A 144,179-nucleotide genomic window follows, 5' to 3' on the forward strand; every position below is an offset into this window, starting at 1 on the left:
ACTAGAAAATCAGTGTTTCAAACCTGCTCTATGAAAGAGAATGTTCAACTCTATGCCTTGAATGCAAACATCACAAAGAAGTTTCTGATAATGCTTCTGTGTAGATGTTATATGAAGATATTCCTGTTTCCAATGAAATCCTCAAAGCTATCCAAATATCCTCTTGCAGATTCTACAAAAAGAGTGTTTCAAAACTACTCTATCAAAAGCAAGGTTCAAGTGTGTTAGTTGAATACACACATCACAAACAAGTTTATGAGAGTGCTTCAGTCTAGTTTTTCTCAGAAGATATTTCCATTTCCAGCATAGGCCAAAAAGCCCTCAAAATGTCCACTTATGGATAATTCAAAATCAGTGTTTTAAACCTGCTCTATGAAAGGGAATGTTCAACTCTGTGACTTGAATGCAAACATCACGAAGAAGTTTCTGATAATGCTTCTGTCTAGATTTTCTATGAAGATATACCCGTTTCCAGCGAATTCCTCAAAGCTATCCAAATATCTTCTTGCAGATTCTACAAGAAGAGTGTTTCAATACTGCTCTATCAAAAGAAATGTTCAACTCTGTAAGTTGAATACACACATCATGAACAAGTTTATGAGAATGCTACTGTCTAGTTTTTATGGGAAGATATTTCCTTTTTCACCATATGCCAAAAAGCGCTCCAAATGTCCAGTTACAGATACTAGAAAATCAGTGTCTCAAACCTGCTCTATGGAAGAGAATATTAAACTCTATGACTTGAATGCAAACATCACAAATAAGTTTCTGATAATGCTTCCGTCTTGATTTTGTATGAAAATATTCCCGTTTCCAACGAAATCCTCAAAGCTATCCAAATATCCTCTTGCAGATTCTACAAAAAGAGTATTTCAAAACGACTCTATCAAAAGAAAGTTTCAACTCTGTTAGTTGAATACACACATCACAAACAAGTTTCTGAGAATGCTTCAGTCTAGTTTTTATCGGAAGATATTTCCTTTTTCACCATAGGCCAGAAAGTGCTACAAATGTCCAGTTACGGATACTACAAAATCAGTGTTTTAAACCTGCTCTATGAAGGGGAATGTTCCACTCTGTGACTTCAATGCAAACATCACGAAGAAGTTGCTGATAATGCTTCTGTGTAGATTTTCTATGAAGATATTCCCGTTTCCAACGAAATGCTCAAATGTATCCAAATATACTCTTGAGATTCTACAAAAAGAGTGTTTCAAAACTGCTCCATCAAAAGAAAGGTTCAACTCTGTTAGTTGAATACACACATCACAAACTAGTTTCTGAGAATGCTTCAGTCTAGTTTTTCTCGGAAGATATTTCCTTTTTCACCATAGGCCAGAAAGCGCTCCAGATGTCAAGTTCCAGATACTACAAAAGTAGTGTTTGAAACATGCTCTATGAAAGGGAATGTTCAACACTGTGACTTGAATGCAAACATCACAGAGTTGTTTCTGAGAATGCTTCTGTGTTGACTTTGTATGAGGATATTACCGTTTCCAACGAAATCCTCAAAGCTATCGAAATATCCACTTGCAGATACTACAAAAAGTGTCTTTCAAAACTGCTCTATCAAAAGAAACGTTCAACTCTGTTAGTTGAAAACACACATCACAAACTACATTGTGAGAATGCTTCAGTCTAGTTTTTCTCGGAAGATATTTCCTTTTCCAAAATAGGACAAAAAGCGCTCCAAATGTCCAGGTACAGATACTACAAAACAAGTGTTTCAAACCTACTCTATGAAAGGGAATGTGCCACTCTGTGACTTGAATGCAAACATCACAAAGAAGTTTCTGATAATGCTTCTGTCTAGATTTTCTATGAAGATATTCCCGTTTCCAAAGAAATCCTCAAAGCTATCCAAATATCCACTTGCAGATTCTACAAAAAGAGTGTTTCAAAACTGCTCAATCAAAAGAAATGTTCAACTCTGTCAGTTGAGTACACACATCTCAAACTAGTTTTTGAGAATGCTTCTGTCTAGTTTCTGTGGGAAGATATTTCCTTTTCCAAAATAGGCCACAAAGTGCTCAAAAGACTAGTTTCAGATACTACAAAATCAGTTTTTCAAACCTGCTCTATGAAAGGGAAAGTTGAACTCTGTGACTTGAATGCAAAGATCACACAGATGTTTCTGAAAATGCTTCTCTGTAGATTTTATATGAAGAGATTCCCGTTTGCAACGAAATCCCCAAAGCTATCCATATAACAACTTGCAGATTCTACAAAAATAGTGTTTCAAAACTGCTATATCAAAAGAAAGTTTCACCTCTGTTAGTTGAGTTCACACATCACAAACCAGTTTAGGAGAATGCTTCTGACTAGTTTTTATGCGAAGATATTTCCTTTTTCACCATAGGCCTCAAAGCGATCAAAATGTCCTTTTCCAGATACTACAAAAAGAGTGTTTCAAACGTGCTGTATGAAAGGGAATGTACAACTCTGTGACTTGAATGCAAACATCTCAAAGATGTTTCTGAGAATGCTTCTGTTTAGATTTTATATGAAGATATTCCCGTTTCCAACGAAATCCTCAAAACTATCCAAATATCCACTTGCAGATTCTACAAAAAGAGTGTTTCAAAACTGCTCTATCAAAAGAAAGGTTCATCTCTGTTAGTTGAGTACACACATTCCAAACAAGTTCAGGAGAATGCTTCCGTCTAGTTTTTATGCGAAGATATTTCCTTTTTCATGATAGGCCACAAAGCACTCCAAGTGTCCAGTTCCACATACTACAAAATCATTGTTTCAAACCAGCTCTATGAAAGGGGATGTTCAAATTTGTGACTTGAATGCAGTCATCACAGAGATGTTTGTGAGAATGCTTATGTCTAGATTTTATATGAAGATATTACCGTTTCCAACGAAATCCTCAAAGCTATCCAAATATCCACTTGCAGATTCTACAAAATGAGTGTTTCAAAACTGCTCTATCAAAAGAAAGGTTCAAGTCTGTTAGATGAGTACACACATTCCAAACAAGTTTAGGAGAATGCTTCCGTCTAGTTTTTATGTGAAGATATTTCCTTTTTCACCATAGGCCACAAAGCGATCCAAATGTCCATTTCCAGATACTACAAAAAGAGAGTTTCAAACCTGCTCTATGAAAGCGAATGTTCAACTCTGTGCCTAGAACGCAAACAGCACAGAGGTGTTTCTGAGTATGCTTCTGTTTAGATTTCATATGAAGATATTCCCGTTTCCAAGGAAATCCTCAAAGCTATCCAAATATCACCTTGCAGTTTCTACAAAAAGAGTGTTTCAAAATTACTCTATCAAAAGAAAAGTTCAGCACTGTTAGTTGAGTACACACGTCAAAACTTGTTTCTGAGAATGCTTCTGTCTAGTTTCTATGGGAAGATATTTCCTTTTTCAAAGTAGGCTACAAAGCGCTCCTAATGACCAGTTCCAGGTACTACAAATCAGGGTTTCAAACCTGCTCTATGAAAGGGAATGTTGAACTCTTTGACTTGAATGCAAAGATCACAGAGATGTTTCTGAGAATGCTTCTCTGTAGGTTTTATATGAAGATATTCCCGTTTCCAGCGAAACCCTCAAAGCTAACCAAGTATCCACTTGCAGATTCTACAAAAAGAGTTTTTCAAAACTGCTCTATCAAAAGAAAGGTTCAGTTGTGTTAGCTGAGCACACACATCACAACCTAGTTTATGAGAATGCTTCTGTCTAGTTTTTAGGCGAAGATGTTCCCTTTTTCACCACAGGTCTTAATGCGATCCAAATGTCCACTTCCCGGTTCCACAAAAAGAGTGTTTCAAACATGCTCTATGAAAGGAAATGTTCAACTCTGTGACCTGCATGCAAACATCCCAAAGATGTTTCTGAGAATGCTTCTGTCTAGATTTTATATAAAGATATTCCCGTTTCCAATGAAATCCTCAAAGCTATCCAAATATCCCCTTGCATATTCTACAAAAAGAGTGTTTCAAAACTACTCTATCAAAAGAAAGGTTCAACTGTGTTAGTTGAGTGAACGCATCACAAAGTAGTTTGTGAGAATGCTTCTGTGTAGTTTTTATGGGACGATATTTCCTTTTTCACCATAGGCCTCAAAGCGATCAAAATGTCCAGTTCCACATACTATAAAATCAGTGTTTCAAACCTGCTCTATGAAAGGGAATGTTCAACTCTGTGAATAGAATGCAAACATCACAGAGATGTTTCTGAGTATGCTTCTGTCTAGATTTCATATGAAGATATTCCCGTTTCCAAGGAAATCCTCAAAGCTATCCAAATATCCACAAGCAGTTTGGAAAAATAGAGCGTTTCAAAACTGCTCTATCAAAAGTAAGGTTCAACTCTGTTAGTTGAGTACACACATCACAAAGTAGTTTCTGAGAATGCTTCTGTCTAGTTTTTATGGGAAGATGTTTCCTTTTTCAACGTAGGCCACAAAGCGCTGCAAATGACCAGTTCTAGATACTAGAAATTCAGTGTTTCAAACCTGCTCTTTGAAAGGGAATGTTCAACTCTGTGACTTGAATGCAAAGATCACAGAGATGTTTCTGAGAATGCTTATCTGTAGATTTTGTATGAAGATATTTCCGTTTCCTACGAAATCCTCAAAGCTATCAAATATCCACTTGGAGATTCTACAAAAAGAGGGTTTCAAAACTGCTGTATCAAAGTAAAGTTTCACCTCTGTCAGTTGAGTTCACACATCACAAACAAGTTTATGAGAATGCTGCCGTGTAGTTTTCATGCGAAGATATTTCCTTTTTCACCATAGGCCTCAAAGCGATCAAAATGTTCACTTCCAGATACTACAGAAAGAGTGTTTCAAACCTGCTTTATGAAAGGGAATGTTCAACTCTGTGACTTGAATGCTAACATCCCAAAGATGTTTCTGAGAATGCTTGTGTCTTGATTTCATATAAAGATATTCCCGTTTCCAACGAAATCCTCAAAGCCATCGAAATATCCCCATGCAGATTCTACAAAAAGAGTGTTTCAAAACTGCTCTATCAAAAGAAAGGTTCAACTCTGTTAGTTGAGCACACACATCACAAACTAGTTTATGAGAATACTTCTGTCTAGTTTTTATGCGAAAATATTCTGTTTTCCACCATAGGCCTCAAAGCGATCCAAATGCCCACTCCCAGATTCCACAAAAAGTGTGTTTCAAACCTGCTCTATGAAAGGGAGTGTTCAACTCTGTGACTTGAATGCTAACACCCCAAAGATGTTTCTGAGAATGCTTGTGTCTTGATTTCATATGAAGATATTCCAGTTTCCAACGAAATCCTCAAAGCTATCCAAATATCCACTTGCGGATTCTACATAAAGAGTGTTTCAAAACTGCTCTTTCAAAAGAAAGGTTGAAGTCTGTTAGTTGAGTGCACACATCACGAACTAGTTTCTGAGAATTCTTCTGTCTAGTTTTTATGAGAAGATGTTTCCTTTTTCACAGTCGCCACAAAGTGATCCAAATGTCCACTTGCAGATACTACAAAAAGTGTGTTTCAAACCTGGTCTATGAAAGGGAACATTCACCTCTGAGACTTGAATGCAAACATCCCAAAGGTGTTTCTTAGAATGCTTCTGTGTAGATTTTATATGAAGATATACCCGTTTCCAACGAAATCCTCAAAGCTATCCAAATATCCACTTGCAGATTCTACAAAAATAGTGTATTAAAACTGCTGTATTAAAAGAAAGGTTCAACTCTGTTAGTTGAGTACACACACCACAAACAAGTTTATGAGAATGCTTCTGTCTAGTTTTTATGCAAAGATATTTCCTTTTTCCCATAGGCCTCAAAGCGATCCAATTGTGAAATTCCAGATACTACAAAAAGTGTTTTTCAAACCTGCTCTATGAAAGGGAATGTTCGGCTCTGTGACTTGAATGCAAGCAACCCAAGTTGTTTCTAAAAATGCTTCTGTCTAAATTTTATAGGAAGATATTCCCGTTTCCAGTGAAATCCTCAAAGCTATTCAAATATCCACTTGCAGATTGTACAAAAAGTATGTTTCATAACTGCTCTATCGAAAGAAAGGGTCAACTCTGTTAGTTGAGTACACACATCAGAAACTAGTTTCTGAGAATGCTTCTGCCTAATTTTTATGGGAAGATATTTCCTTTTTCATCATAGGCCACAAAGCGCTCCAAATGTCCACTTCCACATATTATAAAATCAGGTTTTCAAACCTGCTCTATGAAAGCAAATGTTCAAGTCTGTGAGTAGAATGCAAACATCACAGTGATGTTTCTGAGTATACTTCTGTCTAGATTTTATATGAAGATATTTCCTTTTCAAAGGAAAACCTCAAAGCTCTCCTAATATCCACTTGCAGATTCTACAAAAAGTCTTTCAAAACTGCTCTTTCAAAAGAAAATTTCAACTCTCTTAGTTGAGTAAGCACATCAAAAACTTGTTTCTGAGAATGCTTCTGTCTAGTTTTTATGGGAAGATATTTCCTTTTTCACCGTAGGCCTCAAAGCGCTCCAAATGTCCACTTCCAGATACTACAAAAAGTGTGTTTCAAACCTGCTCTATGAAAGGGAATGTTCAACTCTGTGACTACAATGCAAGCATCACAAAGGATTTCTGAGAATGATTCTGTCTAGAATTTATGGGAAGTTATTCCCGTTTCCAACGAAATCCTATAATCTATCCAAATATCCACTTGCAGATTCTACAAAAAGAATGTTTCAAAACTGCTCTTTCAAAAGAAAGGTTCAACTCTGTTAGTTGAGTAAACACACAACAAACAAGTTTATGAGAATGCTTCTGTCTAGTTTTTATGTGAAGATGTTTCCTTTTTCACCATAGGCCTCAAAGCGATCCAAATGTCCACTTCCGGATACTACAAAAAGAGTGTTTGAAATCTGCTCTATGAAAGGGAATGTTCAACTCTGTGACTTGAATGCAAACATCACAAGGAAGTTTCTGAGAATGCTTCTGTCCACTTTTTATATGAAGATATTCCCGTTTCCAATGAAATCCTGAAAGCCATCCAAATATCCACTTGCAGATTCTACAAAAAGAATGTTTCAAAACCGCTATATCAACAGAAAGTTCAACTCTGTTAGTTGAGTACAGAAGTCACAAACAAGTTTCTGAGAATGCTTTTGTCTTCTTTTTATGGAAAGATATTTCGTTTTTCACTAGGGGCCTCAAAGTGCTCCAAATGTCCTCTTCCAGATACTACAAAAAGAGTGTTTCAAACCTGCTCTATGAAAGGGAATGTTCAACTCTGTGACTTGAATGCAAACATCAGAAAGATGTTTCTGAGAATGCTTCTGTCCACTTTTTATATGAAGATATTCCCGTTTGCTACGAAATCCTCAAAGCTATCCAAATATCCACTGGCAGATTCTACAAAAAGAATGTTTCAAAACTGCTATATTAAGAGAAAGGTTCAACTCTGTTAGTTGAGTACACAAGTCACAAAGAAGTTTCTGAGAATGCTTTTGTCTAGTTTTTATGGGAAGATATTTCCTTTTTCACTAGAGGCCCCAAAGCGCTCCAAATGTCCTCTTCCAGATACTACAAAAAGAGTGTTTCAAACCTGCTCTATGAAAGGGAATGTTCAACTCTGTGACTTGAATGCAAACATCCAAAGATTTTCCTGAGAATGCTTCTGTCTGGATTTTATATGAAGATAGTCCCGTTTCCAACGAAATCCTCAAAGCTATCCAAATATCCACTTTCAGATTCTACAAAAAGTGTATTTCAAAACTGCTCTATCAAATGAAAGGTTTAACTCTGTTAGGTGAGTACACACATCACAAACAAGTTTATGAGAATGTTTCTGTGTTATTTTTATGGGAAGATATTTCCTTTTTCACCGTAGGCCCCAAGCTGATCCAAATGTCCACTTCCAGATACTACAAAAAGAGTGTTTCAAACCTGCTCTATGAAACGGAATGTTCACCTCTCTGACTTGAATGCAAACGTCACAAGGATGTTTCAGAGAATGCTTCTGTCTAGATTTTATATGAATATATTCCCGTTTCCTAAGAAATCATCAAAGAAATGCAAATATCCACTTGCAGATTCTTCAAGAAGAGTGTTTCAAAACTGCTGTATCAAAAGATAGTTTCAACTCTGTTACTTGAGTACACACATAACAAAAAAGTTTCTCAGAATGCTTCTGACAGTTTTTTATGGGAAGATATTTCCTTTTTCTGCATAGGCCTCAAAGCGCTCCAAGTGTCCACTTCCCTATACTACAAAAAGAGTGTTTCAAACCTGCCCTATGAAAGGGAATGTTCAACTCTGTGACTTGAATGCAAACATCACAAAATAGTTTCTGAGAATGCTTCTATCTAGTTTTTATATGAAGATGTTCCCATTTCCATCGAAATCCTGAAAACTATCCAAATATGCACTTGCAGATTCTACAAAAAGAGTGTTTGAAAACTGCTCTATCCAAAGAAAGTTTCAACTCTGTTAGTTGTGTACACACATCACAAACAAGTTTCTGAGAATGCTTCTGTGTAGTTTCTATGCGAAAATATTTCCTTTTTCACCATAAGACTCATAGCGATCAAATTGCCAGTTCCAGTTGCTACAAAATGAGTGTTTCAAACCTGCTCTATGAAAGGGAATGTTCAACTCTGTGACTTGAATCCAAATATCTCAGAGGAGTTTCTGAGAATGCTTCTGTCTAGATTTTATATGAAGATATTCCCGTTTCCAACGAAATCCTCAAAGCTATCCAAATATGCACTTGCAGATTCTACAAAAAGTTTGTTTCAAAACTGCTCTATCAAAAGAAATATTCAACTCTGTTAGTTGAGTACACACATCCCAAACAAGTTTGTGAGAATGCTTCCATGTATTTTTTATGGGAAGATATTTCCTTTTTCACCATAGGCCCCAAGCCGATCAAAATATGCACTTCGAGATACTACAAAAAGAGTGTTTCAAACCTGCTCTATGAAAGGGAATGTTCAACTCTGTGACTTGAATACCAACGTCACAGAGATGTTTTGGAGAATGCTTCTGTCTAGATTTTAGAAGAAGATATTCCCGTTTCCTAAGAAATCCTTAAAGCTATGCGAATATCCACTTGCTGATTCTACAAAAAGAGTGTTTCAAAACTGCCGTATCAAAAGAAAGGTTCAACTCTGTTTGTTGAGTACACACATAGAAAAGAAGTTTCTGGGAATGCTTCTGACAAATTTTTATGGGAAGAAATTTCCTTTTTCACCATAGGCCTCAATGCGCTCCAAATGTCCACTTCCCGATACAACAAAAAGAGTGTTTCAAACTTGCTCTATGAAAGGGAATGTGCAACTCTGTGACTTGAGTGCAAACTTCACCAAGGAGTTTTTGAGAATGATTCTGTTTACTTTTTATATGAAGATATTCCGTTTTCCAAAGAAATCCTCAAAGCTATCCAAATATCTACTTGCAGATTCTGCAAAAACAGTGTTTGAAAATGGCTCTATCAAAAGAAAGCTTCAAGTCTGTTAGTTGAGTACACACATCATGAACAAGTTTCTGAGAATGCTTCTGTCTAGTTTTTATGGGAAGATATTTTCTTTTTCAACATAGGCCTCAAAGCGCTCCAAATGTCCACTTCCAGATACTACAAAAAGAGTGTTTCAAATCTGCTCTATGAAAGGGAATGTTCAACTCTGTGACTTGAATGCAAACATCATGAAGAAGTTTCTGAGAATGCTTCTGTCCACTTTTTATCTGAAGATTTTCCCTTTTCCAAGGAAATCCTCAAAGCTATCCAAATATCCACTTGCAGATTCTACAAAAAGAGAGTTTCAAAACTGCTCTATGAAAAGAAAGGTTCAACTCTGTTAGTTGAGTACACACATCCTGAAGAAGTTTCTGAGAATGCTTCTGTCCAGTTTTTATTGGAAGATATTTCCTTTTTCACCATAGGCCTAAAAGCGCTCCAAATGTGTACTTCCGGCTGCTACAAAAAGAATGTTACAAATCAGCTCTATGAAAGGGAATTTTCAACTCTGTGACTTGAATGCAAACATCACAGAGATGTTTCTGAGAATGCTTCTGTCTAGTTTTTATGGAAAGATATTTCCTTATTCTCCATAGGCCACAAATCACTCCAAATGTCCAGTTCCAGATACTACAAAATCAGTGTTTCAAACCTGTTCTATGAAAGGGAATGTTCAACTCTGTGACTTAAATGTAAACATCACAAAGAAGTTTCTGAGAATGCTTCTGTCTAGATTTTATATGAAGATATTGCCTTTTCAATGAAATCCTCAACGCTATCCAAACATCCACTTGCAGTTTCTACAAAAAGAGTGTTTCAAAACTGGTCTATCAAAAGAAAGGTTCAACTCTCTTAGTTGAGTATACACATCACAAACATGTTTCTGAGAATGCTTCTGTCTCTTTTTTATGGGAAGATATTTCCTTTTTCACCACAGGCCTCAAAGCGCTCCAAATGTGCACTTGCAGATACTACAAAAAGCCTGTTTCAAACCTTCTCTATGAAAGGGAATGTTCAACTCTGTGACTTGAATGCAAACATCCCAAAGTTGTTTCTGAGAATGCTTCTGTCTAGATTTTGTGAGAAGATATTCCCGTTTCCAACCAAATCATCAAATCTATCCAAATAACCTCTTGCAGATTCTACGAAAAGAGTGTTTCAAAGCTGCTCTATCAAAAGAATGGTTCAAACCTGTTAGTTGAGTACACACATCAAAAACTAGTTTCTAATGGAATCGAATGGAAACATCATTGAATGGAGTCAAATGGAATCATCATTGAATGGATTCAAATGGAATTATCATTGAATGGAATCCATTCGAATCATCAATGAAGGGAATTGAATGGAATCATCATCATTTGGAATCAAATGGAATCATCCACGTGTTGATACGAATGGAGTCATCAAATGGAATCAAATGGTGTCATCGAATGGACACAAAAGGAATCATGGATGGAATCGAATGGAATCACCATCGAATGGAATGTTATGGAATCATCGAATGGACTCAAAGAATCATGATTGAATGAAATCGAATGTAATCATTGAATGGAGTTCAATGGAATCATCATCAAATGGAATCGAATGGAATCATTGAATGGAATCAAATGGAATCATCAATGAATGGAAATTAATGGAATCATCTAATGGACGGGAATGGAATCATCATTGTAAGTAATGAAATATAATCATCCAATGGACACGAATGGAATCATAATTGAATGGAATCAAATGGTATCCTCATCGAATGGAATCGAATGGAATCATCAAATGGAATAGAATGGAGTCATCATCGAATGTAATCGAATGTAATTATCGAATGGCATCAAATGGAATCATTGATTAGAAGAGAAAGGAATCATCTTCGAATCGAAATGAATAGAATCACCGAATGAAATCAAATGGAATCTTCATCGAATGGAGTTGATTGGAATCATCATCGAATGGAATCGAATGGAATCATTGAGTGGACAGGAATGGAATCATCATTGAATGGAATTGAATGGAATCTTCAAATGGACTTGAATGGAAACAACATCAAATGGAATTGAATTTAATCATTGAATGGCATTGAGTGGAATCATCATTGAATGGAATCTAAGGGAATCATCGAATGGACTAGAATGGAATCATCCAATGGACTCGAGTGGAATCATCATCAAATGGAATCGAATGTAATCATCAAATGGACTCGAATGGAATCATCGTTGAATGGAATCAAATGGAATCAACGAATGGACTCGAATAGAATCATCATCGAATGGAATCGAATGGAATCATCTAATCGACCCAAAAGGAATCATCATTGAATGGAATTGAATGGAATCATTGAATGGATTCGAATGGAATCATCATTGAATATAATTGGAAACAATCATCAAATGGATTCAAATGGAATCATCGAATGGTCTCAAATGGAATCATCATTGAATGAAATGAAATTGAATCATTGAATGGACTCAAATGGAATCGTCATCAAATGGAATCGAATGTAATCATCTAATGGAATCAAATGGAATTATCATCAAATGAAATCTAATGGAATCATCGAATGACATGAATGGAATCATCATTGAATAGAATTCAATGGAATCATCGAATGGACTCGAATGGAATCATCTTCAAATGGAATAGAATGCAAGCATTGAATAGAATCGAATATAATTGTCATCAAATGAAATCGCATTGAATTATCGAATGGACTCAGACGGAATCATCATCACATGGAATCGAATGGAATAGTCATCAAATGGACACGAATGGAATCATTATTGAATGGAATCGAATGGAATCATCATCAAATGGAATCAAATAGGATCATCATCAAATGGAGTCGAACGGAATCATCAAATGGAATAGAATAGAATCATCTTTGAATGGAAAAAAATAGAATCATCGAATGAAATCAAATGGAATAATCATCAAATGGAATCGAATGGAATCATCATCAAATGGAATCGAATAGAATCATCATCAAATGGAATGGAATGGAATCATCGAATGGACTTGAATGGAATCATCATTGAATGGAATCGAATGGAATCTTTGAATGGACTCAAATGGAATCATCATCGAATGGAATCAAATGGAATCATCGAGTGGAATCTAATGCAATCATCATCAAATGGAACCAAATGGAATCATCATCAAATCTAACCGAAAGGAGTAATCAACAAATGGAATCAAATGGCCTTATGATAGAATGGAATCGAGTGGAATCATCATTGAATGGAATCTAATGGTATCACCGAATTCAATCGAATGGAATGATCATTGAATGGAATCAAAAGGAATCATTGAATGGGATGAAATGGAATCATCAAAGGGAATCAAATGGAATCATTGAATGGATTCGGATGGAATAATCATCGAATGGAATCAAATGGAATCATGGAAAGGACTCAAATGGAAGAATCATTAAATGGAATCCAATGGAATTATCGAATGAACACGAATTGAATCATCATTTAATGGAATCAAATGGAATCATTGAATGGCATCGAATTTAATCATCATTGAATGGAAACTAATGGAATCATCGAATGGATAAGAATGGAATAATTGAATGGCCTTGAGTGAAATCATCATCGAATGGAATTGAATGGAATCATCGAATGGACTCGAATGGAATCATCATCAAATAAAATCGAACGGAATCATCATCCAATATAATCGAATGGAATCATCATCGAATGAAATTGAATGGAATCATCATGGAATGGAATCAAATGGGATCACCAAAATGAATCAAATGGAATAATCACCGAAGGGAATCGAAGGGAATCATCAATTGGGAATGAAGGTAGTTATCGAATGGAATCAAGTGGAATCATCGAATGGATTCGAATGGAATCATCATCGAATGGAATCGAATGGAATCATTGAATGGACTCCAGTGGAATAATCATCAAATTGGATCGAATGGAATCATCAAATGGACATGAAAGGAATCATCATTGAATGGAATCGAATGGAATCATAAAATGGCATTGAATGGAATCATCATCGCATGGAAAATGGAATAATCAGAATCTACTCGAATGGAATCATCGAATGGACACGGGCATAATCATCATCGAATGGAATCAAATAGAATCACCAAATGGACTCGAATGGAATCCTCATTGAGTAGAATCAAATGGAATCATTGAATGGAGTTGAATGGAAACATCATGGAATGGAATCGAATGGAATCATTGAATGGAGCCGAATGGAATCATCATCAAATGTAATCGAATGGAATCATTGAATAGCATCGAATGGAATCATCATCAAATGGAGTCGAATGAAAACATCAAATGGACTCGAATGGAATAATCATCACATGGAATCGAATGGAATCTTTGAATGGACTCGAATGGAATCATCATCGAGTGGAATTGAAAGGATTCATCACATGGACTTGAATGGAATCATTCAATGGACTCGAATGGAATCGTCATTGAATGGAATCAAATGGAATCATCGAATGGACATGAATGGAATAATCATCGAATGGAATCGAATGGAATCATTGAATGGAATCAAACGGAATCATCATTGAATGGAATTGAATGGAATCATCATCAAATGGAATCAAATGGAATCATCAACGAATGGAATCGAATGGAATCATCATCTAATGGATTCAAATAGAATCATCAATGAATGGAATCGAATGGAGAAATCGAATGGAACCAGTTGGAAACATCATCGAATGGAACTGGATGCAGTCGTCATCGAATGGAATCGAATGGAATCATCATCTAATGGAATGGAATGGAATGGAATCATCATCGAATGGAATCGAAACGAATCATCATGGAATAGAATCAAATGGAATCATCAAGTGGAATGGAATCGAATCATCATCAAAAGGAATTGAAGGGAATCATCGAATGGAATCAAACGGAATCATCGAATAGTATCAAATGGAATCATCATTGAATGGACTCGAATGGAATTAACATCAAATGGAATCGAATGGAATCATCTGATGGACTTGAATGGAATAATTGAACGCATTCCAATGGAATCATCAAATGGAATCAAATGGAATCATCGAATGGACTCTAATTGAATCATCTTCTAATGGAATCGGATGGAATCAACAAAGGGCCTCGAATGGAATCACTGAATGTACTCGAATGGAATCATCATCGAATGGAATCGAATGGAATCACTGAGTGGACTTAAATTGAATCATCATCGAATGGAATTGAATGGGATCATCATCAAATGGAATTGAATGGGGTCATGATCAAAAGGAATCCAATGGAATCACCAAATGGTCTCTAATGTAATGATCAAATGGACTTGAATGGAATCATCAAATGGAATCAAATGGAAGCATCGAATGGACTTGAATGGAATTAACGAATGGACCTGAGTGGAGTCATCGAATGGACTCTAATGGAATCATCATCAAATGGAATCGAATGGAATCATCAAATGGACTTGAACGGAATCATTGAACGGACTCGAATGAAATCAACAAATGGACACGAATGGAATCATCATCGAATGGAATCGAATGGAGCCCTTGAATAGAATCAAATGGAATCATCAAATGGAATTGAACAGAATCATCATCGAATGGAATCAAATGAAATCATCAAACGGAATCGAAGGCAATCATCATCTAATGGAATCAAATGGAATCCTCGAATGGAATCAATGTCAAGTGGAATTGAACGGAATCATCGAATGGAATCAAATGGAATCATTGAATGGAATTGAAAGGAAACAGCATTGAATGAAATTGAATGGAATCATCATCGAATAGAATAGAATGGAATCATTGAATGGAATCATCATCAAATGGAGAGCAATGGAATCATCAAATGGAGTCCAATGAAATCATCGAATGGAGTCAGATGGAATCATCATCGAATGGACACGAATACAATTATCATCGAATGGAAACAAATGAAATCATCATCAGATGGAATCAATTGGAATCATCACTGAATGGAATTGAATAGAAGCATCAAATGGAATCAGATGGAATCATCATCGAATGGAATCGAATGGAAGCATCAAATGAAATCTAATGGAATCATCATCGAATAGACTTGAAAGGAATCATCATCGAATGGAATCAAATGAAATCATCATCGAATGGAATCGAATGGTAACATCATTGAATTGAATCAAATGGAATCATCATGGAATTGAAATGAATGGCTCATCATCGAATCGAATCAAATGGAATCATGATCATATGGAATTGAATGCAATAATCGAATGGTATCGAATGGAATCATCATCGAATGTAATAGAAAGGAATCATCAAATGGACTTGAATGGAATCATTGAATGTCATCAAATGGACTTGAATGGAATCATTGAATGGACTCGAATGGAACCATCATCAAATGGAATCAAATGGAATAATAGAATTGACACGAATGGAATCATCATCGAATGGAATTGAATGGTGTTATTGAATGCACTCAAATGAAATCATCGAATGAAATAGAATGGAATGACCGAATGGAATCAAATGGAATAATCATCAAATGGAATCAAATGGAATCATCAAATGGACTCCAATGGAATCATCATCGAACGAAATCGAATGTAAACATTGAATGGAACCAAATGGAATCATCTTTGAATGGAATCGAATAGAATCATCGAATGGAATCGAATGGAATCATCAATGAATGGAATCAAATGGAATCATTGAATGGCATCGAATGGAGTCATCATCAAATGGAAACGAATGGAATCATCTAATGGACGCGAATGGAATCATCATCAAATGAAATCAAATGTAATCATCGAATGGACACGAATGGAATCATTGAATGGAATGGAATGGAATCCTTATCAAATGGAACAGAATGGAATCATCAAATGGAATCGAATTGGGTCATCATCAAATGGAATCGAATGTAATCATTGAACTGCATTGAATGGAAACATTGATTGGAATAAAAGGGAATCATCAAGGAATGGAAACGAAAAGAATCATCGAATGAAATCGAATGGAATCATCATCAAATGGAGTAGAATGGAATCATCATCGAATGGAAATAAATAGAATCATTAATGAATGGAATCAAAGGGAATAATCGAATAGACTCGAATGGAATCATCGAATGGACACGAGTGGAAACATCATGATATGGAATCAAATGGAATCTTTGAATGGACTCGATTGGAATCATCATCGAATGCCATCGAATGGAAACATCATCGAATGGAGTCGAATGGAATCATCATCGAATGGAGTCGAATGGAATCATCCAATAGAATAGAATTGAATCATCATCGAATGGAATCAAATAGAATCATCGAATGAAATCGAATGGAATTATCATCGAATGGAATCGAATGGAATCATCATCGAATGGAGTCGAATGGAATCATCATCGAATGGAATCGAATGGAATCATCATCAAATGCAATCGGATGGAATCATCATCAAATGGAATCGAATGGAATCATCCAATGGAAGAGAATTGAATCATCATTGAATGGAATCAAATAGAATCATCGAATGAAATCGAATGGAATTATCATCGAATGGAATCGAATGGAATCATCATCGAATGGAGTCGAATGGAATCATCATCGAATGGAATCGAATGGAATCATCATCAAATGCAATCGGATGGAATCATCATCAAATGGAATCCAATGGAATCATCCAATGGAAGAGAATTGAATCATCATTGAATGGAATCAAATAGAATCATCGAATGAAATCGAATGGAATCTTCATTGAATGGAATCGAATGGAATCATCCAGGAATGGAATCCAATGGAATCATCATCGAATTGAAACCAATGGATTCATTAAATGGACTCGAATGGAATCATCAACTGGACTTGAATGGAATCATCATTGAATGGAATAGAATGCAATCATCGAATGGACTCGAATGGAATCATCATCGAATTGAATCGAAAGGAAACATCGAATGGACTTGAATGGAATCATTGAATGGACTCGAATGGAATCATCATTGAATGGAATCAAATGGAATAATCGAATGGACACGAATGGAATCAACATTGAATAGAATCATCATCGAATGGAATCGAATGTAATCATCTAATGAAATCTAATGGAATCATCATCGAATGGAGTCAAATGGAGTCATCAATGAATGGAATTGAAAGGAATCATCATCGAATGGAATCGAATGGAATTATCATTTAGTGGAACCGAATGGAATCATCAACGAATTCAATAGAATGGAGAAATCGAATGGAATCCGTTGGAATCATCATCAAATTGAACCAAACGCAGTCATCATCAAATGGAATTGAAGGGAATCATCATCGAATGGAAACGAAAGGAATCATCATCGAATAGAATAGAATGGAATCATCGAATGGAATAGAATGGAATCATAATTGAAAGAAATCGAAGGGAATCATCAATGGGATGGAATCGAATGGAATAACCATCGAATGGAATTGAATGGAATAATCGATTAGATTCGAATGGAATCATCATCAAATGGAATTGGATGGAATCAATGAAGGGACTCAAATGGAATCATCGAATGGACATGAATGGAATCATCTAATGGACATGAATGGAATCATCATCGAATGGACACAAATTGAATCATCGAATGGAATCAAAAGGAATCATCATGGAATGGAATTGAATGGAATCATCATCCAATGGAAATGAATGGAATCATCATCGAAAGGGAATTGAATGGAACCATAATTGATTGGAATCGAATGGAATCATCAATGAATGGAATCAAATGGTATCATCGAATGGACTCGGTGGAATCATCACTGCATGGAATCAAAAGGAATCCTCGAATGGAGTCGAATGGAATTATCTTTGAGTAGAATTGAATGGAATCATTGAATGCACTCGAATGGAATCATGATCAAATGGAATCAAAAAGAATTATCGTATGGACTTGAATGGAATCATTGAATGGACTTGAATGGAATCATTGAATGTACTCAAATGGAATCATCATCGAATGGAATTGAATGTAATCGAATGGATTAATCGACTGGACTTGAATGGAATCACTGAATGTACTCGAATGGAATCATCATCGAATGGAATCTAATGGAATCGTCATTGAATGGAATCGAATGGAATAATCATCGAATGGAATCTAATGGAATCATCATCTAATGGAAACGAATGGAATCATCAACGAATGGAATCAAATGGAGAAATCGAATGGAATCCTTTGGAATCATCATCAGATGGAACCGAATGCAGTCATAATCGAATGGAATCGAATGGAATCATCAAATGGATTAGAATGGAATCATCATCTAATGGAATTGAATGGAATCATCAAATGGACTCGAATGGAATCATCATCGAATGGAATCAAAAGGAATCATCAAATGGACTTGAATGGAATCACTGAATGAACTCGAATGGAATCATCATCGAATGGAATCAAATGGATTCATCGAATGGAAACGAATGGAATCACCATCGAATGGAATCGAATGGAATCATCATTGAATAGAATCGAATGGAATCATTATCTAATGGAATCTAATGAAATCATCATCGAATGCAATCGAATGGAATCATCATCGAATGGAATCAAATGGAATCACTGAATGGACTCGAATGGAATAATCATCAAATGGAATCGAATGGAATCATCTAATGCACTCAAAAGGAATCATCATCGAATGAAATCGAATGGAATCACTGAATGGACACGAATGGAATCATCATCGAATAGAATCAAATGGAATCATCGAATGGACTTGAATGGAATATCATCGAATGTGATCAAAAGAATTCCTCAAATGGACTCAAATGAAATTATCGAATGGACTCGATTGGAATCATCGAATGGACTGGATTGGAATAATCGATTGGACTCAAACGGAAATATTGAATTTGCTCGAATGGAATCATCAAATGGAGTCAAATGGAATCATTATAGAATGGAATCAAATGGAATCATTGAATGGAATAGAAAGGAATTATCGAATGGTATCGAACAGAATCATCATTGAGTGGAACCAAATGGAATCATCAAATGGAATAGAATGCTGTCATCATCGAATGGAATCAAATGGAATCATCATCGAATAGAATCAAATGGAATCATCGAATGGAATCGAATGGAATCATCATCGAATATAATCTAATGGAATCATTGAAAGGAATCAAATTGAATCATCGAATGGAATTGAATAGAATCAGCATTGAACGAAATCAAATAGAATCAACATTGAATAGAATCGAATGGAATCATTGAATGGAATCATCATCAAATGGAGTCCAATGGAATCATCAAATGGACTGGAATGGAATCATCATAGAATGGAATTGAATGGAATCAACGAATGGAATCATAATCAATTGGAATCGAATGGTATCATCGAATGCACTCAAATGGAATCATCAACAAATGGTATCGAATGGTATCATCGAATGGACTCGAATGGAATCATCTTCAATTGGCATTGAAAGGGATCACCGAATGGACTCGAATGGAATAAACTTCAAAAGGAATCGAATGGTATCTTCGAATGGAATCGAATGGAATCATCATTGAATGGAATCGAATGGAATCATCGAATGGACTGGAATGGAATCATCATCATATGGAGTCGAATGGAATCATCAAATGGAATCGAATGGAATCATCATCGAATGGAATCAAATGGAATAATCATCGAATGGAATCAAAAAGAATCAACATCAAATGGAGTCAAATTGAATCATCATCAAATGGAATCCAAAGGAATAATCATCGAATTGAACCAAATGGAATCATCATCGAATGGAAGCGAAAGGAGTCGTCATCAAATGGAAGCATGTGGAATCATCATCTAATGGAATCAAATGGAATCATTATCAAATGAAATCTAATGGAATCATCGAAATGAATTGAATGGAATCATCATGAAATGAATTGAATGGAATCATCGAATGGTCTCGAATGGAATCATTATCAAATGGAATCAAAAGGAATCACTGAATAGAATCGAATGTAATAATCATTGAATGGACCCAAATAGAATAATCATCATATGGAATTGAACGGAATTATCCAATGCAATCGAATAGAATCATTGAATGGAGTCAAATGGAATCATTGAATGGACTCGAATGGAATCATCATCGAATGGTATCAAATGGAATCATTGAACGGACTTGAATGGATTAATCATCAAATGGAATTGAATAGAATCATCATTGGATGGAAATGAATGGAATCATCACTGAATGGAATCGAATGGAATCATCAAATGGAAACAGATGGAATCACCATCGAATGGAATAAAATAGAATCATCGAATGAAATCGAATGGAATCATCATCAAATGGACTCAAATGGAATCATCATCAAATGGACTCGAATGGAATAATCATCCAATGGAATCCAATGGAATCAACATCTAATGGAATCGAACGGAAACATCATCGAATTGAGTTGAATGGAATCATCATGGAATTGAAACGAATGGACTCATCACCAAATGGATTCGAATGGAATCATCAAATGTAATTGATTGGAATCATCATTGAATGGAATGGAAAGGAATCATTGAATGGAATCAAATGGAATCATCATAGAATGGAATTGAAAGGATTCATCGAAAGGAATCAGATGGAATCATCATCGAATGGAATCGAATAGAATCATCGAATGGAATCGAATTGAATCATCATCGAATGGACACGAATGAAATCATCATCGAATGGACTCGAATGGAATCATCATCCAATGGAATCGAGTGGAATCTTCGAATGGACACGAATGCAATCATCATTGAAAGGAATCAAATGGAAACACTGAATGGCATCGAATGGAATCATCATCAAATGGAAACAAATAGAATAATCAAATGGACTCAAATGGAATCATTGTATGGAGTCGAATGGAATCATCATCAAATGGAATCGAATGGAATCATCTAATAGACTCGAAAGGAATCATCATCAAATGAATTCGAATGGAATCACCGAATGGACACGAACGGAATCATCATTGAATAGAATCGAATGGAATCACCGAATGGACTCAAATGGAATATCTTCGAATGGAATCAAAAGCAATCATCGAATGGACTCAAATGGAACTATCGAATGGAATCATCGAATGGACTCAAAAGGAATCATCTTTGAAAGGACTCATATAGAATGATTGAATGGACTCGAACGGAATCATGGATTGGACTGAAATGGAATTATCGAATGGGCTCGAATGTAATCATCGAATGGAATTGAATGCAATCATTATTGAATTGAATCAAATGGAATCATCGAATGGAATCGAATGGAATCATCAAATGGAATCAATTGGAATCACCATTGAATGGAATCAAATGGAATCATACAATGTAATCCAATGCAGTCATCATCGAATGGACTCGAATGGAAACATCATCGAATGGCATTGAATGGAATCATCATCGAATGGAATCTAATGGAATAATGGTATGGACTCGAATGGAATCATCGAATGGAGTTAAATGGAATCATTATCAAATATAATCTAATGGAATCATCAAATAGCATCGAATGGAATCATTGTCGAATGCAGTCAAATGGAATCATCGAATGGACTGGAATGGAATCATCATGCAATGTAATCGAATGGAAACTTCAAATGGACTCGAATGGAATCATCATCAAATGCAATCAAATGGAATCATCATAGAATGGAATCGAATGGAATCATCAATGAATGGAAGGGAATGCAATCACCATTGAAGGAAATCGAATGGAATCATTGAGTGGCATCGAATGGAATCATCACCGAATGGAATCGAATGGAATCATCGAATGGAATTGAATGGAATCATCATCGTATGGAACTGAATGGAATCATCATCTAACGGAACCAAATGGAGTCATCACCGAATGGAATTGAATGGAATCATAGAAAGTGATCGAACGGAATCATCAAAGGGAATTGAATGGAATCATCGAATGGATTCGTATGGAATCATCATCGAATGGAATTGAATGGAATCATGGAATGGACATGAATGGAATCATCATCAAATGGAATCAAATGGAATCATGGAATGGACATAAGTGGAATCATCCTTGAATGGAATTGAATGGAATCATTGAATGGCATCGAATCTAATCATCCTCGAATGGAATCTAATAGAATCATAGAATGAATGATAATGGAATCATCGAATGGACTTAAGTGGAATCACCATCAAATGGAATCGAATGGAATCATTGTATGGACGCGAATGGAATCAACCTCAAATGGAATCAAATGGAGTCATAATCAAATGGAATCAAATGGATTCATCATCGATTGGAATAGAATGGTATCACCAAATTGATTCGAACGGAATGATCATTGAATGGAATCGAAGGGAATCATCTAATGGAATTGAACGGAGCCATCTAATGGAATCAAGTGGAATCATCGAGTGGATTCGAATGGAATCATCATTGAATGGAATCGAATGGAATCATTGAATGGACTCGAATGGAATCATCATTGAATGGAAGCGAATGGAATCATCATCGAATGGAATCAAATGGAATCATCATCGAATGGAATCAAATGCAATCATCATTGAATGGAATCTAATGGAATCATCATCTAATGGAATTGAATGCAATAATCAATTAATGGAATTGAATGGAGTCATCAAATGGAATCTGTTTTATTCATCATCAAATGGAACCGAATGCAGTCACCATCGAATGGAATTGAATGGAATCATTGAATGGATTCTAATGGAATCATCATCAAATGGAATCGAATGGAATCATTGAATGTACTCGAATGCAATCATCGAATGGACTCCAATAGAATCATCATCGAATGGACTCGAATGGAATCATCATCGAACGGACTCATATAGAATCATCATCGAATGGAATCTGATGGAATCATCATCAAATGGACTTGAGTGGAATCATCATTGAATGGAATTTGATGGAATCATCATCGACTGGAATTGAATGGAATCATTGAATGGACTCGGGTGGAATCATTGGGGATTGGCGTCAAATGGAATTATCAAATGACTCCAATGGAATCAACTTTGAATGGAATCAAAGGGAATCATCAAATGGAATCAAATGCAATCATCATTGAATTGAAATGAATGGAATCATCGAATGGAATTGAATGGAATCACCATTCAGTGGACTTGAATGGAAACATTGTTGAAAGGAATTGAGTGGAATAATCGAATGGACTCGAATGGAATCATCAATGAATGGAATCAAATGGAATCATCGAATGGAATCGAAAGGAATCATCATCAAATGTAATCAACTGGAATCATTGAATGGAATCGAATGGAATCATCTTTGAATAAAATCGAATAGAATCATCATCAAATGTAATCAACTGGCATCATTGAATGGAATCGAATGGAATCATCATCGAATAGAGTCAAATAGAATAATTGAATGGAATCAAATGGAATCAACATCGAATGGAATCCAATGGAATCATAGAATGGTATCTAATGGAATCATCATCGAATGGAATCACATGGAATCATCATCAAATGGAATCGAAAGCAATCACTGAATGGACTTGAATAGAATGATCGAATGGACTTGAAAGGAATCCTCATCAAATGGAATAGAATGGAATAGTCGAATGGACTCGAATGGAATCATCATCAAAAGGAATCAAATGGAATCATCGAAGGGGCATGAATGGAATCATCATCAAATGGAATCAATTGGGATAATCATCAAATGGAATCGATTGAGATAACCATCAAATGGAATTGAATGGAATCATCAAATGGACTTGAACGGAGTGATCAAATGGACTCAAATGGAATGATCAAATGGAATCGAATGGAATCATCAAATGGACTTGAACGGAGTGATCAAATGGACTCAAATGGAATGATCAAATGGAATCGAATGGAAACATCGAATGGAATCGAACGGAATTATCAAATGGACTCAAATGGAATCAACGAATCTACTTGAATGGAATCATAATCGAATGGAATCGACTGGAATTATTAAATGAATCGAATGGAATCATTGAATGGACTCAAATGGAAACATCGAATGGACACGAATGGAATCATCATAGAATGGAATCAAATGGGATCATCATGAAATGGAATTGAATGGAATCATCGAATGGACTCGAATGGAATGATCAAATGCACTGGAATGGAATCATCCAATGAAATCGAATGGAATCATGGAATGGAATTGAATGGAATTATCTAATGGACTCGAATGGAATCATCGAATTTACTCAAACGGAAACATCATCAAATGGAATCGAATAGGTTCATCAAATGGACTCGAATGGAATCATTGAATGGACTCAAATGGAAACATCAAATGGACTCGAATGGAATCATCATCGAACGGAATCAAATGGAATCACCTAATGGACCCGAATGTAATCATCTTCGAATGGAATCAAATGGAATCATTGAATGGACCCGAATGGAATCATCATCGAATATAATCTAAAACAATCATCAAATGGATTCAAATGGACTCAAATGGAATTATCATCGAATGAAATCAAATGGAATCATCGAATGGAATCAAATGGAATCGTCATCGAATGCAATCGAACGGAATCATCAAATGGAATCAAACGGAATCATCATCCAATGAAATCGAATGGAATCATCGAGTGGACCCAAATGGAATCATCATTGAAAAGAATTGAATGGAATCATCAAATGGATACGAATGGAATCATCATCAAATGGAAACTAATGGAATCATTGAATAGAATTGAATGTAATCATCATCAAATGAAATCACATTGAATCATCGAATCGACTCGAATGGTAACATCATTGAATGGAATCAAATGGAATCATCGAATGGACTCGATTGGAATCATCATCGAATGGAGTGGAATGGAATTATCAAATGGAGTCAAATGGAATCATCATTGAATAGAATTGAATGGAATCACCGAAATGAATCGAATGGAAAGATCATCGAATGGAATCAAAGGGAATGATCAAATGGGATAGAACGGAGTCATCGAATGAAATCGAGTGGAATCATCGAATGGATTCGAATGGAATCATCATCAAATGGAATCGAATGGAATCATCGAACGGACTCAAATGGAATCATCATTGAATGGAATGGAATGGAATCATCGAATGTTATCAAATGGAATCATCATCAAACGAAATCAAATGGAAACATCCAATGGACTCGAATGCAAAAATCATCGAATGGAATCGAATGCAATCATTGAATGGATTCGAATGGAATCATCATGGGATGGGATCAAACGGAATCATTGAATGGACCAGAATGGAATCATCCAATGGACTTTAATGGAATCATCAAATGGACTCGAATGGAATCATCACCAAATGGAATCAAATGGAATGATCATCGAATGGAATCAAATGGAATGATCATCGAATGGAATCAGATGGAATGATCATCGAATGGAATCAGATGGAATCATCGAATGGAATCAAATGGAATCATCATCAAATGAAATCACATGAAATCATCAAATGGCATCAGATGGAATCTTCATCAAATGGAATCGAATCGAATCATTGAATGGACTCGAATGGAATAATCATAGAATGGAATTGAATGGAATCATCAAATGGATGCATATGGAATCATCATTGACTGGAATTGATTGGAGTCATCATCGAATGGAATCGAATGGGATAATCATTGAATGGAAACGAATGGAATCATCTAATGGAATAGAATGGAATCATCATCGAATGGAATCGAATAGAGTTATAGAATGAAATCAAATTGAATCATCATCGAATGGAATCGAATGGAATCATCATCACATGGAATCAAATGGAATCATCAATGAATGGAATCGAAAGGAATCATCAAATGGAATCTAATGGAATCACCATCGAATTGATCCGAATGGAATCATCATCAAATGGAACCAATGGAGACAGCATTGAATGGAATCGAAAGGAATCATCGAATGGAATCTAATGGAATCACCATCAAATTGATCCGAATGGAATCATCATCAAATGGAACCAATGGAGACAGCATCGAATGGAATCGAATGGAATCATCACCGAATGTAATTGAAGGGAATCATCTAATGGAATCAAACGGCATCATCGAATGGACACGAATGGAATCATCATTGAATGCAATCGAATGGAAGCATGATAGAATGGAATCGAATGGATCATCATCGAGTGAATTCGAATGGAATCATCGAATGAATTCGAATGGAATCATCGAATGGAATAGAATGGAATCATCATCGAATGGAATCGAATAGAGTTATAGAAAGAATTCAAATGAAATCATTATCCAATCAAATAGAATGGAATATTCATCGAATGGAATCAAATGGATCATCATCGAATGGAATCGAATGGAATAATCAATGAATGGAATCGAAAGGAATCATCGAATGGAATCTAATGGAATCTCCATCGTATGGAACTGAGTGGAATCATCATCAAATGGATTCAAATGGAATCATCATCTAATGGAATTGAAGGGAATCATCAATGAATGGAATGGAATCATCAAATGGAATCTAATGGAATCATCATCATATGGAACTGAATGGAATCATCATCAAATGGAAACTAATGGAGTCATCATCGAATGGAATCGAATGGAATCATCATCGAATGGTTGAGAATGCAATCAGCATTGAATGCAATCAAATGGAATCATTGAATGGAATAGAATGGAATGACCATTGAATGGAATCGACGGGAATCATCGAATGGAATTGAACGGGATGATTGAATGGATTTGTATGGAATCAGCCAATGGACACGAATGGAATCATCATCAAATGGAATCGAATGGAATCATCAAATGGAATCAATGGAATCAAATCGAATGGAAGGGAATTGAATCATCAAATGGAATCCAATGGAATCATCCTCAAATGGAATCACATAGAATCATTGAATGGAATCAAATGGAATCCTCATCGAATGGAATAGAATGGAATCATAGACTGTTATTGAATGGAATCATCATCAAATGGAATCGAATGGAATCATCATAGAATGGAATCAAAAGCAAACATCAAATGGATTCAAACACAATCATTGAATGGACACGATGGAATCATTATCCAATGGAATGGAATGGAACCAACGAATGGAATCGAATGGAATCATCTTCGAATTGAATTGACTGGAAGCATCTAATGGAATGGAATGGAATCTTCATTGAATGGAATCGAATGTAGTAATCGAATGGAAACGAATGGAATCCTCATCAAATGGAAGGGCATGGAATCATCGAATGGAGTTGAACTTAATCATCATCGAATGTAATCAAACGGAATAATCGTGGAATGCTCTCGAATGGAATCATCGAATGGACACGAATGGAATCATCAAATGGATTCAAAAGCAATCATCACCAATGGAATCGAAAGGAATGAAAATCTTATGTAATCGAAAGGAATCATCATTGAAAGGAATCGAATGGAATCATCATTGAATGGAATTGAAAGGAATCAGTGAATGGAATTGAATGGAATCATCATCAAAAGTAATTGAAGTGAATCATCGAATGGAATTGATTTGAATCATCAAATAGAATCCAATGGAATCATTGAATGGACTCGAATGGAATCATAATGGGATGGAATCAAATGGAATCATCAAATAGACTCAAATGGAATGATCAATTGGACTCGAATGGAACCATCATCGAATGGATATGAATGGAATCATCATCAAATGGAATCAAATGGAATCATCAATGAATGGAAGCAAATGCAATCATCATCAAATGAAATCGGATGGAATCATTGAATGGCATGGAATGGAATCATCACTGAATGGAATCAAATGAAATCATCGAAAGGACACGAGTGGAATCATCATCAAATGGATTCGAATGGAATCATTGAATGGACTCGAATGGAATCTTCATCGAATGGAATCGAATGGAATCATCATCGAATGGAATGAATGGAATCATCATCGTATGGAACCCAATGGAATCATCATCAAATGGAACAAAATGGAGTCATCATTGAATGGAATCGAATGGAATCATAGAATGGGATCAAACGGAATCATCGAAGGGAATTGAATGGAATCATCGAACGGATTCGTATGGAATCATCCTCGAATGGAATTGAATGGAATCATGGAATGGACTCTAAAGGAATCATCATCAAATGGAATCGAATGGAATCATCAAATGGACACAAGTGGAATCATCCTTGAATGGAATCGAATGGAATCATTGAATGGCATCAGATGCAATCATCATTAAATGGAATATAATGAAATCATAGAATGGACCCTAATGGAATGATCGAATGGACTTAAGTGGAATCATCATTGAATGGAATCGAATGGAATCACAGAATGGACTGGAATGGAATCATCCTCGAATGGAATCAAATGGAGTCAAAATCGAATGGAATAGAATGGAGTCATCATCGAATGGAATTGAATAGATTCATCATCAAATGGAATAGAATGGGATCACCGAATTGATTCAAAAGGAATGATCATCGAATGGAATCAAAGGGAATCATCTAATGGGATTGAAGGGAGTCACCGAATGGAATCAAGTGGAATCATCGAGTGGATTCGAATGGAATCATCATTGAATGGAAGTGAATGGACTCATTGAGTGGCATCGAATGGAATCATCATCAAATGGAATCTAATGGATTAATCGAATGGGCTCGAATGGAATCATCGAATGGACTCGAGCGGAATCATCATCGAATGGAATCAAATAGAATCATTGAATGGACTCCAATGGAATCATCATCAAATGGAATCGAATTGAATCATTGAATGAAGTCGAATGGAATCATCATGGAGTTGAATTGAATGGAATCATCAAATGGAGTCGAACGGAATCATCATCGAACGGAATCGAATGGAATCATCGAATGGACTCGAATGGAATCATCATCAAATGGAATAGAATGGAATATTCGAATGGACTAGAAAGGAATCACCATTGAATGCAATCGTATGGAATCATCATCAAATGGAATTGAATGAAATCATCATTGAATGGAATCAAAAGGAATCGTCAAATAAAATAGAATTGAATCATCATTGAATGGAATCGAATAGAAACATCGAATGAAGTCAAATGGAATCATCATCAAATGGAATCGAATAGAAACATCGAATGAAATTGAATGGAATCATCATCGAATGGAATTGAATGGAATCATCATCGAATGACATTGAATGGAATCATCACTGAATGGAATCGAAAGGAATCATCAATGAATGGAATCCAATGGAATCATCATCCAAGGGAACAAAATGGAATCATCAAATGGACTCGAACAGAATCATCGAATGGAATAGAGTGGAATCATCATCAAAAGAAATCAAATGGAATCATCAAATGGACTTAAATGGAATCATCATCAAATATAATGGAATGGAATCATGGAATGCACTCGAATGGAATCATCTAAAGGGCTCACATGGAATCAACATCAAGTGGAATCCGAAGGAATCATCAAATGGACTTGAATGGAAACATCGAATGGACCCGAATGGAATCATCAACGAATGGAATCAAATGGAATCATTGAATGGAATCTAATGGAATCATCATTGAAAGGAATCGAATGGAATCATCATCGAATGGAATTGAACGCAATCATCATCGGATGCAATTGAATGGAATCATCATCAAATGGAATCAAATGGAATCATCATCGAATGGAATCAAATGGAATCATCATCGAATGGAATCTAATGGTATCATCATCCAATGGAATCGAATGGAATAATCAATGAATGGAATTGAATGGAGTCATCGAATGGAATCTGTTGTATTCATCATCGAATGGAACCAAATGCAGTCATCATCGAATGGAATCAAATGGAATCATCGAAGGGACTCGAATGGAATTATCGTAGAATGGAATTGAATGGAATCATTGAATGGACTCTAATGGAATCATCATTGAATGGAATCGAATGGAATCATTGAATGGACTTGAATGGAATCATAGAATTCACTCGAATGGAATCATCGAATTGACTCGAATGGAATCATCATCAAATAAATACGAATGGAATCATCATCAAATGGACTTGAATCATCATCGAATGGACTCCAGTGGAATCATCATCAAATGGAATCTGATGGAATCATCAAATGGAATCGAATGGAATCATCATTGACTGGAATTGAATGGAACAATTGAATGGACTCGAGTGGAATCATTGGAGAATAGAGTCGAATGGAATTATCAAATGGACTCGAATGGTATCAACTTTGAATGGAATCAAAGGGAATCATAGAATGGAATTGAATGCAATCATCATCGAATGGAATCGAATGGAATTATCAAATGGAATCAAATAGAATCATCAAATGGACTCAAATAGAATCATCATCGAATGGAATCAAATGGAATCATCGAAGGGACTCGAATGGAATTATCGTAGAATGGAATTGAATGGAACCATTGAATGGACTCGAATGGAATCATCATCGAATGGAATCGAATGGAATCATTGAATGGACTTGAATGGAATCATAGAATTGACTCGAATGGAATCATTGAATTGACTTGAATGGAATCATCATCGAATGGACACGAATGGAATCACCATCAAATGGACTCGAATGGAATCATCATCGAATGGACTCCAGTGGAATCATCATCAAATGGAATCCAATGGAATCATTGAATGGAATTGAATGGAATCATCATCGACTGGAATTGAATGGAACAATTGAATGGACTCGAGTGGAATCATTGGAGAATGGAGTCGAATGGAATTATCAAATGGACTCGAATGGTATCAACTTTGAATGGAATCAAAGGGAATCATAGAATGGAATTGAATGCAATCATCATCGAATGGAATCGAATGGAATTATCAAATGGAATCAAATAGAATCATCAAATGGACTCAAATAGAATCATCATCGAATGGAATCAAATGGAATCATCGAAGGGACTCGAATGGAATTATCGTAGAATGGAATTGAATGGAACCATTGAATGGACTCGAATGGAATCATCATCGAATGGAATCGAATGGAATCATTGAATGGACTTGAATGGAATCATAGAATTGACTCGAATGGAATCATTGAATTGACTTGAATGGAATCATCATCAAATGGACACGAATGGAATCACCATCAAATGGACTCGAATGGAATCATCATCGAATGGACTCCAGTGGAATCATCATCAAATGGAATCCAATGGAATCATTGAATGGAATTGAATGGAATCATCATTGACTGGAATTGAATGGAACAATTGAATGGACTCGAGTGGAATCATTGGAGAATGGAGTCGAATGGAATTATCAAATGGACTCGAATGGTATCAACTTTGAATGGAATCAAAGGGAATCATAGAATGGAATCGAATGCAATCATCATTGAATGGAATTGAATGTAATTATTGAATGGAATCAAATGGAATCATCGAAGGGACTCGAATGGAATTATCGTAGAATGGAATTGAATGGAACCATTGAATGGACTCGAATGGAATCATCATCGAATGGAATCGAATGGAATCATTGAATGGACTTGAATGGAATCATAGAATTGACTCGAATGGAATCATTGAATTGACTTGAATGGAATCATCATCAAATGGACACGAATGGAATCACCATCAAATGGACTCGAATGGAATCATCATCGAATGGACTCCAGTGGAATCATCATCAAATGGAATCCAATGGAATCATTGAATGGAATTGAATGGAATCATCATCGACTGGAATTGAATGGAACAATTGAATGGACTCGAGTGGAATCATTGGAGAATGGAGTCGAATGGAATTATCAAATGGACTCGAATGGTATCAACTTTGAATGGAATCAAAGGGAATCATAGAATGGAATCGAATGCAATCATCATTGAATGGAATTGAATGTAATTATTGAATGGAATCAAATAGAATCATCAAATGGACTCGAATGCAATTATCGAATGGAATGGAATTGAATAATAAATGAAGACGAATGGAATCATCATTGAATTGAATCAAATGGAATCATCGAATGTACTAGAATGGAATCGAATGGAATCGTCGAATGGACACGAATGCAATAATCATCGAATGCAATCAAATGGAGTCATCATAGAATGGAATCCAATGGAATCATCATCTAATGGAATCGAATGGAATCATCGAATGAAATAGAATTGAATCATCATCGAATGGAATCAAATAGAAACATCGAATGAAATGGAATGGATTCATCATCGAATGGAATCAAATGGAATTATCATCGAATGCAATTGAATGGAATCATTATCGAATGGAATCTAATGGAATCATCAACAAATGGAATCCAATGGAATCATCATCGATTAGAAAAAAATAGAATATCAAAAGGACTCGAATGGAATCATCGAATGGACTCGAATGGAATCATCACCAAATGGAATCAAATGGAATCATCGAAAGGAATCAAATGGAATCATCATCAAATGAAATCAAATGGAATCATTGAATGGACTCGAATGGAAACATCATCAGATGGAATTGAAAGGAAACATGGAATGCACTCGAATGGAATCATCAAATATACTCATACGGAACCAACATCGAGTGGAATCGAAAGAAATCTTCGAATGGAATTGAATTGAATCATCAAATGGACTCGAATGGAGTCATCATAGAATGGAATCAAATGGAATCATCATCTAATGGAATCGAATGGAATTATCAATGAATGGAATCGAATGGAGTCACCGAATGGAATCCGTTGGAATCATCATCGAATGGAACCGAACGCAGTCATCGTCTAATGGAATCAAATGGAAACATCAAATGGACTCGAATGGAATCAATGTATGGACACGAATGCAACCATCCTCGAATGGAATCTAATGGAAGCAGTAAATGGAATCCAATGGAATAATCATCAAATGGACACAAATGGAATCATCATTGAATGGAATTGAATGGAATCATCGAACGGACTCGAATGGAATCATCAGAGAAAGGAATAGAATGGAATTATTGAATGGACTCGAATGGAATCAACTTTGAATGGAATAGAAGGGAATCATCAAATGGAATCGAATGCAATCATCATGGAATGGAATCGAAGGAATTATCTTCAGCTGGAATTGAATGAAATCATCAAATGGACTCGAATGGAATCATTGGAGAATGGAATCAAATGGAATTATCGAATGGTCTAGAATGGAATAAACTTTGAATGGAATCGAAAGGAATCATTGAATGGACTTGAATGCAGTCATTGAATGGAATTGAATGCAATCATCATAGAATGGATTCGCATTTAATCATCATTGAATGGAATTGAAAGGAATCATCAAATGGACTCGAATGGAGTCATTGTAGAATATAACTGAAAACAATCATCAAATATATTTGAATGGAAGAATCGAATGGATTCAAATGGAATAATCATCAAATGAAATCAAATGGAATCATCGAATGAAATCAAATGGAATCATCAAATGGACTCGAATGCAATCGTCATCAAATGGAATAGAATGGAATCCTCGAATGAAATCGAATGGAATCATCATCAAATGAAATCGAATGGAATCACCAAATGACTTGAATAGAATCATCATCAAATAGAATAGAATGGAATCATCGAATGGATTCGAATGGAATTATCATCAAACGGAATGAAATGGAATCATCTAATAGAATTGAATGTAATCATCTTCGAAAGAAATCGTATTGAATTATCAAATCTCCTCAAATGGAATCATCATCGGATGGAATCAAACGGAATCATCGAATAGACTCTATTGGAATCATCATCAAAAGAAATGGAATGGAATCATCAAATGGAATCGAATGGAATAATCATCAAATGAAAGCGAATGGAATCATCGAATGGAATCATCAACGAATGGAATCGAATGGAATGATCTAACAGACTCGAATGGAATCAACATCGAAAGGAATCAAATGGAAACATCGAATGGAAGTGAATGGAATCATTATCGAATGGAATCCAATGGAATCATCATCAAATGCAATCAAATTGAATCATCATCGAATGGAATCTAATGGAATCATTGAATGGAATAGAATAGAATCATCTTTGAATGCAAACAAATAGAATCATCAAATGAAATCAAATGGAATCATCATCCAATGGAAACGAATGGAATCATCATCAAATAGAATCGAAAAGAATCATCATCAAATGGAATGGAATGGAATCATCATCGAATGGAATTGAATGGAATCTTTGAATGGACTCGTATGGAATCATCATCGAATGGATTCGAATGGAATCATCATCGAATGGAATCGAATTCGAATGGACTCGTATGGAATCATCATCGAATGGATTCGAATGGAATCGTCTTCGAATGGATTCCAATGGAATCGTCTTCGAATGGATTCGAATGGAATCATCATCGAATGGAATCAAATGAAATCATCATCAAATGGAATTGAATGGAATCATCAAATGGAATCGAATGGAATCATCATTGAATGAAATTGAATGGAAACATCGAATGGACTTGAATGCAATCATCATCGAATGGGATCGAATGCAATCATTGAATGGACTCGAATTGAGTCATCATCGAATGGAATAGAATGGAATCCTCGAATGGAATCAAATGGAATCAGCGAATGGCATCGAATGGAATCATCATCGAATGGAATCATCGATGGAATCGAATGGAATCATCATCAAATGAAATCGAATGGCATCATCGAGTGGCATTGAATGGAATCATCATCCAATGGAATAAAATGGAATCATCTAATGGACTCATATGAAATCATGATCAAATGGAATCGAGTGGAATCATCGAATGGACACGAATGGAATCATCATCGAGTGGAATCCAATGGTATAATCAAATGCACTCAAATGGAATCATCAAAGAATGGTATCGAATGGTATCATCGAATGTAATCGAATGGAATCATCTTCAATTGGAATGGAAATGTATCACTGAATGGATTCTAATGGAATAATCATCGATACAAATCGAATGGAATCATTGAATGGAATCAAATGTAATCATCATTGAATGGAATAGAATGGAATCATCGAATGGACTGCAATGGAATAATCACCATATGGAATCAAAAGGAGTCATCGTATGGAATCAAATGTAATTATCATCGAATAGAATCAAATGGAATCATCATCGAATGGAATCGAAAAGAATCAACAACAAATGGAGTCGAAAGGAATCATCATCGAATGGAATCCACAGGAATCATCATCCAATGGAACCGAATGGAATCATCATCAAATGGACACGAAAGGAGTCATCATCGAATGGAATCACTTGGAATCATCATCGAATGGAATCGAATGGAACCATCATCAAATGGAATCTAATGGAATCGTCGAATGGAATTGAATGGAATCATCATCGAATTAATTGAATGGAATCATCGAATGGACTCTAATGGAATCATCATCAAATGGAATTGAATGGAATTGAATGGAATCATCGAATGGACTCTAACGGAATCATCATCGAATGGAATCGAATGGAATCATCGAATGGACGCTAATGGAATCATCATTGAATGGAAACAAATGGAATCATCAAATACACTCGAATGGAATCATTGAATGTACTAGAATGGTATCATCATTGAATGGAATCGAGTGGAATCCTCAAATGGAATCCAATGGAATCATCAAATGGAATCGAATGGAAACATCATCAAATGGAATCGAATGGAATCATAGAATGGAACCAAACGCAATCATCATCGAATGGAATTGAATGGAATTATCATCGAATAGAATCAAATGTAATCATCGAATAGAATTGAATGGAATCATCGTCAAGTTTAATCAAGTGGAATCATCGAGTGGAATTGAGTGGAATCATTGTCGAATGGAATGGAATGGAATCAATGAATGGAAATGAATGAAATCACCAATGAATGGAATCGAATGGAATCATCATCGAATGGAATTGAATGGAATCATCGAATGGACTTGAATGGAATCATCATTGAATGGAATCACAAGGAATCATCATCGAATGGAATCATACTGAATCATCATCGAATGGAATTGAATGGAATGAAAAATTGGACTCTAATGGAATCTTCAAACGGACTCGAATGGAAGCATCGAATGGACTCGAATGGAATCATCTTCTAATGGAATCAATGGAATCATAGAATGGAATCAAATGGAATCATCATCAAATGGAATAGAAAGGAATCATCGAATGGAATCGAATGGAATCATCAATGAATGGAATCGAATGGAATCATTGAATGGCATTGAATGGAATCATCATCAAAAGGAATCAAATGTAATCATCTAATGTACTTGAATGGAAGCATCATTGAATGGAATCTAATTGTATCATCGTCGAATGGAATTGAATGGAATCATCAAATGTACACGAATGGAATCATCATTGAATGGAATCTAATTGTATCATCATCAAATGGAATCTAATGGAATCATCAAATGAAATAGAATGGAGTCATTATCGAATGGAATCGAATGTAATCATCAAATGGCATTGAATGGAATCATCGAATGGAATAGAATGGAATCATCATCGAATGGAAACGAGTAGAATCATCAAATGAAATCAAACGGAATCATCATCGAGTGGGGTCGAATGGAATCATCATTGATTGGAATCTAATGGAATCATCAACGAATGGAATTGAATGGAACCATCTTCGAATGGAATTGAATGGAATCATCAATGAATGGAATCAAATGGAATTATCAAATGGAATCCAAAGGAATCATCATCAAATGGAACCAAAAGGAATCGTCGAATGGCATCGAATGGAATCAGTCATCATCGAATGGAATCGAATGGAATCATCGAATGGACTTGAATGAAATCATCATTGAATGGAATCGAATGGAATCATCGAATGGAATCGAATGGAATCAACATCGAATGAAATTGAATGGAATCATCGAATGGACACGAATGCAATCATCATCGAATGGAATCGAATGCAATCATTGAATGGACTTGAATGGAATCATCATTGAATGGAATTGAATGGAATCATCGGATGGCATCGACTGGAATCATCATCGAATGGAATCGAATGGAATCACGGAATGGCATTGAATGGAATCATCACCCAATGGAATCAAATGGAGTGCTCTAACGGAATCGTATGAAATCATCATTGAATGGAATCGAATGGAGTCATCATCGAATGAAATCAAATGGAATCATCGAATGGACATGAATGCAATCATCATCGAATGGAATTGAAAGCAATCATTGAATGGACTCAAATGGAATCATCATCAAATGGAATTGAATGGAATCATCAGATGGCATTGACTGGAATCATCATCGAATGGAATCATCGAATGGAATCATCATCAAATGAAATTGAATGGAATCATGGAATGGCATCGAATGGAATCATCACCCAATGGAATCAAATGGAGTGATCTAACGGACTCGTATGGAATCATCATCAAATGGAATCGAGTGGAATCATTGAACGGACACGAATGGAATCATCATCGAATCGAATCAAAAGGAATCATCATCAAATGGAATCGAATAGAATCATCATATAATGGAATTGAATGGAATCATCGAATGGAATAGAATGGAATCATCATTGAATGGAATCAAAGAGAATCATCATATAAAATTGAATGGAATAATCATCTAATGGAATCGAATGGAATCATCATCGAATGGAATAGAATGGAATCATCATCGAATGAAATTAAATAGAATCATCGAATGAAATTGAATGGAATCATCATCGAATGGAATTGAATGGAATCATCATTGAATGGAATTGAATGGAATCCTCAACAAGGGGAATCACATGGAATCCTCGCATGGAATCTAATGGAATCATCAGCACATGGAACCAAATGGAATCATCATGGAGTGGAATTGAACGGAATCATCATCGAAAGGAATCCAAAGGGATCACTGAATTGAATGGAATGATCATCGAATGGAATTGAAGGGAATCATCAGATGGGATGGAATGGAATCATTGAATGGAATCGAATGGAATCATCGAAAGGATTCGAATGGAATCATCAAATGGAATCGAATGGAATCATCGAATGGACTCGAATGGAATCATCATTGAATGGAATCGAATGGAAACATCGAATGGACACGAATGAAATCATCATTGAATGGAATCGAATGGTATCATTGAACGGAATCGAATGGAAACATCATGCTATGGAATCAGATGGAACCATCGATTGGCATCGAATTGAATCATCAGTGAATGGAATCTAAGGGAACAATGGAATGGAACCGAATGGAATCATCGAATGGACCCGAGTGGAATCATCATCGAATGGAATCGAATGGAATCATCGAATGGACTCGAAAGGAATCATCATCAAATGCAATCTAATGGAATCATCGAATGGACTCGAATGGAATCATCATCAAATGTAATCAAAAGGAATCATTGAATGGAATCGAATGGAATCATCATTGAATGGAATGGAATGGAATGGAATGGAATCATCGAATGGACTCTAAAGGAATCATCACCGAATGGAATCAAATGGAATCTTCGAAGGGACTCTATTGAAATCATCGTCAAATGCAGTCGAATGGAATCATCATCGAATGGAATCGAATGGAATAATCATCAAATGGAATGGAATGGAATCATCCAATGGAGTAGAATTGAATCATCATAGAATGGAATCGAATAGAATTATCGAATGAAATCGAGTGGAATCATCATCGAATGGATTCGAATGTAATCATCATCGAAGGGAATCATCATTGAATGGAATCGAATAGAATCATCATCGAATGGAATCGAATGGAATCATTGAGTGGACTCGAATGGAATTATCATCAGATGAAATAAAATGGAATCATCGAATGGCATCAAATAGAATCATCAATGAATGGAATCTAAGGGAACAATTGAATGGAATCAAAAGGAATCATCAAATAGACTCGACTGAAAGCATCATCAAATGGAATCGAATGGAATCATTGAATGGACTCGAGTGGAATCATCAACGAATGGCATTGAATGGAATCTTCGAATGCACTCGAATGGAATCATCATCGAATGCAATCGAATGGGATCATCATCGAATGGAATCGAATGGAATCATCATCGAATGGAATCGAATGGAATCATCATCGAATGGAATCGAATAGAATCATCCAGTGTAATAGAATTGAATCATCATCGAATGGAATTGAATAGAATCATTGAATGAAATTGAATGGAATCATCAACGAATGGAATCGAATGGAGAAATCGAATGGAATCCAATGTAATCATCATCGAATTGAACCCAATGTAATCATTAAATGCACTCGAATGGAATCATCAAATGGACTTGAAAGGAATCATCATCGAATGGAATAGAATGGAATCATCAAATGCAATCGAATGGAATCATCATTGAATGAAATCAAATGGAATCATTGAATGGACTCGAATGGAATCATCATCAAATGGAATTGAATGGAATCATTGAAAGGACTCAAATGGAATCCACATCGAATGGAATTGAAAGGAATCATCAAATGGACTTCAATGGAATCATTGAATGGACTCGAATGGAATCATCATCGGATGGAATTGAATGGAATCATCGAATGGACACAAATGGAATCATCATCGAATGGAGTCAAATGGAATAATCGAATGGAATCGAATAGAATCATCATTGAATGGCATCGAATGGAATTGTCATCAAGTGTAATCGAATGGAATCATCATCGAATGGAATCAAAGGGAATCTCTGAATGCACTCAAATGGAATCATCATCGAATGGAATCGAATGGAATCATCGAATGGACTAGGAAGGAATCATCATCAAATGAAAGTGAGTGGAATCACCGAATGGACACGAACGGAATCATCATCGAATGGAATCAAATGGAATCATCAAATTCACTCAAATGGAATCATCGTGGAATGGAATTGAAAGCAATAGTCAAATGGATTCTAATGGAATTATCAAATGGACTCAAATGGAATCATCGAATGGACTCCGATGGAATCATCATCGAACAAACTCTAACGGAATGATTGAATGAACTCTAATGGAATCTTGAATGGAAACGAATGGAATCATCAATAGGACTCAAGTGGAATTATCAAATGGGTTCGAATGGAAACATCGAATGGACTCGAATGGAATCATTATCGAATAGAATTGAATGGATCATCAAATAGAATTGATCGGAATCATCATTGCATGGAATCAAATGGAATCATCGAGTGGAATCGAATGCCGTCATCATCGAATGGAATCGAATGGAATCATCATCTAATATAATCAAATGGAATCATCGAATGGATTCAAATGGAATCATCGAATGGAATCCATTGGAATCATCATCGAATGGAATTGAATAGAATCATTATCAAATAGAATCGAATGGAAACATTGAATGGAATCATCATCAAATCAAGGCCAATGGAATCATCGAATTGACTCAAATGAAATCATCATTGAGTGGAATCAAATGGAATCATCGAATGGAATTGAATGGAATCATCATCAAATGGAATCTAATGGTATCATCGAATTCACTCGAATGGAATCATCAACGAATGGAATCGAATGGTATCATCGAATGGAACCGAATGGAGTCATCTTCATGTGGAATCCAAAGGAATCACAAAATGGACTATAATGGAATAATCATCGAATGGAATCGAGTGGAATCATCGAATGGAATCGAATGTAATCATCAACGAATGGGATCAAATGGAATCATCGAATGGACTCGAATGGAATCATCATCGAATGGATTTGAATGGAATCATCGAATATACTTGAATAGAATCATCATCGAATGGAAAAAAATGGAATAATCAAATGGACACTAATGGAAACATCATCGAATTGAATCATATGGAATCATCAAAAGGAATCAAATTGAATCATCATCAAATGGAATCGAATGGAATCATCAAATGGAATCGAATGGAATCACCAACGAATTGAATCGAATGGTATCATGGAATGGAATTGAAAGGAATTATCTGCAAGTCAAATCTAAAGGAATCACCGAATGGACCCCAATGGAATAATCATCAAATGGAATCCAGTGGAATCATCGAATGTACTTGAATGGAATCATCAAATGTACTTGAATGGAATCATCATCGAATGGAATCAAAGGGAATCATCGAATGGAATCGAATGGAATCACCATTGAATGGAATCAAAAGGAATCATTGAATGGACACAAATGGAATCATCATCGAAAGGAATAGAATGGAATCATCATCGAATTGAATCTAATGGGATCACCATGGAATGGAATCGAATGGAATCATCTAATGGACTCGAATAGAATCATCCTCGAATGGAATCAAATGGAATCATCAAATGGACTCTAATGGAATCATCATCGAATGAAACCAAATGGAATCATCGAATGTAACAGAATGGAATCACTGAATGGATTCGAATGGAATCATCATAGAATGAAATTGAATGGAATCATTGAAGGCACTCGAAAGGAATCATTGAATGAACTCGAAAGGAATCATCATCAAGTGGAATCGAATGCAATCATCGAACGGACTCGAAACGAATCTTTGAATGGAATTGAATGGAATCATCATTGAATGGAACCTAATGGAATCATCGAATGGACTCGAATGGAGTCCTCATCGGATGTAATCACAGGGAATCACTGAATGGACTCGAATGGAAATGTTGAATGGCCTCAAACTGAATCATCATTAAATGGAATCAAATGGAATTATCAAATGGACTCGAATGGAATCATTGAATGGACTCAAAAGCAATCATCGAAAGGCCTCGAATGAAATCATCATCGAATAGAATCGAATGGAATCATCACATGGACTCGAATGGAATCATCATTGAATGGAATGGAATGGAATCATCTAATGGAATCGAATGGAATCATCATCAAATGGAATTGAAAGGAATAATTGAATGGACTCAAATGGAATCATCATCGAATGGAATCAAATGAAATCATCATCAGATGGAATAGAATGGAATCATCACTGAATGGAATTGAATGGAATCATTGAAGGGAATGAGATGGAATGATCATCGAATGGAATCAAATAGAAGTATCGAATGAAATCAAATGGAATCATCATCAAGCGGACTCGAATGGAATCATCATCAAATGGAGTTGAATGGAATCATCATCTAATGGAATCAAAAGGAATCATTACTGAATGGAATCGAATGGAAACATCATCGAATTGAATCAAATGGAATCATCATGGAATTGAATCGAATGGCTCATCATCAAATGGAATCAAAAGGAATCATCAAATGGAATCGAATGGAATCATCATCGAATGGAATCTTCAAATGGAATCAAATGGAATCATCATCGAATGGAATTGAACGGAACCATCGAATGAAATCGAATGGAATCATCATCGAATGGAGTCAAAAGGAAACATCATCAAATGGAACCTAATGTAATCATCAACGAAGGGATTCGTAAGGAATCATCATTGAACGGAATCAAACAGAATCATCAAAATAAATTGAATCGAATCATAAAATCAACTCGAATGGAATCATTATAGAATGGAATCGAATAGATTCTTTGGATGGACTCGAATGGAATCATCATCAAATGGAATTGAATGGAATCATCGAATGGACTCAAAAGGAATCATCATCGAATGGAATCCACTGGAATCATCGAAAGGAATGGAATGGAATTATCAGATGGAATCGAATGGAATCATCTTTGAATGGAATCAAATGGAATCATCAAATGGAATCGAATGCAATCATCAACTGGAATCAAATAGAATCATTTAATGTAAACGAATGGAATCACCATTGAATGGACTCGTATGGAATCATCATCGAATGGAATCGAATGGAATCATCAAATGGATTCGAATGGAGTCATCGTCAAATGTAATCAAATGGAATCATCGAACAGAATCATCCAATGGAATTGAAAGAATCAGCATCGAAAGAAATCGAATGGAATCATCATAGAATAGAATCGAAAGGAATCATTGAATGGAATCATCATCAAATGGAGTCCAGTGGAATCATCAAATGGACTCGAATGGAATCATTGAATGGACATGAATGGGACCATCCAATGGAGTCCAATGGAATCATCATTGAATGGAACCAAATGAAATCACCATCAAATGGAATTGAATGGAATCAACACTGAATGGAATCGAATGGGATCATCGAATGGAATCAGATGGAATCATAATCCAATGAAATCGAATAGCAGCATCTAATGAAATCGACTGGAATCATCATCAAATGCAGTCGACTGGAATCATCATCAAATGGAATCTAATGGAATAATCAATGGATTGAATCAAATGGAATCCAAAGGAATCATCATCAAACGGAAACGAATGGAATCATTAAATGGACTCTATTGGAATCATCAATGAATGGAATCAAATGGAATCATTGAATGGATTCCAATGGAATCATCATCAAATGGAAACGAATGGAATCATCAAATGGACTCAAATGGAATCATCATCGAATTGAATCCAACGGAATCATTGAATGGATTCCAATGGAATCATCATCGAATGGAATCGAATGGAACCATCACTGAATGGAATTGAATGGAATCATCAAATGGAATCTGATGGAATCATCATCGAATGGAATCGAAGCATTGAATGAAATCGAATTGAATCATCATCGAACGGACTCAAATGGAATTCTCATCAAATGGACTCGAATGGAATCATCGTCGAATGGAGTTGAATGGAATCATCATTGACTGGACTCAAATGGAATCATCATCGAATGGAATCGAATGGAAACATCATCGAATTGAATCAATGGAATCATCATGGAATTGAATCGAATGGCTCGTCATCGAATGGAATCGAATGGAATCATCAAATGGAATCAAATGGAATCATCATCGAATGGAATCGAATGGAAACGTCGAATGAAATCGAATGGAATCATCATCCAATGGAGTCGAATGGAATCATCCTTGAATGGAATCTAATGGAAACATGAACAAAGGGAATCGAATGGAATCATCATTGAATGGACACGAATGGAATCACCATCGAATGGACTCGAATGGAATCATCATCGAATGGAATCGAATGGTGTCATCGAATGAACTCAATAGGAATCATCGAATGGGCTCGAATGGAATCATCAAATGGAAACGAATGGAATCATCATCGAATGGAATGTTATGGAACCATCGAGTTGCTTCTAATGCAATCCTCATTAAATGGAATCATCGGATGGAATCAGATGGAATCATCATCAAATGAAATCGAATGGAACCATTGAATGGCATCGAATGGAATTATCATCCAATGGAATCAAATGGAATCATCCAACGGACTCATATGGAATCATCATCGAATGGAATTGAGTGGAATCATAGAATGGACACGAGTGGAATCATCATCGAATGGAATCGAATGGAATCATCATCAAAAGGAATCGAATAGAATCATCATAGAATGGAATTGAATGGAATCATCATCAAAAGGGATTGAATAGAATCATCATAGAATGGAATTGAATGGAATCATTGAATGGAATAGAAGGGAATCATCATTGAATGGAATTAAATAGAATCATCGAATGAAATCAAATGGAATCCTCATCGAATAGAATCTAATGGAATCATCATCGAATGGAATTGAATAGAATCTAATGGAATCATCATCGAATGGAATCGAATGGAATCATCAACAAATGGAATCACATGGAATCATCGAACGGAAACTAATGGAATCATCATCACATGGAGCCGAATGGAATCATCATGGAACGGAATCGAATGGAATCATCATCCAATGGAATCGAATGGTATCACTGATTTGAATGGAATGATCATCGAATGGAATTGAAGGGAATCATCGAATGGGATCGAATGGAATAATCAAATGGAATTGAATGGAATCATCAAATGGATTCAAATGGAATCGTCATCAACTGCAATCGAATGGAATCGTCATTGACTGGAATCGAATGGAATCGTCATCAAATGTTATCACATGGAATCATCAACGAATGGAATTGAATGGAATCATCAAATGGAATCGAATGGAATGATCATCAAATAGAATCGAATGGAATCATCGAATGGAATTGAAAGGGATCATCCAATGGAATCGAATGGAATCATTGAAGGGACTCGAGTGGAATCATCATTGAATTCAATCAAATGAAATCATCGAATGGACTCGAATGGAATCATCCAAAGGAAGAGATTTGAATCATCATCGAATGGAATCGAATAGAATCGTAGAATGAAATCGAAGGGAATCATCATCGAATAGAATTGAATGGAATCATCATCGAATGGAATCGAATGGAATTATCATCGAATGGAATCGAATGGAATCATCAAATATAATAGAATTGAATCACCATCGAATGGAATCGAATAGAATCATCGAATGAAATCAAACGGAATCATCATTGAATGGAATCGAATTGTCAATGAATGGAATTGAATGGAATCATAGAATGGAATTCAATGTAATCATCATTGAATTGAGCCCAATGGAATCATTAAATGGACTCGAATGGAATCATCTAATGGACTCGAATGGAATCATCATCAAATGGAATAGAATGGAATCATCGAATGGAATCGAATGGAATCATCATCGAATGGAATTGAATGGAATCATCAAATGGACTTGAATGGAATCCTTGAGTGGACACGAATGGAATCATCATTGAATGAAATCGAATGGAAACACCGAATAGACATGAATGGAATCATCATCTAATAGCATCGAATGGAATCATCGAATGGACTCGAATGGAATATCATCAAATGGAACTAAAAGCAATGATCGAATGGACTCCAATGGAATTATCAAATGGAGTTGAATGAAATCATTATCGAATGGAATCAAATGGAATGATTGAATGGTCTCGAATGGAATCATCGATTGGACTCAAATGGAATTATCGAATATCCTTGAATGAAATCATCAAATGGACTCGAATGGAATCATTATCGAATGGAATCAAATGGAATCATCAAATGGAATCGAATGGAATCATCGAATGCAATTGATCGAAATCATCATCAAATGGAATCAAATGGACGAGAATGGAATCATCATCGAATATAATTGAAAACAATCATCAAATGGAATTGAATGGAATCATCAAATGGACTCAAATGGAATCATCATCGAATGGAATCTAATGGAATCCTTGAATAGAATCAAATGCAATCATCAAATGGAATCTAACAGAATCATCATTGAATGGAATCAAATGGAATCATCAAATGGAACCGAAAGGAGTCATCATCAAATGGAATCAAATGGAATCATCAAATGGAATTGAATGCAGTAATCATCGTATGGAATCGAATGGAGTCATCACCAAATAGAATTGAATGGAATCATCGAATGGAGTTGAATGGATTCATCGTCAAAGGTCATTGAATGGAATCATCGAATGGAATCATATGGAATCATCGAATGGAATTGAAAGGAATCAGCACTGAATGAAATCGAATGGAATCATCAACAAATAGAATCGAATGGAATCATCATCAAATGGAGTCCAATGGAATCATCAAGTGGACTCAAATGGAATCATAGAATGGAATTGAAAGGAATCATCGAATGGAATCGAATGGAATCATCAGTAAATGGAATTTAAAGGAATCATCATCGAAAGGAATTGAATAGAACAATCATTGAATGGAATCATCATCGATTGGAATAGAATGGAATGATCAACAAATGGAAACGAATGGAATCATCAACTAATAGAATCAAATGGAGAAATCAAATGGAATCCGTTGGAATCATCATCAGATGGAACCGAATGCAGTCACCATCGAATGGAATCATCAAATGGATTAGAATGGAGTCATCATTGAATGGAATTGGATGGAATCATCGAATAGCATCAAATGGAATCATCGAATGGACTCGAAAGGAATCATCATTGAATTGAATCAAATAGAATCAACATCGAATGGAATTGAATGGAATGATCAAATTGAATCGAATAGAGTCATCATAGAATGAAATCACAGGGAATAATCGAATGGACTCGAATGGAATCATCATCAAATGGAATCGAATGGAATCATCGAATAGACTCGAATGGAATCATCATCGAATGGAATCAAATGGAATCACCAAATGCACTCGAATGGAATCATCATAGAATGGAATCGAACAGAATCATACAATGGACTTGAATTGATTCATTGAATGTACTCGAAAGGAATCATAATCAAATGGAATCGAATGGAATCATCGAATGGACCTGAATGGAATAACCATCGAATGGAATTGAATGGAATCATCATTGAATGGAATCAAATGGAATCGTTATTGAATGGAATCGAATGGAATCATCATCGAATGGAATCTAGTGCAATCATCATCTAATGGAAACGAATGGAATCAACAATGAATGGAATCAAATGGAGAAATCAAATGGAATCCGTTGGAATCATCATCAAATGGAACCAAATGCAGTCATCATCGAATGGAATCGATTGGAATCATCAAATGGATTAGCATGGAATCTACACCGAATGGAATTGAATGGAATCATCGAATGGACTCGATTGAAGTCATCATCAAATGGAATCAAATGGAATCATCAAATGGACATGAATGGAATCATCATTGAATGGAATTGAATGGAATCATCGAATGGTATCGAATGGATTCATCATTGAATGGAATCTAATGAAATCATCGAACGGACACGAATGAAATCATCAAATGGAATTAAGTGGAATCATCATCGAATGGAATCGAATGAAATCATAATCAAATGGAATGGAATGGAATCATCATCTAATGGAGTCAAATGGAATCATCATCAAATGGAATTGAATGGAATCGAATGGAATCATCAAATGGACATGAATGCAATCATCATTGAATGGAATCTAAAGGAATCATCGAATGGCATGAATGGAAACATCATCGAATGGAATCTAATAAAATAACCGAATGGACTCAAATAGAATCATTGAATGGAGTCAAATGGAATCATCATCAGATGGAATCTAATGGAATCATCGAATAGCATCGAATGGAATGATCATTGAATGGAGTCAAATGCAATCATCGAATGGACTCGAATGGAATCATCATCGAATGGAATCATCGAATGGACCTGAATGGAATAACCATCGAATGGAATCGAATGGAATCATCATTGAATGGAATCAAACGGAATCGTCATTGAATGGAATCAAATGGAATCATCACCGAATGGAATCTAGTGCAATCATCATCTAATGGAAATGAATGGAATCATCAACGAATGTAATCAAATGGAATCATCACCAAATGGAATCAAAAAGAATCAACATCAAATGGAGTCGAAAGGAATCATCATCAAATGGAATCAAAATGAATCAACATCAAATGGAGTCGAAAGGAATCATCATCAAATGGAATCCAAAGGAATCATCATCGAATGGAACCGAATGGAATCATCATCAAATGTAACCGAAAGGAGTCATAATCGAATGGAATCAGATGGAATCATCATCGAATGGACTCGAATGGAATCATCATTGAATGGAATTGAAAGGAATCATCAAATGGACTTGAATGGAATCATTCAAAGAACTCGAATGGAATCATCATCGAATGAAATCGAATGGAGTCATCGAATGGACACAAATGGAATCATCATCGAATGGAATCGAGTGGAATCATCAAATGGAATTGAATGGAATCATCATCAAATGGACTGCAAGGGAATCATCATTGATTGGAATCAAATGGAATCATCATCGAATGGAACCGAATGGAATCATCATCGAATGAAATCAGATGAAATCATCATCAAAAGGAATCTAAGGGAATCATCGAATGGAATCAAACGGAATAATTCAATGGAATTGAATGGAATCATCATCGAATGGACTCGAATGGAAATATCATCAAACAGTATCTAATGGGACCATTGAATGGACTCAAATGGAATAATCGAATGGACTCAAATGGAATAATCGAATGGAATCGAATGGAATTGAAAGGAAACATCATCGAATGGAATCGAATGGAATCATCAAATGAACTGGAATGGAATCATTGACTGGACCTGAATGGAATGATCATCAAATGGAATTGAGTGGAATTCTCGAATGTAATCAAATGGAATCATCAAATGGAATCGAATGGAATCTTTGAATGTAATTGAACGCAATCATCATCGAATGGAATTGAATGGAATCATCATCAAATGTATTTGAATGGAATCTTCAAATGAAATCAAATGGAATCATCGAATGGAATTGAAAGGAATCAGCATCGAACAAAATTGAATGGAATCATCATCGAATAGAATCAAATGGAATCATTCAATGGAATCATTATCAAAAGGAGTCCAATGGAATCATCAAAAGGACTCGAATGGAATCATCGAATGGACTCTAATGGAATCATCGAATGGAGTGGAATGGAATCATCATCCAATGGAATCAAATGAAATCATCCTCAAATGGAATCGAATGGAATCATCACTGAATGGAATCGAATGGAATCATCAAATTAAACCAGATGGAATCATCATCGAATGGAATCAAATGGAATTATCGAATGAAATCAAATAGAATCATCATCGAATGGAGTCGAATTAAATCATCATCGAATGGAATCCAATGGAATCATCAATGAAGGGAATCGAATGGAATCATCATCGAATGGAATCGAATGGAATCATCAATGAATGGAATCCAATGGAATCATCAAATGAAATCTAATGGAATCATCATCAAATGGAAACGAATGGAATCATTGAAAGGACTCGAATGGAATCATCATCAAATGGAATCTTATGGAATCATCGAATGGACACGCATGGAATCATTATCGAATGAAATCGAATGTAATCATAGAATGAAATTGAATGGAATCCTCATTGAATGGAATCGAATAGAATCATCGAATGGAATCAAATGGAATTATCAATTAATGGAATCAAATGGAATCATTTAATGGACTCGAATGGAATCTTCATCGAAGGTAATCAAATGGAATCATCGAATGGACTCGAATCGAATCATCATTGAATGCAATCTAATGGAATCATGGAATGGAATAGAATGGAACCATCATCGCATGGAATCAAATGGAATCATCGAATGGAATCTAATGGAATCATTGAATGGTACCGAATGCAGTCATCCTCGAATGGAATTGAATGGAATCATCAAACAGACTCAAATGGAATCATCATTGAATAGAATCGAATGGAATCATCAAATGGACTTGAATGCAATCATCGAATGGACACGAATGGAATCATCATCGAATGGAATAGAATGGAATCATCGAATGGACTCAAATGGAATTATCATTGAATGGAATCGAATGGAATCATTGAACGAATTTGAATGGAATCATCATCGAATGGACTGGAATCTCATCACCGAATGTATTCAAATGGAATCATCATCGAATGGAATCATGTGGAGTCGTCGAATGAACTCGAAATGAATCATAATTGAATGGAGTCCTAAGGAATCATCATCGAATGGAATCACATGGAATCATCATCGAATGGAATCATACAGAATCATTATAGAATGGAATTGAATGGAATCATCAGTTGGACTCGAATGGAATCATCAAATGGACTCCAAGGGAAGCATCAAATGGACTCAAACCAAATCATCATCAAATGGAATCAAATGGAATCATCAAAAGGACTCGAATCAAAACATCAATTGGACTCGAACAGAATCATTATACAATGGAATGGAAAAGAGTCATTGGATGGACTTGAATGGAATCATCTTTGAGTGGAATCGATTGGAATCATCGAATGCACTCAAATGGAATCATCATCAAATGGAATTGAATGGCATCATTGAATGGACTCGAATTGAATCATCATCAAATGGAATCCATAGGAATCATTGGATGGAATCAAATGGAATTATTGAATTGAATCAAATGGAATCATCTTTGAATGGAATCGAATGGAATCATTGAATGGAATCTAATTTAAACACCATTGAATGGACTCAAATGGAATCATCATTGAATAGAATCAGAAGGAATCATCGAATGGACTCGAATGGAATCATCATTGAACAGAATCGAATGGAATCATCGAAAGGAATCGAATGAAATCATCAAATGTAATTAAATGGAATCATCAAATGGAATTGAATGGAATCATCATCAAATGAGAGCGAATAGGATCAGTGAATGCAATCGAATGGAATCAACATCGAATGGAATCAAATGGAATCATTAGTGAATGGAATTGAAAGCAATCATTGAATGGACTCGAATAGAAACATCGAATGGACTTGAATGGAACCACCATTGAATGGAGTAGAATGGAATCATCGAATGGACCTGAATGGAATCATCATCGAATGGAATAGAATGGAATCATCTAATTTACACGAATGGAATCATCATCGAATGGAATAGAATGGAATCATCAACGAATGGAATCTAATGGAATCATCTAATGGACCCGAATGGAATCATCATTGAATGGAATAGAATGGAATCATCATCGAATGGAATCCAAAGGAATAATCCAATGGATCCAAATGGAATCATCAGAGAATTGAACAGAATGGAATCATCATCGAATGGAATCATCTAATGGACAGGAATAGAATCATCATGGAATGGAATCATCTATTGTACCCAAATGGATTCATCATGGAATGGAATAGAATGGAATCGTCGAATGGAATCGAATGAAATCACCATCATATAGAATCGAGTGGAATCATCATTGAATGGATTAGAACGGAATAATTGGAGAATGGAATTGAATGGAATCATCGAATGAACTCGAATGGAATCATCATTGAATGGAATCGAATGGAATCATCGAATGGACTCTAATGGAACAATCATTGAATGGAATCAAATGGAATCAAATGGAATCATAGACTGGACTCTAATGGAATCATCATGGAATGGAATTGAAAGGAATCATCAAATGGAATCAATGGAATCATTGAATGGACTCGAAGGGAATCATCATCGAATGGAATTGAGTGAAAACCTCATGGAATCAAATGGAATCATCAATTGGAATAGAACGGAATCATCAACAAATGGAGTCAAATGGAATCATCGAATGGAATCGAATGCAATCATCATCGAATGGAATTGAATGGAATCATCATCTAATAGAATCAAATGGAATCATCAAATAGAATCAAATGGAATCATTGTCAAGTTTAATCGAGTGGAATCATCAAATGGAATTGAGTGGAATCATTGTTGAATGGAATGGAATGGAATCAATGAATGGAAATGAATAGAATCACCAGTTAATGGAATCGAATGGAATCATCATCAAATGGAATCGAATGGAATCATCAAATGGACTAGAATTCAATCATCATTGAATGGAATCACATGGAATCATCATCGAATGGAATAATACGGAATCATCATCGATGGGAATTGAATGGAATGAAAAATTGGACTCAAATGGAATCATCAAATGGACTCGAATGGAAGCATCAGATGGACTCGAATGGAATCATCATCAAATGGAATCGAATGGAATCATCTAATGGACTAGAGTGGAATAATCATCAAATAGAATTGAATGGAATCATAGAATGGACTCGAATGGAATCATCGTCAAATGGAATCGAATGGAATGATTGAATAGAACCGAATGTAATCATCATAAAATGAAATTGCATTGAATCATCGAATGGACACGAATGGAGTCACCATTGAATGGAATCGAATGGAATCATTGAATGGACTCGAATGGAATAATCATCGAGTGTAATGGAAAGGAATCATCAAAAAGAAATCAATGGAATCATCATTGAATGAAATCAAATGGAATAATCGAATGGCACCAAATGGAATCATCATCGAATGGAATCAAATGGAATCATCTAACAGACTCGAATGGAATAATCATCAATCGGAATCTAATGGAAACATCAAATAGATAGAAATGGAATCATCACCAAATGGAATAGAATGGAATCATCATCAAATGGAATCGAATAGAATCATCATCGAATGGAAACGGAATCATTGAAGGGAATAGAGTGGAATCATCATCGAATGGACTCAAATGGAATCATCGAATGAAATCAAATGGAATCATCATCAAATGGATTACAATGGAATCATCATCGAATGGAATCCAATGGAATCATCATCGAACGTAACTGAATGGAATCATCATTGAAAGGAATCGAATGGATTCATCATCAAATGGATCTGAACAGACTCATCATCGAATGGAATTGAATGGAATCATAATCAAATGGAATCAAATGGAATCATCAAATGGACTTGAATGCAATCATCGACTGGGCTTCAATGGAATCATCATGGAATGGAATCTAATGGAATCATCGAAAGGACTTGAATGGAATCATCATCGGATGGAATCAGATGGAATCATCGAATGGTTTTGAATGGAATCATCGAATGGACTTGAATGGAATCATCATTGAATGGAATTGAATGGATTCATTGAATGGTCTCAAATGGAATCATCATCAAATGGAATCGAATGGAATCATCATAGAATGGAATCGAATAGAATCGGCATTGAATAGAATCGAATGGCATCATCATCGAATGGAATCAAATGGAATTTTGATCAAATGGAATCGAATGGAGTCATCATCGAATAGAATCGAATGGGATTATCGAACGAAATCGAATGGAATCATCATCAAAAAGAATCGAAGTAAAGCAAAGAATGGAATACAACTGACTCATTGAATGTAATCGAATGGAATCACCATTGAAAGAACTCGAATGGAGTCATCATTGAATGGAATCGAATGGAATCATTTAATGGACTCAAATTGAATCATCGAATGGAATTGAATGGAATCATCATAGAATGGAATCGAATGAAATCATGGAATGCACTCAAATGGAATCATCGAATGGACTCAAATGGAATCAACGTCGAGTGGAATCGAAAGGAAACATCGAATGGACTCGAATGGAATCATTATTGAATGGAATTGAATTGAATCATCATCGAATGGAATCTAATGGAATCATCATTGAATGGAATTGAATGGAATCATCATCGAATGGACACAAATGGAATCATAATTGAACGGAATCAAATGGAAACATCAAATGGAATCGAATGGAATCATCATTAAATGGAATCAAATTGAATCATCATCAAATGGAATCGAATGGAATCATCTTATAATGGAATCGAATGGAATCATCATCTAATGGAATTGAATGGAATCATCAATGAATGGAATCGAAAGGAGTCATCAAATGGAGTCCGTTGGAATCATCATCGAATGGAACCGAAGGCAGTCATCATCAACTGGAATCAAATGGAATCATCGAATGAACTCGATGGAATCATCATCGCATGGAATCAAATAGAACCATCGAATGGACTCAAATGCAATCATCGAATGGGCTCGTAGGGAATCATCATCGAACGGAATCGAAAGGAATCATCGAATGGACTTGAATGGAATTTTCATCGAGTGGAATCGAATGGAATCTTCGAATGGACTCGAATGGAATCATAATCAAATGGAATTCAAAGGAATCATCAAATGGACTTGAATGGAATCAATGAATGTACTCGAATGGAATCATCATCGAATGCAATCGAATGGAATGATCGAATGGACCCGAATGGAATCACTATCGAATGGAATTGAATGGAATCATCATCGAATGGAATCGAATAGTATGATCAAATGCACTCGAATGGAATAGTCAATGATTGGTATCGAATGGTATCATTGAATGGAATCGAATGAAATCATCTTCAATTGGCATTGAAATCAATCACGGAATGGACTCGAATGGAATAATCATCAAAAGAATCGAATGGAATCATCGAATGGAATCGAATGCAATCATCATCGAATGGAATTGAGTGGAATCATTGAATGGACTCGAATGGAATCATCATCCAATGGAATCAAATTGAATCATCATCATATGGAATCAAAAAGAATCAACATCAAATGGAGTCGAATGGAATCATCATCAAATGGAATCCAAAGGAATCATCATCGAATGGAAACGAAAGGAGTCATCATCTAATGGAATCAAATGGAATCTAATGGAATCATCATTAAATGGAATCTAATGGAATCATTGAATGGAATTGAATGGAATCATCATTGAATTAATTGAATGGAATCATCGAATGGTCTCGAATGGAAACATTATCAAATGGAATCAAAAGGAATCATCGAATGGACTCTAAAGGAATCATTGAATGGACGCTAATGGAATCATCATCGAATGGACTCAAATGGAATTATAGAATGGCCTTGAATGGAATCATCGAAAGGACTCGAATGGAATCATTTTTGAATGGAATAAAATGGAATCATCGAATGGAATTGAATGGAATCATTGAATGGAAACGATCGGAATCATCATCGAATGGAGTCAAATGGAATCATCGAATGGAATCGAATGCAGTCATCATCGAATAGAATCGAATTGAATCATCGAATGGAATCGAATGGAATCATCGTCGAATGTAATCTAATGGAATCTTCAAATGGAATCAAATGGAATCATCGAATTGAATTGAAAGAAATCAGCATCGAACAAAATCGAATGGAATCATCATTGAATAGAATAGAATGGAATCATTGAATGGAATCATTATCAAAGGGAGTCCAAAGGAATCATCAAATGGACTCAAAAGGAATCATCGAATGGAGCCGAATGGAATCATCATCAAATGGAATCAAATGAAATCATCATCAAAAGGAATCGAATGGAATCATCACTGAATGGAATTGAATGGAATCATCGAAAGAAATCAGATGGAATCGTCATCGAATGGAATCGAATAGAAGCACTGAATGAAATTGAATTGAATCATCATCGAATGGACTCGAATGGAATCATCATTGAATGGACTCAAATGGAATCATCGTCCAAAGGAATCGATTGGAAGCATCATCGAATGGAATCGAATGGAAGCATCATCGAATTGAATCAAATCGAATCATCATGGAATTAAATCGAATGGCTCATGATCGAATCGAACCAAATGGAATCATCATCGAATGGATTCAAATGGAATCATCGAATGGAATGGAATGGAATCATCATCGAATGGAAGCAAATGGAACCATCGAACGAAATAGAATGGAATCATCAGCGAATGGAGTCGAATGGAATCATCAAAGAATGGAATCTAATGGAATCATCAATGAAGGGAATCGAATGGAATCATCATAGAATGGATACGAATGGAATCATCAACAAATGGAATCGAATAGAATCATTGAAAGGAATCCAATGGAATCATCATAGAATGGAATCTAATGGAATCATCAATGAAGGGAATCGAATGGAATCATCATAGAATGGATATGAATGGAATCATCAATGAATGGAATGGAATCGAATCATTGAATGGAATCCAATGGAATCATCATCAAATGGAACCGAATGGAATCATCGAATGGACTCAAATGGAATCATCATCGAATGGACTCGAATGGAATCATCATTGAATGGAATCGAATGGTGTCATCGAATGGACTCAAATGGAATCATAGAATAGACGCGAAAGGAATCATCGAATGGAATCTAATGAGACCATTGAATGGACTCAAATGAAATCATCATCGAACGAAATCGAATGTAAGCATTGAATGGAATCAATGGAAACATCATCGAATGGAAACGAATGGAATCATTGAATGGAATCAAATGGAAACATCAATGAATGGAATCATCGAATGGCATTGAATGATGTCATCATCGAATGGAATCGAATGGAATCATCAAATGGACGCAAATGGAATCATCATCAAATGCAATCAAATGTAATTATCGAATGGACACCAATAGAATCATCATTGAATGGAATCGAATGGAATCATCATCGAATGGAATTGAATGGAATCATCATCGAATGGAATCGAATGGAGTCATCAAATGGAATAGAATGGAGTCATCATCGAATGACATCGAATGGAAACATCGATTGGAATAGAATGGAATCATCATTGAATGGAAACGAACAGAATCATTGAATGAAATCGGATGGAATCATCATCGAATGGAGTCGAATGAAATCATCATCAAAAGGAATCCAATGGAATCATGAATGAAGGGAATCAAATGGAATCATCATCAAGTGGAATCGAATGGAATCATCGAACGGACTCGAATGAAATCATCATCAAAAGGGAATGGAACAGAATCATCAAATGGACTCGAAAGAATCATCATAGAATGGAATCAAAAGCAATCATCAAATGGAATAGAAGAGAATCATCATTGAATGGAATCAAATGGAATCGTCATCGTAAGGAATCGAATGGAATAATGATCGAATGGATTCATATGGAATCATAATTGAATGGAATCGAATGGAATCATTATCAAAGGAAATCGAATGCGACAATCGAATGGACTCGAATGGAATCATCTTCGAATGGAATCGAATGGAATCATCGAATGGAATAGAAGAGAATCATCATCGAATGGAATTGAATGGAATCGTCAATGAATGGAATCAAATGGAATAATCATTGAATGGATTCATATGGAATCATCATCAAATGAAATTGAATGGAATCATCTTCGAATGGAATGGAATGTAAGAATCATGAAATGGAATCAAATGGAATCATCGAATGTACACAAATGGATTCTTCATCAAATGGAATCGAATGGATTCATCAAATGGACTCCAATGGAATCATCATCAAATGGTATCGAATGGAATCATCAAATAGACCTGAATGGAGTCATCATCAAATGGAATTGAATGGAATCATCAAATGGACTCGAGTGGAATCATCATCCAATGAAATCGAATGGAATCATCGAATGGACATGAATGGAATCATCAGCGAAAGGAATCAAATGTAATAATCATCAGATGGAATCGAATGGAATCATCACTGAATGGAATCGAATGGAATCATCAAAGGGAATGAGATGGAATCATCATCAATGGAATCAAATAGAAGCATTGAATGAAATCGAATGGAATCATAATCAAACGGAATCGAATGGAATCATCATCGAATGGACTCGAATGGAAACATCATCGAATGGAATCGAGTGGAATCATCATCGAATGGAATCAAATGGAAATATCATCGAATTGAATCAAATGGAATCATCATGGAATTGAATCGAATGGCTCATCATCAAATGGGATCGAATGGAATCGAATGGAATCTTCAAATGGAATCGAATTGATTAATCATCTAATGGAATCGAATGGAAACTTCGTCGAATGGAATCGAGTGGAATCATCATCGAATGGAATCGAATGGAAACATCATCGAATTGAATCAAATGGAATCATCATGGAATTGAATCGAATGGAATTATCATCAAATGGAATCTAATGGAATCATCAACAAAGGGAATCAAAAGGAATCATCATCCAATGGAATCGAATGGAATCATCAATGAATGGAATTGAATGGAATCATCATAGAAAGGAATCGTAGGGAATCATTGAAAGGAATCAAATGGAATCATCGAATGGAATCAAATGGAATCATCATCAAATGGAATCAAATGAAATCATCAAATGGACACGAATGGAATAATCAAATGGACTCAAATGGAAACATTGAATGGAACCGAATGGAATCATTGAATGGAACCAAATGGAATCATCGATTGGACTCGAATGCAATCATCATCAAATGGTATCGGATGGAATCAACAAAGGGATTTGAATGGAATAATCGAATGGATTCGAATGGAATCAGCATCGAATGGAAGCGAATCATTGAATGGACTCGAGTGGAAGCATCATCGAATAGAATCAAATGAAATCATCATCAGATGGAATCGAATGGAATCATCACTGAATGGAATCGAATGGAATCATCGAATGGACTTGAATGGAATCATCATCGAATGGAGTCAAATGGAATTATCAAATGGAATTGAATGGAATCGCATGGAATCATTGAATGGACTCGAATGGAATCATCATAAAATGGAATCGGATGAAATCAATGAAGGGACTCGAATGGAATCATCGAATGGACTCGAATGGAATCATCATCGAATGGAATCAAATGGAATTATTGAATGGAATTGAATGGAATCGAATGGAATCATCATCGAATGAAATCGAATAGAAGCATCGAATGGAATCGAATGGAATCATAGAATTGAATCAGACAGAATCATCATCAAATGGAATCGAATAGAAGCATCGAATGACATCAAATGGAATCATCGAACGGACTCGTATGGAGTCATCATCGAATGGACTCGAATGGAATCATCGTCGAATGGATTCCAATGGAATCATCATCAAATGGAATCAAATGGAAACATCATCTAATTGAATCAAATAGAATCATCATGAAATTGAATCGAATTGCTCACCACTGAATGGAATCAAATGGAATCATCGAATGGAATCGAATGGAATCATCATCGAATGGAATCGAATGGAGTCATCATCAAATGGAATAAAATGGAATCATCCAATTGAAGAGATTTGAATCATCATCGAATGGAATCGAATAGAATCATAGGACGAAATCAAAGGGAATCATCATCAAATATAATAGAATTGAATCACCATCCAATGGAATTGAATAGAATCATCGAAGGAAATCAAATGGAATCATCATCGAATGGAATCGAATCATCAACGAACGGAATTGAATGGAATCATAGAATGGAATCCAATGTAATCATCATTGAATTGAACCCAGTGGAATCATGAAATGGACTCGAATGGAATCATCAAATGGACTTGAATGGAATCATCATCAAATGGAATAGAATGGAATCATCGAATGGAATCAAATGGAATCATCATCGAATGAAATCAAATGGAATCATCGAATGGACTCGAATGGAATCATCATCTAATAGCATCGAATGGAATCATCGAATGGACTCAAATGGAATATCATTGAATGGAATTAAAAGCAATGATCGAATGGACTCCTATGGAATTATCGAGTGGACTCGAATGGAATCATTATCTAATGGAATCAAATGGAATGATTGAATGGTCTCAAATGGAATCATCGATTGGACTCAAATGGAATTATCGAATATCCTTGAATGGAATCATCAAATGGAATCGAATGGAATCATCGAATGCAATTGATCAGAATCATCATCGAATGGAATCAAACAGAATCATCAAATGGAATTGAATGCAGTCATCATCTAATGGAATTGAGTGGAATCATCATCGAATAGAATCGAATGGACTCTTCGAATGGAAGCGAATGGAATCATCGTCGAATAGAATCGAATGGAATCATTGAATGGAATCAAATGGAATCATCGAATGGAATTGAATGGAATCAGCATTGAACGAAATCAAATGGAATCATCATAGAATAGAATCGAATGGAATCATAGAATGGAATCATCATCAAATGGAGTCCAAGGGAATCTTCAAATGGACTCAAATGGAATCATCATAGAATGGAATTGAATGGAATCATTGAATGGAATCGAATGGAATTATCATCAAATGGAACCGAATGGTATCATCAAATGCACTGTAATGGAATCATCAATGAATGGTATCTAATGGTACCATCGAATGGAATCAAATGGAATAATCTTCAATTGGCATCAAAAGGAATCACCGAATGGACTCGAATAGAATAATCATCAAAAGGAATCAAATGGAATCATCAAATGGAATCTAATGGAATCATCATCATATGGAATTGAATGGGTTCATCGAATGGATTTGAATGGAATCATCATCGAATGTAATCAAATGGAATCATCATTGAATGTAATCAAATGGAATCATCATCGAATGGAATCAAATGGAATCATCATCGAATGGAATCAAATGGAATCATCATCGAATGTAATCAAATGGAATCATCATCAAATGGAATCAAATGGAATCATCATCGAATGGAATCAAATGGAATCATCATCGAATGGAATCAAATGGAATCATCATCGAATGGAATCAAATGGAATCATCATCGAATGGAATCTAAATGAATTAACATCAAATGGAGTAGAATGGAATCATTATCTAATGGAATCCAAAGGAATCATCATTGAATGGAACCGAATGGAATCATCATTGAATGGAACCGAAAGGGGCCATTATCAAATGGAATTGCGTGGAATCATCATCGAATGAAATCAAATGGAATCATCATCAAATGGAATCTAATGGAATCACCGAATGGAATTGAATGGAATCATCATCAAATGAATCGAATGGAACCATCGAATGGTCTCGAATGGAATTATTATCAAATGGAATCAAAAGTATTAACTGAATAGAATTGAATGGAATAATCATCGAATGGACCCGAATGGAATCATCATCAAATGGAATCGAAAGGAATTATTGAATGGAATCGAATAGAATCATCGAATGGACTCGAATGCAATCATCGAATGGAATGGAATGGAATAATCAATGAACACGAAAGGAATCATCATTGAATGAAATCGAATGGAATCATTGAATGGAATCAAATGGAATCATCATCAAATGGAGTTGAATGGAATCATCATCAAATGGAATCGAAAAGAATCATCATCAAATTGAATCGAATGGAATCATCATTGAACGGAATCCAAAGGAATAATCATCGAATGGAACCGAATGTAATCATCATCGAATGGAACCAAAAGGAGTCATCATCGAATGGATTCGGATGGAATCATCATCAAATGGAATCAAATGGAATCATCATCAAATGGAATCTATTGGGATCATCGAATGGAATTGAATGGAATCATCATCGAATGAATTGAATGAATCATCAAATGGTCTCGAATGGAATCCTCATCAAATGGAATCGAATGGAATCATCGAATAGAATTGAATGGAATAATGATCGAATGGACTCGAATGGAATCAACATCAAATGGAATCGAATGGAATTATCAAATGGAATCGAATAAAATCATCGAATGGACTCGAATGGAATCTTCGAATGGAATTGAATGGAATAATCAATGGAATCGAATGGAATCATCATTGAATGGAATCAAATGGAATCATTGAATGGACTTGAATGGAATCATAAAAGGGAATTAAATGGAATCATTGAGTGTACTCGAATGGAATCTTCATAGAATGGAATCGAATGGAATCATTGAATGGACTCGAATGGAATCATTGAATGGATTCATCAAATGGATTCAAATGGAATCATCATCGAATGGTATCAAATGGAATCATTGAATGGAATCGAATGGAATCATCGAATGGAGTCGAATGGAATCATCCTCGAAAGGAATCGAATGGAATCATCCAATGGACTCGAATGGAATCATCATCGAATGGAATCGAATGGAACCATCAAATTCAACAGAGTGGAATCATTGAATGGACTCGAATTGAATCATCATCGAATGGAATCAAACGGAATCATTGAGGGCACTTGAAAGGAATCATCAAATGGACTCGAAAGGAATCATCATCAAATGGAATCCAATAGAATCATCGAATGGACTTCAAAGGAATCTTTGAATGGACTCAAATGGAATCATCATTGAATGCAACCTAATGGAATCATCGAATGGACTCGAATGGAGCCCTCATCGAATGGAATCAAAGGGAATCACCGAATGGACTCGAATGGAATCATTGCATGGCCTCGAATTGAATTATCATTAAATGGAATTGAATGGAATCATCTCATGGACTCGAATGGAATCATCGAATGGACTCAAAAGGAATCATCATCAAGTGGAATCGAGTGAAATCATCGAATGGACTGGAATGCCATCATCGAATGGCCTCGAATGGAATCATCATCGAATAGAATCTAATGGAATCATCACATGGACTCGAATGTAATCATTATTGAATGGAATCATCATCGAATGGAATCGAATGGAATCATTGAATGGAATCGAATGGAATCATCAAATGGAATCAAAAGGAATAATTGAATGGACTCAAATGGAATCATCGAATGAACTCTAATGGAATCATCATCAAACGGAATCGAATGGAATCATCATCAAACGGAATTGAATGGAATCATCAAATGCACTTGAATGGAATCATAATTGAACGGAATTGAATGGAATCATCGAATGGAATTGAATGGAATCATCATCGAATGGAATCGAATGGAATCATTGAATGGAATCGAATGTAATCATCATTGGCTGGAATTGCATGAAATCATTGAATGGCCTCAAATGGAATCATCATTGACTGGAATCGCAAGGAATCATTGAAAGGCATCAAATGGACTCATCATCGAAAAGAATCTAATGGAATCATCAAAAGGACACGAATGGAATCATTATCAAATGGAATCAAATGGAGTCCTCGAATGCAATCGAATGGAATCATCACCGAATGGAAGAGAATGTAATCATCCTCGAATGGAATCAAATGGAATCATTGAATGCACTCGAAAGGAATAAACGAATGGACTCGAAAGGAATCATCATCAAGTGGAATTGAATGGCATCAACGAATGGACTCGAATTGAGTCTTTGAACGGACTCGAAGGGAATCATCATCGAATGGAATTGAATGGAATCATTGAATGGACTCGAATAGAGTCCTTATCAAATGGAATCGAAGGGACTCACCAAATGGACTTGAATGGAATCATCAAATGGCCTAGAATGCAATCATGATCGAATGGAATCAAATGGAATCATAGAACGGACTCAAATGGACTCATTGAATGGACTCGAAAGGAATCATCATCGAAAGGAATCGAATGAAACCATTGAATGGACTCGAAGGGAATCATCGTACGGCCTCGAATGGAATCATATTCGCATAGAATCGAATGGAACCATCAAATGGGCTCGAATGGAATTATCATTGAAAAGAATAGAATGGAATCGTCATCGAAAGGAATCGAATGGAATCATCATGAAATGGAATCAAATGGAATCATCAAATGGATTAGAATGGAATCATCATCAAATGAAATCGAATGGAATCATTGAATTCAATCGACTGGATTCATCATTGAATGGAATCTAATGGAATCATTGAAGGCACTCGAAGAGAATCATCGAATTGGCTCGAAAGGAATCAACATCAAATGGAATTGAATGGAATCATCAAATGGACTAGAAAGGAATCTTTGAATGTACTCGAATGGAATCATCATTGAATGGAACCTAATGGAATCATCGAATTGACTCAAATGGAGTCCTCATCGAATGGAATCAAAGGGAATCACTGAATGGACTCGAATGGAATCATCGAATGGCCACGAATTGAATCATCATTAAATGGAATCGAAGGGATTCATCTCATGGAATCGAAGGGATTCATCTCATGGACTCGAATGTAATCATCAAATGGACATGAAAGGAATCATCATCGAGTGGATTTGAATGAAATCATTGAATGGACTTGAATGCAATCATCAAACGGTCTCGAATGGAATCATCATCGAATACAATCGAATGGAATCATCACATGGATTCGAATGGAATCATCGTCGAATGGAATGGAATGGAGTCATTGAATGGAATCAAATAGAATCATCATTAAATGGAATTGAAAGGAATAATCGAATGGAATCGAATGGAATCATCGAATGGACTCAAATGCAATAATCATAGAATGGAATTGAATGGTGTCAAAGAATGGACTCAAATGGAATCTTTGAATGGACTCGAATGGAATCAACGAATGGAATCCAATGGAATCATCATCGAATGGAATCGAAGGAAATCAACAACGAATGGAAACGAGATAGTCTCAAAATAACTTTACAAAGAGATGGGGATGCTGGAATCCCCATCTCTTATTGCTTAAGGATTGCCTTAGAGTCATTAACTCTCCACTCCTAACTCCTTTCTTTACAATGGTGTGAGACAACATGTGTGAACCTGTTTCCAGCTAGGGAAGCTCAGTCAGTCTTGAGTCCAGGGTTTTTATTAGGATTCCACCACATATGCATCGAGCGTCCTTTGACTGAACTTAGCTACTTAGTTCCTAACTTCCCTATGCCCTAAGAGAGGTCATATTAATATGGCATTACACAAAGTCATAGGCATACAGAAACAGGTGCTCACAAGAAATCACGTTGTTAGCATCAGCTATTTCGTATGACCTACGTTTTCAGGTATACAAAGACTCTCATCAGGCAGCATATACCAGGGGCTCATAGGTTATCATCTCCCAGGAGCTTGTCAAGGGCCAGTCCTGAAGACCTTTGGAATGCACAAGGTTTTGGAAAGCCATCTCTGCAGAATTAACCCCTCATTACACACCTTCCAAGAATTTTTTTTATCTTTAAAAATGTTTTTTGATCTTTGACAATGTACCAACCAATACTGAGTAATTAGTAACAACAGTGTACTCCTGAGTACTTGCACCTGCAAGGAGAAAAAGGACAGATGCACTTACATAGGACAGATGCAAATAGACACCACTATGACAAGTAAAGCTGGAATAATCAATAAATTCCTAAAGACAAAGTGGGGCTGGTCAGATTGGGAGACCACTGACAGCTGCAGAAGTTGGGAAAGATCCATCATCTTGAAAACGTTTTCCCCACAAACCCACTGTGATCTCTCAAGCAATTGGTAAGGAATCCAAGAGAGTCTGTATATGACATAGATCAGGGAGAGCAGAACACTTGGAGGTGACCAGGTCTTGGGGGCCGAGCCCTTATGAATGGGATTAGTGCCTTTATAAAAGAAGCTCAATGGAGTTCTTGTGTGCCTTCCACTATGTGAGGACATAGAAAGAAGGCACCATCTATAAACCATGAAATGGGCTCTCATCAACACTGAATTTGTGAGCATCTTGACCTGAGATCTTACAGCCTCAAGAAGTGTGAGAAAAGAAATATCTGTTGTTTTTTAGTCACCCAGTTTATGTTATTTTGTTATAAGGGTCCAAATAGACCAAGATATTCCACTTAATATGTAGCGGAAGGCAACAAAAACTGCCACACTTAGAATACTCCTGATGCTGGGAGTATGAAAACAGGAAAAACAAAACAAAACTGCTCTTGAAGGTGAAGGAGGAATATCTCTGAGCTCACCAACACAGTCAAGAAAAGAACAGAAGTGTGAGAAGGCCACATTCCTGAGACCCTGAGAAAAAGTACCTGCATAAGACTGAGATGAAATTACCTACTCTAGTTATAATTGAAATCCCAAAAAGAAAAGAGGAAAAAATAATGGAGCAAAAGAAATATATTTCAAAATAACTGCCAAAAATATTCTAAAAGAAGTGACAGAAAATCAAACTTCAGATATAGGAAACTCAGAGAATGTCAGATAGAACAAAAAGAAATAAGAATTCCATCTTGAAAAATCTTTAAAAAATCAAGTCTAAATTTTATATCTTGCTCCAAATATATAGAGATATAAATAGGTTATCATCAAGATATGGAGAAAGCCGTATCATGGAAACACTAAAATAAAGCTGTGGAAGGACTACATTGATATTAGACACAACAGAGTTCTGAACAAGAAATAGTATCAGAGATGAGAGATAATAAATAATATAATAATCAATTCTCAAGATGTAAACATCCTAATGATTAGGGTACGCAGCTAACAACAGAACCTCCAAATACATGAGGTAAAACAGGAAAGAAATCAAAGGTGAACTAGAAAAATCCAAAATTATATTTGCAGACTTCAACACTTTTGTCTTAGTAATGGACAGACTAGGCACCAACTCAGTAATCATATGGAAGATAAGAACAACAATATCACCAACAAGACATCCAATCTTCAATGGCAGATACTCTTTCAAGTGAAAAAAAAAAAGTATGGCATATTCTCTAACAAACCCAGAATTTCTAATATTTGCATTCTTCCTTCCTTCTTTCCATCTTCCTTTCTCCTCTTCCCTTGCCTTCTTCCTTCCTTTCTTCTTTTCCTCTTTCTTTTCCTTTCATTTTTCTCCTTCCTTCCTTCTTTCCTTCCCCTTATTCTTCCTTCCCTCCTCCCTCCTTGCTTTCTCCCTCCCTTCTTTTCTTCCTTCTTTTCTCTTACTCTTTCTCACTTTCTTTCCTTTTTCTCCCTTCCTCCCTCCCTTTTTTCCTTCCTCCCTCCCTTTCCTTTTTCCTTCCTTCCTCCCTTCTATTTTCTTTGTTTGCCTTCCTCCCTTTACCGTTCTCTCTTCCTCCTTTCCTTCCTCGTTCCTTCTTTTATCACTTTCTTTCTCTTTCTTTCTTGAGTTCTTGCTTTCCTTTTTCTCCTTTCCTGCCTTTCTCCCTTCCTCCCTCCCTTCTCTCATGTCCTCCTTTTCTTTCTCCTTTCCTTCCTTCCTTCTTTCTTCTTTCTTTTATTTCTCTTTACTACAATTCATATTATTTAAAAAAATTTAAGAAAGAGAGCCAGAAAATAAAGAACACTTTAATCTGCAGGTAAATAGATTATGTCTGTTGTAGACAAAATAATGGCATCTCAGAAATATTCATGTCCTAATTCCCGGAGTCCAACATACAAATATGTTAGGTTGCATGGCAGTGGGAAATTAGATTTCAAGTGAAATTAAGGTTCCAAAGGCAGCGGGGGCAAAAAGCCACGATGGCAAAAAGGTGCGGCTGTGGGGGCAAAAAGCCAAGGTGGTGGTTGGAGAAAGACGCGGTGGTGGGGGCAAAAAGCCGCACTGAGGGGGGTAAAAACCCACTGAGGTGGGGGCAAAAAGCAGCGGGAGCGGGGGCAAAAAAAACACAAAAAGCCACGGTGGCTGGGGGAAAAAGCCGTGGTGGCAGGGGGCAAAAAAGCTGCAGCAACGGGGGCGAAAACCTGCAAAAAGCCAAGGCGGTGGGGGCAAAAAGCCTCGGCGGTGGAGGCGAAAAACTGTGGTGGCGGGGACAAAAAGCCGTGGCGTTGGCTCTTAAAAAAAAAGCCGCAGCGGCAAAAACCCATGGCGGCGGGGGCAAAAACCCGTGGTGGTGGGGGAAAAAACAGTGATGGCAAAAAGCCGCGGAAGCAGGGGCAAATAGCCCCGGCGGCGGGTGCAAAAAGCCGCAGCAGTGAGGGCAAAAAGCCGTGGCTTCGGGGGCAAAAAGCTGCAGCGGCAACAAGCTGTAGTGGCGGGGGCAAAAAGCCATGGTAGCAGAGGGCAAAAAGCCGTGAAAAGCAGTGGTGGCGGGAACAAACACCATGGTGGCAAAAAGCCTCAGCAGCGGGGGCGAAAAGCCACAAAAAGCTGTGGTGGCAAGGGTAAAAAGCTGTGGCTTCAGGAGCAAAAAGCCACAGTGGCAAAAAACCGTAATGGTGGGGCAAAAACCTGCAGCGGCGGGGGCAAAAAGCAGCAGGAGCAGGTTCAAAAAAATCACAAAAACCCGCTTAGATGGGGGGAAAATTCACGGGGGCAAGAAGCCGCCCTGGCGGTGGGCAAAAAGCCGCAAAAAGCAGCGGTGGCAGGGGCAAAAACCGCGGCGGCAAAAAGCCTCAGTGGCAGGAGCCAAAAGCCACGGTGGTTGGGGCAAAAAGCCACAGCTGAAAAAGCTGCGGTGGTGGGCCCAAAAAGCTGCGGCAGTGGGGATAAAAAGCTGTGACTGCAAAAAGCCACAGCAGAGGGCCCAAAAAGCCATGGCAATGGGGATAAAAAGCCGCAGCGGGGGCAAAAAGCCACCGCGGTGGAGAGTAAAATGCCGCCAAAGCTGTGGCGGCAAGGGCAAAAAGCTGTGGCTTCAGGGGCAAAAAGCCATAGCGGTGGGGCAAAAAGCTGTAGCAGTGGGGCAAAAAGCCGCAGCAGCGAGGGCAAAAAGCTGTGGCTTCAGGGGCAAAAACCATAGCGGCGGGGCAAAAAGCCATGGTGGTGGCGGGGGCAGAAAAACCACAAAACCCCACAACGACGGGGGGAAATAGCTGAGGGGGCAAAAGGCTGCAGCAGTGGGGGGAATAAAGTCGCAAAAAGCAGCAGCAGCGGGGGCAAAAACTGCGGCAGCAAAAAGCCTCAGCGGCAGGAGCAAAAAGTCACGGTGGTGGGGACAAAAACTGCGGTGGCAAAAAGCCTCAGCAGGAGGAGCAAAAAGCCACGGCTGCGGGCACCAAAAGCCGCGGCTGCAAAAAGCCATGGTGGTGGGCCCAAAAAGCCGCAGCGGTGGGGATTAAAAAGCCGCAGCTGCAAAAAGCAGCAGCGGTGGGGATAAAAAGCCATGGTGGCAAAAACCCGTGGCAGCGGGGGCAAAAAGCCGTGGCGGCACAGGCAAAAAGCCGCAGCGGTGAGGGCAAGAAGCTGTGGCTTCGGGGGCAAAAAACCAAGGCAGCAAAAAGCCGTAGTGGCGGGGCAAAAAGCAGCGAAAGCGGGTGCAAAAAACCCACAAAAGCCCACGGCGACGGGGGGGAAAAGCCACGGGGGCAAAAAGCAGCGGCGGCGGGGTCAACAACCACGGCGGCAAAAAGCCTCAGCGGCAGGAGCAAAAAGCCATGGCGGTGGCGGCAAAAAGCTGTGGCAGCAAAAAGCCACGGGGGCAAAAACCCGTGGCGGCAGGGGCAAAAAGCCGTGGCTTCAGAGGCAAAGAGCCGCAGCGGCAAAAAGCCATATTGGTGGGGCAAAAAGCCGTGAAAAGCCTCAGCGGCGGGGGCAAAAAGCCACGGCGCCAAGGGCAAAAAGCCGTGGCTTCAGGGACAAAGAGCCGCAATGGCAAAAAGCCGCCAAAAGCCACAGTGACGGGGGGCAAAATTCCACGGCGGCGGGGGTAAGAAGCCACGGTGGCGGGGGCAAAAAGCTGCGGTGGGAGAAACCCGCAGCAGCAGGGGCAAAAAGCTATGGCAGTGGTCATGAAAAGCCACAGTGGCAGGGGCAGAAAGCCGCGAGGCAGAGGAAAAAGCCGCAGTGGCAGGGGCAAAAAGGCACGGCAGCAGGCGCAAAAAGCCACAGAAAGCCCCGGTGGTGGGTCAAAGAGCCACAAAAAGCCCCAGCGTTGGGGGCAAAAAGCCACGGTTGTGGTGGCAAAAGGCAGCGGAGGCAAAAACCTGTGGCGGTGGCGGCAAAAAGCCTTGGTGGCAGGGGCACAATAGTGGAAATGGGGTAGAAGGCCAACAGAGCTTGGCATTCCTGGACTGTGACGTGGAAGGAAAAGTGCAGTGGAAGACAAAGATGTAAATAGGCTTGACTCAGTGCAGCTAAGAACTCAGATGTTATCTTGATGTTATCTATCAGCTATTTTTTTGTGTTTTAGTAGAGAAGGGGTTTTACCACGTTGGCCAGGATTGTCTGGATCTCCTGGCCTCATGATCCACGCACCTCAGCCTCCCAAAGTGATGGTATTAAAGGCATGAGCCACAAAGTGCTCAAAAAATCTATTAATTAAAAAATGTGTATGTAACCGTCTTCAATCTACAATGTCCATTAGCAGATAAATACTACAAGCAAAATAACAACAATGAAATAAACATAGACTTAGAGTAGATACTCTGATTTATTTAATAAAAATTTGAAAGTAGACCAAATTACTCTATGATAAAAAAAATCTGGTTCTATTGAGGATGAGGGTTAGTGTTTGGAAAGGGGCAGGAGAAGTATCACTATTTTTAGTAATGTTCTATTTTCGTACATGGCTATAAGCAAATACATGTGTTTCATTAATCAAGCTATCATATTTAATCATTGTACTTTTCTGCACGTATATGTCAATAAAATGTCTTAAATTATATACAGCAAAAATAGACAAAACCACAACAAGACATACACGAATGTTAAACCTAGAGAGAAATTTGAATATAAGTAAGTCTCTGAATGACTGCTAGAACAAACCGAAAAAAAATCAGGATGGAGAGCTTTGGAACAGCATGACTAGCAAAATTGACATATCTGTCTTTTAATATAGGCAGAAACATAGTTAGATTAAAAAAGGACTTGTCTCAGAGCATGATTTCTGAAAATAGTGGAATCGAGTTTGAATCTAGTAAGTACATATAAATAAATGTCTTAAAACTCCTCTTATGTTAGCTAATTAAGAAATATTATTGTAATAGATATTAGAAAATATTTTAATAAATTGAGTGGATTTCACAAGCTAAGGAAATGATCTTACTTGCATTTGACAGTTCAATTAGGTACATATATACCTATAGGTAGTTTAAAATATTTCTAATAACCTTATATACTTTTAAAAAACATTGATATCTGTTTGCACTATCTGGTCTATAGAGTACACATACCAAACATGATTATAGCTCTTCTGCTATAAACTTCAAATGTCTAATTAATACAAAAATCTAGAATGAGAAGAGTTCTTTGCATTTTTTTTTACCAAACAGAATATAGGAAGGGTAGCTGCAAATACACCTGACACACTTATCTGTGAGTATGGTGGTAGCCTTTTTATTTTATTTTATTTTATTTTTGAGAGAGGGTCTCACTTTGTCACCCAAGATGGAGTGCAGTCATGTGATCAGAGCTCACTGAAGCCTTCACATACTGTGCTTAAGCGATTCTCCCACCTCAGCCTCCTGAGTAGCAGGGACTGCAGGTGCATGACACCATACTAGCTAATTTTTGTGAAGATGGGGTTTCACCATGTTGCCCTGGCTGAACTCCAACTCCTGGACTCAAGAGATCTGGCCACCTTGGCCTCCCAAAGTGCTGGGATTATAGTTTTGAGGCACCGCGATCAGCCCAGCCTTAAAAAAGGCTGACTAGAGATCTTTATCTATGTATATCTATATCTATCTATAAAAAATGTGTTTATTATATAAAAATATATATTATTAATATTATATAAAAAATTTTTTTCAAGGTAGAAATATATAAAGAGGGTGCATGTAGAGCCTGGGTCATTGTGTAGTGAAGCTCAAGGCCTCTGAAGAAATGCCCCTTGCCTCTTTTGTCCGGGCTAGAATCCAAGAAGGGAAAGCAGCAGATGCACTGGTTCCCAGGTTCTTGGCATAATACAGAGAGAAACTTGTTTGAGCTACGGTAGCGTTAAACACCCTTGTTCTTACTCTCCTGTTTTATGTAGTGAGCAGAGACTAGCTTCATGAGAACAGACTGTGACAGTCAAGGCTGTCTGATATTTTGTGCAGCATTAATTGAGAAATTCTAGCACCTGAAGACCTCTGGGCCATTTGAGGGTAGGTGCAGGGGAGGAAAGGGAAGTTTGCATGCCTCCTGCTGTGGAGAGAACCTGTGGGAAGCACAGACCTTGTCCTAACTGAAGGCAGACCCCCTTGCTAACCAGCTTCTCATCAGCCAACCCTGGATGAGTGTCCATGTCTATTTACCAAATAATCCTTATTGCTTTTCTTCATATGGGCAAAGTATGGTTACAGGGAATATTGTTCCTTTGAACACCCATTGTGCAAACTCCTTCCTGTTGTGGGAAAACAGGCTTCCATATGTGTCTTATTGGGAAACACATAGGCAATTTCTATATTTTTACTGCATCTATTTCAGGGATAAGGGAACTGAATAGCGCCCATCAAAGGCTCACCTGATGTTGGAAATTGATCTGAGAGTGCGGAAGGACAGAATTCTTTCTTTGTTTCTGGGCAGCGGTGGTTGAGGGATCATTTTGTGGCAGCTACAGTGGCAATGATGGAGGCAGAACGGAGGGCTCAGTACCAAGACGAAGAGAGACTTGGCCTCACAATGGCAGCATCGCAGGGGTGCGCTCTACAGAGCATTTGCTCACATGGTTTTGGGCATTGTCTCTAACTACATTGCTTCCCCAATAGGTTGACCCATTCTAAATAACTCCTTTTCTCTTTAAAACAGAAAACTTCATTTGTATGACTTGCAATTGTAAATGACACCAATTGGCCAGTTATCATTCAAATTATCTGTTACTTAATCCTGCCTTTTCCTAACGTATGCAAATTTCCCCTAAAAAATTGGACACTTTGTTGCTTACTCATTGTCTTTACACATTTTAAAATGTTGCTTTATGCCCCCAATCCCTACTACATTTTCGATGTTTTGCAAGTGGAGTCCATGTGTTCTTGATTTACATGAAGCTCAAAATAATGGTTATAGTAACTAGTACTTCATAATTAAGCAAAAAGCTCTTATTGAAAAATGACAGAACTATACATTGAGATGACAACATGGAGAGATATTTCCTGAGATCACAAAGTTATGGTATGGCAGAACTAGAACGTTGAGTAGAGACTCTGTGTTCCCAATCATTATTTCTACCACCAGCTTTCTATTTTGATGTTAATAATGTTCTTATGTGGGAAACCCTACATATTTGCCAATGTTTAGTTCATTGACAAAGAAACAGAAAGAGCTTCAAGAACACTCTAATCTTTAAAAAATAAAATATCTATAATTGGCCATACAAAAAAATTGATACTTGACATATACTGAGATCGTTTTATTTTGTGCTAGACAAATGAAGTCATAGAACAGAATGTGCTTTAAATATTATGAATAGTGCTTGCGTGTGTGTGTGTGTGTGTGTGTGTGTGTGTGTGTGTGTTTATACATGCGTATTAGGCCGCTGAAAAGTTTTACTATTCTTTCCAGGAGAGAGACTGCCAACTTTTGAACCTAATTAGAACAAGTATATTGCTTCTTCATATTTTTATTAAGGCAAAGAGAGTCTAGTTAAAAATAATTCAACTTATCATGGAAATGCTGTAAATTGCTGTGAAGTGAGTTGCTGGCTATCGCTTGTCAGAGCAAATATATTGTACAAATCTTAGGGGAGAATTAGTGCTTATGCATTCAAATCAAATCATCTTGCAGTACACTGAGAAAAAGTTTAGATTTTTAAAATAATTCCGAAGTCATGAAAAGAGCATATATGCTCAACAAAGAGCCTAGCAACCCTCAATGACCAATTCCCCTTTTATATAGTTTGGTATCTGAATTAGAATCTCAGAATCTACAAATTCCTCTGGGTATGGGTGCTGCATTTTGAGGATTTTATAACACTGCCATCACCAAGCTCTCTTTTGATATTCACTTTAAGGAGATAATTTACGGGCAACCAGAGAGCATAAACCAAAGTAGATATCTATCTAGATAGATAGATACATCTCCATATCATTGACAGGATACCTTCTGGCCGAGTGTGAGTACAACCTATGGGTGTGGTTGGAGAGAACATGTGTTCCACCTGAATGGCAGATCAAGATTATTCCTTCTTATCTGCTGCAATGGCTCAATGTGTTAAGGAGAGGAGCGAGACAGCAAGAACTGCATTCATTCAGTCATACAGATCAAAAGGAGGAATGTCGCCCAGCCCTCTAAACTGACCCAGAACCCAGCTCATGTCTCAACTGCTACCTCTACTACTTAGAAAGAAGTAACTCCGCCAAAGCAGGGTTCTGGACAAATATATTTTTATTGATCTTATACAAATAGATGAAGATGGACTTGGATGTTAAGAAAAATAATACTATACAAAATCAAGAGTAGACTGTCGCACCTAGACTTAAATTAAAATTGTGTACATTAGATAATTAAATCCAAAGTATCAGGTAAAAACTTGAACAAACCTTTTGGCCTCTTCCATAAAATTCAGGGAAGCATGTCCTCCACAAAACAGAATCAAAATATAAATGAAAGACTGACTTAAGATGAAAGGAAACCTTATAAATGAAAAGAAGCCAGAAGAGAGGCACTTAACTGAGAATGAAAAAAAACTGAGTGGACAAAATAATTATGAGAAGATGAATCTTCAAATCAGAAAGAGGGAAAAAAGCTCATTTGATACTATGGGAACTCAAAAGAGAGTGAACACAAATGTGAAATTTCCAAGAGTAAAGAAAAGTAGCATAACTAAATTAAGAGCATGAGAAAATGTATACAATTCTGAGTAATAAGAACAGAAATCAAAAGTTAGTATTGTATGTTATATTTTAGTAGAGCAACACTGAAGACGAATGAAAACAAGAAATAATATTAAATGTGAACATATGGAGAACAGAATAATATTTTTAAAACTTTTAGTTTCTAAGTTTACCTGAAATTTTAATTTTGGTTTCTTATGTAATACCAGAGTTATTAGGAAGGTATTAGCTAATAACACTATTTTCAGTGATATTTTAAGTATTTGTCATAGAAAAATTTCTATTTTTTGAAAATGTATATTTAAAAATACATTAAGTGTGTACATACATCAATCATATGTATCGATTTCTGGTTTTTTTTTGAATTGCAAATGAAATTTGTATTTTTGTGTTCCTGGAATAAAATAAACTTGAATGGATTGTAATATATTATTCATGCTGTAATTCAATGTATTTGAATTCTTTAAGAATGTTACATTTATAGTTAACAGATATTGATCTATAAATTTTCTTTCCTATAATGATGCTGTGAGACAATCTAAGAAGAATTAAAATTTAAATTCATGTATTCCTACTTTTTCCTCTGTTCTCTAACTGTAATATATTTTAATTACAGATGGAGGAACAGATAGATGTTAGATAAATAAGTATATAATAGATAGATCATCCAAAATTCTTATTCTTACGGTTTTATGTAGTCAGTATTTACCTCTATTTTTCTACATGTTTATCCTTCCAATTTAGTTCATTACTTCCTGCACCTTTGATGTCATATACATAAACAGGAAATAACACATGGTGGCCGGGATGTAGAGAGAGCCACAGGACTTGTGAATAAAATCCACAGGCAAGGAAGTGGCGATTCGTTTTGCAGTATTGGAGGGAATGTCAAACGCTATGTTTGCTGTGGAAAAGAGTATGGTAGTTCCTCAAAACATCAAAATGGTATTGCCATATGATTCAGCAGCGCCACATCTCAGGATAGCAAAAGAATTGAAAGCAGAGTCTTGAAAAAATATTTGCACATCCATGTTTGCAACAGCGTTATTGGCAATAGCTAAAACGTAGAAGCAATTGAAGTGTCCAACAACAGATGAATGGATAAGCACAATATGATATATGCATACAATGGAATATTATTCAGCCTTAAACATGAGGGAAATATTCTGACATATGGTGCAACTTGGATGAAACTTGAGGATATTATGCCAAGTGAAATAAGTTAGTCAGTGAAGGACAAATACAGTATAATTCCATTTGTATTAAAGTGGTCAGAATCATAGAGATGGTACAATGATGGTTGCCAGAAGCTGGGGGAGGAAGAAATGGGGAAGTATTGTTTAATGGGTATAGAGTTTCAGTTTTACAAGATGAAACGAATTATGGAGATGGATGGTAGGGATGGCTGCACAATGTTATGACTATATTTAGTACCACTGAACTGTACACTTAAAATGGTTAACAGAGTACATTTTATGTTATGTGTATTTTACCACAATAAAAAAATAAAATACCTTAGGAACATTTTCATGAAAAAGCCCACATAAAATTCATTTTAATGCACGTGTTTATGCATAGCTTTCTATTTTTCTCTTTTCTCTTTATATTCCAAATTCTAATCAGAGAAGGGATTCCCCTCTGTACCTCTAGGATATTCAGTAAAGACCACTGGAGGTTCATGCCCTAGTGACAGTGTGAGCAAATTACAGCTCCAAATTACAGATGGCTCTAGACTAACTCCACAAAGTTTAAAGAGAAGATTTAAAACAACAACAGACAAATACTCATCCTGGAGTTACTGAACTGCCTGCCACAACATTGTTCAAAGGTAGCCAATAAAATCTAGATATTCAATAGCATAACATCAAAATACCCCCCAAAAAAACTCTGACATGCAAAGAAGCCGTAAGATATATATAATTAAGATATATATTAACAGGATAAAAATAAGTCATTCATAAATGACAGAAAAGAAGGAAATTTCAAGGTCCTTAAAGTAAATATATTTTATAAATACATATAGATAAATACATATATATGTCAAGGTACTTAAATGAAAATTGAACATAGGAGAAAAATAGAAATTATAAAATGAAAAATGGGACACGTATAGATGAGAAAAATATTTGAAATAAAAATTCCATGAGATTGAATAAGTAATGGATTTTACCCTAACATCAGAAAATTTATAGAAAAAATAGAAGCTTTACCAACTAAAGGACAAAGGTTAAACTAAAATAGGAAAGCCAGAAACTCACTGATACGTCAGACAATATGCAGCAGTGTAACATACATGCAATTAATATCTCAAAAAGAATGGGTGGGGGAATTACAGGTGAATAAAGAATGGTACACTCATTCCTGAGGGCACCGAAGAGGGAGGATAGCTTTAGATTTCTAAGGGAGGGTATTATCCATTCATGAAGGTCCAACCCCATGACCAAACACCTCCCAGTAAGCCCCACCTGCAACATTGGGGATCAAATTTTAACATGAGATTGGAAGGGGCAAGCATTCAAACCATAGCAAGAGTTAAATTTCCTTTTAAAAAAAATCACTGATATGATTCCATTTCGCCATAGATAAAAGCTAGTATTTCAGCCTACCATTGAGTGTGCTTATAGCTCACCAAAAGGGCACTCTGTCTCGGGAATACAGATTTGCCTAGAGGTATCCTAGTGCAATCAAAGAAAGAGCAATGAGGGATAGAAAAGGTTAGTGATGGAGACACCAGCGCAGCATTTTGCAACAAACAATGTAAAAATTTTACGGATTAGTTCAGCTAACTTACTACAGTTTACATTCCTCTCAGGTGAGAGAATTGTTGCGTTTTTTCTCAAGATAGAAAAGCAATTCAGATAATCTGAAATCTCCACAAGAAGGATAAGAAGCACAGCAGAAACTATTCTAGGCAGGAAGTCAATCCTTTCAACTGTCTGTGCTCCATAGCAACAATTGTCTGCACTGGGAGTCATATGAGGTACAGACAACAGCCAGACCTCTGATCCTCTCATTAGTGATTTCAGAAGAAATTACCAGTCAACTGAGTAATTCACTGAGTAAAGTAAACATTTGGCACTGAAAGAGGTTAGACGGATAACTATTTGTATCACCATATTCATGAAGCTGGAATATTTTCCATTACTGGTATCACATCCGAATGGAAGATGTTAAAAGGTCTCTCATCTTGTAAGATGGATATGAAAGAACATTTTCTGAGAAATGAAATTATTAACACACCTGCGAGGTGGATGGAAGAGAAAAAAAAGAATAATCAGCTTGAGTTCTTCTCCTTGATAAGACAACTCACTAAAAACATAAAGAGAAAAATACAAGTTTAAAATAATTAACCAGAAGAAGACGACTCTAGAGTTTTTAAATTGCTGATAAGATTTTAATTTGCTCCAAGTTGAAAATAATTATATTGCTTGTGTTTTAAGGCACAAAATGAGCAATTATATCACACATGATAGTTTCAGCAGTAAAATATTATCCGTTAACAGCTGGAACTCATAAAAGCATAGCACAATGTGAAGATGGAATTTGCTAAAATAAACCATCTGCTGAAAACTACTATTCTGCAAATTTAAAAATAAAGTTTACATGTTATTTGTCTTATTTCATAGGTCTGTGAAAAAATGCGCTATTTGAAAAGTAGCTGCTACCTTAATTAATTCTTTATATTAGATGGCTGGTTACAGTAATGCACAGTAATGTGCTACATAGATATATTGCTAAATTTTCTGCATATACTATGTATTTGGCTTAAATTATTTGAAATTTTATAGTTAAAATAACAAATGTATATTTAAATGTTTTGACACAAATTGCAAATATACCTTTAAAAAGCGTCTTACACTCTAAATATTATTTGTCACCTATATATTTGTCTTTTCTCTATAGGAAAGTTTAAATTTTTCCCTTGAAGCTTTAATTATTTGAGTCTATAAAACAAACTGATAAAGTACAAATTAACAGAAAAAAATGTTTACAGATATGTGCACAAGTATGCACTTGGAGTTCACATAATATATATAAATATACCTATACAAATATTTGTATATTATAAATAGATATACAAATATATACTATATATATAAAAACTCCAGGAAAGGCAAGGTAGTCAACACGCCTATGCTGTCTTGAGGTTACAGAAAACACAGAGCTGTAGGTTGGTAAATCAGGCTTTGCGGAAGACAGGTGACGACAAGGAAGAAAGAGGAGCCTGGCAGCAGAGGTGGTCTTGTTACATGGATGAAACCTCAAAGGGAGCAGCCCTCCTCTTGGGAAGTATAGATAGGAAATGGTTTTTAGAAATGTAAACGTGCCAGGCTCAGTTAATCTTTTCTAAACCCAGACAAGGGAGTATCTCAGGGAAAGCCTGTCTATATCAATGCAGATTTTCTCTACAAATGCAAACCTCCCCAACAAACACAGCTTTCAGCTTTTCTTGTAGAAGATGCTATCTCCAGTCTTCCGAGTAGCCATCTTGAAATATGTCAAAAAGCTGCCCAGGCGCATGCCTATAATCCCAGCACTTTGGGAGGCTGAAGTGGGTAGATCAGATCACCTGAAGTCAGGAGTTGGAGATCAGCCTGACCAACATGGTGAAACCCCGTCTCTACTAAATACAAAAAATTAGCCGATTGTGGTGGCGCATGCCTGTAATCTCAGCTACTTGGGAGGCTGAGCTAGGAGAATTACTTGACCCTGGGTGGCTGAAGTTGCAGTGAGCCAAGATTGTGCCATTGCAGTCTAGCCTGGGCAATAAAAGCAAAACTCCATCTCAAAAAAAATGTATTTTAGGGTAATATTTTGAGTATCTTTACCTCCATATGTACAATAAATATGATTGTGATTTTTAATCTTTTCTGTGAAGAAAACAGGTGTGATTTCTAGTGTAGCTGAACATCGTTTATTTGACAATATTGCACTTGTGTGTGGGTGTGTGCGTGTGTAGCTACTCTTTAATTTTGTTCTCACATAATGATTAGATATTAACAATTAATTCAGTAAAATGTATGTTTTGCAATATTTCTCCATGTTATTATACTTTAAATTAGTTTAATCATGCCCCTATAATGTGTACATTTTAACCTTTGAATATAGGTCTCAATCTTACTTTGGTTCCTGTATTTGAATTTATGCTAATAAAGTCCTACAGCTAAAAAAGATTATATAAACTTATCTACATTTTTACTAGTATTCTGGTGTCATTTTAAATTATGTAATGAAATCAAATTTTAATTTGGATTATTGTTATCTGAGTTAAGGATCTAAATTTTTAATTTTCTTATAAATATTACATAATTATTTCTGAACCATATGTTGACTAATCTGCCCTTTATATGATGTGCATTATAAGAGCTTGGGATTGTTTAATTTGCAAAGATGAATGCCTGAGAAGTAGATATTTAATCATAACATTTCAAAATCTACTGGATAACCTAGAATTGAAAAATAGCCTATAGATTGAAAAACTCCTGAAGTGAAGAAAGAAAATAACTAATATACAGTGACAATATAAATATTATAAGTATTTATTTTATTATCGCCCTGAAATTTGATAATACAAACATGTAATATCTACGTATCATCCATATATCAGGTCATAAAAAATCAATACATTCTTCAAAAATTTAGCATAACAGAGAATGCACTCTCTCTCCTTGATAGAATTAAGTTACCAATAAAAGTAAAAATAAGTAGATAAGCAGATGGAAGTAGATGTTTAAAAACAAAGAAAAATATTTGTTTTGGATAACATAAAATCTCAATTGACAATTCCAATATTTCCAGAACTTTGCCTGTCAACTGGTGGAGAGTTTTCCCCAGGAGACATTTGTCAATGTCTAGGGTTATTGTGGGGATGTCAAGACTGGTGGAGGTGTGAAATTTAGAGGTCAAACGAAACACCTAGCATTGCTAGGGCAGCCTCCCACAACAAAGAATCCTCTGGTCCTAAAGGTAAGTAGCACCAAGGTTGAGAAACCATAATCTAGACAGTAAACACTACGTAGCTATTCCAAGTGCTCAGGAAAACACATCAGTGCCCTCGAGGGGAAAAGTGTGAACGTTTTAATTGCCGTACATGGTGACACAAATCCATGTTGTTAATCTAAGTGGAAGGGGCTGAAGCACAAAACGTAATTCAAAGAGTTTACTTGAGCCAAAATGAGGACAGCTGCCTGGAAGAAACAGACCCAAGTATTCTTGGATATGAACTCCCTTTGGAGCTTTGCAACAAGCAGTTTCTTAAAGGCAAAAAAGATTCCAGAAGTGGGATGATGCAAAGAGGTTTGTCACAAATTCTCATTGGCTTATGGAAATAACATTTATTAGTGACTGGCTATACACTGTTACACTATTATTGGGTGTGGATTATAGTGTCTGGTGTGGCGTTATTGGTTAATTTATAGCTACTGTGGCAACAGCAAGCATCCTAGATGAACACACAGCTCAAAGAGGAGCAGGACAGAACTGCTGTCTCATTTGAATATCTCTCTGGGCCTGATTATTTAAAAGGACTTGCATTTCTCACATGAAAGTTATTTTCTTTTCTCAATGTCCATAAATGAGAATAAAGAGACGTAAAATAGATCTTTTCGAGGATGAAGTAAATGGAATGAAAAACAAAACCCAAGCTGACCAGAAATCATAGAGGGAAGAAAAGGTTATAAATATATGGATTTTTCAAAATGATTTTAAGCTATTAGGAATCAGTTAAATGTTGGGGGATTTTGTCTGAGAATGGGCTAAAGGAGAATGTCCCTTTTGCCTTCTGAAGTTTCCCTGAAAATCACTAATAGGAGGCAGATAAGTAGTGGAAAAGGCATACAGGTTTCTGCAATGTGTGTACACTGGAGCCCTTAGAACGAAGACCCAGACACACGATGCGTGCAGAAGCTTATCTACCACATGAAGTTTACAGAAAGAATGGGGTCTTGGATCACAGGGGAAAAAAAAAAAGGTTATGTGAGAAAACGACCCTGGCTAGCAACAGTGGGCTTATTACATAGGTGGAACCTCACTGGGAGCAGTCCTCAGAGAGAATAGACAGAAAATGTTTATTTCAGACCTTTGGAGACCTCAGACTCTCAGTTAACCTTTCCTAGATCCAGACAAGGGGGCAGACCTCAGAGAAAGCCTGGCTGCATCAAGGCAGATTCTCTACCGATGCAAATCTCCCCAAGACAGCTTTGCAGCTAAGTTTGCATTTCCAGGCCTTCTCAATAGCCATTTTGAAATATATCAAGGAAATATATTTAGGGGTAAAATATATTAGTTTCCTTCATACAGCTATAAAACATACAGGAATAATTTTTGTCAACGTCTACTACAAATCCAATATAGCAGTAATTATAAAACCCACCAGATATTGAAGAAAAAATATGTAGAGTACCTCAACTACAAATGTTGATACTAAAATGCCAAATAAAATAAAAATAATATCCAACAATATTTGAAACAGTAAGACAAGAAATTGGCAAAAAAAAAAATAAAACAAATATCCACCTTGGGGATGAAAGTGTGTTTCCAAATTTGGCAATCCAATAATATTAACAATCATATTGATTAGCCCAAATTAAAAATAAATAGGGGATTCTCAGTACATGCTAAAATATATTTGTTAAAAGGCAATATTCATGTCTTTAAAGATTTTAAATGCTATAAAGAGTCTGATATTCTATATGCAAACATGTGTATGTCCATTAGAAGAATAGAGGCCTGATTTTCATATGTTACTACGTAGAGATAGAGAAGTGGATAGATTAATTTGCATATGCATAGAGAAAGCATAAAATAGAAATTTACTATCATATTAAAGGAATTTAAATTCAACAATAAAATAATTCAAAGGTAAAATTTTAAATATTTTTAACAGGTACATTAATATTAGATAATATTTATGATAATTGTGAAAATATTCAATGCTAAAATAAGATACAATGTCTAAACATCAGTATTAAAACTAGCATAAATATTTGCTTGTTTATACAAGGAAAATTCAAGCTCGACCTAAAATTATATAGGAAATAAAAATTTTAAGGGAGCTCTTTAATAACATAAACATATATATATATAGACACACACATATAACATGTATATATGTTATATGGGATAGATATAGACTTAACATGTTATATCTATATTTGTATCTATAACTACAGCTGTATGTATCTACATTTCTATATATTTACTCAGTGATATAAATATAGACTGGAATAAATATAAAGACACATATGATTCTTGGATAAAAAGGATTTAGTATCATAAAGACAAATTCTTTCCAAATTCACTTATGAATTTACAACAATATACAGTTTCATTAGTATAATTTAAAATTTTTAAATAATTTCCAAGATTCATTTAAAGGAATATACATGTATACAAGCAGTCAAGAAAGAAGCAAGAGTGCACTAAACTAACTTGCTATTAAAATACATTTTTAAACTTAGTAACTAAAACTGAGCAGTACTGATTTGGAGTACTGGAATTTAGGTATATGGGATCTCAAAAGCACAGAGCTGAAAGGAGACCCCTGTATGCACGAGAGTTTAGGATGTGCTTTAGAAGGCATTACCAAACCACGGGCAAAGTTACTTTAGTGTCTTAGTCTTACTAGGTTTGAAAAGCCAGAGAAAAGACTCAAGACCACCATATAGGAGCAAAACAAAAGGACAGGGAGAGAATGTGAAGATACTGAAACATTTTACATAAAGTTTTATAAAACATCCTTTAAAGAAAATATAAAGTTTAGGATATACATCAAAATCAGCAGAGCCACTAAATAAATAAATAGGCATTGTAAACTAGCAAGAGAAAATTTAAATGGATTTCTAAAAAATATTGACACCTATGATTTTTAAAATATGTTTAAGAAATCCCGTATTTCACAGGGCAGCCTTTCACAACGCAGATATGTTAGGACATAAAGGTCCTTCTGTTTTTAATTTACTAGTGTTTATAGGGTTACAAATATCTTCTACCCTTGTCTTTTGTCCGATGGTGCAAAAAATTCTCGTAAGCATGTATTTCTGAATGCGTGATGGATTGACATATATAATATGCTGCTAGTATTAAAATATGAAACAGAGAACGCATCCAATCTTCTCACTGTTTACATAAATTCTAGGTTTCTCCTATTTACCTCAAGCACGTATGGAGCGAATTCTTACCTTGTAATATTGCCATGGCATTCACATTGAACATAAGTTGAACTCTCTCATATGGTAGCTGGGTTCAGATTCCCTTGACAATTTCCAGTTCCAACCCTCACAGTTCCTCAGTGTGGCTGGCCCAGATACTGACCCTACACAGTTGCCTCCTCCTGGTGACTACCAGCTATGGAACCGTTGGATACAACCTACCTGACTCACCCCACAGACATCACAGCGCACATGGACAGCCCCCACACGCCAGAGTGACCTGCACGGTTGCAGTGGGAGTCAAGAAATGTGCCTGCTGGCACTCACCCCACCGACTAGTGCCCCGTGGAAAACTTATTTGGGTAATGTTCTGGGCCCAATAAAAGCTAGAGTCCCACAGACCCCTTTTCTCTCTCCTGCTCCCCACTCATCTTCCCCATTTTGTTCAGCCCTATGAGGTGTGCTACTGTATTTGTCCATTTTCACACCGCCGGTAAAGACATGCCCAAGACTGGGTAATTTCTAGAAGAAACAGGTTTAATACACGCACAGTTCCACATGGCCGGGTAGGCCTCACAATCATGGTGCAAAGTGAAAGGCACGTCTCACATGGCAGCAGACAAGAGAGATTGTGCAGGGAAACTCCTCTTTATAAAACCATCAGATCTTGTGAGACTTATTCACTAACAGAAGAACAACATGGGAAAGACCTGCCCCTATGATTCAATTACCTCCCACCTGTTCCCTCCCACAACATGTGGGAATTCAAGATGAGATTTGGCTGGGGACACAGCTAAACCCTCTTCTCAGCTACCCTCTTCTCCCTGGATCTGTGAGTAATAAACCTACTTCTGTGATTTCCCATGTTTGGTACTGTGGCCTCCATGTGTCTGAGCTGACCTACACTGGAACCTAACTCTCCTCCTGGCCAGGGTCTCTGAGAGTGGCTCTTGTCAGAAATACACAGGACACAGGTCAAGCAACAGTCACCAGGCATCTCCTAGTCTCAATAGATGTTGTGTGAGAGGGAGGCCTGGTCGTGGGATGCACACCTGGCCACTGCTGGGGTAAGGAAGTGTCCTGTGAAAGGCACATGTTAAGCATCCACAACACCCTGACCAGAACCCCAGAAAGGCATGGCTCCAATTGACGGTCACTCTTCAGAGACAAACCTCAAGCCCTAACTGGAGGAAAATAAAACAATGTAAAAGTTGAATTTATCTTACAATTTCAATGATCCAGTAAAGACATTCTATGCCTGTACACCACATATTTTCTTCGATTGTGGATTTATTTTAGATAGAATTGTAGGTCTGGCTTTCACTTTAGCCTGGTCCCTACCTCAAGCATAAGGTAAAGATTTTCCATGGGTTCTTTTCTGGTACTACTACCTGCCAGTGTGGGGTCATGTCCTAGTCTATCTTGAGGGAATCCCCCTGTTCATTATTGTCAGAGTGAGACTGTTAAGTCTTGATTTCCCTGGACAACTTTACTGCATGACTTTTAATATGATTTTTAATATACCCTTTACTGGACTATAAATTATATAGTTATCTGAGTAAGAGATATGGTCAGGAAGAGACATTGCCTCATTCAGCTTTTCTCTTTGGTGAACTCGCATATGTTCTCCTCACCCGCCAGTCACCTCTAAACCGTATTGTTCCAAGACATCAAACAGAACTCGAGTGTGTATCTTTCACCACTGGATTTGTGTTTGCTCCCTAAAGCTTCATGCTTAATAGGGTTTCTGTTAGCATTTTCTCTATTTATTTTCCCATAAAATATCACAGGCCTTTTTCATATGGAATTATGGGTGATTTCCTTCAATCTGCATCATATCAAGTTGAGGTTCATGTTGATGAAAAGTAAAACATACATTGAAAATATCAGTAATGATGTTTTCCCCTCCTTTTTAGCACCTGTGCTTGTGATACAAGCACATTTTAATACAATTGTAGTCTCATGCTTTGCTCATTCCTATGATGAAAATAACATTTTTAGATAAAATATCTGAGTTTTATGAGGCCTTTAGTATGTGATGTGATAGAATATCAGAAGACCATACTTTTTTCTAGTTTTCCATGCAATTGTATCATTGTTTCATCTTTACTCCTACCAGAGTAATTTTCCAAAATAGATATCTTGTCATTCTTCCTGTTGTTATCAGTAAATATGTGAAATGAGAAGCTAGATTACATAATTTATCTAGAACAAGAAAGTAGAATTGAATCTATATTCATTAATGAGATTAACCAGTCAATTACACAGATAGGCATTTTACATTTTGAAGATCATACGGACCCATTGTCAGAAATATTATTATTTATGTCTATATGGACATCACCTGTGCATATTTACATAGAAATCAATGAGAGCTGATTTTTAATTTTATTATATATATTTTTTGAGATAGGGTCTTGCTTTGTTGCCCAGGCTGGAGTGCAGTGGTGCAATCACTGCTCACTGCAGCCTCAGGCTCCCAAGCTCAAGCAATCCTTCCACCTTGGCCTCCCAAATAGCTAGGACAACAGGTGCACATCACCATGACCACTTTTCTTTTTATTATACTTTAAGTTTTAGGGTACATGTGCACATAGTGCAGGTTACATATGTATACATGTGCCGTGCTGGTGCGCTGCACCCACTAACTCGTCATCTAGCATTAGGTATATCTCCCAACGCTATCCCTCCACCCTCCCCCCACCCCACAACAGTCCCCAGAGTGTGATATTCCCTTTCCTGTGTTCATGTGATCTCATTGTTCAATTCCCACCTATGAGTGAGAATATGCGGTGTTTGGTTTTTTGCTCTTGTGATAGTTTACTGAGAATGATGATTTCCAATTTCATCCATGCCCCTACAAAGGACATGAACCCATCATTTTTTATGGCTGCATAGTATTCCATGGTGTATATGTGCCACATTTTCTTAATCCAGTCTATCATTGTTGGACATTTGGGTTGGTTCCAAGTCTTGGCTATTGTGAATAATGCCGCGATAAACATACGTGTGCATGTGTTTTATAGCAGCATGATTTATAGTCCTTTGGGTATATACCCAGTAATGGGATGGCTGGGTCAAATTGTATTTCCAGTTCTAGATCCCTGAGGAATCGCCACACTGACTTCCACAATGGTTGAACTAGTTTACAGTCCAATGAACAGTGAGAAAAACAAGCAATGGGGAAAGGATTCCCTATTTAATAAATTGTGCTGGGAAAACTGGCTAGCCATATGTAGAAAGCTGAAACTGGATCCCTTCCTTACACCTTATACAAAAATCAATTCAAGATGGATTAAAGACTTAAACGTTAGACCTAAAACCATAAAAACCCTAGAAGAAAACCTAGGCATTACCATTCAGGACATAGGCATGGGCAAGGACTTCATGTCTAAAACACCAAAAGCAATGGCAACAAAAGCCAAAATTGACAAATGGGATCTAATTAAACTAAAGAGCTTCTGCACAGCAAAAAAAACTACCACCAGAGTGAACAGGCAACCTACAAAATGGGAGAAAATTTTCGCAACCTACTCATGTGACAAAGGGCTAATATCCAGAGTCTACAATGAACTCAAGCAAATTTACAAGAAAAAACAAACAACCCCATCAAAAAGTGGGCGAAGGACATGAACAGATACTTCTCAAAAGAAGACATTTATGCAGCCAGAAAACACATGAAAAAATGCTCATCATCAGTGGCCATCAGAGAAATGCAAAGTAAAAACCACAATGAGATACCATCTCACACCAGTTAGAATAGCAATCATTAAAAAGTCAGGAAACAACAGGTGCTGGAGAGGATGTGGAGAAATAGGAACACTTTTTTTTTTTTTAACTTTTGATAGAGACTAGGTCTTGCTATGTTGCCCGGGTTGCTTGTGAACTCCTGGGCTCAAGGAATCCTCTCTTTTCAGCCTCTTCAACTGCTGGTATTACAAGCATGAACAACCATATGGGCTGGAAGCTGATTTTTACAATACTGAGATCATATAGATGACAGCAACTGAAAAATAGACAACACCAAGCTTTATGTTAAAAGGTGTGAGGGTATCAATATTGTTGTGGCTATTGGGGAGGAAAACATTAGTAAAACCAGTAAGTTAAAGCTCTTGCTTTAAACTTTGGCTTTAATTTAACAAATGTTCTATGGAGTGACAGTATGTATGTAACCATGCTATGCCCATTCACAGATGCAGTAGAGGGAAGAATTTCTCAAAGACAACTGTTCTAAGACTCAAATTAAACCATACTGGGTTTGAAAAGGGAAAGTCCAGGAATTACCAAATATTTTAGATATCAGATAAAAGAGAATGCCAGGTATGAAATGATAATCAGCAGTGATTGTTCACACAATACATCAAATCAGTATTTGAATTAGCTTTTGAATTACAAGGACAAATGGATCAAGTCTAGACTCTTTAGTAGATAAATCTTATTAGGCTGAGATGTGTTTTCCCCTGTTTTTCCACAAGGAGATTACAAATTTGCAAACCTCAGCTGCTCTCATTTTATGTTCTCACCAAGCCAAAAGCTGAACTTCATCAATCAGTGTATCTAAGTGTTCACTGGTTATATGCCATTTTGTAGTTTCAGCTATCTTTCCAACTTCCTAAATCATCATCTTCATTTGATCTTGTTTTTTTCCACTATCACTTCTTTATTGACCATATAAAGAATATAAGTAAGTTCTTATTTTGTTATTGTTCATTTTAGTCTAATTTCATCAAAAGATCACAATCTTTTAATTTCATTTTAATTTCAAAGATTAAACGAAACCTACATAGAAATGAGTGTAAGATTTGCATTTGCATTATTTTGGCATCAATTTGCTATCCTCCCTCATGCACATAGAGATCATTTCCATGCACGTGATTTCAAACATCCAAGTGCAGTATTAAAAGCAGTTGTAAATTATGGTTCTCATTTTCATGATACAATTACAATATAAACTTCCTCTTGCTGCTGTAACCAATTACCACAAACTTCATATCTTACAATAAAGTGACGGTTAATCCTACAGTTCTGTAGTTCAGAAGCCTTAAATGAAACTCACAGGGCTAACATCAAGTTTTGGGCAGGGCTGCAGTCTTTCTGAGGGCTATGTAGCAGAATCTATTACTTGATATTTTTCAGCATCCAGAGGCCACCTTTATTCCTTGGAACATGACCTCATTCTTATATCCTATTTTTCTTTTTTCTTTTTTTTTTTTTTGAGATGGAGTCTCCTTCTGTCACCCAGGCTGGAGTGCAGTGGCCCGATCTCAGCTCACTGCAACCTCTGCCTCCCGGGTTCAAGTGATTCTTCTGCCTCAGCTTCCTGAGTAGCTTGGACTATAGACACTTGCCACCACACCCAGTTAATTTTTTGTATTTTTAGTAGGGATGGGGTTTCACCATGTTAGCCAGGATGGTCTCGATCTCCTGACCTCATGATAAAGCCACCCCAGCCTCCCAAAGTGCTGGGATTAGGCGTGAGCCACTGCGCTGGGTCCTCATTCTTGTATCTTAAAAGTCAGTGATGTTGAGTAATTTCTCATGCCACCACCTCCAAGGTTGCCTTTCTTCTGCCTTCTTCTTTCACTTATAAGGAAGTTTGTGATTTCATTGATCCAACCCATTTAAGACAATATCTCTATCATTTTTCCAAAACCTTAATTTCACTTGAAATCTAATTTCACACTGCCGTGCAACCTAACATATTTGTATGTTAGACTCTGGGAATTAGGACATGAAAATTTTTGGGAGGCCAGTCTTTGGCCTACAGCAGACATAATCTGTTTACCTGCAGATTAAAGCGTTCTTTATTTTTCTGTCTCCCTCTCTTAATTTTTTAAAAATAATAGGAATTGTAGTAAAGAGAAAGAAAGAAAAGAAAACAAAGAAAGAAAAAGAAGGAAGGAAAGAAGGAAGGAAGGAAATAAAGAAGAAAGAAAAGAAGGAGGAAATGAGGGAAGGAAGGGAGGGAGGGAGGAAGGGAGAAAGGCAGGAAGGGAGAAAAAAGAAAGCATGAACACGAAAGAAAGAAGGAAAGAAAGAAAGAAAGAGAAAGAAAGAGAGAAAGAAAGAAAGAAAGAAAGAAGGGAGGGAGGAAGAGAGGAAGGAAAGGTGGAAGAGAGAATGGTAAAAGGGAGGAAGGCAAAGAAACAAAGAAAAGAAGAGGCAAAGGAAGGAAGGAAAAAGAGGAAAGGAAGAGAGGGAGGAAGGAAGAAAAGGAGGGCGGGAGGAAGGGAGAAAAAAGGAAAGAAAGTAAGAACGTGAGAAAGAAAGAAAGAATATGAGAAAAGAAGGAAGAAAAGGGAGGGAGAAAGGAAGGGAGGGAGGAGGGAAGGAAGAATAAGAGGAAAGAAAGAAAGAAGGAAAGAAGGAAGGAGAAAAAAGAAAGAAAAGAAAGGAAAAAAAGAAAAGAAAAGGAAGAGGAAAAGAAGAAAGGAAGGAAGAAGGCAAGGGAAGGGAAGAGAAGAGAAAGGAAGATGGAAAGAAGGAAGGAAGAACGCAAATATTAGAAATTCTGGGTTTGTTAGAGAATATGCCATACTGTATTTTTTTCACTTGAAAGGAAAGAGTATCTGCCATTGAAGATTGGATGTCTTGTTGGTGATATTGTTGTTCTTATCTTCCACATGATTACTGAGTTTGTGCCTAGTCTTTCCATTACTAAGACAAAAGTGTTGAAGTCTGCTAATATAATTTTGGATTTTTCTAGTTCACCTTTGATTTCTTTCCTGTTTTACCTCATGTATTTGGAGGTTCTGTTGTTAGCTGCGTACCCTAATTAGTAGGATGTTTACATCTTCTTGAGAATTGATTATTCTATTATCTATTATCTCTCATCTCTGATACTATTTCTTGTTCAGAACTCTGTTGTGTCTAATATCAATGTAGTCCTTCCACAGCCTTATTTTAGTGTTTCCATGATATGGCTTTCTCCATATCTTGATGATAACCTATTTATATCTCTATATATTTGGAGAAAGATACAAAATTTAGACTTGATTTTTTAAAGATTTTTCAAGATGGAATTCTTATTTCTTTTTGTTCTATCTGACATTCTCTGAGTTTCCTATATCTGAAGTTTGATTTTCTGTCACTTCTTTTAGAATATTTTTGGTAGTTATTTTGAAAAATATTTCTTTTGCTCCATTATTTTTCCCTCTTTTCTTTTTGGGATTTCAATCATAACTAGAGCAGGTAATTTCATCTCAGTCTTATGCAGGTACTTTTTCTCAGGGTCTCAGGAATGTAGCCTTCTCACACTTCTGTTCTTTTCCTGGCTGTGTTGGTGAGCTCAGTGATATTCCTCCTTCACCTTCAAGAGCAGTTTTGTTTTGTTTTTCCTGTTTTCATACTCTCAGCATCAGGAGTATTCTAAGTGTGGCAGTTTTTGTTGCCTTCCCCTACATATTAAGTGGAATATCTTGGTCTATTTGGACTCTTATAACAAAATAACATAAACCAGGCGACTAAAAAACAACAGATATTTCTTTTTTCACACTTCTTGAGGCTGTAAGATCTCAGGTCAATATGCTCACAAATTCAGTGTTGATGAGAGCCCATTTCATGGTTCATAGATGGTGCCTTCTTTCTATGTCCTCACATAGTGGAAGGCACACAAGAACTCCATTGAGCTTCTTTTATAAAGGCACTAATCCCATTCATGAGGGCTGGGCCCCCAAGACCTGGTCACCTCCCAAGTGTTCTGCTCTCCCTGATCTGTGTCATATACAGACTCTCTTGGATTCCTTACCAATTGCTTGAGAGATCACAGTGGGTTTGTGGGGAAAACGTTTTCAAGATGATGGATCTTTCCCAACTTCTGCAGCTATCAGCGGTCTCCCAATCTGACCAGCCCCACTTTGTCTTTAGGAATTTATTGATTATTCCAGCTTTACTTGTCATAGTGGTGTCTATTTGCATCTGTCCTATGTAATTGCATCTGTCCTCTTTCTCCTTGCAGGTGCTTGTTTTCCCTCATATTTTGACTCAGTTCTTGGCAACCTCGTTGCTATAAAAATAAAGTCATGACTTTGAAGTTAGCTTGGTTCTTTCATTGTTGTCAGGTTAGGAACCTTATTCCATCCCAGATCTCCAAAACCCAGAATTTTTGGGGGGTTGAAATTTTAGGCTTTCTCTTTGAATTGTAGTTTTATCTTCTTTCAGTTACCGTTTGCATTTTCATAATGATTAATGAAACTAAGCTTTTTTTGTGTAGTTGGCTGTACCTTTGGATTTTTTCCCCAAATACCTTTTTATTTCTTCTTTTCTTTTTGGTTTTAGAAAACGTAGTTTACATAATTGCAGCTTGATTTTTTACTCAGTTAATGGCATGCTTAATGGAGAGAAAAAATATTAAATACATTTTCCTTTTTAATTACTGTGCTTTTTTCTTTTTTAAGGAAATGTTTCATTATGTTAAATTTCAGTGTTATTCTACTTAGCTATTCCTTACATATTATAGTATTTTGGATTTCACATGTAAATTTGTAACATATCTTGAGTTTGTTATGTATAGAGTAAGGCTATTTTCTCTTTTTTTAAAGTAAAAATCACATAATATAAAATTAATAACAACCATTTTAAAGCATACAATGCACTTGCTTTTAGTATATTCACAATGTTCCAGGGCAATTTCATCATGTCTCTTCCAAAAACCCATTATGCATAAAGTTGTTACACCCTATTCTGCTTCCCTGAGCCCTAATGACCACTAATCTAATTTACATCCCAATTGATTTGCCAATTCCTGATGTTTCATGTGAATAAAATCAAATAATATTTGTCCTTTTGTGCACTTAACATAATGCTTTCAAATTTCACCCATATTATAACATATATAAGTACTTCATTCTTTGTTATAGCTGAAAATTGGGTGTCCATTTATGAGTCAACAAGCATATGGATTGTTTCCACTTTTTGACTATATGAATATTACTGCTGTAAATATTCATGCACATGTTTATTTTTTGAGCACCTATGTTTTGTAAGATTAACAGCTGACTTAAGAGAAACAATGGAAGGCAAGAGGCAGTAGAATAATATATTCAAAAGATGCAAAGGAAAAAAAACTCTCAGCCACGAATTCCTTATCCTGCAATTATTTTTTTAAAATGAAAATAACCAAAAGACTTACCCAGATAAACAGAAATATTAACTGAAGTTGTTGCTGGCAGACCTACCACATTAAAAAAAACTCTAAAATAAATTCCTAAGGCTAAAAGCAAGTTACAGAAGACAGTCACTTGAATCCACATTTTTAAAAAAGCACTGGTATAGGTAATATTGACATTATGAAAGTAAAAATGCATTTTTTCTCTTTATCATAAATTGTTTATTAAATAACATGTGGATAATGGCCGGGCACGATGGCTCACACCTGTAATCTCAGCACTTTGGGAGACCAAGGCGGGCGTATTACAAGGCCAGGAGATCGAGACCATCCTGGCTAACACAGTGAAACCCCGTTTCTACTAAAAATACAAAAAATGAGCCAGGCGTGATGGCGGGCGCCTGTAGTCCCAGCTACTCGGGAGGCTGAAGCAGAAAAATGGCATGAAGCCGGGAAATGGAGCTTGCAGTGAGTGGAGATTGTGCCACTGCACTCCAGCCTGGGTGACAGAGGGAGACTCCGTCTCAATGATAATAATAATAATATGTGCGTAATGTATTGCTGAGTTTTTGACATGTAGAAATGTAATACGTCTATAACATATTTTCCAGTAACATCAAAAAGGAGGTAGTTGGAAGAAAAATGTATTGTGATAAGGTAATCACTCTAGATGGTAAAGTAATAATTACTAAAATGTATTGTTGGCTTTGTAACTTTAATAGATGTAATGTGTAAAGTGATAATACTTTAAAATAGAGGAAATAAAAGAGATTTATATAAGAATGATGTTTCTATGTATTACTAAAAGTTTACTAGTATAAATGGGAAGATGATTTGAATAATTAATTTTCCATATACCTATATGGTAAACTTACAACAACAACAAACATTCTCAAAAATATATAATAAAATAATTCGTTAGTAATCTAAAGTTCCCTATTTTAGAAAATATTCTTTCATTGCAAAATAAAGCAATAAAGAAACATATTTGAGAAATATATAAAACAAACGGTAAAATGGCAGACATAAATAGAATTATACCAATTATAATCTTAAATGTGAGCAGATTAAAATCCATTCCAGAGGCAGAGATTGTCAGACTGGATTAAAACAAGTGCTCCCAATATACACTGAGATGCAAGGATACTAATGGATTGAAAGTAAAAAGAAGACAAAAAATATCATGCAAAGAGCAATCATAAGAACACTGAACTCATTATACTCATAACACACAATATAGACTATTAAAAATGTGAACAGGATTTTAAAAATTTATATTGTAGTAAAAAGGGGGTCAACGCTTTAGGAAGACATAGCTATTACAATCATGTATGCACAGATATGAGCTAAATGGTTTCCTCTATATAGATGCTGAAATTCTAACCACTGAATATGACCTCATTAGGAAATAGGCTCTTTGCAGCTGATCAAGTTAAGATACAATCAGATGAGCCTGAATTCAATATGACTGATGTCCTTATTAAAAGAAGAAATTTGAGTAGAGGGAGACATACACACAGGAAGAGTACCATGTGATTATGAGGGCAGAGATTAGCCAAGGAATGCCAAAGACTGCCACTAAACCACCAGAAGTGAGAAACAAGGCACAGAACAGGCTTTCTCTCATAGCCCTTGAAGGGACCATCCCTGCTGACACCTCAATCTCAGACTTTTAGCTTCCAGGACTATAAGACTATAAGACTATAAATGTATGTTGTTCAAGGCACCCAGTTTGTGTTACTTGGTTATGGCAGCCCTAGAAAACTAATACATGAACTAATAACAAAGCATAATAACATGAAGCAAAAATTGACAAAAGAGGAGCATCAGCAAAATGGCAGTGGAGACAGCTGCAATCTTTCATTTCCCCACAGAAACATCACACAGCTAAGAGAAACTGTCCGAATAAACTTTGCCAAAACTCTGGAAAATGGTCAAAAGATTACAACAACCAAGTGAAAGCAGACTCAAGAAAAAGACAACTGGAAAACTTTACGACATTTTTAACTTGCCTTTGCCCCAGCAAATTGGCAGTTTTGAAGTGTCAGAAGCCCACGTTCCCAGTGAGGAAGCCTGGTCCATGGTCCAAAGGAACAAGAGAAGATCTTACCCGCAAATTATTATGTGTCTGTTCTGACTGGTCTGGGGGATACCTAAAGGACTCATGAAAGGCTTTTGTTTTTCTGTGTTGCTAGAATACAGAACAGATAAGGAATTGACATTATTAAGAAACTCTGCAAGGAGACCTAACAAACCACAGATGCTTAGGGCAAAAATTAAAGTTTACACATATAGTAGATCACCTTCAGCACAGCAAGAAAAGTTGGAGAAGAGGATTTCAAAAACTAAGACATACAAAATCATTCACGTACATGGGAGAGTCCAGAAAGTCACATGTATTCATAGGTTAAGCCACATGCTGACAAATGTCATAAGAAGACCCTACACTTTTACCTTGGCCGATCCCTCCCCTCAGTGCAAGCTCTGTGCAAGAGTGAACTTGAACTTCACTCAGTGCAAGAGTGAACGCACACTTTGTGCTGGCTTTAAAGAACCCAGCACAAAGCCAGTCTGCATGGCCTAGAGACATATTTTGCTGGACAATGATTACTTGTTTTTCTTGTATTTGCCTGTTTGATTGGTTCCTGACATACAAGAAAATCACTGTCAAAACATTAGCTTAACATTTGTTAAGGAAACAAAAAGACTTCGGTGACCACACCTTATAAAGCAAACAGTTCTGTAAATCACTTTGAAAAATTTCACTAAAAAAAAAAAATCCTTAACAATATAATAAGTAAAGAAAATTTAAAACCACAAAACATTACTGTGTTTGTAGGGGGGGGGGTTCTGATTTACAGAGTAACCACATAGTAATTATAATTATTAGAATGTCCAGTTTTCAAAAAACGTTACAAGGCATACAAAGAATGGGAAAGTGTGGCTCATTCAAAGGAACAAAATAAATGGACAGAAAATATCCCTAAGGAAACCCAGACATCGAACTTACCAGACAAAGACTTTAAAACAACTCTCTTCATTATACTCAAATGTCAAAAGGAAAACATAAACAAAGGAATAAAGGAATCAGAAAAAATATTAAAAAGTAGGAATATCAGCAAAGAGATAACAGAAATTCTGGAGTGTAAAACTACAATGATAAAAATTTAAAAATCACCAGAGGGATTTAAGTGTATATTTGCACACACAGAAGAAGCCATGAACTTGAAGAGAAGAAAATGGAAAATACTGACTCTGAGCAACAGAAAGAATAAAAAATAAACAATGAGCAGAGACTAATGAATCTGTGGGACATCATCAAATAGACCAACATTCATATTCTAGAAGGATAAATTATGTTGTTAAAAAGTTAATCATTCTTTCTTTTCACCTTTCTTCCTTCCTCCTTCCCCCTCCTCCTCCTTTTTAATTTTCTTCCTCTTCCTTTCTCTTCTTCTTTCTCTCCTTCATTATCCCTTCCGCTGTTTCTCTTTCTCCCTTTCTCTTTTTTCTTTTCTTTCCATTTTCTCAATTACTAAGAGATGTTTAAGTACTCTTACCATGTTAGTAGATACTGTTATTTCTCCCTTTAGTTCTCTTTTGAGATTTATAGTCACTCTGAGTAAAGAGATAACCCAAACATAAGCGTCACAAACAGGCTTTCATACCATTCTTAATTTGGTCCTGTAATTCTTCATTGATGTATTAACTTTCTGATGCTTTTAAGGATGTTTTATAACAAATTGTGTAGTTTTTTCCAATGGAATGTTTATTCTGAATTATCTAATTCATATTGTAAGTATAGAGGGAGTTTAATATAAAATTTTTAAACTAATATTTGTGAAAGAATGTATTTGTGCATTTAACAAATATGTTAATCCTCAGACGGTTATTGGGCAGCTGAGCATACAGGAATAAAAATAACACAATTTTTATGTGTACAATATTTATGGAATACGTTACTGGACCAAATAATTTAGTTCATAACATGACAAAGAACAGAAATTGTATACACTATAGAGCATAGTAATGGAATAATGATTAAAGTTATTAATATTAGGTAGAAAATGAAGGGCATCTGACAGCAGAACTCAAGGAAGCAAGCAATTCGCCTTATGAGGAAAGAGTTACCTGTGGATAAAGGAGAAACTGAAAAATTTACAAGTCAAGACTTTTTGAGCAAAAACAAAAATATGACTATTAGTCACCAATTCAGTACAGTGAAAAAAAAGTTGAAGAGATATCTTGGAAGTAAACCATGTTGTGGAAGAGCATGTAGGGTTTTGATAATCATGGGATGATTCTGAATTAATTTTAAATGCGATAGGAATATATGAGATAATTTCACCAGAGAATAACATGATTGTGTTTGCATTTCAAAGGGGTGTATCTGGTGCACTGTGTAGAATAAATAGGTTATGTGAGCAAATAAATTGGGAGGCTACTCTAATCCAGAGGAAAAAGTTAGTGATTTAGGTGAGAGTGCTGTCAGGATGAGTGGTAGTAGTGGTGAGAAGTCGTTAGGCCATGGATGTATTTCATAGGACTGGCCAAGAGAACTGCAGCTAAATTGGAGTGTAGGGAGTGAAATGGAGAACTCAAAGATGACTCTCAGCACTGGAAGGTGACAGCTGTCACTGAAGCATGCTGATGCCTCTTATTAAGAGAGTTACTTGGGAATGGCAAGATCAAAACTTCTCACTTTCAAATTTATGAAAAATATTGTTTTCAGAACGAATGACTTTGGGATCAGAAAGCCACCATTCTAATTGATGGTTCCACGACTACACGGGCTCACATTCCCAAGAGCAAAAGTAAATCATCACAAAGGTGCTTCTGGATAATTCTAGAGAATGGAGAATTACTGTAACATCTTTCTGATTTTAGGAGAGGTAGCAGTTCCCTTTTTAGCCTAAACGCTATTTTTTTTAAAGCTCAGCCAAGAGACTCCATTATAATTTTCAAATGTGTGTAACTTAAACTCTCATATGAAATACCACTATGCTTAAATCAGTCAAAACATTTTCCCCATCTACAACTCTATCTCGTCATTGCAATCATTTTCACAAAAGTGACTGCAGCTCACAGACCCTAAAAGGAGAAAATCCAGGGTAGGTTATCTGATCTAGTTAGTTTCAAAGACAGGATCTAGAGATTATTTAATATGAAATAGGTCACCTGAAATGAAGTGTTTACTGAAAACAGCTTGGATCAGCCCAGTTTTCTACCACCGAACCATGCATTTGGTTTAAAAAACACAACAACTCGGGAATATCGGCTGCTTCCAACTGTGTTGAAGGTGTTAAAGAAAAGAGCATAAAGTTAAAAATGATCATCTGAGGCCTTTATAGTCTCTGCTCAAGAGACTAGAGTCTTCCATTCTTAACGAAACACCCAAATATCTTAATAATTGGGCAAAATCTAAATATCAGAGAGATTTTATCTTGAAGATTGTTAAATTATAATGGTGATTCACTACCTTGCCACGTCTCTGAGTCAAAAATTAGGTCTTTGTTTAGGAATCAATGGTACTCTGCAACTTGGAAATAGGAAGATTTTAGAAGACTCAAACACTGACTTTCTTGTGTGCAAAAAAAAGAAGTATTGAGATAAGACAAGTCTTTCCTTGCAAGGATACCTCTAATGCTCATACACCACCTCCCCTAACGTTAATATAGCTTCCAGGTCAGTAACCAGTGTCAGAGAGCAGGCCATGCAACTACAAATTCAATAGATGTGAACACAGGGTCAAGCCTAGAATAAGAAGTCTTAGCTAATTAAGTATGCTTTTTTCCCGAAATTCTTATTAACAAAAACATCCGGTGGATATGTCAGAGAATGCATTCTAAGTTCACTCAACCTAGGAGGGAGAAACATAATTTTAAATTAAGAGCTGAAGCATTCTTGTCCTAACAAAAAGCAAGGAAAATGAAATATCACACCACAGGAGGGATTTCACAAATTAGTGTCAACATCAAAACCTTAAAATAGGCAAGGAGAATGCAGATTCACAATGAACTCTTGTACTTGTTTTGTTCAGAGAAGAGATGGTTCTGAGAGAATGACAGTGAACTAACCCCAGCTGGTTTAGTTGGTGCTTTCAACTGCTGCTTCTGATCAACTCCTTTAGCTAGAATAAATTGATGAGGATTTTGGCATGTGGTATTACAGATGGTTATTAATTTTTTCCTCTTACTTGCATTGTTCAATGTAGTAAATACTAGCTGTATATGGCTACTTCAATTCAAATTAATTACAATGAAATATACTTAAATATTGAATTTTTTAGTCACTGTTGGTTCATTATTGAATATCTTCAGCTAAGATTTCCCATCTAAATACACTAAGAGGTGGCTTAGTTAACTGGTCGTCCACAAATATTGAGGCTGATGTTAACTCCTGATATATTCTCTGCAAATAGAATATTCATGAGCCTCCTCCTGAAATCAGCAGCCTAGAGATAGTTTCATAAATTGGATACAAGTTGGAAATCTATATACTCTTTCAGTTTTTGAAATATTAGCTTCCCAGGGAAGAAAATCAAATTCATAAGATATGTTAGGACAATTTAACTCAAGATGTTCAAAACTGAAATTAAGTATTCTACAATATGTGATAAAACCACCCCCTAACAACTTAAAGCAAAACAGGGATTGACCTTAAAGACCTGCCTTTTCCTCATCCCCCAGCCAATCAGTTTTCAAATCTTGCATTTTATTTTGAAAGGTCCTTATCCCTCTAGTCTCCTGTTCCTAGACTCGGCACATATTTAAGTTTGTTACCTGTATCTACTCACTTTTGTCTCTTCAAACGGTATCTATGCCTGCCAAATGTGAACATACAAAAAACAAATCAGAATGTACCATTCTGATTTAAACTGCTTATTAGTTAAAACCCTCAAGATAACATCTGGGTTCTTAGCTGCAATGAGTCAAGCCTACTTACATCTTTTTTTGTCTTTGGCTGCACATTTCCTATCACATCACACTCCAGCAAAGCCAAGCTGTGCCGGCCTTCTACCCCATCTCCACTATTTTGCCCTGTGTCGCCGCGGCTTTTTGGCCGCCGCGGCTTTTTGCAACCCCGCTCCCCCCGGTGCCGCGGTTATTTGCCCGCCATGGCTTTTAACACCCCCACCGCCGCGGCTTTTTGCCGGCCACGGCTTTTTGCCCCCCCCTCACCGCTGCGGCTTTCTGCCCGCCGCGGCTTTTTGCTCGACCCGGCTTTTTGCCCCCCCACCGCCGCGGCTTTTTCACCCCCGCTGCCGTGGCTTTTTGCCGCCATGGCTTTTTCACCCCCGCCGCCGTGGCTTTTTGCCGCCGCGGCTTTTTGTCGTCGCGGCTTTTTGCACCCCCCCACCCCCGGTGCCACGGTTATTTGCCCGCCGCGGCTTTTTGCGCGCCTCCGCTTTTTGCCCCCCCCGCCTCCGCAGCTCTTTGCCCGCCGTGGCTTATTCCCCGCCGCCGCGGCTTTTTCCCCACCGCAGTTTTTTGCCCCCCCCCCCCCCCGCTGCCTCGGGTTTATGCCCGACGCGGTTTTTTCATCCCTGCCGCCGCGGCTTTTTGCCCGACCCGGTTTTTTGCCCCCCACGCCGCCGTGGCTTTTTGCACCCCTGCGGCCTTGGCTTTTTGCCCGCCGCGCCTTTTTGCACGCCCGCCGCCGCGGCTTTTTGCCTGCCGCGGCTTTTTGCCCGCCGAGGCTTTTCGCTCCCTGCTGCCGCGGCTTTTTGCCCGCCGCGGCTTTTTGCGCCCCCCACCGCCACGGCTTTTTGCCCCCCCGCCGCCGCGGCTTTTTGCACCCCAGCCGCCGCGGCTTTTTGCACCCCCGCCGCCGCCGCGGCTTCTTGCCACCCGCCGCCGTGGCTTATTGCCCCCCCATCGCCGCGGCTTTTTGCGCCCCCTCCGGTGCCGCGGTTATTTGCCCGTCGCCGCTTTGTGCACCCGCGCCGCCGCGGCTTTTTGTCCCCCTGCCACCGAGGCTTTTTCCCCGCCTCGGTTTGTTGCCGCCCGGCCGCTGCGGGTTTATGCGCGCCGCAGGTTTTTGCCCGCTGCGGCGTTTTGCCCCCCATCGCCACGGCTTTTTGCCCCCTGCCGCCGCGGCTTTTTCCCCACTGCGGTTTTTTGCGCCCCTCCCCCCGCCGCCTCGGGTTTTTGCCCGCCGCAGCTTTCTGCCTCCGCGGCTTTCTGCCTGACCCGGCTTTTTGCCCCCACACCGCCTCGCCTTTTCGCACCCCCGTCGCCGTGGCTTTTTGCCACCGCGGCTTTTTGCACCCCGGCCAAAAGCCGCGGCTTTTTACCCGCCACGGCTTTTCGCCCCCCGCTGCCGCAGCTTTTTGCCCGCCACGGCTTTATGCCGCCCCCGCTACCGCGGCTTTTTGCCCCCCCCCGCTACCGCGGCTTTTTGCCCCCCCCCGCTACCGCGACTTTTTGCCCCCCCCCCCGCTACCGCGGCTTTTTGCCCACCCCCGCTACCGCAGCTTTTTGCCCGCCGCGGCTTTTTGACGCTGCGGCTTTTTGCCCATCTCAGCTTTTTGCCCCCCCCCGCCGACGTGGCTTTTTGCCCGCGGCGGCTTTTTGCCTCCCCGCCGCCGCAGGTTTCTGCCCGCCGCGGCGTTTCGCGCCCCATCGCCGCTGCTTTTCGCCCCCCACCACCGGGCTTTTTGCGTGCCTCAGCTTTTTGCCCCCCTGCCGCCACGGCTTTTTGCCTCCTGCCACCCCGGCCTTTTCCCCGCTGCGGCTTTTTCCCCACTGCGGTTTTTTGCTCCCCCGCCGCCTCGGGTTTCTGCCCGCCGCGGCTTTTTGCTCCCCACCGCCGGGACTTTTTGCCCGACCCGGCTTTTTGCCCCCCCGCCACCGCGGTTTTTTGCCCCTGCCGCCGCGGCTTTTTGCCCCCCCCGCCGCCGCGGCTTTTTGCCCCCCCGCCGCCGCGGCTTTTGCCCCCCCGCCGCCGCGGCTTTTGCCCCATCGCGGTATTTTGCCTCCCCGCAACTCGGGTTTATGCCGGCCGCGGCTTTTTGCCCGCCGCGGCTTTTCGCCCCCCGCCGCCGCGCCTTTCTGCCCGCCACGGCTTTTTGCCCCCCCCCCCCGCCACCGCTTTTTGCAGGTCGCGGCTTTTTGCCCCCCCGCCGCCGCGGGTTTATGCCTCCCGCCGCCGCAGGTTTTTGCCTGCTGCGGCGTTTTGCCCCACATCGCCGCGGCTCTTTGTCCTCCGCCGCAGCGGCTTTTTGCGCGCCTCAGCGTTTTGCCCCCCCGCCGCCGCGGCTTTTTGCCCCCGCCTCCACGGCAGCTCTTTCCCCATGGAGGTTTTTTGCCTCCTCGCAGCCTCGCGTTTATGCCCGCCGCGACTTTTTGCCCCCTGCCGCCGCGGCTTTTTGCCTGACCCGGCTTTTTGCCCACCTCACCGCCGCGGTTTTTGGCCCCCGCGGCTTTTTGCCCCCCTCGCCGACGCGGCTTTTTGCCGCCCCCCGTGCCGTGGTTATTTGCCACTCCCCCCCGGTGCCGCGGTTATTTGCCCGTCGCAGCTTTTTGCACCCCCGCCGCCGCGGCTTTTTGCACCCCCGCCGCCGCGGCTTTTTGCCCCTGCCGCCGTGGCTTTTTGCCCCACCACCGCCGCGGGTTTATGCGCGCCACGGGTTTTTGCCCCCCGCCGCCGCGGGTTTTTGCCCGCCGCAGCGTTTTGCCCCCCATCGCCGCGGCTTTTTGCCCCATGCCGCCGTGGCTTTTTCCCCCCTGCGGTGTTTTGCGGCCCTCCCCCCCCCCCGCCGCCGCCACGGGTTTTTGCCTGCCGCAGCTTTCTGCCCGCCGGGGCTTTTCGCCCGACCCGGCTTTTTGCTCCACCGCCGCCGCGGCTTTTTACCCGCCGCGGCTTTTTGCACCCCCACCGCCGCGGCTTTTTACCCGCCGCGGCTTTTCGCCCCCAGCTGCCGCGGCTTTTCACCCACCGCGGCTTTTTGCCCCCCCGCCGCCGCGACTTTTTGCCGGCTGCGGCTTTTTGCCCCCCCCGCCGACGCGGCTTTTTGCAACCCCGCCCCCCCGTGCCGCGGTTATTTGCCCGCCACGGCTTTTACCACCCCTGCCGCCGCGGCTTTTTGACCCCCCGCCACCGCGGGTTTTTGCACCCACCCACCGCCGCGGCTTTCTGCCCGCCGCGGCTTTTTGCTCGACCCGGCTTTTTGCCCCCCCGCCGCCGCGGCTTTTTGCCTGCCGTGGCTTATTCCCCGCCGCCGCGGCTTTTTCCCCACCGCGGTTTTTTGCACCCCCCCGCCGCCTCGGGTTTATGCCTGACGCGGCTTTTTCATCCCTGCCGCCGTGGCTTTTTGCCCGACCCGGCTTTTTGCCCCCCACGCCGCTGTGGCTTTTTGCACCCCTGCCGCCTTGGCTTTTTGCAGCTGCGGGTTTTTGCCCGCCGCGCCTTTTTGCACCCCCGCCGCTGCGGCTTTTTGCTCGCCGAGGCTTTTCGCTCCCTGCTGCCGCGGCTTTTTGCCCGCTGTGGCTTTTTGCACCCCCGCCTCCCCGAGTAGTACTGTCACTTTAACAACATTCATATTTCTGATCCATGAGTGTGAATGTCTTTTCATTTGTTTGTGTCCTCTTCAATTTCTTTCATTAGTGTTTTGTAGTTTTCATTTTACCTCCTTGGTTACATTTATGTCTGGGTTTTTTTTTTTTTTTTTGCTAACTATTGTAAATGGGTTTGCCTTCTTAATTTCTTTTTCAGCGAGTTTGTTGTTCATATATATAAATGCAACCAATCTTTGTGTATTAGTTTTGTGTTTTGCAACTTCACTGAATTTGTTTGTTCTAAAAGTTTTCTGGTAGAGTCTTCAGGTTTTCCTATATATAAGATCATGTCATCTGCAAATAGGAACAATTTGATGTCCTCCTTTCCGATTTGAATGCCCTTTATTTCTTTCTCTTGTCTAATTACTCTTGATAGGACTTCACATTTATATACTTTGAATATTTAAAATGTTTACATAAATGTCAGAATCAACTTTCATTTTTCATAGAAAAAGACACTACTTGTTTTGTAATTTTAATATTAATCAATTATTATCTGAGACAAATTATTTAACAAATTAAACTATTAAAATATTTCACCACAAATAAATTCCATAAGGAAAATATCTACAACTGTTTTTATGAAAGAAAAAAAGGCTTCTCTACAGTTGCTTAGGCCCGGTGCCATGGCACACACCTATAAATCCCAGCGCTGTGGGAGGCCATGGCAAGAGGATCCTTTGAGCCCAGGAGTTTGAGACCAGCGTGGACAACAAAGTGAGACCGCATCTCTACAAAAAATAAAAAAGAAATTAGCAGGCCATGGTGGTGCGTGCCTGTGGTCCTAGCTACTCGAGAGGCTGAGGAAGGAGGATCACTTGAGCCAGGGAGGTGGTTTCACTGAACCATATTCACGCCACTCCAGTCCAGCCTGGGCAACAGAGCTAGACCTTGTCTCCAAATATTAAGTTAGTTAAATTAAACATAAAGTTGCGTTGTATTTAAGAAATTGGGAAAGCAGAAAATGCTTCTGTTTTTCTTTTGAGTTGAACAATGAGAACACATGGACACAGGGAGGGGAACATCACATACCGGGGCCTGTCAGGGGGGTGGGAGGCTTGGGGAGTGATAGCATTAGGAGAAATACCTAATGTAGATGATGGGTTGATGGGTGCAGTAAACCACCATGGCATATGTATACCTATGTAACAAACCTCCACGTTCTGTACATGTATCTCAGAACTTAAAATGTAATAATAACAATAATAAAAACGACAAAAAAGAAATGCTTCTTGTTAGGACAGATTACATATCCTCATTGCTTTTTATAATAGCCTATAATAACAGAATATCCACAAGGTGGCAGTAATATATCACTTTCATCCTCTGAAATTAAAACTTTTGCCTGTTCAGTAATACAATGGATCTTTTGAACTCACGCTAACACGTAGAATGCAGCAATTTGACTTAATAATTAGCCTTTAAATTTATAGTCTTGTATTATCACTTTAGTGGTATGAATTATTTTGTATTTTAATATATTTAAATGAATTAGTCCTATACAAATTGATTAATTTGACATGTGGAGGTGTTTTTATTCAATTTTCAGAAGTTTAGCTTTAAAAAAATTTCTAAACTTCGATATCTGGTTAGTGCCAATGTTTTTATCTTATTAAAAGGTGGCAGACCACACTATATTCAACTGATTTTTTTTTAACAAGGATGCAAAATCAGTTTAAAGGAAGGATTTTTTTTCAACAAATGGTGCTAGAGCAATTGGACATTCACAGGTACAAAAACTAAGACTGACCTAAATTTATACTTTATACAAAATTTAGCTCACATAAATCACAGGCTTAAATGTAAAATGTAATATTATAAAACTTAAAGTTGTGTATGGTAGCTCGTGCCTGTAATCCCAGCTACTACTCAAGTGGCTGAGGTGGAAGGATCACTTCAATCCAGCAGTTAGTGGCTGCAGTGAGCAATGATGGCACCACTGCACTACAGCTTGGGTGAAACCTCGTCTCAAAAATAATTAATTAATAAATAAATTCATTAAACTTTTTAAAATAGAAGAAAACTCTTGAGACCTTGGGCTAGGCAAATAATTTTTAGGCTTGATATCAAAAACAAAATCTACAAATGGAAAAAGTGATAAAACTGGACTTCATTAAAATAAATAAACACATTTTTTTTTTTTTTAGTTAGAAAGACCCTGTAAAGAGGTTGAAAAAATGAATTACAGAGTGGGAGAAATAATTTGCATATCATACATCTGATAAAGAACTTACATCTAGCATATGTAAAAAATTCTTAAAACTCAATAGTAATAAATAAGGTATCCAATTAGAAAATAGGCATATGTGACCTCTCTGTATTATAACTTAAACCTCATGTGACTACAATTATTTCAAATGAAATAAAAAAAACAGTAATGCCTGTTTCTAGCATATAAAATAATCAGAGAACATAGAATTGTACAAAGTTAAATTATTGGGCCATTTACTTAATTTAAATATTTTTAAATGCGTGTACCCATTTTGCTTGAAGGTGTGTGCAAGTATGCTTGTATTTTTTTAACGATAATATGGTCACATGAGCATTAAATTTATTTTTTAAAAGTTTATAGTTACCCCACACAAGTTCTTATTGATTCCCTCATTCTTAACACCTGCATAGTATTTCATTTTGTAATTAATGGATTGTAGGTTTATTCTTTAAAAATCACTTGTGTTGTTCTCATGTTTTTTTTTTCACTAAAAAGTGTTGCAATGCACAAAACTAAAAATACAAGGAGGGTCTTTTCTGGATCTCTGTTGAAAAACTTTGAATAAAAATTACAAGTTCAAATCACATGCAAAATAAACATTTTAATTAATAGGGCTTTTATGCAAGATGTCAGTAGCAGTAGCAGCACAGTTTTATTAATATCCCTGAATCTCTCACAAAAACGGACTGAGCAACTGGAATAACAAGGTATTAACTACGACAAAACAATGTAACAGGGTGTCATCATGGACCTTTTGTGAGGTTAAACCACAGGGACCCAGGAGAATCATCAATTTTTTTGAAAGAAGGAAAGGAAAGGAAAAAAAATGTTTAATGGCCCTGGGAACTGGAAAACCTAGAAATACAAGTGCTAACATCTATGTTCCTAAATTCAGAGATTCTTACTAGGCAAAAAGAACTCAGCAGATTAATCTGAGAACAGCAGCTGAGGCTGGCAGAAGGCTTCCTGGGCCTCAACTCATAGCTGAGAGTGAGGATGGCATAAAGCAGGTGCTGTGAGTGGTCTGTTTCCTATGAACCCTACAAATTGACCACCCCCAAAACAAAGCCCTGTCCTAAGGAGAAACTGCAGGAAGTCAATTATAAGTTGAGTTGAGAAGCACACTGAGGCTCAAGAAAAGGGAAGCTCCAGGTTAAGATGCAAGAGAAGAAGGGAAAAGGCAGTTTTCTGCAAGTTCAAGCACAAATAATTTCTTTACCTTCTAGTTCTGGAAATACCAGGTGCTGTGTATGTAAAGCAGGAATTTTGGTTGAATATTATATAATTTTCTGACCCACTGTTACTAATCCAGTTTCCCCTGTACTCAGATCTTCCATGCTACAGACAGACTGACAGACGCTCAGCAAATAGTAGCTAATATTTTCTAGGAACCTAGGTGCTAAACGAGTTTTCTTAAATTTCTACCTCCAGGTCTGTAAGTTGATTTGAACCATTACTCGTTTCTGGTTCTGCACAGGTTGTTGAGCGCAGGACTTCTCTCCTCCAGTGGAAAGTCCACCTGCTCACAATCAACCATCCTTTCCTGCAGCCTTGGAGACACTGCTCAGTGTAGCATGCCTCCCAGTGTAGAATAGCCACACTCATCATCAGTCTCTCTCATTTTCTGTCTTATCTCCATCCCATCTACATACAGTTTTTGTTTTCGCCAATGTTTTTAAATAAACAACTGTACAAGCACAACAATGACAACAGAAACCTTCCTTACCCCAGTGTTGTAGTGAGCAAGGAATATATTTAACTTCAAATAAAAGACAAAAACAAATGCTGGATAAAGCTGACAGAAAGAAATGCAACTGTAGGTGCTCTGGCAATATAGAAATGATACAACTAAGAAAAATGGAAGAAAAGGAAAGAGAAAGTATTCCTCAGAATGATTTTACTGACTGCTCATCTGTAATGCCTGGGAGTCAAAGGATATTGTTTATAGAAATGTAAGCATACTTAATGGCACCAGGGGAAACAAAGTTAATATGATTAAATCAAATTGTGGGATGAAAAAATCACATAGGGAGGACAAGAAAGAGAATACAGCTAATACCATTGTTCTTAGTTTAGAGACATTAGCTACTGTCTAAAGAAAGAGATGATTTTATGAAATTACATAAGGTAACCATCAGAATAAAAGTTTCACTCTTCCAAATATCACAACATCAAAACAAAAGCAATAAAAACAAACAAGACAGCAAAAGACAGATATGTGCATTTAAATCATAGCATAATATACTGTAATCGAAATATAACCAAACACAATTTCTCATTAAAAGTAAGTGGACTTAACTCTTATTAGAGGAAAAAAATTGTCAGATTAAATCAAAAAGCAAATCTCAATTCTATGCTGGATATAAGATAAAGTGTTACAGAAAGTTTAGAAATAAAAGTATAGGCAATGAATAAAAGGATCTTCTCTTCATGCGTTAGGAGTATAAAACAGTACATAAACACATCATACGTTTTCGGTTTTTACACTTAAATGGCTGGAGATGTTACACCACTAGTATGAATTTACTTCAGATATATAAAGGATACACTTTGATGTGGTTAGAAACAGCAATGATAACAGTTAAGGTGAACATAACATCTGCATTGACGCTAGGAAGAAAGAGCCATTGTTGGGTACATAGTGATCACGTTACCATGGAGAAATCTGTTCCCAACTGAAATGTCCTTGCCCTTCTACTGAAATCATGTAAGATTCTGCAAAAGTAGTGTTTACTTCCCACAAATCAGCCATTTGTGGGAATGGCTGCTATTGTTGTCCACACGGAATGAGCATCAGACCTATATTTAGCTGTTGTATCATTAAGAGTCGTATTTGGCCCTTTCCAGAGGCTGTTATTTCAATTACATTTTGGAGAATTAGTCTATTTCCAGACAAATAATTTTTCCAGAACTTTGATCCATATGAAATGACCCTTTGGTAGGGATCAAGGGATTGAGTTTATTTTTAATTACTGTAGCATCCTGGTCAGGTTGAGAAACAGATTACCTTTATATTTCCCTGGCATGTGAGCAGGGCTAGATTTAGCGTGAGAATGCTTGAAAGTTTATAGTTCTTTAGAAATTTTATTTACTGTGTGTCTCTTTATCAAAATAAAATTAATGCTGAAAAGCTATGTTAAATGAATTAATTTGAGATGGTCTCTTCCCCCTTCTTCCAATGAGAGGATATCCACAGATATGTCAGGAGCTTGCTTTACCTAGAAATGTGTTGAGAGCCACAGGTTTGGGTTCACCTGGGAATGTTTAGGGACACCTCCCCAAGTTGTTGTTGAAGAGTGGGGTAAATGTAAGATAGAATTAGGCTCACGGAGGCCAGAGGAGAGCATCATGTCACCCCAGAAACACAGCATATACCTAGGAGATCTGTTCTCAGTATCAAAGTCTTAAGCACTGTAAGATTGCCTATAGACCAAGACAACAACTATATATATATATAGTTAATAAAATCAGTTAATATATAAACATATATTTATTTATTAACTTATTTTTATTTTTATCTTCAGACAGCATCTTGCTCTGTCACCTAGGCTGGAGTGCAGTAGTGCAATTAAGGCTCACTGCAGCCTTGACCTCTGGGGCTGAAGCTATCCTCCTGCCTCAGTCTCCTAAAGTGCTAGGATGAGAGGTGTGAGTCACCTTGCCAGGCCCAGGGCAATAACTATGCAATGTTTATATAATTTGGAGCAAAAAATATTTGAAATATGTGTGCATTGCTTTTTAACCTTTTCTATTGATTTGCTTTATTAAATACTGAACAGAAACAATATATTTATAAAATATTTATTTTATGTATATAATAAGCACATAATGAACACCTGTGTCTCCAGTCTTGGTTTAAGAAATTAAGCCAAAAGTAATCATAAGTACTTATGATTACTTTTGAAGTCACCTGTACAACTTTTGCTGACCACATCCCCTTCTTCAACACTCTAACGATGGCCACTGTGAGCACTGTGTATATTGAATTGTGTTGTATTTTAATACCGTGTGCACTACATTGTTTTCCTAGATGTATGCTATTGCATTTAGTGAGCATAATGAATTATATCAGTATAATTCACTTTTGTCATTTCATTGTTTCAGCTTTTCTGTACTAATTATTGCCAATATATTTCTACTGGCATAAAAACAGACACATAGGACAGTGGAACAGAATAGAGATCGCAGACAAATCTACACATTTACAAACAACTCATCTCTGACAAAGGCATCAAGAACATACACTGGGAAAACAACAGTCTTTTCAATAAATGATCCTGGGAAAACTGAATAACTATATGCAGAAGGATAAAATTAAACCCATCTCACCATACACAAAAATCATATCAAATAATAATTGATTAAAGACTTGAATCTGAGACCTGAAACTATGAAGCTAGTAAAAAAAAAAAAAAAAAGCATACGAAAGGCTGGGCGCGGTGGCTCACGTCTGTAATCTCAGCACTTTGGGAGGCCAAGGCGGGCGGATCACAAGGTCAGGAGATCGAGACCACCCTGGCTAACACGGTGAAACTCCGTCTCTACTAAAAATACAACAACAACAACAAAATTAGCGGGGCATGATGGTGGGCGCCTGTAGTCCCAGCTACTCGGGAGGCTGAGGCAGGAGAATGGCGTGAAAAAAAAAAAAAAGAAAGAATAAAAGAAAGCATAGGAGAAATGCTCCAGGACATTAGTCTGGGCAAAGATTTTTTTGCGTAAGACCTCGGAAGCACAGACAACAAAGGCAAAAATAGACAATGGGATTATATCAAACTAAAAAGCCTCAAGCAAAGGAAACAATCAATAAAGTGAAGAGCCAACCACAGAATGGGACAAAATATTTTCAAACTATGTATCTGATAAAGGATTAACAAGTAGAATATATAAGGAGCTCAAGCAACTCAATAATAAGCAAACAAAAAATCTGATTGAAAAATGGGCTACTGAAGAGGCTGAGGTAGGAGGATTTCTTTTCTTTTTTTTTTTTGAGATGGAGTCTCGCTGTCGCCCAGGTTGGAGTGCAGTGGCGCGATCTCGGCTCACTGCAGGCTCTGCTACCCCGGGGTTCACGCCATTCTCCTGCCTCAGCCTCCTGAGTAGCTGGGAGTACAGGCGCCTGGCACCAAGCCTGGCTAATTTTTTGTATTTTTAGTAGAGACGGGGTTTCACCGTGTTAGCCAGGATGGTCTCGATCTCCTGACTTCGTGATCCACCTGCCTCAGCCTCCCAAAGTGCTGGGAATACAGGCGTGAGCCACCGCGCCTGTTCAGGAGGATTTCTTAATCCCAGGAGTTTGAGGTTACAGTGAGCTATGATTATGCTACTGCCCTTTAGCTTGGGTGACAAAGCAAGACCTTGCTTCTAAAAAAAAATAGTTAAAAATATATAAATAAATACAATTTAAAAATGGGCAAAAGATCTGAACAGATATTTTCTCAAAAGAAGACATACAAATGGCCAATAGGAAGATGAAAAACTGTTCAATATCACTAATCGTCAAAGAAATGCAAATCAAAATCACAGTGCAATATCATCTCACCTGGGTTGAAATGACTTGTTTCAAAAAGACAGGCAATAACAGATGCTGGCAAAGATGTGGAGAAAGGGAAATACTAGTACACTCTTGGTGGGAATCTACATTAATAAAGCCACTATGGAGAACAGTATGGAGGTTCCTCAAAAAAGTAAAAATAGAACTACCATGTGGTCCAGCAATTTCTTTACTGGATATATATCCAAAATAAAGGAAATTAATATATCAAGACATACCTACATGCCGATGTGTACTGCAGCACTATTCATAATAGACAAAATATGGAATCATTGTAAGTGCTCATCGACAAATGAATAGATTTTAAAAGTCATATATATATACATAATGGAATACTACTCAGATACAAAGAAGAATGAAATTCTGTCATTCGCAGCAACATAGGTGGCGCTGGCCATTTGGCTTAACGTAATGAACATAGGCCATTATGTTAAGTGGAATGAGCCAAGCGCAGAAAGGCAAATACCACATGTTGTCACTCATATGTGGGCAGTAAAAAAGTGGATCTCATGAAGATAGAAAGTAAATTGGTGGTTGCTAGAGGCCAGCAAGGGGAGGGGGAAGAGGAGATTAAGAGAAGAAAATATAAATGTATTTATCACCACTAAACTGTCCTCTAAAAATGTACAGATGGTAAATTATATATATATATTTTTTAACTCAATAAAAAGTTAAAAAAATTCTGCTGTGTGTTTATAGGGCACATGTACAAGACTTTCTCTAGGGTTGTATCAGTTTTCTGTTCCTGCTGTAACAATTTACCACAAATTCAGTGGCTTAAAAGAACACATTTTTGTAAGATTTGAGTCAGTTTTAATAAACACACACAAACTTATTGTCTTAGAATTGTTTTGGTTGAAAATCTGGCATGGCTCTCACTGAAATAACATCAAGATGTTGGCAGGCTGCATTTCTTTCTGAAGGCTCTAAAAGAGCATCTGGGTTGTTGGCAGAATTCAGTTCCTTGTGGTTGTAGATCCTCAGTTTCTTCCTGGTTGTAAACTTTGGGTCATTCCCAGCTTCTAAAGGTCACTGGCTTTCCTTGGCTTGTGGCCCCCTACCACTGTTTTAAAAGCCAGTAATAGCAGGCCACATCTTTCTCATACTGCCATCTGTCTGAATCTCAGCATCCAGAAAATATTCTCTGCTCTCAAGGAATTATGAGATTAGATTGGCTCACCAAGGTAATTCAAGGTAATTTCCCCATTTCAATGCCCTTAATGGTAATCACATCTGCCAAGTCCCTTTGAAGACCTTATCTGAAGACTGGGATGTGGCTGTCTTTGGTGGGGGGCAATTATTCTGCCTAACCCAAAGATACACAACTTGCAGATATACAACTAGTTCATGGAGATGAAACATTTTCAAATCTACAAGAAAATGTTTTCTAAAATGAGCATTTCATATTAGAATTTCACGAGCACTGTATCAGAATTATATTTACTTCATAATGTTGCCAATACTGATATCAGGTATTTAATTTTCTAGCCAGTTCAGGATAATGTGAATTGTGAATAATATATTTATTCATTCAGTCAACAAACATTTTTTATCAGATACCACCGATATGCTGGTCAGTGTCATGGATCCTAAAAATATAGCTGCTATTATTTTTTTTTAAACAAAGTCCCCACTGTGATAAAGCATTTATTCTTTGGGACAGGTAGACAGTAATCCAGATAAATAAATGCAAGGGCAAATTGGGGGAAAAATTGGAATGGAGAGCTCAGAATCCGGCCCCAGAGAAGGGCAGAGGGAAAGGGGACCCAGTTCAGAATCTTGGTGTGTCCACACCAAACAATTCCACGAGGGCTGAGGAGACAGAGCTGAAAGGCTTGTCTGACATCACAAGAGACAGAAAAGTGAGCCCCATTTTCATCTCTATCCTGACAATGTTCCTGGCTTGATTTCCTCCTTCCAGCAGACACAAGAATCAGGGAGCGCAAACTGATGGTAACATTTTTTTCAGGGGCCTATTTTGGGGATCCTGGTGAGAACCTGAGTCCGTCACTGACCACGGCAGCGCAGCATGGTCCCCAGTGCGTGGCCCAAGGCCAAGATTCTCTACTTCCATCCTGGAGGCAGAAGAAATGTCTGGGGGAAAATGAGAGGTTTTAGGTGGTTGGCACTGGGTGAGATCAAGGAGAAATTTTAAAGCTGTGTGTCCTGGGGCCGGGGGCGGTGGCTCACGCCTGTAATCCCAGCACTTTGAGAGGCCTCGGCGGGCAGATCACGAGGTCAGGAGATTGAGACCATCCTGGCTAACGGTGAAACCCCGTCTCTACTAAAAATACAAAAAATTAGCCGGGCTTGGTAGCGGGCGCCTGTAGTCCCAAGTACTCGGGAGACTGAGGCAGGAGAATGGCGTGAACCAGGAGGCGCAGCTTGCAGTGAGCTAAGATCGCGCCACTGCACTCCAGCCTGGGTGACAGAAAGAGACTCCTTCTCAAAAAAATAAAAAGAAAATAAAAATAGAAAATAGAAAAAGCTGTGTGTCCTTTGTTTCTTCATATTTTGCAGATTTTTGATGTCAAAATATTTTCATAGTCAAAAGAGTGTTAATAAAGAATGACTTCTCTGTTATAAAAACCCTTATAGTGAATGTATTTACCAAGAAGTTAGATTCTATCTTTGGTTTTTTGTTTTTTGCCCCGTAGTTTTTAAAAAGTAGTTTTGTTGTATGGATATTCTACAGTTAGTGTATCTATTCACCTCTTGATGGACATTTGGTTTGCTTCCGGTTGTTTTTGCTATTTCAAATAAAGTTGCTACGAATGTTTGTCCAGTCGTTTGGACATACACTTTCACTTGTCTTGGGCAAATAAGCAGGATTTGAATGACTAGGTCGTGTAATATGTTTAACTATTTTTTTTTTTTTTTTGAGACGGTGTCTCGCTCTGTCGCCCAGGCTGGAGTGCAGTGGTGCATCCTGGCTCAATGCAAGCTCCGCCTCCCAGGTTCACGCCATTCTCCTGCCTCAGCCTCCGGAGTAGCTGGGATTACAGGCGCTCGCCACCACAGCCGGCTAATTTTTTGTATTTTTAGTAGATACGGGGTTTCACCGTGTTAGCTAGGATGGTCTCGATTTCCCGACCTTGTGATCCGCCTGCCTTGGCCTCCCAAAGTGCTGGGATTACAGGCGTGAGCCACCGCTCCCAGCCAGTTTAACGTATAAAGAAACTGACAAAGTGGCTGTATTTCCAGCAGCAGCGTATGAGCATTCCTGTTCCTTTGTGTTCTCACCAATGTTTAGTATGGTCAGTCTTTTAAATTTTAGCTATTTTAATAGGCATGTAGCAGTATCTCATTGTGGTTTTAATTTACATTTCCCTAATGATGAATGATGCTGAACATCTTTCAATGTGCTTACGTATCATCCATCTGTATTCTATGGTGAAATGTCTGTTCAGATCTCTACATTTGTGTTAGACTATTTGTTTTCCTATTATTGAGTCCTGAGAGTTCTTTGTATATTTTGGATAACAAATGTATCTTCACCAGATATAGCTTTTCTAAATTTTTACTCCCAGTCTGTGATTTGTCTTTTTATTCTCTCAATAGTGTTTTTCTTTTTCTTTTTTTTTTTTTTTTTTTGACAGAGTCTGGCTCTGTCACCCAGGCTGGATTGCGGTGGCACGATCTCGGCTCACTGCAAGCTCCGCCTCCCGGGTTCACGCCATTCTCCTGCCTCAGCCTCTCTGAGTGGCTGGGACTACAGGCGCCCGCTATTACGCCCAGCTAATTTTTTGTATTTTTGGTAGAGAGGGGTTTCATCGTGGTCTAGATCGCCTGACCACGTGATCCACCCACCTCGGCCTCCCAAAGTGCTGGGATTACAAGCGTTAGCCACTGCGCCTGGCCTCTGGACAGTGTTTTTCACAGGTCAGATTAATTTTTATATAAATCATTTATTTTATTTTTATTATGTAAAATTTTATAATTTTTAATTTTTTAATTTCCTTTTTAAAAGGTAAATAAAATTTTAAGTGTAATGATGCAAAATTTTGTTTAAAAGTAAATGTATATAAAAGTGTTGATATAGACTAAAACATTGAATAAGTAAGAAGGTAGTTAGTTGTCACAGTAGGAGTGAAGTGAAAAGCTTCGCCTTTCACCCTCTGAAGATTACCCGAAATGAACTGACCATACACAGATTAATAAAAGAAAGGGTATACAAACTTACATAACCTGCAAAAACATGAGAGCTATACACAAAGTATAAGACTTGAAGATGGCTCAGATCTGAAATGCTCTCCTCATAGACAATAGATATATAGACCCAGGATGCAGACATTATTTTGTAAATAATTTCCTTTGGAAGCTGGATGGGACAGACAAATTACGGGAAGGTGAGAGATGGAACTGCACAGGAAAAAAGTTTGTCTTTGTCACTTTAATCTTATCATTACTAGAGAATATTTATGAATATTTTAGAATAATATATTTTTAAGCCCAAACCTCACCAAATGTTTTTTCTAAAACAAATACTTTTTGTTGTTGTTTGTTTTTGTTACTGTGTCTCACTCTGTCACCCAGGTATGGAGTGCAGTGGTGCAACCATGGCTCACTGCAGCCTTCACCTCCTAGGCTCAAGTGATTCTCCTACCTCAGCCTTCCAAGTAGCTGGGCTACAGGCAGGCACATTCATGCCCTGGTAATTAAAGAAAAAAAATTTTGTTAGAGACCAAGTCTCATTATGTCACCCTGGCTAGTCTTGAGCTCCTGGAATCAACTGATCCTCATGCCTTGGCTTCCCAAATTATTGGGATTATAGGTGTGAGCCACAGTGCCTGACCACATATTTCTATACTTCACTGAGGAAAGGAAGGTGCTAGGAAAATTGGTTAAGAACTATTTTTTAAAAAGCTATTAGTAGTGTTTTATTTTATTTTATTTTTTAATGATTGATTGATTTTTGAGATTGGGATCTCACTATGTTGCCCAGGCTGGTTTCACATTCCCAAGTTTAAGCAATACCCCTGCCTCAGTCTCCCAAGTAGCTGGGATGACATGTGTGTGTCACCATACCCAGCTCCATTAGTAGCGTTTTTAACAATTGTGGGCCACTGAGTAAGAATAATTTTTTTTAATTAAAGGTTATTTTTTAAAAAGCACATTTGTAGAAAATTACTAGCATAATCTGCCTAAAATAAATATACATATTGAAAAAATCTTTGCTCTGAACAAAAAGAAATATATTCACCACACATACGTACATACACACACACACACGCACACACGCACACACGCACACATGCACACACACACATTATGGAAGATTTCAAGTCCAGGCAATAATTTCCACTCAATCCAAACACAATGCAATCCCAGAGCTGAATATTTAAGTGAAAAATATGTCAGGAATGGGAGGCATTCAGGTTTAATTTTCATGTTTTGGTAGAGTTAGGATGAGTTTTCATTTAAAAATAGTCTTTATTTTTTTTGCTACTATTGTGGTTTCTGTATTGTTACTATACAATCTGTAAACTAAATAGTGAAGGAGAGAAAAGTGATTTTCAAAGAAGCTGGCTTGGGAACAGGTACTATTCTGGGAAGATGAATGGTTTCACTTAATGAATGGTACCTGTGCCACTGTGGTTATTTTAACTGTTAACCTTTTAGCAAGAGGTTTTTCTTTTAAAAGACATCCTTTGATATTTGGGAAGCTAGTGCAATAGTACACATTCAGGCCCACATACCACATGCCAAATATTTAAAAGCCATATTTCTAGCTAACCACTGTACATACATATATTTTTTCTCTCTTAATTTCTTATTTTAGTATTTTTCCTTGTCAACAACTTATGTCCACACATATCTTCTATCATCCCACTTTGACAAGTAATATTATACCTTCAAAATGATGTGGAAGACTAGATTGGAATTTAGAACCGTAGAACCTTGTAATTGTACAGGCAAGTTTCTTCCTGGGAAAAAATAAAACAGGAAGAAAAGGCTGGGCAGCCTCTGGTTCAGGAAGGAAATTCGGGAGTCCCTTATAACAGCATCTCTAGTACTTGGGAACCGAACAGACTTCTCGGCCTGTGAGGCTGGAATGGGCCCTTCTGGAGAACACGACAGAGAAGTTATCTACTGCCTTTGACCCCAGGGCCCAGGCAACACTTTTACCCTCCATTGTTTCTGAAATTAAGGGGAGGAGAAAATGTTTTGTTTAGTGACCTCGACAGAAAAAGTGTCCTCCTGCAACCACTCATTTGTTACTTTCCTTCTTCCTGAATTGCCTGGACCCACTCCTCCTCCATTTGACTGGCTCTGTGCACTGATGTTATAGTCAGGAGATTTTTGGGAATTGTGGCTTCTAAAAATGTACACCCGACTCTACCCATAGCTGGCCCTGTGAACCTACACACCTGCTCCACTGTGTCTCCTTCTCAAGGAGACACTCTTCCTGCTGAGTCTCTGCCCTCTGCTCCTAGATCCAAATGGCATCTCCTACCCTATCCCTGTATGGCTTAACCTAGGGAAACTCTTTCCCAGAGGAGTCAGGTAAGGAGATGGTGGCTGAGCTTCTTACAGACTTAAAGGAGACATCCTGGAATTTAGGAGTCCATCCTTCCTTTCTGCAATCCCTGGCAGATCCTGCTGCTGCTCAAAGTTTAGCTTTGTCTCTCATCCAGCTCAGACTGTTGCTGGTCCTGATGGCCTCTGCTTAGCTGTATTAGTACGTTCTTGCACTGCTATAAAGAAATACATGAGAAATACCTTTAGTTGGCTCACGGTTCCATAGGCTATACAGGAAGCATGGTGGTTTCTGCTTCCGGGGAGGCCTCAGGAAACTTTTACTCAAGGTGCAGGGCAAAAAAAAAAAAAAAAAAAAAAAGTTACCAGCACTGAACTGTGAGGCCCTGATCCCTGAGCTAACTTCATATTATTACCTCTACAGCAAGTGTCCGTGAGAACATAGATATATTTCTTATGTGAGTACACAATTTACAGAAGAGGAACTACCCTCCCAAACCAAAACAAAATGTCATAATTTTAATTTACCAGCAAACCTAGGTTGCTTCTGTGAAATGATCTCATTTGCTGAGTTTTAAAATTGACTAAATTTCCCAATTTCCAAATGAAAATATTTAGTTATCTTGTCTTGTTATGTGTTTTTGGTTAATATGATGATTAATTTTTGGTCTATTACTTAATATATTCCATGATTGTTGATATGGATTATAAGGACTCACAAAATAGTTTTCAGATGTCTGTAATTTTTTTACCTAGTGTAGATCCTACAAATGGATTAGGAGTATTCTATTAACTCCCATGTATTCAGAAATCGAATTGGAGTGGTAAATTCTGTTTGAAGTAACAAGGGATATCAAAGGAAAAAAATAATTTTGTGACTATGTCTTCTATACGTAAACTTTTCAGGCATCTTTATCAATAACTTATACTAAAGACATTTTCTGGATCATGGGTGACACACAGAAGACATGCGGATAAGTGGCATTGTGTACACTACTGCATTTTATCATCTGGTTTATTTTTAAACTTTTATTTCTCTTAAGGATGTTTTATTAACCGGTGCATCACCAGGTTAACAGTCTCTGGAACACTAAACTTACCAGAAAATACTTGTTGATTGAATTAACAAGAAAACAACATTAGAAAACAGTGGTGGCTTGTTTTTGTCTGTTGCAGTATCTTGGAGAGTAAAGCCTAACTCTTTAATTTTGGCCAAAGATATAAAGAAATACCTGAGAAACACCTTTAGTTGGCTCATGGTTCCGTAGGCTATACAGGAAGCATGGTGGTTTCTGCTTCTGGGGAGTCCTCCAACACTTACTGGCAGGGTAATTTTGAAGAAGTCATAATAAGGTGGTTGTTACAATTAAATGAAATAATCAAAGTGGAAGAGCTTAGTTAGCTGTCTTCCCTAAATGAATCACTGGCAAGTAAAAGTGTGATTGATTTTCCTACCAGTCAGGACTCAACCCTTGAAGCTATAGGAGGGTAAACCTCTGATGACCATACAATTTAGGGAACACTAACACCTCAAAAAACTGTAAACTTCCTTCCTTCCTTTTCTTCCTTCCTTCCTTCCTCCTTCCCTCCCTCTCTCTCTCTTTCTTTCTTTGTTCATTTTTGAGACAGAGTCTTGCTCTGTCATTCAGGCTAGAGTGTAGTGGCTGGATTATGGCTCACTGCCGCCTTGACCCCCTGGGCTCAAGCAATCCTCTCACTTCAGCCTCCCAAGTAGCTGGGACTATTGGCATGCTCAACTAATTTTTTCCTCCTTTTCTTTTTGTAGAGACAGGGTCTCATCATGTTGCCCAGGCTGCTCTTGGACTCCTTGGATCAAGCAATCCTGCTGCCTCAGCCTCCGAAAGTGCTGGATTACAAGCATGAGCCACTGTGTCCAGACATAAGTTTTTTTCATACAGGAGGAAAGAATTTGGGAAAGTAGGTGTGTGTGTGTGTGTTGGTTAGGGAGCCAACACATTTTTCTGCAAAGCTTGAATTCTATGCCTCAGTTTTTCATTTTTGTTATGTGCAAAATAAAATCGTATCCTGCTATAGATTTAAACCTGTGAGCAGATCCTACTCAAAACCTGATTCAAACTTTGTGTAGATCTTTGTCTCTCTATGGCATAAGAATAAATTCTTCTGGTTTTCTTCCCTCAGAAAAATGGACTTAGACTTCCCACAAGCCTTCCAGAAAGAACTCACCTGCCTCATCTGCCTGAATTACCTCATAGACCCCATCACTATAGGCTGCGGGCACAGTTTCTGTAGACCCTGCCTCTGCCTTTGCTGGGAAGAAGCACACACTTGCCCTGCATGCAGGGAACTGTCACAGCAGGAAGATTTCAACCAATATTCTTCTGAAGAATCTAGTGTCCATTGCCAGAAAAGCCAGTCTCTGGCAATTCCTGAGCTCTAATGAACAAATATGTGGGATCCACAGGGAGAGAAAGATGTTCTGTGATGTGGGCAAGAGCCTGCTCTGTTTTCTGTGTTCTAACTCTCAGGAACACTGGGGCACAGAAACACTGGCCCACTGAAGGGGCAGCTAAGGAACACTGTGTAAGTGATGACTCAGAGCACTTTGAAAGCTGGAGGGCAGCACAGGTAAAGAGATTAGGAGGAAGATGAAGAGCATGAGGATTAATCTATTCTTCACCGAGCATCATGTACTGCCTAGGTATCAGTGATATAACTATTATCCTGCTATCAAATCTACTGATAAGTGGCTCATTTAACTTATATGCACTCATCACAATGCAAGAAATCCTCTGACAGCTCCTACCATCATGGCCCCTAGCCATGATATGACTTGTCTCCACACTAGCAGAAACTAATCGAGTCCCTATATTAGGGATAAGTGGCATTTACATATATATATATATAATTTATATATATAATTTTTATATGATATATAAAACATAAATTAATATTTATACAATATATATTATATACATATATACATACATATATATTATATACATATATACACATACATATATATATATGTGTATACATATATATCACAATGCCAAAAATGTTTTGTCTTCGAAATAATCACAGTGCATTTGGAGAGACAAATGCATCTACAACCAGGCGACAACACTGAAAATAAAATTGTAGCAGTTTGAATAGGGGATTAAATGAGTTAATTTTTTCCTGGGGTTCAAAAAAAGAAACAGCAGCAAAAAATGGTACTTAAGATTGAAAGTTGGCCGGGTGCAGCTGCTCATGCCTGTAATCTCAACACTTTGGGAGGCCAAGGTAGGCGGATAACCTGAGGTCAGGATTTCGAGACCAGCCTGGCCAACATGGCAAAACAACGTCATTACTAAAAATACAAAAATTAGCTGGGCATGGTGGCAGGTGCCTGTAATCCCAGCTACTCGGGAGGCTGAGGCAGGAGAATCTCTTGAACCCAGGAGGCAGAGGTTGCAGTGAGCCAAGATCACGCCATTGCACTGCAGCCTGGGTGACAAAAGCAAAACTCCATCTCAAAAAAAAAAAAAAGAAAGTTCTGGGTTATGACACAGAACATATGCAACATGAATACGTCATGGTTATGAACATGTAGGCTACTCAAGATTGTGTATTTTTAAAATAATAGAATACTAGGTTAAAAAATTAGCATCACAGAATGAAAAATAAGCCACAAATTAGCAGAAGATAATTGTAACACATAAAAACAAAGGATTAAATACAATGGTAATGTAATGATAGCTATTCTTACAAAGTTGTTTCTATGTCTCAGGTACTATTCTGAACAACATACGTGCATCTTGATTGCGTGAAGAATTCCTATATAAGAAAAACACAAACAACAACATTTAAAATGAGCAAAAAACTCCAATAGGAATTTCACAGAAGAGAAAACATAAATGGCCCATAAACATAATAAAAGATGCTCAACTACAATTCTAATCAGGGAAATAAACATTAAAACCCCAAAGAGATACCACTTCATACTCTAGGAAAAACCTAAAAGGCTGTGAATATCTAGTTTCATTGAGGAAGAACAATGGGAAGACTATTCACTGCTGGTGAGGGTGTAGATTGGTACAATTGTTTGGAGAACAGTATGATGCCACTCAATAGAGCTGAACACACACATGCCCTATGACCAAGCAATTCCACTCCAGGTACATACTGTAAAAATACTCCTGCACATGTAGAATAGGAGACACTGCATAACAAAGTTCACTACAACATGAGGCTGAGGTGGGAAGATGGCTTGAGACCAGGAGTTCGAGGCTGCACCAGTAGCTGGGACTATAAGCATGTGTCACCGTGCCTGGCTAATTTTTTGCTGTTGTGGTTGTTGTTAGAGATGAGGTCTTCCTTTATTGAACAAGCTGGTCTCCAAATCCTGGCTTCAAGTGATCTTCCCACTTCTGCCTCCCAAAGTGCTCGGATTACAGGTGTGAGCCACCATGCCCAGCCAAGTTCTGCTTCTTAACCTGAGGTAGATACTTTGATGTTTCATTTTCCTTTATTGTACAGATATACTTTATATTCTCATATGTGACACAAGTCAAAATTTAAAAAAACAATTTAATGTTTATTCCCTTTAGATGAATGATGGGCAAATTTACATAATGAATTCGTTACTGAAACAATGTATAGATTTCAGACTAGGAAAGTAACTATTTATAAAAGAAAAGCTTAAAACCTGAAACAGAAACAAAATCCTGAAACTGTAAAATTGAGTCAAACTAAAATTTAAAAAAACAAAGCAATGATATAAAGTATCATTTGTCCGAATGTGTTCTACAAAATGCTTTTTTCTTAAATATGTCTGAGGAAAAGCAGGTTCTAAGAGTAAAATATGTTTGAAAAATGCTGGGTTAAACAACTGAACCTATGAAGGAAGGAACAGAACTTCTCAAGCTCTTGACTCTGGAATCTTTTTTACATGGCAATTAACACCACGCTTCTCCTTGGATTTGTATTTCAGATAAACACAATCTGGGTAATATTTTATAATACAGAGGGCCACACCAGATTGAATATTGCCCCCAGGAATGAAATGAAAACAGGAATGGATTCTCCAGTAAGAGGTACCCAGATATCCTAATCTTCAGTAGATGACCTAAACCCTGGACAAGTGGGATCAAACCCCATAACCAAATACAACTTTTTAGGAACTAAGTGGATAATCACTCTGTGTTGTATGAACATGTGGGCAGTGTGTTTCCTACACAGCTTAAAAGTGCAACAAAAAAAGATCTAGGTGTCATATAAAGAATTTCTACCACAGTTAGGGTAATGGTGGGCTGACAGGCAGAGGGTCTTAGATGTGACTTAAGTAAAGTTCAATAGAAGCTTCCAGCACAGATATTCATGTTTCAAATTGGACCGCTCAGTTAAAAAGTTTTCCCATTAGACTTCCCCTAATCAAATTAGAAATTATCTAATTTTCTAATAAAGTTTTCCCCAGGCACAAGGAATCTGTGAACTGGACCTAAAAAATTCTTCACAATGTGCTTTTATTACCATAAAAGATGCACATTTATTTTTAAAACTTCTCTACACCACTATCATAAACCTTTGCACACACTTATTTCTTTTGGAAGCTAACTTCTGAGTGGTAATGAAATATATTCTTAAGAAAAAAGTCCGACACAATGCCTTTGCGTCTTAAAATATGTTAAAATATTATTTGAAAAGAGTCAAACATCTGTCTTTTCAGGGTATCACAGGGCGTCAAACTGGAAAATGTGGCACTGCCAGAAGTTTCTACCTGGTGAAGGGTGGCAGACTTTTCTCTTCAGAGGGCTCTTGACAGGGTAGCATCCATTATCTTGCCGATTTACCACAACCTAGGCCCAATCCTCAGTCTTATAGGTTCAGAAATTTATTTTTATCAGCATCAGTAGGGTAGCTACATTGCTTAGAAGCAAACAAAATTAACCATGCTTCAATAGAAATCAGGATATAGATGTATTAATACAGAATGACAAATATAACTGTGACAGAAATAGGAATGCCTGTTTACGGTCATATACGGCCAATACTTTCATTACAGCCAAACTCATACATGCAGCCAAATAAGAGGCCCCTGGATACGCAGGGAATCAGAATAAAAAAAGAGAAGAACTGAACATTTAATAGTCTTCTTTCATTCAATCAATAATTTTTTTTAATTAAGCAACTACTATGTCCAGGTAACCTTCTAGGTCCTGGGGATACAGAGGTCTCTGCTTACAGAAGTCATATGTAAGTAGCAGGTGAAGAGTATGTGTTTCACAGAAGTTTATTACAATATATTAACAAGAGCAAAAAATTTTGGAAGCAATCTAAATGTTCAATAATAGAGCTCCAATTAAATAATAAATCCAAATAATGAAAAATAATGCAGCCCTTTAAGAATAAGCACTTGCAAGCCGTAATTCATGACATGGGAAAATTATCATAATGGAAAAAGAAGCAAGCTATATATAGTGCATGATCCTATACACACACATACATACATACATATTTCCTATCCCTTTATATGCATAAGAAAACAAGCGGGAGGAAAGTCATATCTTTAGTCAAATCTTGTTTACTAACATACTATTAATGATTATCTTTTCTTTTTCTTTATACCCTTTTGCATTTTTCAATTTCCTAAAATAGCCTTACATGCCTTTTATCACCAGGAGAAAAATTACATCTAAAGTAATTTCAGTCAACATGCATACTAAGAACTCTTCAGATTTATCTGTTAGAAGCTGTGCATGAATGCCAGTCCTTGCATCTGTCTTGGAACTCACAGAGAGCTCTTTTCCCATGGCTTTAAGCAATACTCAAAAAGACTAGCATACCTGAATTTCTTAGTCCTATGTTTTTTTCATCCAACAGCCAGTCTTGTATTTCTGGCCGTTTTCTAAACATTTCAACCAAACCATTTTACAGATAACTCATACAGTCATCCTTTGATATGCATGGGGAATTGGTTCCAGGATCCCCCTTGTATACCAAAATCCATGGATGCTCAAGTTACTGGTACAAAATAGTGTAGTATTTGCATATAACCTACACACATCCTCCTATATACTTTAAATCATCTCAATTACTTAATAACAATTAATACGATGTAAATGCTATGTAAATAGTTGGTATACCATGTTGTTTTTTATTTGTATCATTTTTTATCATTGTATTGTTTTTTCTGACAATTTTGTTCCACAGTTGTTTGAATCAGTGGATGCAGAACCCATGAATATGGAGAGTCAATTGCATTTTATTATGCCCAAAGGTAAATGCACAATTTTTCTGCACAGCTAATCTTCTAGCAACCCCATTGCTGTCCATGGCAAACAGGCTTAGTTAATCTCGCCCTTTCCCATTTCACGTTCATTAAAAAACTCTTGTCAAAATCTCTTTCATCCCACCTTATTCTTCATTCTCACTTCCATCAGCATATCAGTCCAGGCCCTATTAACATTAATGTTACTAATGGCACTGTTAGTAACATTACTTACCAGCATTCAAGTGGGTCTTCCTGATGCCGTTCTCTTCCATCCTGAAATCACTGCTCTTTATATAGAACTTGTATGATGTCATTCATCGGCTCAAAAACTTTTAAAGCCTTCCTTTTTCTACCACCCCAATCTAAATTTCTATGCCTGGCTTTTATTAAAACCCAGAATTTGGCCCCACCCTAGCTATTTAACTTTATTTTCCACTATTCACCAGTCTCCTCCCTCATCAACGAGAAGACATACCATAATCAACCTCACCACTAACGCTTGGAATATCTAAACTTAAAAATGGTCCTTCCTTTCCCCTTTACTTGTGTTTAAAGAACCTGACGAATTATTCCTCCTCTGCTAAACTTTTCACAATTTCTTCAACCTCATTTATGTTTCAGATTTTCAGAACATATCTTGCCATTTATTAGGAATCTCACAATTAGACACTCTCATGTAGATAGATTTACAATCATGTATGTTGTCATCTTCTATTAAATTCCATACTCCTTGAAGGCAGGAGCCATGCCTTATTCTGTACCCCAGAGTACTCAGAATGATGCAGAGCACACAGAAAGTACTCAAATCTTGTTGACTGATCCAGTGAGAAATGACCAACATCAGTTCCAGCCTCTCTTTAACATGTACATAGCAATTTGGGCAAGTCAAGCTCCACCCTGAAGGACATAACAGGGGACTCTTTAAGCACATTATTATGAAGGCCCTTCAGGGATAACACCAGAGTGATGAGGTGCCCTATACCAGGGATAATGGAGACAGAGTTCTTGGGATTCATCACTGGGGTCCTCAAAGCATCTTCCAAGGGCATAATAAGGAAGGGCTCAAACACCTTTGAATCTCCGTGAGACCAGGCATGAGGTCTTTTGAAAGAGTTCTTTAACTGGAGTGAATGTCAAAGAGAAGTATAATAAAATAAAAGACCTGAGTAGGGTCCCCCTTGTTCATAAAATGACACTACCTAAATCACCAAATCTCACTGAGCCTTGGTTTAACTCAAGAGGTTCCATGCCACTATAAGAGGTGGTAACTGCCAACTGATAAGAAATATTTTCATATGCATAGTCATAGTGCCCCATATTTATGAACTTCTTAAGAGTCTTCAAAAAGCTTTCTATATACATTATCCTTTACTTTCTAACCTTTCTAAATACAAGGTGAGAGAGACACAAGTGTTCTATCAAAACAGAATCTTGGCCAGGCATAGTGACTCACACCTGTAATCCCAGTACTTTGGGAGGCAGAAGCGGGTGGCTCACTTGAGGTCAGGAGCTTGAGACCAACATGGCCAACATTGCCAACATGGCAAAACTCCATCTGTACTAAAAATACAAAAAATTAGCCAGGTATGGTGGCAGGTGCCTGTAATTCCAGCTACTCGGGAGGCTGAGGTAGGAGAATTTCTTGAACCCAGGAGGCAGAGCTTGCAGTGAGCAGAGATCACACCACTGCACTCCAGCCGGGGCAACAAGAGCAAAACTTCATCTCAAAATAATAAAAAAAAAAACATAAATACTTTTGCAAGGACCATGTCCCACTCAGAATGTTGCCTGCCTTTCAACAGTTTTTCAGGAAGAGGAAACATTTTCTGCTTCTCTTGCTGAGGTTTTTTTTAACCACCCATTAGGAACGTATAGATTTCAGGATCGAACACTGGGATTCCCTCAGCACTAAAGGAGGAAAATTACAAACAGAGCTGAAAGTGCAATGTGGAAAGGTCAGGCTGAGGAAGGTTCTTAGCCAGTAGACCAAGGGCAGAAAGGACACTGCCTCCTCAGTCTCCCACTAGGGAACTTGTGATTCTTGTCCCCTGACCTCAGAATTCCTTGTTATGTTTGTTTTGTCTCCAAGGGAAGGGTTTGAATTACAGAATTTAAGGCTAGAGTGGGCCTCCTGCAGTTAACATTAACCCTCTCTCTCCTTCACTGGCCGAAGTGAAGTCTGGGACCATGTAGCTCTGACGTCTGCTCTCTCGGGGGATCACCAGTTCACCCACCTCACCCGGCAAGCTGGGCCCTAGTTTGGCAACAGGCATCTTCCACCCACCTGGGAGGCAGGGTTCAACACTCTGCCTCTGACCTTTTTTCCTTCCTCTGCCACTGGCTTAGGCAGCCAGAAGGGGTTGTCCAGCCAGCACCTGGGCTTTGGTGCTCCTCAAGCAGGTGGAGGAAGTTTCAGGCACCTGGCTCCTCAGGTGTCTGCCATCCAGCTGCTCTTCAGGCCTGCCCAGCAGAGCTCTCTTGACCCAGCTAGAACTGGCCAGAACTGACTCACTCAGGAATGTGTAGACTTTGGCATCAGGGGCTGCTTTAATTTGCACAATTTCCAAATACCTCTTTTTTCTTCTTTTTCTGATGAGTCATCTCCCTAGACTTGCATTTTAAAGAGATAGATAGTTATCAGGTTCCAGAGAACACGTGGTAGAACATTTATATCTCAAAGACACAGAGCTGAGACTTCAGGTTTAGATACTATAATTTGCCTAAACCAAAAAGGAAGGTGTAGGTAAAGTTCTAGTCAAGACAGGATGGCCAGGAAAAACACCTTAAACCAAGGGATGGCTTGCTTTGCTGATTTAAGCCAATGGCTTCTTTATCATAAGACTTCCCAGTGATTTAGTCCTCCCTCTCTTCCAGTGCACAGAGACATACCCCTCCTTACCAATAAAAATGTTCTTTATAGATGTAAATTTATTTTACAAAAATGTTTCAAAATAACCAGATTAAAATCATCCTTATGCCAGAAAGACTTTTTTTTTTATTACTGGAAATGAAACAGTAAGTATTTGTTGTATTGACATACTTAGGCTTAGACCTATGTTTAACAAGAAAGCCTAATAATAGCACTGTGGTTAGACTGTAGCCTATTTTTCCAAACCATCAGTTTATTATTAAGGAAAGAAAGGATCAAATACCTTTCATTCATCTGATATGATCCTTTAAAACACATTCCACTAATAAGTCCCATTTGGAAGAGCTGAAAATCTTTTAATAAAACTTTTTAAAGATGAGCTCATGGCTTAGTGTAAATTTCACAAGCTTAATTAGGTCAAATGGAAGGAACTCAGATGAGTAGTTGCCCAATCAGAGCCCATTATTTGTAAGTCATCAGCCCCTTTCATGACCTTAAAACTCCACTCTGACCTAAATATTGCAAACCTATATACAACAAAGTGAAAGGATTAATTTTCATTCATCAACCCCTCAATCCCAGATTTTCAAAGAAAAAACCTATGTAAGGAATACTTACCAAAACCAGACAGGAAAATTAGAGCCTGCATACTTAAGAGTCAAATTTGTTCCACTACAGCCAGGTCACATACAATTACATGATTTGGTTCTTCATACACTCTGGAACTGACCAGGACAGAGTTTAGCATAGAAAAACTGTAAGAAATAGGTTCCAAAACACAGAAATTGCGAAGTCCAAAAGGCTATGAAAAAAACTAATGTAAATGAGAGACTCCCCTCCCTTTGTTTTAAAAAAATGGACCCATCAGAGAAATGCAAATCAAAACCACAATGAGATACCATCTCACACCAGTTAGAATGGTGATCATTAAAAAGTCAGAAAACAACAGGTGATGGAGAGGATGTGGAGAAATAGGAACACTTTTACACTGTTGGTGGGACTGTAAACTAGTTCAACCATTGTGGAAGTCAGTGTGGCCATTCCTCAGGGATCTAGAACTAGAAATACCATTTGACCCAGCCATCCCACTACTGGGTATATACCCAAAGGATTATAAATCATGCTGCTATAAAGACACATGCACACGTATGTTTACTGCGGCACTATTCACAGTAGCAAAGACTTGGAACCAACCCAAATGTTCAAAAATGATAGACTGGATTAAGAAAATGTAGCACATATACACCATGGAATACTATGCGTCCATAAAAAATGATGAGTTCATGTCCTTTCTAGGGACATGGATGAAGCTGGAAACCATCATTCTCAGCAAACTATCGCAAGGACAAAAAACCAAACACCGCATGTTCTCACTCATAGGTGGGAATTGAACAATGAGAACACTTGGACACAGGAAGGGGAACATCACACACTAGGGCCTGTTGTGGGGTGGGGGGAGGAGGGAGAAATAACATTAGGAGATATGCCTAATATAAATGATGAGTTAATGGGCGCAGCACACCAACATGGTACATGTATACATATGCAACAAACCTGCACATTGTTCATGTGTACCCTAGAATTTAAAGTATAAAAAATACATATAAAAAATAAAAAAAGAAATAGATGTCCTGTAAAAATATACACAATTTTTACAGACAAATACATTTATAAGTTGTTTTTATCTTAAAAATTGGGGATATTTCATATTTATAACTAATTATTGAGGCTTAACTTTTCTTGGCCATGTCTAGGCTAATAAACTAAGAATCATGTAAACTAAGCCAAAGTATAATAGACATAAAAGTCCTGAACACTTCAACTTCCTATCCTTCAAGAAGTACACCTCACAAAGCTCATTTGAGAGAGGAAAAGCTTTCCTCCACCCTCGGTTTTACAGTGCTGAGGCTTCTCATCACATTTCTATGACTTGTAGCTTAAATCCATGTTACATGGTCACTGGCATTGTTAGTGCTTCTCTTTTAACACTGTAGGAATTAATCAATTTGGTGGCATATTTAATTAATTCTATCACTAGAGGATTGTAAAATTACATATATGAATACCTCACTTTAGAGGCCACTTAATTTTTTTCCAAGGGGATATTTGACTATATTTCACTTGTGTCTTATTTAATGATTTTATAATTTAAACCCTAAATTATAAATCTAGAAGTTAGAAAGTATATTTCCCCACTGGGTTACATTTTTGGAAATATTATTTTATATGTGCACAAATATTACAAAATCACTGTAGACACCTGAAAACTATATTATCTTTTAAAGGCAATATTTACATTAAACTGGTATAACAAAATTGTTGGTGCATTTTTTCCAGTACATTTTGTGTATATTACATGTTTAACCTTTTTTTATTCAGCAAATAATTTTTGAGTATCTACTAAGTGCTAGGTTCTGCATTACTAACTGATTTTAAAGAGTGAAATAACAGACATGGTCTCAGACAATAAAAATTAACATTAGGTCACTTATTTCTATATTTTTAAATGGTAATTATGAAAACTTTTTGAGATTTTAACTAGATAACATTATAATAATGCACTTGATGTTGTTAATATTTGCCAGTGAGCAAAAAAGAAAATAAAAAGATGGTTTTATTCAATATACACTTTAAAATTGCAGAAAATAGTCAAGTTTCTCTGCTTTGCAGTTGAATGTCTATGTGTTTTTCTCTGCAACTTGGCTTTTGTGGAGTGAAACAATTATTCTTCCAGCCCAATGAAGGCAGAAGAGTAACAATAAATCTAATATTCTAAATGCTTATCAAAAGATAGTAAACACATTATTTCAGAATACTGAGTTCAATAAGTTGACCTACAAAAAAAAACCCAAACTGACAGTATTACTGAATAAGGAAAGGCCCAAAGAGACAAAATACTTTTTATTTTCTAACCTCGGTATGACACAACTTACCCTAACTATAAAGACCCTAAATTGCCAAGATGGGTGCTTATAATATGGAGAGTTAAAAAAGTCATTTCACTTTTAGCTTTTTTATTTCTCTCAGAATAAAAAGTGTATAAGGAGTTGATAAAGAAGTTGATACTATAAGTTAGTACTACAATGACAGCACTTTTCAAGAAAAGACTTTTTCTTTCTTACAAATATCATGTTAGCAGTATTTGTTTTCTCCAGAAATAATGAGGAAATAAAAACATAAGTATGTGGGTAATTAGTGTAGTTTCTTAAAGAAATGAGTTAGGCAACAGGCTAATAATGTATATTTCGCTGGCTTTTGAATGCCAACAATCATATTCTTTATAAGGCACAGAGAAGATTTTTCTAAAGAATAAGTATGTGAACCTGAAAAGTAATCACCACTTGGTAGTGACAATATGGATAGGGTGAAGGGTGTCACCAAGAAGCAATGAAAAGATACATTTGCAGTTAAACTTGAAAACCATGATGTTTAATACATATAGTAATAAAGAATACTTTCTCCTGTTTCAAAATTATTTTAGAATTTAAGATAGAAGCTAAAATACCTAGGGATAATGATATGACTATCAAAAATTAAAAATTAAAGGACATTTTGAGTATTATAAATTAAGAATGAGAACTTATTACCCAATGAACAGGGAATAATTCATTATGCTCCATATCCATTGAATTAAAAGACAGGCCCATTACCTGGATAATTTGAAAGTTTAATTTTATTTAAAAGTCTTGTTTCATTCATCAAGCTAAAGGATTAGCTCCCAGAAGTATTCTAGGATTGCCTATCCCCAACTCTGTAGGAAGTATAGAAAGAATGTTATAAGGGCCACCATCTAAACATTATTATGTAAATAATTTAGTACCATTCCATTTGCCTTTGTAGATTTAAAAATGTAAATGGCTTTCTCATATTAGGAAACATCACTTTTCAAAACCCAGGTAAACATAGTATATTGCAAGAGAATAATTATTTTCTTTATTAAAAAAGAAATACTGGATGCTAAGTCCAAAAGACATAAATTATTTTATACTAATAACTACTAATATTTTATTCATTAAAATATAAAGGTCAAAGATTTCAAAATGATCTTTAAATGATTAATAACATGTTGATCTTTTTCTTCTTTCTGTAAACCTTTTTGAGTCTTAACAATACCAAACTATACAAGCAATATTAAATAGTATATAAACTTGGATTAAAATATTCAAATTTACTAGAATGTGGACATTGGAAAGAATGAAAATAAACAGAAGCATAAAGCAGCAGATATAAAATTAAGAAAGCAACTAAGAGTGTTTAAAGTGCATATTCATCTGTAGTCTAATGTCTACCATAAACAATGACTCTTCTCAGTAAAACACAAATTGTTCATGAAGGGAAAAAGCATGTTGTATTAGAGCATATTCAACATAATTTTTTTAGTACTAACTTGTGCCTGGAGTATTATTGGTTTTTCTATTATGAACTTAAGCAATTGATAATTTTTTTCATCAAAATTGTATGTACAACTCCATTCAAAAGCAGTTTTTGGTCTGTTTTTTTTTTTTTTTTTTTTTTTTTTGAGACAGAGTTTTGCTCTTTTCACCCAGGCTGGAGTGCAATGGTGCGAATTTGGCTCACAGCAACCTAGCAACTTTTGCCTCCCAGGTTCAGGTGATTCTCTTGCCTCAGCCTCTCGAGTGGTTAGGACTACAAGCATGCACCACCATGCCTGGCTAATTTTGTGTTTTTAGTAGAGACATGGTTTTGCCATGTTGACCAGGCTGGTCTTGAACTCCTGACCTGAGGTAATCCGCCCACCTTGGCCTCCCAAAGTGCTGGGTATGGGCAAGAGCCACCATACCTGGCCTCAAAAGCAGTTTTTAAAAGCAAACACAATATAACACCAAAGTTGAAAAATCCATGCTCACCCAAGCATGCCAGGTTTAATAAATTATTGATAGAATACTACATCAAAAATAAGACAATAACCCAAAATATACCATTAAAGATGTACCCACTCCTACAACTAGAGATAACTAATCTATCTGGTAGCAAATGATACTTCAATCAGTTTCAGCATGTCTGAAATCTTTAAGGACAAAAGTGATAAAACACGACTTCATTCTTCATTAGACTCTTAGAACACTTGAAGGAAAATAATTTCTGAAGCACGAAGAGGTAAAGAGGTGTAATCTTTCAAAAAGATATTCAGTATTCAAAATCCAAGAGTGCAATATCATGCTGGGTGCGGTGGCTTATGCCTGTAATCCCAGCACTTTGGGAGGCCATGGTGGGTGGATCACCTGAGGTCAGGAGTTCGAGTCCAGCCTGGACAACAGGGTGAAACTCTGACTGTACTAAAAATACAAAAATTAGCCAGGCATGGTGGTGTGCATCTGTAGTCCTAGCTACTTGGGGGGCTGAGACAGGAGAATCGCTTGAACCTGGGAGGTGGAGGTTGCAGTGAACCGAGATCATGCCACCTCACTCCAGCATCAGTAACAGAATGACATTCCATCTCAAAAAAAGAAAAGAGTGTAATATCGGTATACACAGATAATATACTGAATGAAACAAATAGAATAATTGGAAGAGGTATCTTGATGAACAAGGAGTCATTAGAAAGGTTGTATTTATGTCTTTGAAGGAAATTGCAATGTGAGAAATTAATACTTTGACTACTATACTAAAAGTTTATTGCTAACATGTATTGAGCTATTAACGTGTGTTAGGCAGAGTGCCATATAATTTACAAGTGTTATCTCATTTATTGTAGGTAAAATGTAATTTCAAACTCTGGGAGTATAAATGAATTAGATAGAGTAAAATTCTATTTAAATGGCCATCAGTAAATCGGTATTTAGGAACAGGGTGATACAGTGCCCAAGTTTTCTATTCTTACTAAATGTTGTGTTTCATTTTCAATGTTTTCTTGGATATTGCACTTTTTTGGTGATTTTGATTTTTTTTATTTTAGAAAACTAATAAATTGACTCTTCTTGGTACTGACTCGGGTTTTATAGAAGAAAAAGTAATTAAATTCTGTACATTTACCTTTACCTCATTTTTTCTCTTTTAAATTTACTTTAACTGACATATAATAAATGTACATGTTATGGGATACATAGTGATATTTTGATATATCTATGCAATGCGTAAAGATCAAGTCAGAGTCATTATCATATCCATCACCTAAATCATGTATTATTTCTTTGCAGTGAGAATATTCAAAATCTTTTAGTTATTTGAAAACACACAATAAATTCCCATGAACTACAGTCACCCAACAGTGCTGTAGAGAACTAGAACTTCTTCCTTCTCTCCAGCTGTAATTTTGTATGTATTAACCACATTTTTCTTATACTCTTCTTTCCCCTACTCTTTCCAGGATATGGTAACCAAAACCCTACTATCTACTTCTACGAGCTTAAAAATTTTAGCTTCTATACGTAAGTGAGAATACGTAGTTATGTGGTGTTTATATTTCTATGCCAGGCTTATTTCACCTAACATAATGCCCCCCACTTGCATTCTTGTTGCCACAAATAACAGGATTTTGTTCTTTATTATGACTAAATAATATTCCATTATATATGTATGTCACATTTCTTTATCCATTCATCTGCTGATGGACACTTTTGTTGATTCCATATCTTGGCTATTGTGAATATTGCTGTAATAAACATGGGGGTGCAGGTAACTCTTTGATATACTGATTTTCTTTCCTTTGGATATATACTGAAAACCATATGATTAAATTAATAAACACAATAAAAGCGTTTGGCAAAATTAAATATTCTTACATGACAAAAAACTTCTCAACAATTTAGTATAGAAAATATATGCCTTAACACAAAGGACATAAAGGACAAATCTACAGCTAAGATCATACTGAGTGTGGAAAAGGTGAAAGATTTTACTGTGAACAAGAAAAAGATTTTACTGGAACAAGAAAAGGATGCCTATTCTCACCAATCATATTTCACATAGTGAAAGTCTTAGCCAGGACAATTAGGTGAGAGGAAGAAATAAAGGACATCTGAATTGGAAAGGAGACAGTCAAATTGTCCCTGTTTAAAGACAATGTGATCTTATACACGGAAAAAAATAAGACTCTACCAAAAGCTTCTTAGGGTGATACAGGAAATTAATACAGTTGCAGGATATAAATCAACATAGAAAAATCAGTAGCATTTCTATATATTGATAGTAAACTAGCTGAAACAAGAAATTAAGAAAGCAATTCCTTTTACAATAGCTACAAAAATGTACTTAGAAATAAATTTAACCAAGGGAGTAAAAGATTTCGACAACAAAAATGACAAATATTAATTAAAGAAATTAAAGAAAACATAAAAAAGGAAAGACATCCACGTTTATAGATTGAAATAATATTCTTAAAATGACCCACTATCATATGTGATTTATAAATTTAGTACAATCACTAGCTTGTATTTTTAAAAGCACCTTTGCTGCATATTCTTAAGATATTCAATGACAATGCCTGGATTTAAGTTTGAGGTATTATTATATCTATTTTATACTGGGCACAATATAATGTTATCAGAGGTAACGGTTTTGATTGGTCCTAGGTCATACAGTAATATATACATTGTGATTTATAGACATGCTATCTTTTAATACTCAGACATTTAGAAAGTTCATTTAGACAAAGTTATAAAAGCTTGCCTTCCTTTCTGCCTATATCACCTAAAAATCCTAAGAGGTAATAACTTTTTTATTTGATATACAATTTATCAACACAATAAAAATCTAATTATCATGTGCAGACTGTGAAAATCTCATCAGATTAAGGAACACAAAGACATCTTTTTCATAGTTTGAATGTAAAACTGTTTTGGAAACTTATTTTCAGAAACAGTTAAAAACATTTTTTCATTACTTTTTCATGTAAAACTGTGACAACCAGCATGAAATAACTGTCATCACAGAAGCATGGTATATTCGATTCCGAAACATATTGTTTCTAAGTTTTAATACATTTATGTTTTATTTATACTTAATTGTAACCGATAATGTACAGATATTATTTTTCCTTCAACTCTTAAGAATATTCTTAAATAATTAAATTAAAATTAATGAATTATAATTTTTGTTGGTTGGGAAAAAGACACACACGTGACAGTGCATCACTTCACCTCATCATTTCATTTCATCTCATCATTTCATCTTATCCCATCTCATCTCATCATATCATCTCATCATTTCATCTCATCACTTCATCAAATCTCATCTCATCTCATTTCCATTTCATTTTCATTATTTCATTTCATCATTTCATTTCACTATTTCATTTCATTTCATCTAATTTCATTTATTTCATTATGTCATTTCATATCATATTTCATTTCATGTCGTTTTTGATATCATTTTTCATATCATTTTTCATCTCATCATCTCATTTCATTTCATCTCATCATTTCATCTCATCTCATCATTTCCTCCTTTCTTTTCAACATTTCATCTCATTTCTTCTCATCTCATTTCAATTTTATTTCATTATTTCATCTCATTTCATTATTTCACCTAATTTCATTATTTCATCTCATCTCATCTCATCTCAATTCGTCTCATCTCATCTCATCATTTTTCATCTCATCATTTAATCTCATTTCATTTCATTTCATCTCATCATTTCAGCTCATCATTTCATGTCACATCTCTTCATTTCATTTCAACATTTCATTTCGTCTCATCATTTCATCTCATCTTTCAATTTCATTTCAATATCATCAATTCATCATTTCATTATTTCATTTCATCTCATTTTTCATCTCATCATCTCATCATTTCATCATTTCATCTCATTTCTTCTCATTTCATCTCATTTCATCTCATCTCATTTCAATTTCATTTCATTATTTCATTTCATTTCACTTCATTTCATTTCATCATTTTATCTCATCTCATTTCATCAAATCATTTCTTCTCATCTAATCTCATTTCATCATTTCATCTGGTTTCATCTCATTTCATCTCATCTCACCTCATCTCATCATTTCATCTCATCATTTATTTCCTCTCATTTTATCTCATTTCATCTCATATCTCAATTCAATTTCCTTTCATTATTTCATTTCATCTCATTCATCTCATTATATCTCATCATTTCCTCTCATCATTACATCTCATCTCATCATTTCATCTCATCATTACATCTCATCATTTCATCTCATCATTCATCTCGTCATTTCATCTCATCATTTCCATTTCACTTCCATTTCATTATTTCATTTCATCATTTAATTTCATCATATTTAATTTCATCATATTTAATTTCACCTCATTTCATTATTTCATTTCATTTTTTCATTTCATTATGTCATTTCATTTCATCTCATTACATTTCGTCTAATTTCATTTCACCTCATTTCATCTCATCATTTCATTTCATCTCATTTCATCTCGTCATCTCATCAACTCTTTTCTTTTTTTTTTTTTTTTTGAGACGGAGTCTCGCTCTGTCGCCCAGGCTGGAGTGCAGTGGCGTGATCTTGGCTCACTGCAAGCTCCGCCTCCCGGGTTCACGCCATTCTCCTGCCTCAGCCTCCCGCGTAGCTGGGACTACAGGCGCCCGCCACCACGCCCGGCTAATTTTTTGTATTTTTTAGTAGAGACGGGGTTTCACTGTGTTAGCCAGGATGGTCTCGATCTCCTGACCTCGTGATCCGCCCGCCTCGGCCTCCCAAAGTGCTGGGATTACAGGCGTGAGCCACCGCGCCCGGCCAACTCTTTTCATCTTATCTCATCATTTCATCATTTCATCTCATCATTTCATCTCATCTCGTATCTTCTCATCTCATTTCAATTTCATTTCATTATTTCATGTCATGTCGTATCATCATTTCATCTCATCATTTCATCTCATCACATCTCATTTCATCACTTTATTTCATCATCTCATCTCATTTCAATTTTATTTCAATTTCATTTCATTATTTCATTTCATTTCATCTCATCAGTTCATCTCACCATTTCATTTCATCATCTCATCTCATCATTTCATCATTCATCTCATCATTTCATCTCATCATTCATCTCATTATTTCCTATCATCATTTTATCTCATCTCATCATTTCATCTCATTTCATCTCATCTCATTCCATCATTACATCTCATTTCATCTCATTTTATGTCATCATTTCATCACATCTCATCTCATCATTTCATCTCATCATTTCATCTCATTTCAACTCATTGCATCTCATCTTATTATTTCCGTTTCATTATTCCATTTCATTTCATTCATTATGTCATTTCATCTCATATTTCATCTCATCATTTCATCTCATCATTTCATCTCATCATTTCATCTCATTTTATCTCATCTCATCATTTCATCATTGCATCTCATCATTTCTTCTCATCTCATCATTTCCATTTCATTTTCATTTCATTATTTCATCATTTCATTATGTTTCATCTCATTTCATTATTTCATTTCATTATGTCATTTCATCTCATTACATTTCATCTCATTTCATCTCATGATTTCCTCCATCATTTCATTTCATCTCATGATTTCATCTCATCTCATTATCTCATTTCATCTCATTATTTCATCTCATTTCATCTCATCTCATCATTTCATTCATCATTACGTCTCATCATTTCAACTCATCTCATTTCAATTTCATTTCAATTTCATCATTAAATTTCATAATTTCCTTTCCTTATTTCATTTCATCTCATTTCATTATTTCATTTCATCTCATTTTTCATCTCATTTCATCTCGTCATTTCATCTCATCGTTCATCTCATTTCATCTCATCATTTTATCTCATTATTTCATCTCATCTCATCTCAATTTCATTATTTCATATCATTTCATTATTTCACTTCATCTCATCTCATCATTTCATCTCGTTTCATCTCATCATTTCATCCATCATCTCATCATTTCATCTCATTTTATCTCATCTCATCTCCTTTCAATTTCTTTTCAATTTTGTCATTTCATCTCATCATTTCATCTCATCATTTCTACTCACCATTTCATCTCAAAATTTCATCTCATCATCTCATCTCATCTCATCATTTCGTCATTTCATCTCATCATTTCATCTCATCTCGTCATCTTATCATTTCATCTAAGTGAAATGACGTAATGGAATCATGAAATGAAATGGATAGGATGCCCTCAGTGATGTTAAATTTAAAAATTGTTTCTTTTCATGTATGCATTTTTATATTTATATGTATTTATATTTATATTTACTTATATTTATTTTTACTTATTTTTATTTATATTTTTACTTATTTCTTTATTTATAGACAAGGTCCTGTTCTGTGGCCTAGGCTGGAATGCAGTGGTGCATTCACAGTTCACTGCAGCCTCGAGCAAACCTGCCACCTTAGCCTCCCAGGTAGCTGGGACCCCAGGTGCGCACCACCACACCTGGTTAATATTTTATTATTTGCAGAGATGGAGTCTTGCTATTCTGCCCAGGCTGGTCTCAAACTCCTGGGCTCAAGCAATCCTCCTGCATTGGCAACCCAAAATGCTGGGATGACAGATATGAGCCACAGTGCCCAACCTATTTATTTATTTATTTATTTATTTATTTATTTATTTATTTAATAAAGACAAGGTCTCACTATGTTGCCCAGGCTGGTCAACTCCTGGACTCAAATGATTCTCCAAACTTGGCCTCTCAAAATGTTGGGATTACAGGTATGAGCCACCATGCCTGGCCTAAAAATAGTATTATATTTTTGTATCATATAATTTTCAATTAGGTAATATGAATATTCTGTACAGAAAATATGCCCTTAATTACATAGGAATAAACATTTGTTACACTTAGAAAAATCTAATAGAGCTAAAATTAAAAATTAATTTGGAAAGGTCATTAGATACTGATACATTCTTATGTTTATACATTCTTTCATATATTCATATATCCTTTTAACAGTATCAATGGTTTGGAGTTATGTGTACAAAACCATGACCCATAAGTAATACAACTAATAACAGGCACTTACAATTCAAGGCATATTATATACAAAGCTTTAACTTCTTATCAAAATATTTTGTGTTTTTCTTTCTGTTTTGGCAGATACTATGAACACAACATTCAACTCACAGACACCATGGAGCCCTTACTAAGCATAAAGTACTGTGAAAGGCCAGGGCTAGGACAGAACTGAGACAGGGCCAGGGATAGGACAGAACTGGGGCACGGTCATGGCCAGAGAAAAACCAGGGGCAGGGTCACAGCCAGGGACATGAGAGGACCAAGGCCAGGGCCAGAAGCAGGGAAGAACCAGGGCCAGGGCAAGGACATGGCAGGGCCAGGGCCATGGCAGGATCAGGGTCTGCAGAAGGCCAGGGAAGGGCTAGGGTAGCACAGGGCCAAGGCAAGGCAGGGTCAGTGTAGAGCAAGGAATGGGCCAGGGTATGGCAGGGCAGGGACAGGGAGGTCCAGGGCCAGAGTCAGGTCCAGGACATGGACAGGGCAGGACCAGAAACATGGCAGGACCAGAAAGGGGACAGGGCAAGGGCAAGGCCAGAGAAGGACCATGGACAAAACATGGCCAGGGAGGGTCCAGGGCAAGGGCAAGGCCAGGGCAGAACCAGAAGCAGAGCAGGCCAAAGGCAGGGCCAGGGCAGGGCAAGTCCAGGGTAGGGCGGGGCCAGTGTAGGGTGAAGGTAGGGCCAGGGTGAGTTCAGGGCCAGGGCAAGACTAAGATAACACAGGGCTAAGGCAGGGCCAGGGCAGGGCCAAAAGGAGGGGCCAGGGCCAAGCATGGCCAGTGTCAGACCTGGGGATTGTCAGGGCCAGGGTCAGGGTCAAGGCTGGGCCAGGGACAGGGCCAGAGCAAGGGCAGGGCCAGGGAGAAAGCAGAACCAGAGAGGATCCAGAGCAAGGCCAGGGTGAGGGCAGAACCAGGACCAGGATAAGGCAAAGCCAAGGCCAGGGCAGGGCAAGGCCAAGGCAGGGCAAGATCAGGGAAGGGCAAGGCCAGGGTAGAAAAGGCCAGGGTAGGGCCAAGGCCAAGGCAGGGCAGGGCTAGGGTAGCACAGGGCATGGCCAAAATCAGAGCAGGGCCATAGCAGTGGCAGGACTAGCAACAGGGCTAGGGCAAGTGCTGGACCAGAGCATGGTGGGGACAATACAGGGCCAGGACAGAGGATGGCAAGGCAGGTCCAGGGCCATTTCATGGACTCAGTAGGCCTGGGGTCAGGCCAGGGCAGGGCAAAGGCAAGGCCAGGGAGAAGGCAGGGCCGGGGCCAAGGCAGTGCCAGGGCAGGGCAGGACCAGTGCAGGGCCAATGCAGGGTGAGGGCAAGGCCAGGGCATGGAACGGCAGGGCAGGACCAAGGAAGGGCCAGGGGAGGGCCACGGCAGGGTCATGGCCAGAACAAGGGTATGGCTGGGGTCAGGAATATGGTAGGATGAGGGCTGGGCCCAGGCTGGGGCACGCAGGGCAGAGCATGGTCTGTGCAATGCATGGCCAGAGCCAGGCCATAGAGATGGGAGGGCAACACCAAGGCAGAGTCAGGGTAGATCCAGGGCTGAGCAGAGTCATGGCAGGTCCAGAGTCGAGGCAGAGCTAGGGCCCAAGCAGGGCCATGGTAGCACCAGGGCAGAGGAGGGCAGGGCAATGCAGGACTGGGCCATGGCAGTGCCTGGTCAACTCCAGGGCAGGGCCAGAAGCAGGACACGGCCAGGGCCAATGCTCAGGCCAGGGACAGGGCATGACAGGACATGCCAGAGCAGGGCTGAGCCAATGTTGGGGCAGGGCAAATCAGACCAGGACACCTCCAAGTCCAGCTCTGGCCCTGCCTTGGCCCTGGCCCCTTCCTGGCCTGACCTTGTCCCTGGCCCTGCCCTATCCATGCCCTGTGTGTTTGACCAGTGTTTTATAACCAGAATCCTACAAGAAACTTAAATTAGTTCTTTTTGTGCATTTTTAGTAGAGATGGGGTTTCACAATGTTGCCCAGGCTGATTCCAAACTCCTGAGCTCAAGCCATCTGCCTGCCTTGGCCTCCCAAAGTGCTGGGATTACAGGAGTAATCTGGCCAAGTATTTACCTTCTTTATGCCTGTTTCCTACATTTGGAAAATGGGGATGCTTTAAGTACCTAGCATATAGAATTATTATGAGAATCAATGCCTCACATATTTACATGTTGATAAAAGTATACTCATAGAACACTACTGGAAGCAAAGATAGTATTAGTTAAAATTTAGTGATTACTGCAAATACTATTACTACTACAAACAACATAGTATAGACATTACTACTACTATAGTTATCTTAAAAATCTAAAATAAAAATCTTACGTAATAGCCTAAAGTAACCTCTCCTGCTCTGCCCTGGCTCAGCCCTAGTGCCGGCTCTGCCCCTAGTCCTACTACATCCCTGGCCCTGACCCTTCCCTGGTCCAGCCGCTGCCCTGGCCCTTCCCATCTTCAGGCCTTACCATGGCCCTACTCTGGTCCTGAACTTGCCCTGGTCTGGTCCTGACCCTGGCCCTACCCCAGAGAAGGGGTATGGCAGAGCCAGGGAAGGGCCGGGGCAAATAAGGGACAGGACACATCCAAATCCAGGAAAGGGCCAGGGCCATGACAGAGCCAGGGCGAGTCCTTGGCAGGGCCAGGTTCCAGGCCAGGACCAGGAAAGGGTCATGGCAGGGTCACTGTATGGCCAAGGTCCAGGCCAAAGCCAAGGCAGTGGCAGGGTCAGGTCTGCATAAGGGCAGGACCAGAGCCAGTGATACGGCAGGGCCAGGGCCAGGGCCAGGGCTGTGCCAGGACAGAACAAGAGCAGAGCAGGGCAGGACCACAGCCAGGCCATAGAGAGAGTAGGGCAAATGCCAAGGCAATGCCAGGGTAGTGCCAGGGCTGAGGCAAGGTCAGGGAAGGTCCAGGGCTGAGTCAAGGCTAGAACCAAGACAGGGGCAAAGGCTGGGGCAGATCTAGGGCACAAGCGAGGCAGATCTAGGGCACAAGCAGGGCAGGCTAGGGCAGGGCAATGGCAAGACCAGGCCATGGCAGGGCCAGCCCAGGATAGAACAGGGCACAGGCAGGGCAGGGTCAGGGCCACGGCTGGGGCAGGACAAGGACCAGGACCGGGGTCCAGGCCAGGGCAAGGGTATGGCCAGGGCAGAGGTAGAGAGGTAGGGCCAGAGCCAGGATCTGGGCAGGACCAAGGCAGGTCTATTGCAGGGCCAGGGTTCAGACCAGGGCCAGAGCAGGGCTGGGACAGGGCCAGGGCCAGAACCAGAAAAGGGCAATGTCAGAACAAGGGCCATGGCAGGACCAGCAACGGGGCTAGGACCAGGACAGAGACAGGGACAGGGTCAGGGCTAGGGCCAGAATAGCATGCCAGGGTACAGCCAGGCCAAATTAGGGCCAGGACAGGGTCAGGACCAGGGCTGGGCCAGGGTATGGCCTTAAGTAGCAAAGGGCCAGGGCCAGGGTCCATGCCAGTGCCAGTGCCGGTCCAGGGCAGACGCAGGGCCATGGCCAGGTCTCGGACAAGGCTGGGGCAGGGCCAAGGTCTGTGTCAGGGTCAGCACAAGAACAGGACAGAGCCAGGGGAGGGACAGGGCCATGGTAAGACCAGGTTAAACCATGGACAAGACACCTGCAAATCCACTTCAGGGCAGGGTCAGGGCAGGGCCAGCTCAGGGCCAGGGACAAGACAGGGCCAGGGTAAGGGCTGCCAGGGTCATTGGCAGGGCCAGGGACATGGCAAGACCAGAGTCAGGAGCAAGGGTCAATGCCAGGCCAAGGCCACAGATAGGAGCAGGTCTGTGCTAGGGCCAGTGTGAGGGCCAAGGTGGGGTCAGGGCAGGGCCAAAGGGAGGGCAGGGCCAGGGCAGGGTGGAGCAGGCCCAGGGTAGCACAGGGTTAAGGTAGGGCACGACCAACCAGGGCAGGTCTATGGCTGGGGCCCGGGCAGGGCCAGGGCCAGGGCAGGGCCAAGACAGTGGCAGCTCCAGGGCAGGGCCAGGGTTAGGTCCACAGACATGTCCAAGGCCAGTGCCAGGGCAAAGGCAAGGGCAGGGGCAGGGCCAGGGTCATCTAAGTATTAGGGACAAAGCCAGGCCCAGAGCTGCACCAGGACAGGTACCTGGCAGGGCTAGGGTCTGGGCCAGAGCCACGGCAGGGCCAGGACCACAACCAGGTCTGTGCTATGGCCAGGTCCAAC

This window comes from Gorilla gorilla, chromosome 17, assembly GCF_029281585.2.
Source record: "Gorilla gorilla gorilla isolate KB3781 chromosome 17, NHGRI_mGorGor1-v2.1_pri, whole genome shotgun sequence".
NCBI classification, from domain to species: domain Eukaryota; kingdom Metazoa; phylum Chordata; class Mammalia; order Primates; family Hominidae; genus Gorilla; species Gorilla gorilla.